We start from the raw sequence: 126,509 nt of genomic DNA, 5'->3' as shown, positions 1-126,509 counted from the left end.
ATTATTAAAGATGTATATATTGGAAAGGATGTTGTTCAAGAGGTTATTTCTACATGAGGCAGGTGGGTTGCAAGTACCTTTGCAGTATCCTTTACATAGTTCTCGAAGTATAGTGAGGTCTGCTTGGCTAGTGTTCATGTATCAATGAAATCTTGCATAAATGAAGCTGTGAAAGTGCAAATTATTTTTTTAAGTGAAAAGGAGACTACGTTTCTTTATTGACCAGCAAAATTGTGCTGAACTTAGTTTTTTCAACTTCCGGGTGCATGCAATCTTTGAATAATTGAGTTAGTTTGCCACTCCCACCTGCTGCTAATATATTTTTTCCAGTGTTGGGCATCTGGCCTCAATTTGGAAGTGATCAGTAATGTGGATACCCATATAAACAATTTACACTGAGTTGTCCATAGCATAATTTTTACATTAAATATTTTGGGGGGGTCGAGGTGGTAGTGGGAGGAAGAGAGTGAACTCGCCCACCCACCATGTAACATGGACAATTTCCAATCTTTTGGAGTAAGGGGAAAAACACTTGTACAGTGAGCTGTGTGGACTTAATCTTCACTTTATTGTCCTCTAGGTGGCACTGTTGGTCAGAACAAGACCTGCTAAATAGCAGCAGAGTGCATTTGGTTTTTAAGTTCTCCTTCTGACTCATGAGGTCACACTGTGGAACAGCCTTTGCATTCATTAGGCAGATGGGTAAAAACACCAGCCTCTATTTTTATGAGTGCCTTTTACATTCTGCACAGCTGGGAACATTACTTCTTTAGCTGATAATTACAGCTACTTCACTCTGCTTAAGCCTCAGTTGATTAATGCCATTCTTATGTAAAACATTAGCTCAAAAAAAAAGAGTCAAAGATGAAAATACTGTTTCAGTTTAATTGCACTCAAGCACCCATCTTCCATGGAAAGGGGAAAACCAAATTAAATACCTTATTCAATGCTTTACTTCTATTTGTTTGGGGTTTTTTTGTCCCTTTTTCAGTGCAAGAATCCCCCAAATTGGGTTGAGCACTCTTCTGTGTGGAATGGAAACTGAGAAAGTTCCACTCCTGTACCATAGAGGAAGGAATACTTTTCCAGGAATGCAAGTTTTATACCACCTCTGTAAGTTGGTAATAATAATTTACACTCCCATAACATCTTCTATCCAGGGATCTCAAATTCCTTTGCGAACTGTAATGAATTTAGCTTTGCCATTTAATTGAGGTAGGGAAGCATTATTATCCCAGTTTTACAGATGGTGAAATGAAGGCAAAAAGGTTAAGTAACTTGCCAAGATCACACTCGGAGACAGAGAGCCAAGAATAAAGCTCTCTTGCCTCTATGGCCTATGTTTAATTCCCAAACCATTCTTGAGTTTTCAGGTTTTCACCTTGAGGTTTAAAAAACAAAACCCCCAAGCCGCTAATAGACCTATTGTCAACATGTGATTTAGACTAGGCTATAAAGATACAATGTTCTGGGCACAATCGGTGTCAAATGTAAATGGAAAGTGTCTGAGGATATCATTGCATTGCATTGTCTTGAACTTTAGTTCTAATTTAGAGCAGGCTTCCTCCTTACTGATGCAACACTTATTTTTCATGGACCATTGATTAAATATTGCAATCTTGATTCCAAAGAGTGAACACTTCCAGGTTCCCAGCACTATCTTTTATTATTAAACAATATTTACATATAGTGCCATAAGTGTGCATAGCAGTTAACATAGGCCCAGATTGTGAACCCCTTGCTTACTCAAATAATCTCATTGGAGCCTGTGGGACTACTCATGGAAGTACTCGCTAGCCAGGGCCAGCTCCAGGCACCAGCGTAGCAAGCAGGTGCCTGGGGCGGCCAATGAAGAGGAGGGCGGCATGTCCGGCGGTGGGGCCGTCACTCCCTCTGGGAGCGAAGGACTTGCCGCCGATCGCGATCGTGGCTTTGTGTGTGTGTGTGTATGCTTGGGGCGGCAAAAACGCTAGAGCCGGCCCTGTCGCTAGCGTGAAAAAAGGGTTCACAATGCCAACTCTGAGTGAGTAAACTCATGATCCCTCCTCTGAAAGTGATCACAACATGTGAGGGCTCTAAGGCAGATAACAGGCAGTAGGATAGAGGAAGAAATATGTAGATTAAGGTTATGTGAAGAAGGAAGGTGCATGGCATACATGATCAGGGAGGCCATTCCATCACAGGAAGCAGCATAAAAGAAGGCAGGAGCGAATTACAGGAGAATCGGAAAAGGTGACATGGAGGGAGGTGGATTGGTAAAGTTTGGGGTCCGAACACAAGAGTGAGGAGATACAGGCAAGGGCAGAGCCTTGAAAGTGAGAATGAGGAAACTGAAACTGATAGGGAGGAAATGATAAAGGGAGGATGTGGTCATAGTGGTATACGAGAAAGATGAGTTTGGCAGCAGTATTTTAGATAAATCAAAGGTTATGTTAGGAAGGCTACAGTGGAGGAGGTTACAGTAGGGCAGGTGGGAGATTATCAAGATGTGGACATGGCAGCAGGAATGGAAGGGATGGGATGGATTTTGGGTCTGTTGAAAAGGAAGAAATGACAAGATTTAGCAAATGTGTGAAAATGATGGTACAGGACAGAGAGACATCAAGCATGACAAGTAGGTTGCAACTCTGGGGAGTGGGCAAGATTGTGGAACTATCTACTGTGATGGTGAAAGAATGGGAGGACTTGGGACAGAGTGAATCATTCCTTTTTTGAGATGTGTTCTGACCTTTACAAGAAAAAAGACTGCAATATCTCTTAGCTCATGGCTTGTGTAAGTTTGCTCTGTGTTTTTTGTCAACTCTGATGTAATAATCCATGTATTTCAAACCTGGCTACAGCTGTACATTTGCTAACCTTATACTAGCCAATATTTGCCTAAAATACTCCAGTTTGCACGCTGATTATGTTATTTGCTATTCCAGTTGCTCATCACCAGCTCCTTAAAGAAAAACAAATAGATTAAACTGAGGGCTTAGCTCTGTCTATTCGATATGGACTGTTCCAACAAAAGGACGGGTACATGGGTTACGTGTATTTGTTTTGCAAAAGTCTCTTCTTTTTTAAATTGCACAATTATCTGTTACCTATGGTGAAAGATTCATGCTTACATCTGAACATTAACTTATTTCTCCATTTTTTGTAGCTGGGTTATGAAATTGGCAAGTGGGGCCCTAATAATTTTGCAAATCTTAAGCAACTTGCCCTTAAAGTATGAGTTGAACAGGAAATAGAACATACATTTCCTGCCTTCAAGCTGTATGATTTAACCACTAGAGAAGCAGCTGCTTCATCAGAATGTCAGGTTAAACCACCAGGAAGTCACAGTACTACTTTTTATCCCTGATGACAACGGACCTGAGGCAGCTTCTACTATAGTTAAGGGGAATTCTGGTGTAGATTCAGGCCTTGTCTACACCATGCGTTAGTTAGTGTGCAACACACTGGGCAGGCACTGGGTGATTTGCACCCAGCTGGCGCATACTAAAAGTTCCCTAGCACACCTTGACATAGTCTCATTATAAAACTGCATTATATCAGTTCTTACTGGGGAGCTTCTAGTGTGTGCCAGTGTAACCCACATACCTCCGGGTTGTGGTGTTCTGTCCCATCTAGTGGCACCGAGACCACTTAGAGAGAGATATAAAATGAGTCTGCCGGTTGGCTTTTAGCTCATGCGGTAGAGGTTCATGCACTAAGCTCCAGAGGCCCCAGGTTTGATCCTGCCCACCGACAACCGGGGTCTGTCGGCGTTACACCAGCAGGGTCTATGTGTACAGTTAGTGCACAATATGCTTGTGCACATTATAATTTGTGCCCCAACTAGTGCACACTAGCACACCCAGTAGACAAGTCCTTACATAGGACCAGGCCTCAATTCCATCAGCACATTTTTCGGAAGTCCTATAGACTGAAATACCTTGTTGACAGCAACTGTTATACCTACCTTTGTTTTAAACGCTCATAGATTCCAAGGCACCAGAAGGGACCATTTTGATCATCTAGTCTGACCTCCTGTATAATGCTGACCATGCAATTTCCCCAAAATGATTCTTCGAGCACCTCTTTTAGAAAAACATCCAATCTTGATTTAAAAATTGTCAGTGATGGAGAATCTACCATGACCTTTCCTAAATAGTTAATTACTCTTACTTTAAAAAGTTTACACCTTCTTTCCGGTCTGAATTTGTCTAGCTTCAACTTCCAGTCATTAGACTGTGTTTATACCTTGCTCTGCTAGACTGAAGTGCCCATTATCAAATGTTTGTGATTAGAACAGAGTGTTTGTTCACTCCAGTAAAGTGGTAAGTTGCTTATGTACTGTTTCTTAAAAGGGAACAGCAAACTTAATAACTTCTGTAGGTGTACCAGGAGAGGGCAGAACACTTCCAGGCAGATAGTTTCGGGGACATTCAGGATGGGGAGTGTGTTTGGGGTCACCTTGCATAACATAAGTGGGTGATAGAGACTAGAGTGGGACTGTTTGTGTTGTAGGCAGGTTACTGGGGTCAGAGTGCTGAATCCGGGCTGCACAGCACACACTCAGGGGCTTTCATGCTTGTCAGCTGACTGTTGGTGTCCAGGCTGTGAGCCACAGCAGCAGAGCATTTAAGGCACCCAGGATTATAGGGCGGGTGGTGACACAACCTCTCACTAGTCTGGACTGCACCCCAGAACACTACACCATTGTGTGCTTTATCTGTTAGGACACTGATCCATAAACTTTCAAGATCATTTTCTTCTGAGTTAGCTGTGACTTTGAAACAGGTAATGCCATTTTTGACACACAGTACCACTTCCCCTCCCCTTTTGCCCACTCCAGCCTTCTTAAATAGGTTATATAGCCATTTATTTTAACATTCCAGTCATGGGACTCATCCCACAAGGTTTCAGAAATACCAACTAGAGCAAATTTATGCACACAAATGAACAATTCCAATTCTTCTTGATTGTTCCATCGCTGGCCATCTTGAAATCACCCATACAGCTGAACCTAGGAGAGCCTTTCTCACTCCCTCTGAAATTCTCCTGTTAGCTGCCTCTGTTCACAACTCTCTAGTTTGCCTAGCAAATAACTTTTATACCAAGGGTATGTCTACACTACAGGATTAATCCGAATTTATATAATTCGAATTTAGGAAACCGATTTTATAAATTCGAATGTATTCGGCCACACTAGGCACCATTAATTCGGTGGTGTGCGTCCAAGCTACCGTAGTAGCATCGATTTCCAGAGCGTTGCATTGTGGGTAGCCAATAACATTGAATTGCCAATAACTTCGAATTGCGGCCACACTAACCTTAATTCGGATTAACAATACCGATTTTGACGCTACTCCTCTCGTCGAGGAGGAGTACAGAAATCGAATTAAAGGGCTCTTTAATTCGAATTAAATGGCTTCGTTGTGTGGACGGGTCAAGCGTTAATTCGAATTAAAGCAGCTAAATCCGAATTAAAGTCGTAGTGTAGACCAGGCCCAAGTCTCCCTGCTTAGCTCAGCTCAGTACCAGGGAGTGACTAGCCATTCAGAGACTTCAAAGTGGAATTGATCAAAGCTCCAAGGATTAGAGCCTCACATCCTTTACCAAGGGACCAACAAATGGATCTGTCTCAGCTACTTACTTAGGGGCCTATGGCCTGGCTATGCAACCCATACACAGAGAGCAGCCAAACACCAGAAGCCATGGACACTTAGGACAGTGTAGCAATAATAGATATTAACATGTCTGGTTTCCAGGCAAGTATTGCTCAGTTTAGGTGGTGTTATAAGACACAGGCAAGTGGCTTTAGCCATCTGAAAAGTGCAATGATCCCCAATAAATGTACTACTTGGTATGTCTTATTCCTACTAAATTCCTGGTTCAGCCACTCTGTTCTCATTTACTAGCCCTTGAATTGCCCAGTGTTATTCAGACTGTTGTGCAAAATGAAATGCTCTTGTTCTTTTTCCTCTGAAATCACCTACACAATCATGAATGAATTTCTTCCTTGCTGATAGCATTAGGAACCTTAGTGCCCAGCAGCATTTAACCTTTCCATCAATGACCCTTGTAGAATTTGGCTGCAAAAGTATTAATTTCATTTTTCCCAAGGAATCGCCATGTGCAGTGGGCCTGATTTTCTCACTATGCCTTATCTCATGCAGTCACTTATACAATTGCAAAGGGTATATGTTCCTGAGCCAGAATTCTCCACTCACACCAACTCATAATAGCATTTTATACCCACTTTGCCCAGGTGTATGTGATTTTGTGGCACAGCCAGAGCTGCAACTAAGCATTTTAATGCCTGAGGTGAGCTATCATATTTACACTACTAGAAGTGATGCAATTTCTGCCTTCCATTTAGCACAGAGGTTTTCAAAGTGTGGGGTGCGTCTCCCTAGTGGGCTGCACTCCACAGTTTGAAAACAGTCATCTGCCAGGAGCTGGCAGACTGGAAGCTGGTGGGAGCCACCTGGTCTGCTGGGGCCCCTGGCTTTCCACGCTGTGGAAGCCGGGGTGCTGGCTGGCTGCCTGCCCGGCAGCCCTCCCTGCCCTGCTTCCCAAGCCAGGCCACCTCTGCACAGCCGGATGCTCCCCAGGCATGGCACGTGGCATAGCTCCAAGCTGTGCCCCTGACACACTCTTGTCTGTGCCCCAAAGGAGCTCGGTGCTGGCCAGTGATGCCCCTGGGAGCCGTCCCCTATCCGTGGCTGCCATGGGATGCTCCCAGAGGTGCTCCATGCAGTACTCATCTCACCTGCCTCTCAGCAGCCTGGTCACACCCCCTCGCGTCCTGGGGACCTGCCATTGCAGCTGGGTCACTCTCCCCACACTTGCTGTATGCAGAGCGGAATCGCCCTTGCTCCTGTTGGCTGCCCTGCCCCACCCCATGGCTGCCGGGCTCGCAGTCACACAGAGCCCAAGCTCTGACCTTGCCCACACCAGCACAGTGCCCAGCCCAGGACTTGCTCCCGCCAGCTCCGGAAACCAAGGCCATGAGAATGGAGAGATCCCTAGAGTTACTATATTTAAGTTCCCAAATAGAGGACACTGCCAGGGGGAGAGGGAGCTGGAGGGGGCATTTGGGGGTACTGGAGCGGGTACCCACTGGAGGTGGGCTGCCAGTGCTGGGAGCGGGAGGATGGGCCAGCTTATTGGGGGAGCCCGAGCTGCTGCTGAGGGAAAACTGCATGCAGGGCTCCCACTTCCCCCCATTCCCCTTCGCTTCCCCATACTATTCCCCTTTCGCCCTGCCCCATCCCTTCCCTCTCCCCACCCCCTTTCCTCTCCCCACTATTCTCTGCTCCCTCCCTCTCCCCGCACTCCCACATGCCCCTGTCCCTGCCCCATTCCCCTATCCCCTTCTCTGCCCTTGCCCTATCCCATCCCCCTTCTTTCCCCACTTCCTCTTCCTCCCACATCACCCCCCTTCCCCCTTGCTCTGTTCCCCCCCCAGACACTCACCTTTGTACAGAAAACAGGATGTAGGCCATATAGGGTGCTCAACACATGTAGAAGGGGAAGACGAGCGGCACTAGGACCCAGAAGGCGGTGTCCAGCTGCAGAGGCATTGAGAAGCAGCTCTGGACCCGCCACTCCAGTCCTGGCCAGGGCCTCTGTTCGGGGGCGGGGGGCCAATGCCCCCAAAACTACACCCATGGTCTCTGGCCCATGCTGCTGGGCCGGATCCTGCACAGTCCCAGTTTTGCACCCCCTGCCCCCGCTGGCTCTGTGCCCTGGGCAGCTGCCTCCCTCGCCCCGCCCTAGTTATGGCCCTGGGCACAAGATAGTGGGGTATCAGGCTTTATGCAGTTGGAGACCTTTGGCACAGTAGGGTTTTTTGTCTTGTTGTGTATTTTTAACAATACTTTGCACACATTTTGTCCTATAGCAGGCATGAAGTGAAGAGGCTTTCTTTTCCTCCATCACAGTACAGGAAGTCTGGTCTAGCTGACTACGTCCAGGTCATAGATTGGTTAGTGAATCCAGTTTGCTATTGTAATCCACACACCTCCTGGGTGTGGTATTCTGTCCCATGTAGTGGCACCAACACCACTTAGAGCGAGAGATTAATGAGTTTGCTCTACAGCCTTAGCTAACAGCCAGCTGGTTTTTAGCTCATGCGGTAGAGGCTCATGCACTAAGCTCCAGAGGTCCCCTGTTTGATCCTGCCCCTCGATGAGCGGGGGTCTGTCTGTGTTACTGTAGCAGGGTGCTGGTGCAAAAACACCTAATTAGCCCCTGTTCAGCCAGCCCCAATCAGGGGAAATTGATTGGGGTTGGGGAGAAGCCTGGTGCCTGGCCTTTAGAATTGGCTGCACCTGCGGGCCTGAGGATTCAAGGGCTATAAAAGCTGGCTGGCAGCCAGAAGAGGGGGGAAATAGCCAAGGGAAGGTTAGTCTCCAGGCTGAGGGCAGACTCGGTTTAGGAGAGGAGATTATCAGGCTTGCAAACTCTATACATAGCATAACACTGGTGGTGGGAGAACGATGTGTAAATAAAGTCATGGGTGCTGCATAACTAGAAGCCTCTCTGAGCTTTGTTGGGGGCAGCCAGTGGGCCCCAGGAAGAGGGGTGAGCAGAGGACTTGTCACAGTTACACTATCACTTTCCCCCCCCCCCCCCATAGTGAGCTTTCTAATTGTTTTGTTGATCAGATTGGATGTTTGGACTGGACTGATCACAGCTGTGGCTGCAGTGGACAAACACAGTGGTTCTGTTAGTAATTCACAAAGATCCATTTTCTTTTCCCTCTTCTCTTTTTCCCCCCTCCTCCCCCCAGAGAGCACATTTTAAAACATGCCAATGCTTTTGCCTCACATGCTTTACTAAGCACAAAAGGGTTTTAATCACAGTATGATTGATAACCATAGTTAAACAGAACATTAGCCTAATGACATGTAACTCCAGCATGGTTGTTAACTTGTGTACAAGTTTATTCCTTAAAAAGGAACTGAAGTTGCCAGGCTTTGAACTCAAGTTCAAATGAGTGAAAGACAGACAGGTCCCTCTTGTTCTCATGTGGTTTGCACTTGTGGCTGTGGAAGCCCAAAGAGAAACATGTAATAGTGAGCTAGTCCTGGGGCATAAGCAGTGCAACTGAATCTGCAGGATAACATGCACATTTCACACCCTCCATGTGTCTGTCCATATGTAAAGTCAAGCAGGCACAAGGTATGAACCACAACAAAATCCATATAAAGTGAAAAGGGTGTAATGTATATTTAAGTTGTTTTATTATAGAGGGAGCTGATGGAAGTCTGTTTTTATAGTAGTGAACTTTATATTCTGTGTTTTAACCTTTTTACGTTCAAGATATGTTTTAAAAGTACATTTGGGGGATGGAAGCAAAACTCCTCTACTGCTAACAAAAAAAAAAAAAAAAAAAATTATACCAAGGAACCCAGAAGCAAATCTCTCCTCCTCACCAAAGAAAATTCAGGATATGCTAATAGCTAATTCAAGAAATAGGAACTGAGTGATGAAAAACTGAAGGGGAGAAAAAAAAGACAACAGGTAAATAGAGTCAGTCAAAGATGAGAGAATGATCGAAGTACTCTGCTTAGTGTTAAATGGACAAATTAATCACTAGTCACTCACAATGGACAAAGCCATCAACTAGGGAGTGTTGAGAATGTGATCATGGTTTCATATGGAAGAACACAATACTGTTCTTAACCTCACATATTCATAAAACGATGCTAATATTATACGTGTTATGGTAGACATTCTTCAGATTTAGATATTAAAGGGCTGTGGTCAGTGTTTTAATGTGGTTTCTGATGGTGAGAGGCAATAACACAAGGTCTTCCCTCTTGTGAAAAAACAAAAACAAAACATTATTCAGTGTGATCCTCAGTATGACATATTATGCGGGCCTGATTCCTGGACTATGAACAATAGAAGAGTAATGAGCAGAGTTGTGTCGGCAGCATGATTTTAGAGCTCAGTACTACCAGAAATCAGTCTGAAATGATTAAATATCTCCATTTTTTCTACATGGAATGAAGTTCTATAATTAATAGGGAACAAAAAAGAATAATTGCAGAGCAGTTTTTTTTTTTAAATTTGCTGTGCCAAAACTTTCCAAATAGTTTCCACTTGCTAGAGGCTGTGTTTGAATAGTTCCACAGTTAATACAAATAACAAAGGATAGGCGAGAATAGTCTAATACAGCAGTTACTATAAGAGGTCTGTAAAAAGTGGCTGGCCAAATTATGCTGAATGTCTTGTTTTCATTTATTGCATGACATTAAAAGATCAGAATGCATTTAATGTGTTTTTAGCTAACATAACCATCCTATGGTTCCAAAGAGATGTTATGGGATTGCAAATGGGAAAAGAAGTGGTTTGTGTAATTGTGAATGGGAGGAGAGACATACTTTTTATGAAGATGTAGTTCACATTTTTGAGCCTCCCCTATTTAATAGTATCTGTGTTCTACCACTTGAATACTTAGAAAACCTACAAATAAACTATGCATCATGATTAAAGACTACTGAGAATTGTTTCTGAAGAAAAAAAAAAACAGTCATCTGAGGCGATACCAAAAGATTTGGTGAAAGCAAACGTAGGCTTGCTTTTCAATAGAAGACATAAGAGCAATTCTGGCAATTACTTTCCCATAAGTTTAACTTCTATTTCGACCAACATAATAGAACAAATTTTGAGGAAAAGGTTGAAGAGCAATGCTGGCAGAAATGGGGACTTGAGTGGAGCTGGATTTGCTTACCCCAATAGTGTATTTGGTATCACTTTTCTGAACTTTTAGGGTGAAGTCCTGGGCACTGTTGAAGTCAATGACAAAACTCCCATTGACTGTAATAGGGCCACGATTTCAACCTTAGGCCATTTCTTCACTAGGAAAAAGGTAGTGTGTATGTGTGGAGGCTAACACCTGTTAGCTAACACAAAATAAAATCCTAGTGAAGACAAGGCCAGGGTAGTGTTCACATGTTATCTCTTTCAGGTAAATCTAGCCTCTCCCCTACTGTGTACCTCAACTGACTAACACTCAAGAAAATGACAAACTATATTGTCTACATGAAGACGTTACCAAATATCAGCTGATGTGGTAAAACTCCCGCCACCCTTTTTGAGCACTCAGAGAATAAGGGCTTATCTGCATGGGGAAGTTGACTGTCATAGCTATTTTCCCCATGCAGACAAGCCTTAAAAGAACCACAAGTGTAAAGCAGCATGGGTTTGTAAACACCAAACCTCAGCCAGCTAACTGGATAGCTTTTTTGATAGAATTAGTAAATTAGTTAATGAAGGGGAGACAGTAGATTTAATATTTTAATGTCAGTAAAGCATTTGATGAAATCCCACTTAAAGGAATTCAAATTGGATGGCATGGGAACACTGGCATGTAGATCAGTAAACTGGGTAAAGGGTGAACACAAGGGGTAATGATAAATAGTAAAGTATCTGTTGAGAAAGGTGTCTAGTGGAGTACTACAAGGATCAGCAGTAGGTTTCGTCTTAAAATTTGTGTAACTTGTCAGTACTGTGCTCTGTTTCAAGCTGGATACCATGTAGTGATTGTTTTAGATGTAGTTGTTCACATGAGAATCATAAGCCCATGTCACAAACTGCATTCTATGAGAAAAAGTCAAGAGTTCACCACTTACGTGTTGGAATTAAACATTGGTACAGGGTGACTTCCCTGTATGAACTTCCCTTCACGGCTTGCCTCAGCTGCAGCTTTTGTACTGAAGCAGAATGAGATCACATTGGAGGATTAGCACAGCCCTTCAAAGTCATGGGCACTACCATGCTGGTGGAACAGTTCCAGAGCTGTGTTTTGCACCATATACCAGGAACCAGGTACAGCATGTGAGGTTGTAATGAAGTGGTTAAGCCACCGGTTAATTCTTTACTTTGGAAAGAACACTTAGTACTATCTGCAGATGTATAGATAAGAGCTAGTTTTTAATTTTGCACTTGGCAGCACATCCAAATGATTGCTCTCTAATCTGCGACTAAGCCCTGGTAAAGTGCCTTCTCAATGGAAAATTACCTCATCAGTATCATTATGTATGAATGCAATTGAAGGGCCCCTTCAGTCTACAGTCCTATTTCCATGCTACCCACATTGCCAAAGACCAGGAAACTTGTTTATAAACAACTAATGGAGTTTAATATGGACACTTCCATTTCGTCATGACTTGAGTAACTGAGGGACGGCCTTTCACAGGGCTTCCTGTCTGACCAACAAGCGTGGGTTTTTAAATGTCTCTGAAATCAATGAGTATGTGACCAGTAACCAGATCAATTCAACACCGTGGAAGACAAAGTGTCATGTACATAGGAAAAAGATAACTGCCATTAAACACAATACACGAGATGATTATGCACACCATTGTTGATTTTGTTTTGCTATTGTTACTTAAGTAGGTACAGTACCTGAATATTAAGTGAAAGTTGTTCTGGGAAAGAGAGAGAGAGAATAGAAAAAGTGAGATGCATAGGTGGGAGAGATGTGCATAGCTACACCTTGGGAGGAGATACCTATAGGCTATATGACATCTTGTAGTAGCTCCTTGTTCTTTCCATGATATATAGGAATAAACTCTCCATGGCAGGGCAAGCTCAGTGGAAGGTAGTGGTGTCACATCTTTAAAACCTCTTCTCTGGTGGTCTTCCTAAGCTAGAATTTGGAGCACTTCAGGGCGCACCAGGTATGATCTACCTATTTAGTTAAGCTTTTGCCTCTTTTTTTAGTAACAGGAGGTTTGCAGGAGTGGGGAGGGAGGTTGTTAGTAAGCAACCTACTAATAGGCTATCATCTAGTCCCACAATTTTGTGAAACCCTGATTTTACCAAAGTTCTGTCTTCCCTGCATTATAAAATTTCTGCTACTGGTATAGCAGCCAGCAGGAATTAGGGAGGAGCTCACTGATTTCAAGACACAAATTTCAGACGTAATAAGTAAGATTAGCCATTCTATGCATGCTAGCAAATTAAGAGTGTTAAATAAGGGTTCAGCTATTTCTCACCTGGCAAACTGCAATTAATGTGTAGCTGGTGAAATCCTTCCAAATAAAGACGTCATTGTTATGTTATTTATAAAAAGCATATGACAGAGTGATAAAAGGCCCAGTTTGTTTGCTTCAGTTTCACTTATAAATAGCCATCCTTCTTTCATTATCTTTATTGCAGGCTATTCCTCCTTAATAACTTCAAACTCTCAATGCTCTTAAGTGCAGCAGGTTACCAGTAACTGCAGCTAATCCAGTCAGGTGATAAACTAATAACAGTGCTGAACTAAAGGTTCATCTAGAGATTATCAGCTGACTAAGAAATCTTAGCAGTAAGGGTATGTCTACCCAGCAGCTGGAAAGTGTAATTCCTAGGTCAAGTAGCCATAGACATGCCTAAAAATAACAACATACACAGCAGTATTGGCAGTGGTTTGGGCTACATACTCGAAACAATTGTGCTACAACCTGTCCCCTCTCAAATGTAGAAGGAATGTGATGAAAATTTGACATTTTATTGTTTTTGTTGAAAATTCTCTCTCTCTCTCTCTCTCACACACACACACACACACACACACACACACACACACACACACACACACACACACACACACACACAACTCCCCATCCCACTTACTGTTAATAGGTGGAACTATTTGGTGTTGTCGTCAAAATAAAATCAGTTGACCCTGCTTCTGAGACATCTTTTCTGTGCTTTGTAATTTCAAGAATTGCTTTTAATTCATACCCTCTGCAAATTCAAAGTCAGCTCCTCAGTTGGACAGAGTTACATAGGCAGCTCTGTATAGTCTCCACAAGGTTTAAAAGACACCAGGTTTAGGAATACTGTTCAGATGTATTTGAACACAGACTGGGATAGTCTTTTCTCCATCCTGGGCTCTGCTTACAGGGCTCTCTTTGAATTAAATAGGAGGCATGTGGGCACATCCAAAGGCAACATTTGGCCCTTAGAGATCTAGATTATGAATTTTTTTTGAACACATAGTTAATTTGCCAAAACATGCAGTCTCAGTTGACCTGAAATTTTATGTGAATTTGACCCAATTAGTTCTTCCTGGAAAAAACTTATCGCAGGCCAGCAAAATAAGACAATTTGTTCCCCCCATTTTAACTTTTAGCCCAAGGGTTAGGATATTTGCATGAGATGTGGGAAACCCCAGCTTAAATCCATTCCATGGAGCAAGGACTTGAACTCAGCACTGCCCCCTCCCAGGTGAGTGCTTCATAATCATCACCAGGCTATAGAATCATTCTCTTGTGCTCTCTCTCGCTCTTTGGGCCAATGAATGTGTAGGTAGGTCCACAAAGTGGACCAGCTTCAATGGGAGAGATTGAGAGCAACCCCTCCTAAAACAGCCTAGAACCTGGTCATTACAGTGCTCACCTGGGAGACAAGAAATCTGAGTTCTAGGCACGGCTCCAGGGGAGGATTTAAACCTGGTCTCCCACATCCCAGACAAGTGCCATAACCATGGCCCTAAAGGTTTTAAAACAAACGTACGCTCACTCTTATTTTGCTAGCCTGAAACAGACTTTTCTGATCTGCTGATAAATCCCAAACATTTTCAGCACTAGACCGAAAAATTGATTTTTTGCCCAACTCTACTTAAAAGTTGCCTCAAGAGGCAACAGAAATTTAGTACAATCTCTGTTGTGGCATCTCACCAAGTAATGTCATGGAGAAAACTATTACCAGCCTTGGCACACATTTCATATTGCAAACTCTGAGGCCCAGATCTACAGCTCTCATAGACCAGGTGTTTCCAGGGGCCATTGTGGGACGGACTAGGCTGTGTTAGGGTGAGAGGAGATAAGACTGTGGAGATCCAGTGTTTTGGCAATTCCTCACTGCCATAATCCTCAGCAGTGGAATCACATTAGGACAGCTCTCGGCGGTGCCCTAGCTTGCACTGTGCCCTAGCTTGTCTCTCTTGTCCCTTGCATTAATTTCACTGGTGGAAGTCAGCTAGTGCCCTCCATTGCACCCATGGAACTCCACTGACTTCATAAGTGAGGGTAGAATGTGGCTCATCTTTGGGAATGTGAGGTGAAAAGTTGTGTGGGGAAAGGTTTATCAGTTTGCACAACTTGTGATATTTATACATCTAAGTATCAGAGGGGTAGCCGTGGTAGTCTGGATCTGTAAAAAGCAACAGAGTCCTGTGGCACCTTTAAGACTAACAGATGTATTGGAGCATAAGCTTTCATGGGTGAATGCCCACTTCATCAGACACACATCCGACGAAGTGGGCATTCACCCACAAAAGCTTATGCTCCAATACATCTGTTAGTCTTAAAGGTGCCACAGGACTCTCTGTTGCTTTATACATCTAAAGTAAATAGGAAAGACCCGCCCAGAAACTTTACAGCCACAAAGAGTACATTCAGTGGAACTTCTGCCATGCTGTGTTTAGGATGGGATGGAAAGTGGCCACTGGGGGTGTGGAACTCTTAACTTCCAGCATGCTGGAGAGCAAGGCCTTGCAGTGCTCTCTTCACTGAGGTGTGTATTTGTGGGGAAACCACATCAACCTGAAACAGATCCACTGAATGGGAGAGGTGCCCAATGGGCACCATATACAACTGGCCCCTGGCTCAGCTGTGCAGATTGCTGTACCTTGCCTACAGGCTGAAGGCGACAGAGGCTTGTGTCCCACATTCTTCAAGCACAGCTTTACCCAAGGTTCACAGCAACATGTTACATATATGGGCCAGATGCTCAGTGGTGCCAGAACTAGGGGTGCTGGTGGGGCTGCCGCACCCCTGTGCTTGAAGAACAACAAACACATGGTTTCCATCAGCAGCATCCCCACTATAAAATTTGTTCCTGCAGATCCTCAGCTGGTGTAAATCCGTCCTGGTGTTACATAGATTTACAGCAGCTGAGGATCTTCTCCAGTGCCCGGAGATGAGGAAAAATGCATCCACACTAAGAATCTGAATGAAAGCCTTCAATGGAAAGCAGGGCCGGTGGAAGGATGTTTTGCGCCCTAGGCGGAACTTCCACCTTGCGCCGCCCCCCCCCCCCGGTCCCCGAGCCCCCGCCCTGAGGCACCCCCCTGCGGCAGCTCCCCACCCCAGCTCACCCCTGCTCCGCCTCCTCCCCGAGCACGCCCTGGCTGCTTCACTTCTCCCGCCTCCCAGGCTTGCAGTGCCAATCAGGTTACGCGCCGCAAACCTGGGAGACGGGAGAAGTGAAGCAGCCAGGGCGTGCTCGGGGAGGAGGCGGGGCAGGGGTGAGCTGGGGCGGGGAGTTCCCCTGCGTGCCGCGCCCCCCCCCCCGCTGCAGGCGGCCCTCCCCGCGCTCCACTGCCCCAGCTCCCTCCGCCTAAATGCTGGCGGCGACCGGGGCGGCCGAAGATCCAGCCGCCGCAGTCGCTGCCGAAGAAAATGGCGCCCCCAAATCCTAGCGCGCGGTCGCCTAAATGGTTGCACCGGCCCTGATGGAAAGACTCTCATGGCCTGCATTAGGCTTTTGATCAGGCCCTAGCTGCATTGTGTAGTATGATGTATTAGTTAGAAGGTGGTTTGAAAACAGATTTTACAGGCACAAAATGGATTCACAGTAAGAGCAACATTTCTGATTGCAAAAACCTACATCAGCTTTGTTTATAGTATAAAACTAACTGTTACAATTTTGTTTGTACATTCCACATGTAAGCACCAGACTTTTTTTAAACAGTTTATTTTTTATTAAACAAAATAAGGTACATTTCACAGAAATGATTATAAAAATGCATATATAAATATCTGTTTACTTACAGGCTCTATCTTATGCTACCCTAAATATTGCCTCATGAAAACCAACCAGCCCACTTGGTAAACCAAAGAGTTAAAATCACCAGTTACTTCATCATTTAAGGCTCTGTGAAAACAACAGAACAATGTGACAAGAGGGACACCTATTTTTCTTCTATTCACTCCAATTAAATAGTTTCTATCATTGTATTTTCATTAACTTGCCAGTTCCCATTGTGTAAGGGTGATAGACTCTGTGGGATCTTCCGTGACCAAATTAGCTATGGGACTCCCAGTAACTGGAATGGGAACTGCACAGCTAAGGCCTCATGCGACCCTTTGAAAAGCTGACAGCGGCTTAGCACTGAAGGGCATCCTGAGCAAACTGTGTTACAATGATAGATTTAAAATATACTGGATATTTTAAACTGTGTTTAGGTGGCACACTGGGCTGCTATCCTTGTAAACAGTTTGCAGAAGCTACAGTTCATAGTGGGTGGGGTATTCTGTAGAAATTGTGAGCGTTTGCATAGGGTTTAATCTTGTCATCTACTGGGCACTCAATTTCCATTGAAGTCAATGGGCCAGATCCTCAGCTGGTATAGCTCCAGTGAAATGAATGGAGTTGTGCTGATTTACACCAGCTGAAAATCTGGCACATAAGGAGCAGAGTGCACTCAGCACCTCAGAGATTCAGGCCCAGAGAGACCAGACATGAAGGTATTTGACACATGCATAGATTTTGGGGAACTGGGGCAGAAGAAAAGAAAACTAAAAATGGTGTGTTTATTAATAACTACAGTAATATTAGAGAGAGACAGGTGTCTCTCTCTGAAAGACAACAAGCATTTGCACATAATGGTTCCGTAGCTGTACATCCAGGACCAAATTCTGCTCAGTCACATCCATGTAAACGAAAAACAAATATTGAGATAAAGGGAGTTACTCCAGATTTACACTGGAGTAACCAAGAACAGAATTTGGCCCCAAACTATAAAAATCACATAGTCACACATCAGTAGAGACAAACAATGGAAAGACATAGTCAGAATACACAGATATATTTTATTGCACAAAAATAAACCACTCTCCAGATTCTTGAGATGGAGAAGCTACTGCAGCAGTCGAAGTGTGGCTTTAGATTCAAAAAACGGAACACGAACTCCAGCCTGCAGAGTTCACTGCAGTGTTTGCTGCTGCTTATCAGACGCAGGAGAATGAGGTATGAAGTAGCCCAGAACATGAAGGTTTCAGTCACCATCTTCAAGTAGTCTTTGTAAGTTGTTTTGTATCTTAAAGAAGAACAGAAGGTTCAGATAAACTTACTGCTATTCACACAGTTAGAAAGCATTCTTCAGTGCAAGTTTGAATGCACCAGTTAATTCTGGCACTGTTATTTATGCCCTTGAATGGTTGCTATCCTGAAGTCAACCCAACATCCATGTGTATCAGCCAGGTACAGAGCCGTCCCTTGGGTATGGTAAATCGGGGCGACCGCCGCAGGCCCCGTGCTTTGGAGGGTCCCTGCGCTTCGATAAAATCGTGAGGAGGTGGGCGGGGAGGTGAGGCAGGAGGATGAGTGGGGTGAGGAAGCAAATGGGGAGGCGAGCGGCAGGCAGGTGGGCGGGCAAGGAGGAGCCCCCTTACCAGAACCTCCCCCTCCCCACAGTGCCTCCTACCTGCCGGTGGGCCCCGCCAATCAGCAACTCCTGCCTGCTGTGGATCAGATGTTTCACGGCGTGAGAAGGCACTGGGGGGGGGAGGGGAGAGGAGTGAGGGAGCAAAAGCGTGCTTGGGGGAGGGAGCGGAACTGGGCAGGGAAGAGTGGGGTGGGGTGGGGCCTTGGGGGAAGGGGTGGAGTGGGGGCAGGTCCTGGTCAGAGCCGGGGGGAGCACACTCCCCCCCAGATTAGAAACTTGTCACCTTTGTCCTGGACCCGCACCCACTTAGGGACAGCCCTGTCCAGGTACAAACTCAGTTGGAAAGCTGGAACTGAGGTATCAGGACTTAGGAGCACTTACGGTAAATTCCGTAGCTGTCCTGCTCTTCCACTAAGTTTCAGCTAGTGAAAGAGCAGGGCTATTCCATGACTAACAGTAGAGTTGGAAAAAACCCAGTAATTAATTTCATTAACTTTTTAAAGTGATTAATCAATATGTTGTAATTTTTCAAAATTTCATAATTGATCTTTTTGATAATTGAAAAATGGTGACCATCTTTATATGTGGCCAAAATCTCAAGGAAACATCTACAGAATTTTTTGTGGTGATGTAAAGTTCCATGAGAGGGTAAGGGTCACGATGGGACACTTGCCTGGCAATAAATCATGGCCTTATGTAAGGCCCCCTGGTGGTTACATAAGATGAGGCCTTATGTAAGGCCCCCTGGTGGTTATATGAGATGAGGCCTTATGTAAGGAACGATTGAACCAATCGGTGTGGGGCTATACATGTGATAAACACATGATTCTCCTTCTTGTCCAATCGGTAGATGTGTGATTATAGCCTAATTGTGTTATGTAATGTTGAGAGACTATAAAAGAAAGCTTGCAATAAACAGGATTCAGAGTCAGCTTGAGTCAGCTTGCAACCACATTGGTCGTGTGCTTTATCCGCGCCGCATAAGACCCCACAATTTTTATCAAAAGCCTTTTGGTTTTTCAAAGTGGGAAATTCAGAGTGTTTTGGTGAGCTCAAACAGGATAGGCTTCCCCCTCATCCGATGGACAGTAGGATACAATCTACAGATCATGAAGTAAAAAACATTCCATGTTCCAGAAATTAGCCTACTCCTTTAAGGAGAAGTAAGGTGGCAGCTAGCACCAGGGAGAAGATACTGGGCTCTGTTCTCTGCCCCAGCTGCTTTGTGTTGTTGAAGGCAGTGCAAAGCAGCCAAAATGCTACCCAAGGGAACCATTGGATGGTGCAAAGCTAGCTTAGCCAGCTCTATGTCTCCTGTTTCTCTCCCCACTTTAGCATAGGGCATGTCAAGGTGGGACGCATTGTGTTCTGTCAGAGCCTCAGCTGCCATAGCCACTGGCTACAGATGGTGTAATATGGAGCTGCCTTAAGGCTGCTCTAAGATTATGCCATGCTTAGTCCAGCCCCCAGTTGACCCAGGATCGGGGAAAGTTACCTTAAAGCCATGTTATCATACCCCCCCCACACACACACACACTTCCCTGAGGCACACCAAACACACCCGTTGGGAAAAAAAAGCAGGGATGGGTTCACTGAGGGAAAGGAAGAAAGAAATAGAAAGAAAAAAAAAATGAAGTCTGCTTCCAGGTTAATATATACAAATTTATCTAGTGCCTGCATTTTAATTTTATTCCCTTCTCAGAAGAGGTGGAGGAGTCAACCGAGATCCTGGGGCTCATATATGTGAGGCACACGAGTCCTTTTGGTTTTTCATTTCAAGCACTTGTCTGGTGGATACATCTGGTACATTTGGCAACCAAACTGTATGAAGCCCATCAAAAATAGTTTAAAAGTGCTAGATATTGTGGTACTAAGCCAATGGGAATTCAGTGGCCCACAAGTGTGGAATTCAATAGAGCTGTGAGAACCACAAGATCACATTCAAAAGAGGTCACTGCAACAGTCAAATTCTGAACAGGCTTTTTGAGAGTAGGTTTAAGGCCAGACTTCTGCAAGTCTATGGGGAAGATGTGCTGAGGAGAGGAAAGCATACATTAAGTACAGGTACCAGGACTAATAACTTTCCTCATCTAAAAAAAATTAGCCTGAGAGCAGAATGTCAACCCAGTAGTACAATTTTCACAAACAAATAGCTAATTATTCCATAGTGTTAGCTTAGATGCTTGCTAAGGTTTAGCAACTCTTTACTGAAGAGTGCCAGTTTAAGAGAGGTGTGTTGGTATGCAACAACCAGTGCTCAGAGGACACTAGGACCATTGGATTGCTGCCAACTTACAATACAATTGTGAAAATACGCATAGTTAAGGTCTCTTTAGGGGTTCAATTCTTTTGGCCCCAGTTGAGCAAAGCATTTAACTTAAAGCATAGGCTCAAATCCCACTGAAATCAATGAGACTTCAGAACATGCTCATGTGATTTGCTGAACTGAAGCATTAGTCTTTATATGAGAAATCCCATTGTAATGATTTGGCCTGCGTACTTCGGTCAAGATTGCAGGTCTCTGAATATATCTTACCATATAGTGAGTAATCTCCTCTCACTCACTACTTTTAAACTAGTAAACATTGACAATGAAGTCAATGGAATGATTCCAGATTTACACTGAGGAGAGAATCAAGCCCCATTTCCTTGGTAGCAAAGTTGTTCTGAAACCTTTGACATATAGCTAGCAGGGATATTAAATAATCTCAGTGACATGCAACCTGAAAAGTTTGCTCTGGAAAAACAAACTGTATTAAAGACCTTGGCAAGCTATCAACATTTTAGAAACAAAAACTCATGTGACTGTAGTATGTAGGAATTCAAATAAAGGGTTATTAGAGTAGAAATACAACTTACATGCTGGGCCAATGGAAAAAAATAAAACACCTTAGTTTTAATTATCAGTTTACTGCACTTAAAATGTAAATGTAACCGAGTGAAAATATACCTCCTGCCTAGTCTTGTTTTTGTTTGATTTTCCAGCTGGGGATAGCAAATACATTTAGTTCTGCAATTAGTAAATGGAAAAGAGAAGAGGTCATCTGCAGGGAACAAATGGCTGGTGCATTCATGTTACTAAGCAGTAACAGGCATTACTAAACACCCACTTTGTAGGTGGACACTGGCATTCCAGCAGCTTTTATTGTTTGGACAAAACAGACTGGAGAAACATATCACCTAAGAAAGGTAATATCAAAAGTCTGTTGCCTTACCAGCCAAAAATGAAGGTCATCAACTGATCATAAACACAACAAATCACTGGAGGTTTCAGAGTAATTAAATGGCAATTGATCTCTCAACCTCTCATAAAGGAGCACTCACATATACTGACACACATGCTCAGGCTTAACTGTTAATTTATGCATTTGTCCAAGAACTGTTTCACCTCAGGAAGGTGGTGCACACTCTTCCAGAGATGCTGTTCCGAGATCTACAAAAGCAAATCTTGGAGGGTCTAGTACTTTTGGGAAAGAAGCATCAGTGGTTTGACAAAAACCTGTTGTGATCATCATGTATCCTGAGTACTGGGCATTTAAGTACTTACCTAATATTATTCATCTCAATAAATTACCTTTTCCAATTTTATGAGGTTAGCTGTTAGTTCACCACAGAGGGCATCAGCATTAATTTGCAGATGGGATCCCAGGCCTTGTTGCACTGGTTGGCTGTTAAACAAAAGAACGAGATGTGAAGGAGGAAAGGGAAGACGAGGACATGTTATAGAAGTTCTATAAAGAGAGCAATGAAGGATTTGAATGGGAACATTGTTAGTACGATACTTATTTAGCACAGTATTTCTGTAATGTAATTTGTGCCCTCAGACTACATTCTTTACCAGACTAATTCTACAGAAACCAAGATGGAAATTCTTAAGCATTTTTATTAGTAAAATCCTTCTGTAAGTATGCTTGTGTCTTATGACATGGATCCAAACAAAGTGGGGGGGAAAAAAAAAAAAAAAAAAAAGAGTGGAAAGTGCACATTAGGATCATTCTCTATCCTTTAAAAGTTTGGACCACATTGGAATGACCCTCCCTCCATTATCAAAGTGGTTTGAAGGAGCCTTAACAGTCTCACACAACTCTAAATAAGGGAAAAACCAGTGGATGAACAGCCTTCCAGACATTCCAGTTAAGATAAGGCATTATTCCCTTCCTACTCCTTTAAATTAATCATCAAGAGCCTAACTCTGCCCTCTGATAGATGCACACTATCCCCACTGTCAGTGGAAATTGCATAAGTAGCTGAGAGCAGAATTGGACCCTAAATGGTGCAATAGTTTTTCTAAGTGGCCTGGAATGTTTTGTCAGGGAGTGTTTTGTCATGGATGACTCCCCCAGGAAAATGGAGTTAGAAGTGTAACGTAACTTGGCCCAAGAGATTGGGCCCTTTCAATACTTTGCAGACAGGTACACCCATTCTGGGTATGGCACTGCCTTCTGTTAGGTTTAGCCTTTTGTTGCTTTCTTTGGATGCTTGTTTTTCAGGTGGTGCTTCTCCAGCTGGCTGACTGTCAACTTTTCCGGGTACAACACCTGCTGTTGTAGTTTTGCATTCTGGTTTACTATTTGATTTTTAACAATTTTTTGCATGCTAGATTAGGAAGGCTCACAATCACATGAGGGAGAGAATATAGTCCACTCTTGAATGTAACCCTAAAAAACTAGTCAGTTTCCCCAATTATATTCACCTTTGAACCCAACTAGCTGTGGTTTTGGTGCAGCGACTAGGCGTTTCTATGTCTGGGTAGGATCTTAAGTTTCTGGGGCTCAGACCAGTGCTGGGTCAGGAGCCCTAGCTGAAGCAAGTTGTGCTTGGACCTGCTATGAAATAACTATTTCTTCTCTAATTGGCTCTCTTAAGGACAACTGTCTCCCTGCTGCTGGGTCCCATTCCTTCCCTTAGCCTGGGAATCATGTACTTGCAGCAGACAGAGTGTAGGAGGAGCCTGGGGGGAAATCTGTATTGTCAGTCTTTCATGGAGCCCCCAGCTGCTCTGTGCTGAAGACTAGGTTGGCTCCTGACAACAGATAGGTACAGAGTGAGGTTGGCAAAGGAAATGTTATTTGTTTTTGTCTTTAAAAACAGCCATAGCGGGTGCTAAGAAATGGGGCTGGAGAGGGAACTATGTTGTAACGAGGAGCAGGCCCTGTGTTTGCTTAAGAAACTCAGGAGGGTTAGTGAGTTGTTTATAAAATATACTATGTACCTCACTACCTTTTACCAAGGATGGTGAAGGTTCATTTGGAGGGTCCAAGGGTTAATCCAAACTCTCCACACACTACTTACTTTTTATTGCTTTTTCCATTAACGGAGGCCATTGTTTTGGTGCATGGAAATCTATTTTAAACCACCTGAAAGTGCAGATGAGAGTTTATTGGTGTGGTATTGGGGATTGTGCCTTCAATGGCTGAGATTACCAGACAGAGCCTGGGTGGGGCACCCTGAAGCTCTTGTTAAGCACAGCCAACTGGAAGCAAACACAGAATAAACTTGATCTCTTGCAAGCACCTTAAGCACTGAATGATCCCTGAATACCACAATTGGCTGCACTAGAAATAAATGCTTATTAGATCTGACCTTTTATATGTTTTTTAGTGCAATATAGACATATTCATAGTACATACTAGTCAGTAAGAATAAATATTCATGAGTTAGTGGATCAGGTTATTGATACTGACATTAACTGAATTACTTGTATTTTCCTATCTACTTCCCCCCCCCCCCCCCTTAAACTGTTACATATATTAATGGGGTAAGGCTAGGTCTGCACTTCAAAGTTTTGCTGGAAGAGCTACGTCAGTTAGGAGTGGGGGGGGGGGAGGGGGAAATCAAGCCCCTACCAACATATCTATGCTGATAAAGCCTTAGTGTAGATGCAGTTATAATGACAAAAAAGTCCTTGAGCTGGTATAGCTTATTTTATTTGAAAAACTGGTATAAGATATACCTTAAAAAAACAAAAAACAAACAAACAAAAAAACCAAACCTCTTGTCTATATAAACTATGTCCCCAGTAGGGGGGTTGCCAATATAATTATACCAGTATAGCTATATCAGCAAACCCCTTCTAATATAGATCAGGCCTAAATCTATGAAGCAAGAAAACAGCCACTTGGGACAAATTTTCCCCTTGACCTGAGCTCTGCACGCTGCTGCAACATTGAGGGAATGGCACAGGGCCACAAGGGTCATGGGAAAATTCCCCTAGTGAATGCACAGCACACAGCAGCCATAAGTGGCCGTAACAATTTCCGGTGGAGGGGGCAGGTCCATAGTGCACAGCACTATGGGGGCTCCAGCCTGCTCTGAACTGTGTAGCAGTCTATAGGCGGCCCTCAGGAGGCTGCCGTAAATTAAAGGACCTTTTGACTGCTCTAATTTATGCTGATGATGGCCACACTGGCACCCAGAGCAGCCCAGATTCTTGAGGGAGTCAACTTTTCCCCTTTTCTTTGTGCTGCATCACAAAATGGGGTATTAGTGCAGTAGGATTGGTGTAGCCTGAAGTTGAAGGTAGCCCAAAACTTCAGGAACCCTCTTCCCCACAACGCACACAATCAGAGGAACCCGCCTGCAGGTTTTGAAGTGTCTAAAGCTAGCCAGATAGCACCTGGAGAATTAAGGTTTCCTTTGCAAATCAGCCAATTTCAGGAACTCTGAAATATGCCTCTTTGAAGGGAGAATACAGTACAACTCTACATTGTCCCATAACACTCTGTATAACCTTTACTCCCAATTAACTGAAATTTGCTTAAATCCAGGTTATACCTGAATTCTCTTGAAGTACCCCAATGCTCCTGAGAAACAGAGGAAGTTATGAGATGAGACTAATGCAGGCTCAAGAACTGCATAGCACTAAATTGTTGTCAATTATCATGAGGTTTTGAAGAAGATAAGTGTCCAGCAGGGCTTAGTGTGTAAAACAGAAGAATATTATTCTCCTTTAAAAATGATGCCTTCTTACTCATTAATATGGGAGTCAACAAAGGAAGCCATGGAGACTAGCCGTTCCTCCAGAACATTGATTTTATATCTCATGTAGAAGGTAGAAAAGACTAGGACACAGACACTGCAGGGGAAAAATAAATGACAAGACAGCTGCGTTAGTTGGAGAATAGCACCCTCAGACAGATGTATCCGAAAGGAAGTTTGACAATACTTGTCGTTTTAAAAATCAATGAATAAAGTTATTATTTGTACACTGTACAATTCCTAGCGTGGGATTTTCAAAGCTGCCTTAGAGCATAGGACTCAATTCATCTGCTGCCCCCATGTTTCAGGTAGCTTTGAAAAATCTCATCCTTAGAATCTACAGCAGTGCTAATTGTTATTTGGATGGACATTTATGTAGTGTTCTTAAACTTAGCTGTCACAATCACCTTAGAGGTTTCTATAGGGCATAGGCTATAAAATCCACACCTACCCTGGATCACTTCTTTGAGCAATTTAGAAAGTTCACAAGAAATGGTATTCTTCTGTTGGCTTTTATGCAGCAGAACAAATTTTACTGTAAAATCCAATTACTGGTACACAAACAAGGAGGAATGAAGAAACCAACTTTTAAACATGCTTCTAGTTTTACACTGGGCGCGGGTGCAACTCCATTGAAATCAACACTGTTGTAAGACTGGTGTAATAAAGGTATGAGGAGACTCTGATGGTCTTGGTAAAAAACTGTTCACTTACAGAACTGCATAGAAAACAAGTATGTGGTTCAGAGACAAAAATCTGTGGGACTTCACTCTGTGGAAGAATCCAAAGGCTCCAGCCTGGCCTGTCGTGAGAAGAACAGAATTATTTTGATCAAACTGGACTGACGTAACACAACAAAAGAGACTGCAAATATGCGGCAAAGGATGTAAACAGTGAGGGACAGATCCCCTACTGATGTAAATTGGTTTAGCTGCCTGCACGTATGTGGAGCTATACCAATTTATACATGCTGAAGATCTAGCTTTGGTTCTTTACCATTTCTGGGAATGTTCCTGCCTGTTCCTTCAGGCATATGTTTACTGAGTATGTCTGTATGGATAGACTTTGCTTCTGCCTTGGAAACTTTCAGATGAGTCTGGGTCTCAATGACGTGGTAATCTGTCAAAAACAAGATTGGATTTTAAATTAAATGAAGCACAAAAGGAAACGATTAAGGTCAGCTTAGACAGAGTTTCCCCCAATATGAAGATCTGAAGGGAAGCCCTTCTGGGATCTGGATACAGGTGGCTTAATTAGAAGATTCATCTTAAGATTTTAGTGCAATCTGCATAACAGTTCAACATATTTTACAAGCTAAAAAAAAAAAAAAGCAGTGGTGAAATGCTTTGATATAATGTATTCAAGTTTCAAGTTCCTTTGGCAAGTTTAAAGTTAACTGCAAAGCTCATGAGGGTTGTCATCTATCAGTGAAGAACATGTACAAATACTAGACACAAATATTCTATAGTAGTGATCCAAACCACTGCAGTAGCAATATCATGAACTTTGGGGCATTGGATCACTACTACTTTTTGAAAGGGTAGCTCCAATAAACACGCTTGCTTCCTAATATTCTAAAGGGTGGCTTTCTTTTTTTTATTTAATTAAAATTAAAATTTTGCTCTTGCAATGGAGTTCTCACAAAATCTGAGTACTTGGAATTTTAAGTACTTGGATGCAGGCATATATTGGGCAGAAGCACAAGTGTGTCCACTATTCATTTTTTATTGGAGGAAAGCAAAAAGGAAATATGTTTTTTTGAAAATTACTCTCCTATCTCTTCTTCAAGTAGGTACAAACAAATATTTAGTCCTAAAAGAAGGTTTTCTATATTATGAGTGGAAGTGAAATGTTGATGACATGGTTACTAATCCTAGAACCTACCCTTTTGAAATGAAGAACACTGAAAATAATTGTGGTTTTCACCAAAATAGCAAGCTACCAGGTCAATGTGACCAAATCACAAGTCCTGCCATTAGCCACACACTGATCAGCCATTCTCTTTGATGACTGCCAATTTATTTTGCTGGGAATTGGATGATAGCTATATTTAGGAATCCAATTTAATTATATTCAGTTCAGGTTCTGATAGCATACCTGTAACTGTGGTATCTGAGTATGCTGCAATGATGCACTAAGTTAGTTTTTTTAAAAATGGGATGCTGGGCTTTTACTTGTGAAAGCAGGTTAGAGAAGTGCACTTTGAATAGAATAGTACAAGAAAGTTTAGTTCCTGCAGGACAGAATTCTGCACTCTCGAAGCAGCCTAGAGAATGCAAGTATTAGAAAAGTTGGCCATATAACTAGTGGTATAGCAATACTGCCATGGAGATGTGAGCTGAAACTGAAATGTGTTCAGCGGGTGGTAGCAACACAGTAGTTTAGTTGTTGCTCCCTAACACCACCAAATAATCATTTCAGAAACCCACTTGGTAAACGTGGGCGGGAGGGGAGGGGGAAGGGCTTCAAACTTTGTGACAAAGTAAAAAGCCCTACTAAATTAAACCTAACCCAGTTAATAGATTCATAGATTCTAACGCCAGAAAGGAGGATTGTGATCATCTAGTCTGACCTCCTGACTAGCACAGAACAGTTTCCCAAAAATAATTTAGGCTATTCTAAACAAAAGAGGATTGATACACTGCCTCATTTGAAGTTACTGTTATTAAAATGGCTTTTCATGTGATACAGATAATGATTTGGAATTGCAAGGCAGAACACAGAATGGCCCAGGAGGCATAAAATAACATTACAAGTACTAGACACTCAGGGCACATTGGCACTACTTACACTAGTGTAACACAGCAGATTTTTGCCTTATTTCTTTAGATTGCAAAGATTGACACTCCACTATTCCCATTATAATTAACGGATGCAGCAAAATCCTCTTCGCCTCCCACCCTCCTCCTGCAACGTTTTGGGATGACTGGTTACAGAAAGCAATTACATCAAGCAAACACAGGGCTAAGGGAGGATAACTGTATATATTAAGGCATTTGCAGATACTGTTCAAAGAACCTTGAGTGAATAAGCTCATATGCCCAAAGCCAGCCTCTTCTAAGAAAATGGTGGAAAAACGGAAACATCTGCGATACTTCCCAAGGCTTCAAGGATAAATAGTTTTTGTTTTGTCTATCTTGCACCATGACACAAAAGCACGTATTTACTTAAACTAATATGGGATAAAGCAGGAATTCAGCTGTTCATATTAGGAATGGGTCAGCAGAGAAGGAGGAAGTTACATTGCTACTTGACATATAAAACTGAAAATTAATGCAGTAGACAATATTTTGTGAACTTAATCTGGTTTCCAGTACAAAGGCATATACAAATCACCCCAGTCACTCTAAGGGAAAAGGAAATTAGATTCCTGATCCTAGGAACAGAGTTTAATGCCCTCAACTTTGCAAAGACAAACCCAGACTCAGGACAGGAGACCAGGATGGCTGCCCTGAGTGCCAACATTGAGGCGTGGCAAGTCACCATGTTTGGGGGCACCAAAAATATTTTGTGCCTGGGCGACAGAAAACATAGGGCTGGCCCTGTACAAAAAGACTTGCAATGTAAGTGCTTTGCTTTGCTTTCTAGTGTGAGTAGATAGACACATGCTAGCTCTGCTTGAGCAAGTGTGCTAGAAATATCTACATAGCTGGGGGTAGTATGGGTGACAGCTTAGACTAGGTGCCCGAATACATACCCAAGGGGTCCAGGTAAGTTTGTACTTAGGTGGCTAGCCTGAGCCACTGCCTATGCTATCACAGCTACACAGCTATTTTTAGAATGCTTGACTGAGTAGAGCTAATGCATGTCTTGTCTACTCGCCCTAGGAAGCATGCTCCCAGTTGGAATGTAGACATACCCTGAGAAGCCTAACAAATAGGAATACCAAGTAGAAATAGGGAAGTGGCCTTATCTCTGTATAGGGTATTGCTTAGACCATTACTATCTATCTAAGGTGGTTATATAGGTCCCATTACCATAGTAAATGAGTGCCTCATTCTTTAATGTATTTATTTTCACAACATCCCTGTGAGAAGCACTACTACCCCATTTTGCAGATAGAGAACTGGGGAACAAAGTCAAAGGTCCCACAGGAAGTCTGAGGCAGAGCAGGGAATTGAATCCAAATTCCAGTCTAGCACCTTAAACTGGATCATGCTTCCTCTTGCTAGACTACCAGGTTCAGTTCTGGTGTTCAGACCTCTAAAAGAAGGTTAAAAGATTGGAATGGATTCAGAAAAGAGCTACAAGAATGATTCAAGGTGTGGAAAATATGCCTGAAGCAAGAGTAAAGCAGCTTGACCTATTAGCATATTTAAAAGAAGGTTAAGGGGTACTTATAAGTACCTATATGCAAAGAAAGTTTTTGATGGTAGAGAGCACTCTAAACTAGCAAAGACATAACACCCCCCAATGGCTGGAAGCTGGATGTAACATTAAAGGCCTACACATCTTAATATATCTAGCTTCTGTTCTTTCCTCTCCTCCACCCAAACCACACTTTGGGGAAACATGATGTAGATCTTCATAGTATGATACTTCCTCTCCATTCCTAAATGCTTTGATGGGGAAAGTTGATCTCTAAAGCATGGTCATTAGCATCTGATTTAGCACCCATTGAAATGAATGGCTCAGTTCACACCTCAGAACCATTGCTTCAGGCTGCCAGCAGACTCTGGCAGATGTCTTTGCCTTGGTTACACTTGGATTATGTTCTGAAGGTTTTCTCCACAACCCATAATAGCTAGGCATTTTTTTTTAAAATCAAAGCTGAGACTCTGGAGAACAATTGAGACGTCCATCTGTACTCTCAAGGTAACCTTTCATGTCACCTATCCTTCGGAGGGTATACCCCACACTTTGGAAAACACTGCTCTAAATACTTTCAGTCTTAAAATATCAAGATTATGCTGACCTTGGAAGTGTTCCGATTCAGGGGTCTGAGAGCCAGTACTGCTAGACTCTTCCAACTCTTGTCTCCGATGGTGCACTATACCATCCAAATCTGAGAAGTCTTCACTGAAATCCTGAAGGGACAAAAAGTAATGGAAAAGACCATGCAAGGCCTAAAATTATGAAGATTATTTGTTTTTACTCCATTACTTTGGGTCACTTGCATCTGAAATCTGTAACCAGAGCAGCAGAAATTAAAAGGTGTCACTCTATAGATGAAGAATTTAGTATAGCTGTAGCTTGAACTATTTGGTCATTGATTACAGCGTATGTCAGCTACTGAACAGCAGCTTTTCTTCAGACCAACGAATTGACCTGGCATGTAGGGGAAAGTTTGCAAGGGGAAGCTTTGAGAAGCCTGTTATTCTGCCTTCAATGACAAGGGAAGCCGCTTACTGCAACTCTAAATTAGCACAGAGCATAGTGAAAGACTGACTGCTGGAAATACAGGCATGTGGAAAGGAAGAAAAATGCAAGTCAGTGCACAGCCCACATACAGACCTTAATAACGGGCATTGTTATATACTCAGAGCACATATACAGACATCACATCTATTCATGTATCATTCTTGTGGAGAGAAGATTACATCTATGCTGGTATCACCAACCACTTGCAGTTCATTCAGAGATTTCTGAGGTGACAGAATGTGTGTGTGTCAAGCTTTCCTTCAGTTTGAGACAATAGAAGAGTTTGGACAATTTGGACTTTAACAAATGGAACTTTATCAAAAGCAAAATAAACCATCTTACCAAAGGCAGGGTCATAGGGCGATCGGCCCTGAAGCTGTTTTCGGCGGAAGAAGGATTGGGACTGTTGCCAACACTTATATCCTGAAAGCCAATTTTTAAATAAAAAAAAAATTGTTATTTAATTGCTAATCTTTAAAATAAAAAGCAGTCATAAAGAACATAACTGAACTTCACAACTTCACTCTGTCAATACTTACCTCTAAGTGGCTACAGACAGATTTTAATAGCTTGTAGGTTGTGTCTCTAGAGAGCAAGGAGACAAATATGAACTGGAAGACAAAAGTAATAATTTACATAATTATTGTTTGAAAAAAGATTTTTCACAAGTTTCATCTCATCAGTTATTAACAGGGTGCACTTGCTGGTTCAGCAATTACTTTCAAAGGCCTGCAGATAGTAAAGAAAGGCCTAGAAGATATGAAGTAAAGAACACAGTTTAAGAGTTTTACAAAGAAATGTGGACTAGGCCTATCATAATTTGCCAAAGCCTGCAGTCTACACCCAGGTAAAACTCAGAAGTTTTGCTGGGTAAGAACTAAAAGACTAGGTGCAGTATATTTTCCCCATCCCACTCAAATTCTGGGTGAAAAAAAAAAAATCAATTTGCCTTACCCTCCCGTCCCTGGTCAAATTATATTGAAAATCAGACCCCTTCCAATGCATAGATATTGTAGGAGTTCTCAGGTTTTTTTGAAAAAAAAAAAAAAAACAAAAAAAAAAACCCCAAGAAGAAACAATCCTGAATACCAACATGGGCTGCTATTATGTTGTAACTGAACTAAATTAGATTGTTACTGGTTGGACTGGAGATCACCAAGCAGAGCCAAAGGTGCTGTAGGAGGTGGGGCTGCTGATCCAGTAGATGATACTTTTCCCTCCAAGCCCTGCTGCCACTAGATAGGACTCCCTGCAGTTGCATAAAGGGCTCCCAAAATAGATTAATTTCCTCAGCTGTTTTAGTTCCATCCTGGATTGCCAGGTAGTAATCTGGGAGGTTTGTAGGTCCATGTAGAGCTGCTGGTGCCCTGCTTCTCTATACCCCTCTTCTCTCAATACCCTGCAGAGCTGCATCTTCTGTGAGTCCCAGGGGAAATATGGTACTCTGGAAGATTGAAGCACCCCTTTCCCACAGGACAGGCAAAGAGAAGATCCCCTCAGAGGGGTGCTTCAGGCCATAGAGTTGGTCAAATCCTATAGGGCTTGGTTTTGTGACCCTAAAATGGCCACATGGGACTAGTCTGTGCCTCGATATTCTGAACAGCCACCTGGCAACTGCTCCCTCAAGATTCCACCATGACAAATTCTAGGAGTAAGGAGAGAAGAAAGCAAGAGAGGTCAAAGATAACTCTACACTTACCCGGTCAGTGACTGTTGCTATGACCAGAGCATTTGGCACCAGAAGGGCAGTTTTGGTTTTCTTTATTAGTTTTACCGAGAGCACAGGAATACTAATCTGAAATGAAATCATCGTGTTGTTAGAGTGCCAAAATAATATAATACTTCAATCACCTTATTGGTTATATACAAATAGCAGTTTGTGTGAAAACCAATCCACTAACATAGATCAAGTATGCTGAAACACTACTTCATCTTTTCCAGAGCCCCATTTTGATAGTTACACACAATAGGTGTGGGTTGATGTAAGGAACTCTATTTTTTGCTTTCACTCAAGTCTAAATGTTAATTCATCAGCTATGTTTTACACTAACAAAAGTTTGTGAAGCATGTAAGAAATAAAAGCAATTCCCCCCTCCCCATTTCTGGGGTCTAGAATTTTCAGAAGAGATCTGAATTTATTCTAATTTTGAAGAATATCTGGTCAGCAAATAGTGTAAAAGAAGCAAGGTCCCATAGCAGACTATTTAGGAGAAGAAACATTCCAGAACATAGCTTACAGGAGATACAGGTCAAAGAATCAACATATTTCAAAGTTTGTGGCAAGCAGCTGAGTAAACAGTTCAGATCTTTCAGCATAACTAAAAGGATTTAGCCCACTCATGCTAAATATAAACATCTCCATGTATGCTGTCCAGCCTTTTTGCAAATACACCTGGAAACTATACTTTACATAAATCAGTACTTTCAATACTTTCCCTTCTTGCCTTCATTAGTGAGATCATATGCTTGATCACAAAGTTTGGTTTCTAACAAGGACTCTCTCAAGTTTCAGGGTGTTTTAGTTCAGGAGTTTGGTATTGGTCCTACTTCAAAATCCAATATTACTAGAGAGAGCATGAAGGGCAGGCTCTGTTTCCAATAAAAGACTGGCAGCAAGACAGGCAGATGTGACACTTCAGGCTATACAGAGGATGGAATGGTCACCCTGTTAGAATTTCTGTTATTTACATTTCTGACTGATGCAGAGTCCAGAGAGACTAAGACATGCGAGAGATTAGGAGAGAGGGGAATGTGTCTAAAATTTGGTTAATAAGTGACCTTTCATAGCACTGAATTGAAAGCATATAGTACTGCAGACTAAGAATTATAATAAATTGAAATAGATTATTCCATAAATAAAAAGTCTCCTATCACCTTTTAGTTATTAGAGGCTCTTCATAAACAGAAGCTAAGGAAAGCAGCACTGAGACATGAAATGGTCTCATTATGTTTTGGCTAACCCTCCTATCATCACCAATGCTTTTGCTTATGTTTAGCCTGGGTATGACATTTTGTCATTCACCATTTTAGGGATGGCTAACCAAATGGATATTCTACCTTCACCCTAAAGGCTAGAGAAGAGGTCAAGGCCACTTTGATCAAAAGCCATTGCTAATAAGTTTCTTGATAAAAAGATGGGCCTGAATCAAAGCTTCAAGTTCAAAACACCCCTGAGGTTTTTGGGAGACTTGGATCCAAAATTTGCAACTCTGGCCCATCTCCAGTTCTCAATTTTGTGTGTGTATTATATATATTACACACACACCCTGAACTTCTACTTGGCCTGCTTACTATGCTGTTTTCACATCATGACTGGAATGCCTCTAACCCACTTCTTTAAATCTCTACTGAAAATAGCCTGCTTACCTCAACTTGCTTTCTTTACCTTTCCTCAGGGGTGCTAGAACAATTTGTAGGGTGGGGGATGCTGAGAGCCATTGAACCAAACTGTAAACCCTGTATATGATGGAAACCACTTCAAGCCAGGGGATGCAGAAGCACCCACAGCACCCCTAGTTCTAGCACCTATGCCTTTCCTCTTTGTTTGTATCATATTCTGTGTAGTTAGATGGTAAGAATTTCTTAACAGGGCTTTGTTTGGAATATTTTTTTGGAAAATGACTCTTACTGTCAGCATTATTAAATAAAGATATTTAAATAGAAATAGGTCAATTAAAAAGATATTCTGCAAACTTCATCAAATAGAGTCATCCCGACTGCATTAAAGTTTAATGAAGTTTCTGCTTCATACTATTTTGATGACCGATATTAATTGTGATATCCTAGTTCAAAAAGAGGAAAAATAATGGAAGTGGGATGGATTACCCATTTCCTACACTCTTATGCCAGCAATTGTTTACCAGGGAGAATCACTGTAAGACCATTTCACTTCTACCCATCTGTGCTATCCATCTACAATACTCACTGTCCAGAGGACTGAAACTATGGGCAACTTGGAAACAAACAAACAAACAAACAAGTAGAGAACTATGCAGCATAAACCGATATTGTGATTCAGAAGTGTGATTCACTCTTGGGAACATTTGTGGTTGCTGCACAGCCCAGAAGTGGCAGGCATTGTTACACTTCTCTGAATCCCTTCAATTTCTCAATATCTTTCCAACAGGTAACCTAGGTGCAGTTGTATCACAGTCATATAGAGAGACCGTATAGCTCCTTGCATTATGATGGGATGTTTTTGTGTACCATATGCAGCCCAAAAACTATACGGATGTATTTTGAAATCATAACACATAGCTAAATGGCTAATTCCTAAGTCTCTTTCCACATTACTGACTTCCCAGGTTTATCCCTCCCATTGAGTGAGAGTGTGTCGGATTACATTTCCTCATGTATGTTAGCTTGCATACTTCAAAGCTGAACTTCAGTTTGGGCCAAAATCTGCCACTTTTACTTGTGCTGAGTATCAGCTTACTCTACAAGTAGTCTCATTAATTTCAATGGAACTACTTGCCAAGGAAGGTTGTACTCAATGAGCAAGGGTGGCACAACATGATCCTTTTGTTAATTTCAGCTTCCTTATTTGTTCTATATGGCTGTTATTAAACACTTGTGCCATTTCCCCATTCATGTCAAAAAATAACTATGACTAATGCAATCTATTAATTCACAACAAACAATAACTCAGTTACGTGAGTCATGTAATAGTACACCTTGCAAATGCAATAAGCGACTATTATGAACAATTTATCATTAATCATTCTTTAAATCTATTTTACATTCTTAAAAAAAATTCCTCCAAATATCAGGTGTCCTATTAAGGCCTTAGCCCAGGAAGGAAATCAGGTCAGATAACTTTTTAATCTGTTTCTCTAACTAAGTCAAAAGGTATGGCATCAGCACCCTAGTAACTATAGAAGGAGGAAAGGGTGTGCATCTAAATCTTATTCTCATTCAAGGAAACGTACAAATATTTTACACGTTCAGGGCACAATATTCCCACTCAAAAGAACCGCCCAAAACTCAGCTACACTGATTTGTTTCAGTGGGATCCCAAGGACTAGAAGTCAGGGCAAAATTTATGTTGAAAACAGAAATCTCTTCAGGCAGGGACCATCTCTTATTGTCCATACGTACAGTGCCTACTACAATGGGGCCCAAGACTTACTTGGAGCCATCACACCATGATACAACAAACAACAACTAGATGAACGTCAAACATGAAAATCTCTCATAACTCTTTCCCCAAACAGGCAGTACAGGGGTAAGTCTGTACTTCCACAACCCACCTCTGTCCTTCCCAGCAGACCCACAGGCAAGAATACAGAGCACTGGGTCCAGTGGCCTCCCTTCGCCACTCCACATAGGGAGTAACAGCAATGGTTGGGAGAATGTGTTTCCCCGACCTTTCCACACCTCCTCAACTCCCAAACCACACTCTCCCTGTCCATTGTGCTTCTCAGCTTTGTCTCCTCCTTCCCCCTTCTATTTCTCTCCTATCTTCCACTTCTACCCAGAGTGTCCCCCGCAACACCTCTAGATTTTGTAGTGCAAGTAACAATTATAAACAAACATTAAAAAAATTCAGACCTGGAACTAACATGATGTGGGCTTGTCAGTACTCTGATCACTACATATTGAATGCCTTCTCTTCTTCTCCTTCCCCACTTCATCTTTGGGCTTTTGAGACTGCACACAGCACACTGTACAGCACAATGGCTGACTGATGCTTTTGGGCATTACTGCAATATAGTTGTTAGTGTTCAGTAATGCTTAAGCAAGAAGATAAGAGGCTTAACACCACTCGTGCATATTAGAAGAGCGGGAATTTCTAGAAATCACCAAGATCCCAGAGAATTACATTGCTTTTTGTACACAGAGACGCTACTAACCTTGGTGTCTTTACCAAAGACCTTGGAATGGAAACAAATCCAGTTTTCAGATATAAATAACTTTCCTTGGTACAGAATTTCTTTCTGTAGAGCGCAGGTAAAACCTATAAACACAGATATATTACAATTAGATTTTTTTTTTTTTTTAAAAGGGAAATAAGGACAACCCAGGGAATTACAGACCAGTCAGCTTAACTTCTGTACCCGGAAAGATAATGGAGCAAATAATTAAGAAATCAATTTGCAAACATCTTGAAGATAATACGGTGATAAGGAACAATCAGTAGGGATTTGTCAAGAACAAATTGTGTCAAACCTACCTGATAGCTTTCTTTGACAGGGTAACAAGCCTTGTAGATGGGGTGGGGTGGGGGGGAGAAGCAGTAGACGTGGTATATTTTGACTTTAGTAAGCTTTTGATACAGTCTTGCATGACCTTCTCATGAACAAACTAGGGAAATGCAACCTAGATAGAGCTACAATAAGGTGGGTGAAAAACTGGTTGGAAAACCATTCTCAGATAGTAGTTATCAGTGGTTCACAGTCATGCTGGAAGGACACAACGAGTGGGGTTCTGCAAGGATCATTTCTGGGTCCGGTTCTGTTCAATATCTTCATCAATGATTTAGATAATGGCGTAGAGAGTACACTTATAAAGTTTGCGGACGATACCAAACTGGGAGGGGTTGCAAGCGCTTTGGAGGATAGGATTAGAGTTCAAAATGATCTGGACAAACTCGTCTGAAATAAATAGGATGAAATTCAATAAGGACAAATGCAAAGTACTCCATTTAGGAAGGAACAATCGGTTGCACACATACAAAATGGGAAATGACTGCCTAGGAAGGAGTACTGCGGAAAGAGATCTGGGGGTCATAGTGGACCACAAGCTAAATACGAGTCAACAGTGTACAGCTGTTGCAAAAAAAGCGAACATTATTCTGGAATGTATTAGCAGGAGTGTTCTAAGCAAGACACGAGAAGTAATTCTTCCGCTCTACTCCGTGCTGATTAGACCTCAACTGGCGTATTGGTGTCCAGTTGTAGGCACCACATTTCAGGAAGGATGTGGACAAATTGGAGAGAGTCCAAAGGAGAGCAACAAAAATGATTAAAGGTCTAGAAAACATGACTTATGAGGGAAGATTGAAAAAATTGGGTTTGTTTAGTCTGGAAAAGACAAGACCGAGGGGGGACATGATAACAGTTTTCAAGTACATAAAAGGTTGTTACAAGGAGGAGGGAGAAAAATTGTTTTTCTTCCCCTCTGAGGATAGGACAAGCAGCAATGGGTTTAAATTGCAGCAAGGGAGGTTTAGGTTGGACATTAGGAAAAACTTCCTAACTGTCAGGGTGATTAAGCAATGGAATAAATTGCCTAGGGAGGTTGTTGAATCTCCATCACTGGAGATTTTTAAGAGCAGATTAGACAAACACCTGTCAGGAATGGTCTAGTTAATACTTAGTCCTACTATGAGTGCAGGGGACTGGACTAGATGACCTCTCCAGGTTCCTTCCAGTCCTATGATTATTCAGCACCTTTAGTACCTGCAGTCCAGCTAGGGTTGCCAATTTTGGTTGGACGTATTTCCTGGAGGTTTCATCACATGACATAATTTTAATTAAAGATTAATCTTTAATTCCTGGAGACTCCAGGATGATCCTGCAAGGTTGGCAACCACAAGATGAGCAGAGGTGCTTAAAAAAAAAAAAAAAAAAGTCCTGTGCTATTCATAAAAATAAATCTATACATCTCTTTAAAGCACACAAAAGACTCAGTTATGCACAGAAAAATCTTTAGAGCTCAAACCTGTATGAGTTTGAACTCTGATAAATCTTTAAGGTATTAAAAATGCATTATAAAGAGGGATGAGCCAAATGAGTTAAGAAGAATTCAGGAAGTTTCTTACACATTCTGAACTTAAATGTAAAACCTTCCATTGAGGAGTACAACAATATACACAATGTGAAAAAGCTTCCAAAGATTAAAGTACTTTACACAATGACTTCCACTTACTTCCTATGAATATATTATGCTCATTTCAGGATACCACATACTGAAAACAAGAAGAATTCTTGGGCGTTAGCCACTTCTCTCTCTAAACCCACTAAATACGATATGAATCATGTAGATTAATCCCAAAGCAGATTGAGAGATACGCATTTGAATAGGATGCATTTTATGTTATGGCTACAGAACAATCCCGCATCCCCCATTTATGTAGTGTATGCTGACCACATGCGGAGTTGCTATTCCTTCTTTTAAGATATTGCCACAAGCTGTGCATCTTTTGTGCTTTTATATAGTTATGGCTCTATGTAAACTTTTAAAGTTTAACACCCTCTCACCCACTACTTCTCTTACCAACACCTGAAATTTAAAGGGATTGAGCTTGATCACTGAGTATTTCCAGGTAATAGGACACAAAGTTTGCCAGAACTTTAAGAGCTTTACATACTTGAATGTCTTCAGAATGAACTAGTCATTTGGTCAGTTCCCTCACACCTCTACTGCAGGTTTTGGTAGTATTAGTCAGTAGTAACCAAGTAGAATGTGTAAACCTTGGTTATTTCTATTTGGAAGTGCAAAACAGGCACATCACAGGTTATGATTCACAAACATCTCCTGACAACTGAAAACAAAGGAATGATGTGTTTAAATTCTGCAAGATTCCCACTGGAACACTGAGTAGATGGAGGAACAGGCCTTATGAATTATATAAATCCATTCAGCTAAACTGCTTTTATAACAGATGTTCATTTCTGTAGTGGATCTTGAATAACCAACAGCTTCCATTGTCCTGTCATGGATTCACTTTGCATTCTGGGGCAGATAAAATAATGGTGTGGTACTTACTTTGCTTCAGTGGCTCTGCAGTTGGGACATCCAGAAATAGCTTGTGATAGTGAGCATTTGCCTTGAACTAAAATTAAACAAACACAGAACACATTTTGGTTATTCCTTCATTAAAATATATTTACCCCCCTTAATCTGCACACTTGCTTTCTCCTTTAGCATCCTCTATATGCTCAGATACTATGGTGATTAGTGCTACAGAAATGCAGTTAAATGAATAAATACCCCCTTATTCTCAAATTCAAGAGTTCTGGAAGTAAAAGATTGCCTTATAGCTCTTCTTTTAAACGCCTCAAAAGAAGAAAGCTCAGTGATATTTTATTTGTCTTTGTACAACCTTTATACAACAGAAAGATAGCACTAGTTTTAGTGGTTTGAGAGTGGTACATCCATACTGAGCTTTTTGCTAACTGTACAGAATCCTCCAGCTGTGCTGTCTGGATAAAGCACTATCTTCTGCAGAGATGGAAGAGAAGGAGGCACTAGTTGTAACTCCATAGTTAGAGTTGAAGTTTCTTCTATAGCTGTACCCAGGAGCGGCGCCATGGTTTTTGGTGCCCTAGGCAGGGGTCCTTCCACGCTCCCGGTCATCGTTGGCAATTCTGTGGCGGGGGGGTCCTTCCGCGCTCCCGGTCTTCGGGGCACTTTGGCGGCGGGTCCCGGAGTGAGTGAAGGACCCGCCGCAGAATTGCCGCCAAAGACCCGGAGCGCGGAAGGACCCCCCGCCGCCGAATTGCCGCCAAGGGTGGCAAAATGCCGCCACCCCAAATCCTGGTGCCCTAGGTGACCGCCTAGGTCGCCTAAATGGAAGCACCGGCCCACATCTAATGTGATGTGAAGAAATTCACAAAGGCAGGGCAGGAGGAGAACTCTGGGGGCAAAACTACACCCATACTCCAGCTTAATCGGAGGACAGCAAACAAAAAAACCTCAAAGAACATTTCAAAGGGAGAAATATATGTTCTAGATGTTGCCACATGAGTGTATCTGCACCAGTAAGCTGATGTGTTATATTTAGAATAGATATGCAGAGGGCAAGGGCGAGGAGGGAGAGAATATCCCACGGGTGAACTTTCCCAAAAGAATGATATTCTAAAATCTTTTGAACTAAACTGGAAAAGTCATCTTCTGCTCCTGTTAAAGATTGTTCCTTTGTCTCAAATCCTGAGTGGCTGTACTTGGTAGTAAGGCTTCACTTTTGCACTTACCATGTTTCACTCAATCTCAAAGGCACTGGGCAAGAAACCAGTGGCAGTGCCCAAACCTTGAGTGCTTACACTACAATGAACAGTACTGTTACTGGGCTAGACAACGATAGTATAGTCATTTACTCTAACTAAAAACACACACACGTTATCTCTGTATTACCTGATTTGAGGCATGTTTTTTCCTTTCAATCTTGGAGTCACTCTTGATATCTGCTGTCAGGAGGGGGCTGTCCACACTGATCTTTGTCCTGAGGGTAAAAAAACATTCCTAATACCATGCTTAGTGTCATTTCATTAGTTTTGTTATCATCCAGATGTATACTTCTGTCTATGGCACACATTCATCCTTTATTAACTTTCATTCTTATTCTCCGGTCTCTTGATGACAACAAAGCAGATAAGGTCAGTTAACATCAGTTTCAGAATACACCAGGTCTCATAGCTCAATGAAAACCTTTTAATATTAGAGGGAATGTTCATTTGTTGTTTGGAATAAGTTAACTACTGTTAGTTTCTTTTGTATACTTTGTTCACCTTATAGGCAAAGACTATGGCTTTTCTTTTGGATAGTAGAACATAAGAATGGCCATACTGGATCAGAACAGTGGTCTATCTAGCCCAGTATCCTGTCTTCTGACAGTGGCCAATGCTAGATGTTTCAGAAGGATTCAACAGAACAGGGCAATTATCACGTGATCCATCCCCTGTTGTCTAGTCCCAGCATCTGGCAGACAGAGCCTTAGGGACACCCAGAGCAAGGGGTTGCATCCATGATCATCTTGGCTAATAGCCACTGATGGACCTATCCTCCATGAATTTATCTAATTTTTTTTAACCCAGTTATAGTTAAGGCCTTCATAACATGCCCTGGCAATTAGTTCCACAGATTGAAATACTTCTTCACACAATGCCCAGTCCTTATATTTGTTTTTAACTTGCTGCCTATAGATTTCATTGGGTGATCCCTGGTTCTTGTTTTATGTGAAGTCATCATGTGTGTCATTTGATATAGTCACTATTGGGTTCAAATCTTGAATGATAGTAAGAATATTGACCATACAAAAAACACTGTACAGGGACTATCGGGTAAATTTTTCATGGGACAGAGATGTCTGACTGGAGAGGTGCAGTCTACAGTGAAAATTCTTGTACTTCCTCAAGAGTTTTACATGAAGAAGCAGGGAAAACACAGTATGTGCAAGAAGATGTAATAGGCTCTCGTGTGTTTGCCTTGTAAGCAAATCTGTGATCCTAGGTTGGTTGTTGTATTGGTCATCTAAGGAACAGGCAAGAAGACACGCCATTAGGACTTCCATCCCATGGTTCTGAGCAAGTCATCTAGCTGTTCGACTGGGATTTTAAAACCGTCACAGCCTTTGTTTTGTATGAGTTATTGGTATTCCCTGCCACCCAAACTCTTTGATTTAGCGTTTTCACAAGACCTAGTATATACTGCTACAGAGATTTCTATCACTGAATCCTGTTTCCCTATAAGAATGGTGTGATTGAGGGGTTGAAGAGACAGAAGATTCTTACCACAGGGATCCCATATTAGAGCTCAGTTATACCTTTGTCATGAGCAAAGGACTCTACAACATTCTGCTGCACCAGGAGTAGCCCTGGAGCCAGACAAAGCCTGGCACCCAGTCTCTCCCTGTTCTGCAATGGAAGTAACCTGCACCAGGTCTAGATCTGTGCAGTGTACTTCCCTTGGCATGCCAGTACAACTATGCTAGCTGGTTCTGCCATGGTTCTGCCCACTACCTACCTCATCCTGTCCTTTCCCACCTACTTGCATAGGAGGTTGGATGTAGGAGCCCCAACGAGGTTGCTCTTCCCCTGAAATGCTCCTTTCTGTGTTCCAATAGCTGGCACAAGTGAGCATCTGATACCCCATTATTCCCTTGTACAGCTGCAGAAGCTGGGCCACAATCAGGACCTTGCGTGTACTAAATATTTATCTTGTTTCTCACCAGTTTTTTTGGATGGGTCTCAGCAATTTTTATTGCTGCTCAGTTTCTGCTAGTCAGTTTTCTGACATTACCTAGTGGCGCCGGCTTTTTTCCGGTCATCAAAACATTCAGCCTCACTAGTAGGGATCTGTGGCAATAGGCTGGGTGATTTTCCAGCCTTCTTTTTTTCCTCTGCACCATATTCTCCATCTGAACTGCAGAGAGAGAGAGAGAGAGAGAGAGAGAGAGAGAGAGAGAGAGAGAGAGAGAGAGAGAGAGAGAGAGAGAGAGGTTCTCTTTATCTGAGGATTCATACCAAGGTCAAAGAACAAAAGCCACTGCAAACTGACCTAAAAAAGAAAATTGTCTGATATGTATTTCAATCATTCATTTTAGATTTTAACATATAAAGATTTTAACAATAGGCATTCTTGTATCTTTGATCACACTTGGGAAAACTAAATGCATAGCCTCCACTCTTGTTTACTTAGAACTTTAATCTAGTCAGTCTTTTTCGGTCATACTAACATTGGAACTTAAAATAACCTTCTAGATCAGCTAATGTCTACATAGCACCAGTCACTGTAGTAATCTAAGTGCGCCTTTGAAGATTTTTACTGCTTTGAAATTGACAAAAGTCCCCCTCACCATGTTTTTCTGATCAGTTCTATAAATAGCTAACATAAATAGATGGTTTAACAGAAAAAAACTCTTTCCATGATATGCATTTCAAAAAGTTGTCTCATTTTCTAGGATGCAGCAAAATGTACAAAGTGTAGCTATAAAGACTTATCAGGGAACATTGCAGAACCCACCAATAAGCCCCAAATTAAAGACAACAGTAAAAGAGCACTTTCAAAGATCTTTGTGAGGATTCTCATTAACATGTGGGAAAGTTAAAAAAGCCCCCTATCATTTTGAGAACAGCACCAATCTAGCTGAGGGATAACTTCAAACCCTACATATGAATATGGAACTGCTTTGTTTTCTAGAGCCGTGTTCAAATGTCATAATTTATAAAGCTTTCAAATAAAGCAAACAAGGAGCCTATCTTGTTCCTTGTTCTCAAGTACACAGCAACAGCTCTTAAAATCCATTTAATTGGGAAATTTAATGCCAGCAAATCTATCAAAATATGAATATTCAATGCAGAGTACACTTTAATGCAAAAATATAACTATTTAGTACACACTGTCATTTAGTGTCCTGGAAAGAATCTCCAGCCACAGACCTGATATCACCTGAGCAACATGAGCTGCAGCATTGAAATTCTAGCAATGGGGGGAAATGACCAGAAATGAAAGTGCTAGTATTACACAATCAATCATGTTTGTAGTCCAGGTTTGGCTCCAAGTAGTAAAGGAATAAATCTAAACTAAATGAGTTCAGTGCTTAACTGAGTCAAGTAGTTAAAATTTTTTAAGTTTTCTAATCAGCCTACAAGCTATATGTTATACTTAAACACATTCTTTATAGCCAATTATAATAAAATCAAGTTAAGGCAGAGTTCCTCTTAACTGGGACCAATAGGTCCCGTTTGACCCCTCAGTCACTACTTACTACAAAGTTTCCATGAAAGCATTTTTATTCCATTTTATTTTGAATGTGAAGAAGTATCTGTCAGGTTTATGAAGGTGACCTAGGTCACAATACAGGATCTGTATTTAATAGCCTGCGTATGAGACTGAAATCCATCTTTCCCATGGCAAACACATATACTAACATACTAATTAAGTTATATGGTAGCCAAATTTAAACAAATACACAACCCTTTGCAAAATTTGCCCTGATGCTTAACATTATCCTAGATTTTTATATATATATATATATATATACACACACACACACACACACACATACACACGGGTTCAAGTCTAAAGGCAAAGGAGGAGGCTGTCCAACCATCTGTATTTTTAAGCCTCTTTCCCATCCCCATCCATTGTTTAATACTGTTCCACCTTGGAAGCGGATATTGATATTTTTTTAAAAAGAAATCAGTTGAGGGCAGAATCCTCTGGTAGGCATGGATTTTAGTTATAAAGTTGCTTAGGATTTTTAGCAAGCTACCACATACATCTCTTATTTTGGGGATCAAATCCTAGAAAGATTAGAAATTTGCCAACAAACAGCAAGGAAAATAAGAAGGTAGGGTAAATGTTGCATCTGTCAACATTAACTGTGTTCCTTAAAGGTGGTCCTGGATGACTCCAATTTACAAGGGACCTCTCCGTGTAGATCTGTATGCAATTTTACAATGGTTATACAGATGGCAAGGCAACCACAGTCCAGACCATCATTTTGATAATGACATTTTGCAATGTAACTTCAATTAAAAGTTTTGGTAGATATTTTAATTACTATACCAAGACCAAGGCCTTGTCATTCATATTAGCATAGGCCTTCTCAGACTGACGTCAATCTCATTTTCACTTGGAATGGCACAAAGAGATCAAAAGAGTGTCTACCTGATGTTGGCAGAGTGAGGTCAGGAGAGAAACATTGCAAAATGCTCGTGCAAATCTACCACATTCTCTCAGCCAGCAGCTGATTACCAATGTTTATTTTATAGGACACAAATAATCAGAGCCTTATGCCTTATTTACATTGGGATTTGTAAATTTGAAAGCTTGAGAGAACACCCACCTGTTGAGCAACCAGTCCCACACCCAGTGAATTTAATGTCTGTGAAAGAGATACCAAATTGACATTTGCTAAGGAAAATTCCATTTACCCACAGAACAGTCAAAGCACAGGGATCAACCCAGCAAGTTTCCACACTGTTCCACCAACAGGCGTCAATTTTGTCTGTCCAGAGGTAACAGCTTTCAATGATTTCTGATCTAACCTGAACCAGCAATCTAGAGGCATTGGGTAGCACAAACCTTTTATATCAAGAACCCAAACCAGCAGTTTTATTTAGTTTGAGGTTCCAATGGGCGTGAACCTCAAAGAGGACTTTGGTCAGGACCTGGGCGGGCCAGGGATGCTCCCTCCCACTACAGACCAGGTTGTGGCTATCTTAGGGGCATAGAAGGGGCTAGTGGTCCTTTAGCCACTTCTTATGATGGCTTCAGGAGGTAGTCAACTGTCCGTCTCTTTCCCCCCAAAGTTCTTAAGCTTCCTGGGAGAAGTAACTTGCCTGAGAAGGAAGCAGGCAGTGTTGGGATTGGGGAGTGTGTGTGTACACACCTTGAATTTAAAGTAACCCTTTACTGGATGTAGGATTGTTATTTATATTACTGCCATGTTGAGAGGCCCCAGTAGGAATCAAGGTCACACCAGACTGGGCACTGTAAAAACTATGTAAAGAGGTTACAGTGCTGCTTACAGAGAAAGTTGACAGGACTTAAGTAGGGACACAAAAACAATCGGGAAGGAAGGATGAGGAACAATGAAGCACCATGTAGTTATTCAGATTTCTCATGGGGCTCAACAAGATAAAGAGATGCCGTTAAATCTCTCTGTATAATATACACATACCCTTTTCACCTCTTCCTTTCTCCTGTAACAACTCATAAGAGTGAAATTCCTGCCCATCTTCAAATCCTTTATAACCTATGATCCATTGAGTAGTTTTGTTTCCATCTTGTTTTAATTTTTCTTCTTTCAATTAATCCTTCCTCCCCACTTGCTTTAACTGCGGAACAGTAGTATAAATGACTTCACACCTAAAATTCCCTTCCCCTGACTATGTCCGTCATTCAACCCCTTGCCTTCTCTACCAACAGCAACTCCAGCCACCATTCCAAAGTCACGAGGCTCCACCCATGCATGCCTTTCCTAGCACAAACATTCAGCTCCCTGATGATACCATGGGGTGGTAGAAAGTGTTTTAGGGATTGAAGAAATGTGGTATTATGTTATTCCTTTTACCTGTTCTGAGGGATCTGGGGGCGGGGGAGAGCTGGGCTCAGCCCAACCTGTTCACCTTCTCTTTTCACTGCATCTCTAAAAGCAACCAAAGTCCTTTTCCCCGCTCAGGCCTTGCCTCCAGGAAGAAGAGGGAGAGTCCTGCCCATGTATGGGTGCACCTGATTAAAGTAAAGAAGTTTAAGTAGACTCCACCCCTGCAAATATGTGTCATGGGTCACAGCTACACATGCCTTCCTACGTATGCTTCATATATACCCTCCACCAACACCACTGCCACATTCACCTAGCTCATGCAATCAGAAATTCAGTACAAAGGAGTAAATCTTCATTTCCTCTCATATGAGCCTACAGATCTCTCTGGAAACTAACTCACCACAGATGTAAAATATCAGCAATAGTGTGTGTAATTCCTCTGCCATTTCAGGCTCCTTAGATACTGCTGCATCTTAGTCCACCCAGTTCTCCACCTGTAGCATATAATAGTCTAGTTTCCTGAGAGTCTCATTTCAGTTGTTGGATTTAGTGTGAGTGTGCTGTTGGTGGCCTGTGATATACAGGAGATTAGACTTGGATGATCCAAAGTTTTGCAATTTGAAGAACATTAGATTTCACTGTAGTCTAACAGAGCAATTATTGAGAGAAAGTAGCCCATTCCACCTCAAAAAAAGACCAAAAAAGTGTTATGGTAGGTGTCATTTTGCTTAACAGGGTTTTCATGCAAATGGACCATTTTTGTAAATATCAAGGTGAAATATCAAGATTTTGAGTTTGTTGTGAATATATACTTTTAAATGCACAACTCTATCGCTGATAGAATATCTGCTTCAAGATGAACATGCAAAAAAACAAAAACAAAAAACAAAAAACAACCTACCTATTTTTCAGACATGCCACACCTTTAAAAAAAATCACTTTCAGGTTTATTATGGCACAAAGGGAATACATTTTAATGTTGTAGAGATTCATCTTCACTGATGAGTCTCACAGTTAAAACGACAACATAAAATTAGTGACATTAAAAGGATATGAACTCTGTGTATTAGAAAAACAGTTGGTTACAGTACATAACCATAATATACAGCAAGAACGGAACTGAGGAACAGAAGATTAACCCACAGTAAAGGAAAAAAGAGCAGAGAAATAGATTAACAAAAAGCAGTGAACCGGATGTGTCTCTAATGAAGTGTACCGAGACCCATCATTAGCCAGCACATTTTAAAAGTCATGGGAAATGGATCTTGTCTCTTTTATACACTGTATATAAACACAGAAAACTAGTGGCAGATCTGGGAGCCCAAGTTCTTTATGCTACAGAAAGAAAGTTCCTTCTGAATTCAGAAGAATGTCTTCTGGATTAGAACATCAGCCACTCAGACTTGTAGCTAACCTATGTCGCAAAAATTGTATTAAGTTGATTACAATGGAATTTTATTTGAATTTTTTTCCTTTGAAAAACTATTATGAAGTGTAATGGCTACTAAAAACCTATACTACATCCTGTTCCCTTTGCACTCACCAAAGACCGCTTTTTGGTTGTTTTGGCAGATGTTGAATGAAAGTTGCTTACAAATATTCAGCGTTATTTGACCAATGCGCTATATGCATTCATTAAGTGTTCTGAGAAAGGTCCAATAAATTTGTGTTTTAGTTCTCAACACATAATTCAGGAAAAATGAAACAATCCCTAGAACACACAGAAGCGTATTATGTAGATCCTTAATATTCTGCAAGTTTGCTCATATTTCCCTAGAGTGGCTATTCTCGCCTTCCAAGTCCACCCTCTCTCAGAGATCAAAAGCTATCTTAAGTAGTGTCCCACTAGCTGCTTGTTTATTAAGCTCTCTCATATCCATTTAGAGCAGAAACATGCTGCTTGGATGACCAGTTCTGAAACTCCACCACCACAAAGGCTGCCATTTGTTCATTTGCAGTGTTTGTTGAATATTTTCTAATTCTGAACAGATTAGAAAATGACTTCACTGGTTTGCAATGCCATGACACACCAATATTTTGTTTAGTTTTGAATCCAATCAGTTCTGTCTTGAATGCTGGAAACAACTGCAACACGTCTAGTTGTTACCCAGGTTATTTTAACTCTCCTGGATATTTAAGGGACTTCCTTCACAACAGCATAATGGGACGCTTTCTACTGTTAAATTTAATCTGCCAAGTGAATAATGTGTGGTACATCGTCCCTGGCCCAATGTCTTTATTGGTTGGTGTATGATGTTACTGGGAAATATCTATTATTTTGATGAATATGGTGCATGCAACTGTGGATATGTCTACACTGCAATTAAACATGTGAGTGGCTCGTGTCCGCTGACTTGGGCTTATCGGGCTCGGGCAGTAAAACTGTGGTGTAGACATTCAGGCTCAGGCTGGAGCCCAGGCTCTGGGACCCTTCCCCCTCACAGGGTCTGCCGACAGTCTACACTGCAATTTTACAGCCCCACAAGTCAGCTGACATGGGCCAGCTCTAGATGTTTAATTACAGCACAGATGTACCCTGTGTAGTTATGAGGGGTTACTTGATGTGGGGTCGTTAAAGGGACCAAGCAGGGAAAACAAAACAAGGACACAGGTAAGAGCCCTTGAGGAAACCATGGGGAAGCTGTTTATTGGGGAATACTTCCTACCGAGCTCCAGCCAAACTAAGAATGATTTACTCTTCCCAAGCGTAGGTCTAGGATCAAACAAGGATACTAAACCATTACAACACAGAGGGCCTAGAAAAGAGGGGCTGCCCAGGGAGAGCTACTGTCATGCAAGGAGACACAGAGAGCATGCTGCAAGCAGGAGAGTGTGCTATTCCCAGCCAGAAATGGAGGTAACTAGGCTAGATGAAATGTACCAACGCTTTCAAGGAAAGGTAAATATGGGGGAAATTTACATATACACCTTTATTGTTTTTACCCTTCACTTTGCAGGCTGTGTACTTGGATAAGTGAATAAATAAATACTTTCGTTTGAAGATGCTGGCTCTGTGTCCCTGTGAACTTGTACTGTCACAGGCTGATAGAGAAAGAAGGTTTACAGGTACCAAACCTGGTTGAACTTGTGTTAAAATGGTTGGGAAACAGGGGTGCTGCTATTCAGAGATCCAGACCAGACCAATTGAACCATATAGTTCTGGCCAGAGAGGGGTGAAGAGAGCAAGGCCAAAGGGGTATACATCAGAGGGACTGTCCATTTTGCCCTGTAACCATGACAGTTAGCATCCTATTTTTACCAGATAAGGATGTGGGGAGTCACACTGAGGCAGACATGCCACTAACACCATATAAAATCCAGAACGATGCTCAGCATTTAAAAGGAATAGAATCTGTTTATTCTGAACTGTCCTGTTGTCTGGAGTTAAACATCTAAGCTCTGTACGTACACCTATCCTGATTCTGTGGTATAATGCAGCTCCAAGATTTAAAAGAACTAACACATTTGTATGGCATAAGTGAAGACACACAGGGGCACTATTGAAATATGTTCACAACTCCAAGCAGAATACATCTGGACTAAGAGTGAAGAAATGAAGAGCTGCTTAATGGGGCAAACAAGAAGCTAAGTAGACCAATGGTGTATTCGAGTGGATGAAGTAAATTTATCTTTGTCTAATTTAAAACACAGTACTCTGGTCTGTACATATAAAAGCCCAAAATTGAGCATCTGATTTTGGAAGGATACCATTTCAGTTGTATGTTGGAGGGGTAAAGTTGTCAGACATATCTTTATACATGTGAAGAGAGAGTGTGTTCAAAGCTTAAGGAATTCAAGAACACTAAAATTGGGGGTCAGCTTGTTATTACAAGTGGATACAGAGCTAAAGATAGTGGAAGCTCTATTCTTTTCTAGCAGACACTAATGATCTGCATATCTTCAATCCTTTTGAAAACAATGCTAGGAGGCTAATTCTCTCATTATAGAAACAACTCACTGAGCCAAATATAAACACAACAAAGTGAAGCTGCTATAGTAGATGTGACTATATTTGAGTTATACCCTCTGCCCTGCCTCCAGCTATCCCTCTCTCTTTTACCAGATCTTCTGAACACCATTGTTTTGCTTGGTGTCAGCCCTTCTCAGCAATACAGGCAGCAGTCTGAGAACGCACTGGGCCTATGATTGACTGCATTTCCTGACAGGCATTGCAATGTGTGCCATATGCATATTTTGCCTATGAAATGGCTCTTAGGATGACACAGAAGGGATTTGGGGACATTAGCACTGTTGAGTTTGCTTTTCCTCACTCTGGTAGTTATTTTTTGTCACAGATTATATTTCTGAGGGTGAGGAAGCAGAGTTATTTGAATATTTATTGATGTATTCTCACTTTGCAGCAATACCTTTAAACATAGCAATATATACACATTTGGTTTGAAATGTTGGTATTCTTATATAGTATTAGAAAATTTGAATAAATTTTAATTTTAAACAAGTAATGAATTTTGTCTAATGAAAACAATAAAATTGTCTAGTTATTAAGCATGGACTTATACCTTTTAAAATAGCAAAACAAAATGGAAAGGTATCTTATCTTATTGCACTTTTTTGGCCCAGTGGATAAACATTTCACATAATAACCAGGTCAAGTCTCACACCATAGTACCTCAGCAGACAGCAGTAAGGTCATTGTGATATTGTGAATGTCATTAGCATGTAAATTCTCAGTTCTTAAATACCATCTATTATTAACAGGCAGTATTCCCCCATCTAATCAAAGACAGACGCTATCAAGTTCCATAGAAAAATAGAAACAAATTCCTTGTGCCATTAAATGAGAGGCTAATATTTTATAAAAATAAAGAACAGAACAGACCAGGAATGTAAGCCATTCTGGTTGTTCTATCTTTCTTCAAAGTGTCCCCAGTCCATCTGTCCACTTCAAAAAAAAAAAAAATCACTCCAAAACCTCACCACTGCAACTTTCTGGCTAGCCTGAGCAGAAAGTCCAAGGACGGAGCACTATTCCCAAAATCAAAACAGGGCCAGATCCTGTGGGGCAGCCAGGCTCCTGGTGGGGAGCAGTGAGTGGAGCTGAGAGCCTGGACTCTCAGCTCCCCACTCTGCCGCCTTAGGTCAGTGGACACGCTCCTGGTGAGGATATGTGCCACCGACCGAAGGCAGGTAGTGTGGACATGAACCACTGCAGTAGTTACTGGTGGCTGTAAATTGACCTAATATAGATCGACTTAAGTTTTTAGTGTGGACGTGCCCTACATTTTATTCAGGATCAAGAAAGGGAGGGAAGAGGCACCTGGAGGTCTGAGCTTCCAATTCTTTTCTGCCAAATTAAATAAGGAAAAAATGCAGTTGCCTGCAGAACCTGCTAACAGTCATACCTACAGTAGGGCCTGACAAATATTCATGGTTTATGAAAATCCATGGCTGCCACCTAACAATGCAGTCATTTGTGGGCATCGTCACAGGAGTAAACAAGTGAGGAAAAGAAAGCTTGGCTTCACCACTAGAAAGTCTTCACACTGTTTAAAAAAAAAAAAAAAAAAAAAAGTGTTTGGAAAAGTGATAGTCTTCACATGAGTGTGAGCCAAGTTTTCAGATTTAGCTGTGCTTATGCAAGAGATCTGTTGCATGAATATGGTAGGTTCTTCTATATCCTTGTAGCAATGGTTAGTTGTACCAGGTGCTTTTAAAAATATAGATGCAAAGATTTTTTTTTTTTAAACTTAACATATTAAAAGAATTTTAGTGAAAAAGTCTGTTGTGAGATTTAGGAAGTCCTACTGGTCTGGTTCCCTGTTTAAAAATGGTATAGTTCAGCACTTACAGTGAGAGATTAGGCTGCTAGATACAGTGTACTCAGGATCTCTTCTCTTTTATAGCACTTTTTAGAACAATTCTGTTTTGATATCAGGGATTATAACTGTGCTAAACTGTTTTAATCTGTGTAAAGAAATAACCAAAAATATATAGCTCTTGGTTGGGTACAGAGAAAGAGAGAGAAGGAAACATATGAAAGGGACTGTTAAATGGAAGCTGATCAGATGGACGAGATATCTGAGAATTAGCACGGACACCTGATCAGGAAACACTGCAAGTACAGTCTTTGTGCCAGAAGCAGACCTAAAACAAAGCGGACTGGGTCAAGGTCCAGGAGACTTAGTGAACAGATATCACAGAACTGCCTGATCTCAACCTTCTTAACTTTTGGCTAAGAAATATAGATTAAAGACAAGGCAATAATTGGAGAGTTTGCTTAAACAAACACACACACTTCTTGACTTGTCACAGGTTCAAATCAGAAGTAACACACTGCCTGTCCAATTAGCCACTTTTTCCCCCTCCACCAGAGAGGAAGGGCACAGGTCTATCTTAGTTTATGAGAGTACTCAAAACTCTCCTAGCACCTCAGCAAGCAACCCTACCCAAATTCAGCAGATCCGCATTTGTCTCCTGCAATCATGTGTCTGCTTCCATGGAGACAGACAGCTGATCCAAGCAATCTTATCCACTAGGAAACATGAAGACTTCTCACAACAAGAAGTATTGGACTCTAATCCTGGATGTAAGCAGTCTGGATTAATTAGGCTCTGCACAATCTACAACAGCTCCTTTGACCAGGACTTTGCAGATACAAATAAACATTTTTTCCCTCTCCTACAGTGTCATGAAATAAGATTGAAGAGGGTTTTTTATGTTGCAGTACAAGATTAGTACAAGATTTCCACCTCTGGCAATCTAGCCATCTTTTCTCCCATTTTCACATTGCACTGGGGATCAGTCTGCTATAGTGACATTTCTTGCTACAATTTGTATCAGTCATCTCCACCATTGCCACACATTGTCATCTTTCACACCAGCCAACCTTCTGTAGAGTTTTCCTCTCTAAGGTGGTTGTGACAGATTAGTGTATCAGCAAACTCCATGCTGTTTCATGAACATTTTGATTGTAAACTGCACTGCATCCTTCACTTTTGCACTGTAGCCTCCATCATAGGCTGGGACACCCAGGAGGTGTTACAGTCAGTCAGTCACAAACACATGCTCATATACATATTGGAAAGCCATCAAGAGTCCTCAGCCTGGCCCTGGATAGTCCTCCATTCAGATATATTTGTTCCCCATTGCCTCCAGCCTTTTGTTCTAGGGTAAACCTAACAATAATCATCCTGTCATTAGGCAACACAACACAGCATTTTATGATAAGGAGATAGTAAAGTTCTATAGGTTGGACTAGGCTGGAAGTAGACAGACAGGCAATTGTCACCTGTGTATCTTCTTCCCTCAGGTGAGACACTCTCACTGTTTTGTCAATGGAAAAAGGACAAGGTGTCTGTAGAGGCCTCTGGCTTTTTACCTTGTTTGTGAGAAAACATTGAGTATTTCTCTCCATTTGACTCAGCTAGTGCTCCCTGAAGAGCTTTCTTTCTATGGAAAATAGAGAGGCAGACAGAAGCTGCTGTACTTGGCTATCTGCCTTCTACATCCTGAGCCAGAGCTTCTTGTGCAATATAGCATTTGAGGAAATAGCTCTGGCAGAGAACTTAATTGTATCTTGGGAGTTGTCAAAGAATATTGGTTAAGACATTTTTCTTCATATTGATTTTATCTTTGAAGGTTGTTAGACCAAGCAACAGCTCTTCTAGCATAAGGGCTGGCAGTAACATATGCCTGCATAGTAAATGAAATTTATACTTTCTTCCTCAAGGGCCTGTCAACTCATCTGTCTGGTCATGGGGGTGCAGAGTGGGAAGAGTCAGCTGGGTGACAGTATTAGATCCCACTGCAACATCTGCTTTGGGAAGCTGTACAAAGTTCACATATTTATTCTTCAAAAGAGATATAGAGCAGCTTCCAAATGAGAGCAGTTTTGTATAGCTTCTCTGATTAAGCATAGTAGGGTGGGTTTGGTTCTCTTGGCAACTGCCTGTTGACAATGAGGATCTGTTCTAGCCTCAGGAAGGAAATATACCACTATTCCAACTACAGGATAGAAGTGTTTGCGTGGCTGGGGTGGGGAAGAGAAAAGATTCTGTTGTTATATTTGGGCATCAACTAGCAGATCTGACACTCTGAGGGTCCTTTGGCCACTGTTGAACATTAGAAGAGAGCACCAATTATAAAGCTGCTGTTGGGGCTGTAGGCAGCTAAGTCTAATGGTTGGAGTCGGAGTCAGGGAGTCGAGCCAAGGGTCAGAGGTGGATTCGGAGACCGGGGCAAGGATCAAGAACAAAGCAGGAACCAGGAGCAAGGCAGGCAAGAAGGCAGGGTCCAACGTAACAGCCAGGTAGAGCCCAGTTGTGGAGACAAGTTCTTGTGGGTTTAAATAGGAAACCCTGACAAATCAGAATTCATGGTGTTCCTCCAATCAAGCCCTGGGAAGTCCTCCTTGATGTCACTTCAGGTTTCATTGTCTCTCCTGCTCAGACGATTAGTAGCGAGCCACTGGGTGGCAGCAGAGAGGCAACAGTCAACTGGGGACCCTGGGGACACATCTTGAAGACCAGTAGGGTCATGACAGTTGCCAGCAAAAATTCTTCTTTATCTTTGTGTAAGAGTAACAACAGTGGTACGAAAAAGGTTTGGAATCTTGTTATTTTAGAAGTTTAGTCAATGGGGTTAGCTGGTGTAGAGCAAAAGCCTACACAAACTCATGCTCCTGTATGTGACATACACAGTATGAGAGACAAGCTGGATGATGTAATAACTTATTGGACCTGCTTCTGTTCGTGAAAGACAAGCTTGTGAGCTACACAGAGCTCTTTTCCAGGTATTACATAGTAAGACACAGACAGGCAGCTTTGCACTTGTGTGTGTTGACAGTATACATGACCTGCAGGGCAATCAGGGTAATTTTACATGGCCTAATTTTCAGGAATACTGAAGAGCCACAACTGCAAATGAAGTCAGACAAGTGTAGGTGCTCAGCACTTCTGAAAATCAGGTCCAGAGCATGCATTATAGGCAAGGCTGGGAGCAGCACCTACTAGTAAGGTTGCCTAACCCTTCCCATTTTAAAACCTTGGTATCACTTGCTTATAGCTTTGGCAAACTGTTTCAGCTGAAATTTTCTATGCCAAGTGTTTGCCTAAGGCTGATTCATTTTTGGGAAAATTTCAGACAAAATAGTTCAGCCATTTCCAAGACTAAGCCTAGGAAAACACATTTAATTTTATATGGAGAAAACAATCAAGTACAAGCCCCACATGCCTGTCTCTCCCCCCCCCCCCCATCCAACCCCAACCCATGGCCTGCCCCCTACTGCCCCCCTCAGAACCCGCAACCCATCAACTCCCTCCTGCTGCTTGTCCCCTGACCACCCCCTCCTGAGACCCCCCCCACCGGAGACCCCCCCCACCCTAACTGCCCCCCAGGACCCCACCCCCTACCCAATTTGCCCTGCTCCCTGTCCCCTGACTGCCCCGATCCCATCCACCACCACGCCAACAGACCACTGGAACTCCCACACCTATCCAACCCCCTCCCCGTTCTCTGTCCCCTGACTGCCCCCCCAGAGCCTCTGCCCCCTCCAACCGCTCCCTGCCCCTTATCCAACCCCTCCTCCCAGCCCCAGCCCGGCCCCCTTACCATGCTGCTGTGTAAGGATGCTGCGCGGCCACTGGAGCTCGCAGCCCCACCCCCTTACCATGCCGCTCAAAGCGGCAGGAGCTGCCGAGCTGCCCAGAGTTCTGGCGCTGGCAGCGCGGTGCGCTGGGGCTCTGCAGGGGGGAGAGGGGGAGGGGCTGGGGGAGCCTCCCCAGCTGGGAGCTCAGGCGGGCCGGGCAGGACGGTCCCATGGGCTGGATGTGGCCCACGGACCGGAGTTTGCTCACCCGCCCGCCCCTTTAGTAACCGGTTCTACACCAGCTTCTAAATTTAACAACCGGTTCTTGTGAACCGGCTTCAGCTCACCACTGGCTGGGGCACATGGAGTGAGGGGGAGGGGTCTCTCTTACAGACAACTCCCAAGCCACTGGGGACACAGGCCATGGTGAGCACACTGCCTCAGGAAGCTAGGAGATGCCTGATGGAGGGTTTTGAATATCAGTTGGATTGCATATTCAGTGGGAAGCAAGCACAGATATTTGAGCACGGAGGCAGATAGTTACAATTACATTTCATAGAAACAGCAAAAGGCCAACCCCCAGCAAACAAAGCTTCCATATTGTGACGTTGTGCAGTCTATATGGTTTTATAAAAACATGATAATAAGTGAATATAATGTAACTGGGATAGTTTTAGAAAAATATGGTAATAAGTGAGTAGAACGTAACTGGGATATGCTTCATGCAAAAGGTCTCTTGTAAGGTATCATTACAAAGCTTATAATCTACTGAGTATGATCATCCGATTTGTAGAAATGTACCACTCTTGTATCTAAAACTAGAAATATAAAATATAACTCTGAGGGCCTATTGTAATTATGTAAAGTGTGGGCCCTTAATGATGGTTTGGAATCTTGATGACTCCCATTAACCAGGACCATTGTCTGCAGAGGACTGTGTTTACCTGTTAGTCTTCCTGTATATGTGTGTGCTGGCAAGTGGGCAATGAAGTCTTGCAGTGACATGTGATCATGTCACCTGAACTGGAATCCATCTTTAACCTGGTGCTTTTCCAGTGAGGGGGGGAGGGGTGGAAACCTAGAGGGACAAAGGGTTCCCGCCTTATGCAAAAGATATATAAAGGGGTGGAAGAGAACAGAGAGGGAGAGAGGAGCCATCATGAAGAAGCCCCTAGCTACCACCTGAGCTGGAACAAGAGCTGTACCAGGGGAAAGAATTGTGCCCAGGCCTGGAAGGTGTCCAGTCTAGGGTGACCAGATGTCCCGATTTTATAAGGACAGTCCCGATTTTTGTGTCTTTTTCTTATATAGGCTCCTATTACCCCCCACCCCCTGTCCCGATTTTTCACACTTGCTGTCTGGTCACCCTAGTCCAGTCTGAGAAAAACTTACTGAAGCATCTCTGAGGGTGAGATTATCTGTATTTAGTTTGATTATACATAGATTTGCGCATTTTATTTTATTTTGCTTGGTGACTGACTTTGTTCTGTCTGTTACTACTTGGAACCACTTAAATCCTACTGTCTGTATTTAATAAAATCACTTTTTATTTAGTAATTTACTCAGAGTATGTATTAATACCTGGGGGAGCAAACAACTGTGCATATCTCTCTATCAGTGTTATAGAGGGCGAACTATTTATGAGTTTGCCCTGCATAAGCTTTATGCAGGGTAAAACGGATTTATCTGGGTTTACACCTCATTGGGAGTTGGGCATCTGAGTGCTAAAGACAAGCACACTACTGTGAGCTGTTTTCAGGTGAACTTGCAGCTTTGGGACAAGCGATTCAGACCCTGGGTCTGTGTTGGAGCCAGACAGGAGTGTCTGGCTCAGCAAGACAGGGTGCTGGAGTCCTGAGCTGGCAGGGAAAACAGGAGCAGAGGTAGTCTTTGCACATTAGGTGGCAGCTCCCAAGGGGGCTTCTGTGATCCAACCTGTCACACATATCTCAAATCCCGCCTTTAGCTACAGGAGCAAAAAGTTACAATAACTACCACCTGACTTTCAAGCATACATAATTACTCCTTTTTTAAATAATTCAGATCTTCTTTCACCATATGGAAATTTGTAAGATTAATTATTATTTAGCAAAGCACCAGCATGGTCCAGTGGTTTGGGCACTAGCCTGGGACTTGAGGGACCTGGGTTCAGCTCTATGTCCTGCCACAGACTTCCTGTGTGATCACTTAGCGTCCCTGTGCTTTGGTTGCTTCTCTGTAAAATAGGGATAAATAGCACTTCTCTACCTCATAGGTTTGTTGTGAGGAGAAATGCATTAAAGATTGTGGGGTGTTGAGATACTATGGTAATGAGGACCATATAGATTCACAGTGTTATCCCACCTGTCTATCAGGAAACCCAGTTTCTCTTAAAATTGAAGCTTTGCCAGAAAAGCTTGTGTGTGTGTGTGTGTGTGTGTGTGTGTGTGTGTAAGAAAACAGGTCTGATAGTGTTTTAAATGCATGATCTAATGTCATAAGGATTGCATTACTTGTTTCTACAAAAACACAACATTACAAAGTTTCAAGTGACATGAAACCCTTTGATGGCAGGGTTTGTTTACATCCTTTGCACTCACAAAGTCACATACTTCCACAATTAATGCAACACTGATTTTTTTTTTAATATGTTGTCTAGTGCTCTGAGAGTTTTCAGAAATCAGATAAGCAATGCACCTAACTTCTGCTTTAAACAATAAAAAGATTGCTGTAGTAAAAATCAAACAAGACACCCTTAAAAGCAGTGTCATTTAAACTACACGTGCACTTGATTTTATGTGCTACTGTAACTAGAAGAGGATCTCATAAAGTATCTTCTATTTAGACTCACACAGCCTAGGGTAGTATTATGCAGTCCAAGTGTATATATTATTCTATGCAAAAAAATATAACTATATGATTAACAAACATAGGTCCCACAAGCAGATCCACATGACCAGACCTTTGCACCATAAAAAGCACCATTGAAATTAGTAGGGCTCACCAAAATGGATCTGTATGCAGGGTCAGGGCCATCAACTGTAGGAAGTCTATGAGCTCAAGAGTGATTCAGGGAACTGCCTCTTCATTTGTATGGGACATAGTTGCTCCCTTCCCCACATGGGAAGGGGGAAAAATGCAGAACATGCCTCTTTCATTCCTGAAGCATTGCCTCAGGAACAAGTTATTTCTGCCAATGCATTTCACTGTGGTGGGTATTTTGGGAGCGCACCTGTTTGGACCAGAGATACAAGTGTTGGAAGTGTATACACCTTTCCAGAAAATGAGATTGCTGCCTTTTATGTTCTCCATCCTCTTCAATGTGTTTACAGGACTGAGATTCAAGTTGGCTGGAAAATGGAATGATCCTCCTGTGAGAAATTTCAGTGGGTTGGACAAATAATTTAGTCCCAACTCCAGATGAAAAGTCAAAGATTTAAAATTTTTCACAGGTGGGTACATTCTGAAAAATTCCATGTTAGGAGAACTGAATTTTTCAGCTTTCTCCTCTCCATGGACAGCTGCCTTTTCATGGTGCCCAACTCCCCAGGAAGTTGGAGTCATGGGGTGTCAAGCAGGCCTGGGAGGCACTTCCTAGGGAGTAGAGGCAGCCCAGGCAGGATGACCTGCTTTCTTGCCTATGTGGTTTCCATCAAAAAAGTGCCAGCACACTGCTCAGATTCCATCAAAAACAGCATTTTCTGACAGGTAAGGGTTGTGTTGGAAAATTTTTGACCAGCTCTAATCATGATCTGTGATGCGTAACTGGGAACTGTAATTTCCAACAAGGATGAGGCCTTAAGGTGCAAAATTCAAACTCTCCCAAATTCAGGTTTCTTTGGAGCTGGATATTTGGTTTGGGTAGAACTCTAATCTCTGGTACTCTGGGTGGCGTGTGAGTAACACTGGTCATATCTTTCTTCAATATTTTATTGCAAAATTGTGCATCAAGTATTTTCAACTTCCCAAGAGTATTTTACATTTGAAGGATCGTTTGTACGGTCACAAGCTACATACATACAGCACACAGGAAATGCAGCCATCTGTCAGGCAGTAAGCAGAAGCTAAACAGTATACAGCACACTGCACAACTTTTTGGTAGGGAACAACAACAGGGGAAATTTTGACCAAGAAAACCAGAACAAACCACTCCCTCTATTAGAGCTATCATGCGGTCTATCATATTCAGGCAAAACAGACAGGAGTTCAGTTTTAACTGACAGTGCTCCATGTGGTTTGCATCATCAGTTATACGTGGATGTATGTATGTCATAAATTACTTATCTATAAAAAGCCATACAAGGATCTTAACTTGAACTAAACAGAGTGGGGATAAGATGAAATAGGGAGGGGATAAAGAGCATATGGTATGTTGAAATAGTGAAAGATCAGCGTGTTGTGTATATATTATTAGTTCTTTGGATTTAAAAAGATGCAATTACATAAACATGTTGAGGAGGTAGTGGGATGTTCAAATAGTACCCAAAATGATGGTTGAGGTGGGTTCTTCTTCTTTATGAAGGAATGCTGTCGTAAGTGTTAAGGAAAAATTTTAAGGAGGAAATCTCTAATGCAAAGTTAATAAAAAATTGAACTTGTACATGAACTCAAGTTCTAGTCCTTCTGGCAGTCACTGAGTGTATATACACACACACACACTCTCTCTCTCTCTCATTCTGTCTTTTTTTTTTTTTTTTTTTTTTTTTTTTTTTTTTTTTTTTAAAGCTTTCAGATAACATTTGGAATTTAGGAATCTAAGGCCAGGTCTACACTACCGCGGTAGTTCGACGGCTGGCAATCGAAGTTCCGGGTTCGATTTATCGCGTCTGGTCTGGACGCGATAAATTGATCCCGGAAGCGCTCGCCGTTGACTGCGGTACTCCAGCTCGGCGAGAGGAGTACCGCGGAGTCGAGGGGGAGCCTGCCTGCCGCATGTGGACCGCGTCTGAACCGCGGTAAGTTCAAACTAAGGTATGTCGACTTCAGCTACGTTATTCACGTAGCTGAAGTTGCGTACCTTAGTTCGAATTTGGGGGTTCGTGTAGACCAGGCCTAAGTAACTTTGGATTCTAGTGCCACTGACTTTCAATGAGACTGAAGAGTCTAAGTTACTTTTGAAAATGGGACTTAGCTTTCTACGTTACTTAAGCACTTTTGAAAATTTTACCAACATCTTTCTCCGCCTTCTGTTCCCACCTGTATCATGGATATTTTAACACAAGCATTTTTTCCATAGTGAAGAAATAACTATGTAAAGAAGCATCATGAAGGCATGATTTAAAAGAAACACCAACTCTTTCAGGAGGGACACATTTCTAGTCAATCTCACATATTAATGTTGTATTTGGAATGGCCATTTTATCTTTAAAGCTTTTCCCCCTTTCTAAAGTAAGCTCAATATAAAAAGGTTACTCACCATACAGAGTACAAGAACCTTCAAAGATTAAAAAGGGAAAGAAATTTAAGTTTGAATGAGTTCTTGGGTATCACGGCCACTAAAGTATAGAGTGGACACTGATCACAGAGCTGGAGATACTGATCTTTAGAGCCCTGCGCGGTTTGTATCTGCATCCGATCTGCAAACATGGTCAGCGGATATCCACATCCGCGGATACAACGCAGATTTGCAGGGCTCTACTGATCTTTACACAATACGATTTTCCTGTCAGTTTTCCATTAGTCAACAGTTATTACTTCCCCCACCCCCAACTTTGGAATCAAAAACTCCTTCCCTCCCCTTAAATACAGAGTACCACTAAATTAGGGGAACCAGGGAAAAGGGAAGCAGCATTTTGGTTACACCAAATGAAACTCTGACCTTTCACTTCAGCTCCACTTAGAGATGAGGAGAATGATTCTAGTATCATTTACACCCGTGTCGAAAGTCAATGGAATTATACCAGTATAAAACTGTTCTCGAGGGAATCAGAACTATGGTATGCTGCCTGCAAACCAGCATTACACCCCATAAAGTGTCCTGTGCTTTCAAGGAAACTCACAACGAAATGTTTAGAGGGTTTTTTAGGCTGGATCTAATTATAGTTCCATTACTCTGAATGAAGGTGAACTTAACCCGCCCAATTTCTTGTTCTGAAGCTGGGGGGAGGAGGGATTCAAACCACTTTTAGAAAACAAACTAAAATCATCTGAGATAGTACATCATTGTTACTTTCATGACTAGACTTTGTACAATACAATCTTTGTTAAAGCACTGGATACAAACGTGAAGATAAATTCTGGCAGACAGAACTCCGAGGACAAGATATTTACATGTTCCTCAGATAGCATTCTAGTCTCCCAGCTTTAAAGAAAGTCAGACTCAAGTTCTGTTCAGCCCTATTCGTGGTCTTTGAGTTACAAAACTAGTCACGTGTAGTTGTACTATAAACAGTTCGCAATTGGCGTTCACATATTTTCTTAATTTCACATGATCATATCGAGCCTGCATTCCTGAAACTTTGTAGTCTCTCTACTAAGTTCCAGCGTTAACAGCTGTAAAAGAAAACAGCGGAATCATAAGGCAGCCAGTATCAAAAGTTAAGAAACAACATAAAATGTACACAGGATTTTTTCCTTTTGATACTGTATAGATAGTTCAGCTCAGCCCCACACCACAAGCAACAGGCGCAGAGACTTTCCAGACAATACATCGGATACTTACAGGAGTAGGACACCTTTGTTTTCTCTTTTATTGACAGCCCTTACAGGTTTTAGTTCTTCCACATCAGACTGTTGTTCAGTCATTAGCACCGTCTGCAGAAAGCGCTCTGTAAGTATCCGTGTGTCTCCTCCTCTACCCCTTACTACCAACAATTGAAATAGACTCACTCCAGCTTTTCCCTCCCTTCCTGTCACACAACTCTTTCTTGAAACTCCAGAGAGCAAATTAAGCCCAGCTCTTTATCTCTGGCTAACCTGAGTAAGTTTAAACTGGCCCTATCTGCGGGACCTAATGGTAAAGGGAAGGCAGAAGAGAGAAAGGAAGGAGGAGGAAAAAAGAAAAGAGACATCCTTTTCTCCACCCCACCAGTAGTTGGGGGTGGGGGTAGGCGGAAGGAAGGCGGGGAGAAAGCCTGTTCAACAAGTCTTTCTGGGAAAGGAAACTAATGAGCCAAGCAGGTGAAAACACGGTGATAATTCACAGCTGCTTTACTTTTTAAACCATAAATTTATTGGAATGAAGCTATAAAATAGGATTTAATGATGTTAAACATAATTACAAGCGCTGACTTTATATAACTTAAGATATAATAACAGTGACAAAGAACTGAGGCAACACACCATGATCGCGTCTTTTTAGATTACACCAGGCGGCTGGTCTTTTACACAACTTAAATTATTCAAACAGGATGTTGCCTCATCGGTACTGCCTCCTGATTACTTAAACAAAAGGTCTATTTAATGTTTTATATGGGAATGACAACGATGACAAGAGACGCAAGTGGCTGTGCCATTAACCCTTTGCTGCCCCAAAGAGCCAATTTTTGTTTATTTTCAGAGCAGACAATAGGCATGGAGTAGTGGTCCCAACCTGGATGACTGACAAGTTGGCCATGATGACAGGTATTTTTATATTTGAGATACCATAGTGATAAGTGTGGTGTAAAAATTTAGGTTGATTTATAACAACAGCAATAACCTACTGCATTTTTATGGTGTTTTTCATCCTGAAGGATCTCAAAGTGCATCACAAAGGACACCACTGATCTTGCAAATTGTTGCATCTGTCTGCATGGAGCCCTTTTGAAATCAATAGTGTTAATTATAGGTACAACAGTCTTCCCATATGCAACAAGTTGCAGAATCAGGCTTATATACTTATGCAGCATGGAGGGTGGCAGTCAGCCATTAGGCAGTAAACTACATCATCATAATAATAGGGGGTGGGAGGAAGAGGTAAGGAGTGGGGATACTGTTTGTCCCAGTGTTCTTCAACTTCAATCTACACTTACAAAAAGAGACGGGTTCTTTACAGGTGAAAAAAAAAAAGGCACTTTTTGGTGTCTAACGAAGGCCTGAGAGGGGGTGGGTTTTGTATTTTCCTGCTTGTACATTAGAAACTCAGGTCTCTGTAGACTGAAAGTTTTTATGGTGTCTGGAGAATGAGTGCAATGATGACATCACAAAGGCTAGGGGCTTGATCCTGCTCCCATTAGGTCAATGGCAAATCTTCCATTGATGACAATGGAGGATGATCAAGAGAGTAAAAGTTGAGCAAGGGAAAGCAGAATGTTTAAAATTCATTGTTTTGTGTTGTTTTTTTTTAAATTTGAACATATTTCACTTCACTGACTAATTCACATTTTGGATAAAGGAAGCCTCTGTTGAAGTCCAACACCTTTGCCCCTTCCATTAGCATTTTAGATCTCACAATAAACATATCTGAGACCTCCTAAGGTCCTCCTGCAAACCCAAGAAAGATCAAACTCTACATTCCTGATATTTCTAACATAAGCAAACATGGAAATCTTGGGCACTTCTCATGAGACACTCAGCACCTTCTAGGTTTACGTCCCAAGATTTACCTGTGACTGTTAATATAGGCAGTACCCTGAAGAAGTCTACCTAGGTGCCAGCGGTGTGAACCCTCTATATTAGGATAACTCACTAATCACTAGAATAATTCACTAGAACTGATGTTTTCACCTATGCTGGCTCAGATAAATCTTTTTCTGCCTCTGTCTAGCAACACCCTAGGTTGGCATGGCAGCCCCAAGAAACCATCTAACATCATGCAACAAATATACAGTAGGATCTAATGTCAGACCCCCCACTTGTACTCAGCAGGATGCTGCTGAATTTGCAAGCAGAGAGAAATATTAAATGGCAGCATCTCACACAGGGGCCTCTGCATGCTACCAATGAAATATAAATGAGAGTGTCAAAAATATTCCAGATCTCTGATTGTATTTCATAATGGGTAACAGGTCCAGGTAGAAAATATATATAGTTTCTTTACATAGGTTTCAGAGTAGCAGCCGTGTTAGTCTGTATACGCAAAAATAACAGGAGTACTTGTGGCACCTTAGAGACTAACAAATTTATTAGAGCATAAGCTTTCGTGGGCTACAACCCACTTCTTCGGATGCATATAGAGTGAAACATATATTGAGGAGATATATATACACACATACAGAGAGCATGAACAGGTGGGAGTTGTCTTACCAAGTCTGAGAGGCCAATTAAGTAAGAGAAAAAAAACTTTTGAAGTGATAATCAAGATAGCCCAGTACAGACAGTTTGATAAGAAGCAAGTGTGAGAATACTTACAAGGGGAGATAGATTCAATGTTTGTAATGGCTCAGCCATTCCCAATCCCTATTTAGCCCTGAGTTGATTGTGTCTAGTTTGCATATCAATTCCAGCTCAGCAGTCTCTCGTTGGAGTCTGTTTTTGAAGTTTTTCTGTTTTAAGATAGCCACCCGCAGGTCTGTCAAAGAATGGCCAGACAGGTTAAAGTGTTCTCCCACTGGTTTTTGAGTATTATGATTCCTGATGTCAGATTTGTGTCCATTAATTCTTTTGCGTAGAGACTGTCCGGTTTGGCCAATGTACATGGCAGAGGGGCATTGCTGGCACATGATGGCATATATCACATTGGTAGATGTGCAGGTGAACGAGCCCCTGATGGTATGGCTGATGTGATTAGGCCCTATGATGGTGTCACTTGAATAGATATGTGGACAGAGTTGGCATCGGGCTTTGTTACAAGGATAGGTTCCTGGGTCAGTGTTTTTGTTCAGTGATGTGTGAGTATTTGCTTTAGGTTGGGGGGTTGTCTGTAAGCGAGGACAGGTCTGTCTCCCAAGATCTGTGAGAGTAAAGGATCATCTTTCAGGATAGGTTGTAGATCTCTGATGATGCGCTGGAGAGGTTTTAGTTGGGGGCTGAAGGTGACAGCTAGTGGTGTTCTGTTATTTTCTTTGTTGGCCCTGTCTTGTAGGAGGTGACTTCTGGGTACTCGTCTGGCTCTGTCAATCTGTTTTTTCACTTCAGCAGGTGGGTATTGTAGTTTTAAGAATGCTTGATAGAGATCTTGTAGGTGCTTGTCTCTATCTGAGGGATTGGAGCAAATGCGGTTATATCTTAGAGCTTGGCTGTAGACAATGGATCGTGTGGTGTGTCCTCCTGTTTCTTTACATAAAATACCATAAGTTTAAAGGTGTGGATTGTATATCTATTTACATGTATATTATAAGGACTAAAATAAAATAAAAAAATCCCCTACAAAACTGGCCCATTTTCAGGACATTTAAAATGTATGGTATAAATTCATGTTTAAGTCTGTATCAAAATCACCACCCCGAATCCAGTAGAGTCATCGAGACTCCACACAGAAGAAGAGGTCTTTGCTAGTAGATCCCACAGTAGGATCTGGACATTTGTATGTATTTCAGATTTTCTTCTTTATGTAGTACCAATAGAATTCTCAGCTGAATTTTGTCGGATGATGGGTGAAGCCTACTGCAGGGTTTCTTATAGCTTCCTCTGAAGCATCTGGTACTGTCTACTCTTGGAGAAAAGATACTGGATTAGATGGACCACAGGTCTGATCCAATATAACAATTCCCAAGTGCCTATATAAAACCCTGGTCCTGCAAATACTTAAAATTAAATATGTCTATGTGTTAAGGACTGGGGCCTAAATTTCTAGCCATTGCATATAGCTATTATTGATTTTGCCCCGTATCTCCAGGAGTAACAGACAGTGTAAAGAAATATGTATATTCTGCTGTGACTTGGTACCTTTTCCTGAAGCTCATCCTCACCTGAGTATTCTTACCGATTTCAACAATTGTTGTATGCAGTGTAGTTGTAGCTATGTCAGTCCCAGGATATTAGAGACACAAGGTGGGTGAGGTGATATCTTTTACTAGACAGAAGTTGGTCCAGTAAAAGATATTACCTCATCCACCTTCTCTCTCTGATTTCAACAAGACAGCTCAAGTGAGCTGCAAGATCAGACCCCTTGCTGACTGGCCTTGAAAAAAAGTCACTTAACCTCAGTTAGTGCCTTATTTTTCTTGTCTTTAAAATGTGGATAATAATGCTAACCAATCACCAGAGTTGTTGTGAAGATTCATTCATTAGTTAGTATTTATACAACAGTTGGAAATGTAAAGTACTATGAAAGTACTGAGTATTGTTATTATTAAATATTTATTAATCTAGTAAAATAAAATAGTTTCTGTAATAGAATCATAGGACTGGAAGAGGCCTTGAGAGGTTATCTAGTCCAGTCCCCTGCACTCATGGCAGTACTAAGTATTAGTCTATGAAGTATACTATGTATAAGTATAACTATATATACTAAGTATACTATGAAGCTGTTACAGAGTTCACACTTGCTGGGACAGAATGAGCTCTAGGATTCTGCAGGGAGGTGCAAGGCTTCTGTTGCAATCTCATGTTGCTAGCCAGACCAGGTGAGGCTCATTAACTCTAATCCAGGAGAATTAAAAGGGCAGGTGCCTCTCTGAGCAGAGAGGAAACAGAGAAGCTTGGGGGAGGAAAATCAATTTATGAGTAGCTATACTTGTGGAGAAAGAATAGGATGAAGTTTAGGGTAGATTTTGTAGCTGATTTGTTGTTTAATTTAATTTAAAAATAAAGACAAATATGTGAAGGGGTAACCTTTAGCCTATAGCCAGTGTGTTTAGATTGTTCAGAGTAAGGTGGGAATTTTACCTGCTTATATGTGGTAATTGGAGTGGGATTATGGGAACACCCTATATCAGAGATAAAATGGAACATGTCGTACAGTGGCAAGAGGAACTCAGCAGTGGTATGTCCAAGTCTGCTGCCGCCCTACAGCAATGGTTACAAGTCCAGGCTGCAGCCCAACAGGCTTTGTGCGTGTGTGTAGTTTAGGTTGTTATGTTCATGGCATACACAAAGAGAAGTTACATAACATACTCTTTCTGGAAGGTTGCAACATAACATTACTTTATTTTAGGCACCCAAGTCTGAAAATTGGTGGCCCTGGTTAATACCCTGCCTCTGGAATTATTTTAAATGTCTGTATGGATCAGCACATCTGGAATCAGAAGTGAAAGTGCCAACATAGCTAGAGCGATACTATTTTTAGAGTATTGTGAGGCCAAATGGAAGCAGGAAGTTCCAGAAATCTAGTGAGAGAACCTGCTGTTTTGTTGAAATTTCAAAGCTAATTCTGGAGACTCTAAAGACCAGATTAAAAATCCATGGCAAGATTCCTGATTTGTATACATTGGTGTATCTTCACTGATGTTAATGGAGCTATGCTGACTTACATCAGCTGCGAACTTGGCCCCTGACCTTCCAATACTTAGACAACTGTAACCTTCATTCTTCTGAAGGTCTGTTTACACGTTGAGCTGGGGGTGTGGTTCTCTGCTCAAGAAGACCTAACCGCACTAGTTCTGGTCAACCTAGCGTGCTAATAATAGAGTATAGCCACAGAAGTGAGCAGCTACTTGCCCTGACTCTGTGCCATTGGTCTCAGATGGATACTACTCGGGGCAGCTTGCCACTCCTGTTACTTGTGCTGCCACAGCTACACTATGTTTAGCACACTAGCTCAATCAGAGCTACGGTGGGTATGTAGTGTAGATGTACCCTAAGAGTTGTCCATGTTGTATGTAGCTACGTAGCTTTCTATGTACAGAATCTTTAAATGTGAGAGGTTTGTCAACCAGGACTGTGAAACAGTTTAAGGTTTAAGGAGCAGGGACTTAGAATGAGGGACGTACTCTGCTTTCTCTCTGGTGGAAAACTTACACTTATTTTCTAGAAAGGATGGTCCAGTGGTTAGGGCATTAATTTTTAATTGAGGAAACCTAGACCCTGCTCTGCCACAGATTTGGGCAAGTCGCTTTTAAAAATCTGCCCCTTAGTCTCTGTGCTTCAAATCCCCATCTCTAAAATGGGGATAACAATACTTCCCTAACTCACAGGGGCATGTGAGTATAGATAAATTGAAGATTGAAGTGCTCAAATATCATAGTCATAGGTGCCAATATATGTACATTAGATTTTTCTTAGCCTAAAATAAGCCATCTAACCTGAATTTATATGCGGTGCTCTTTGCATAATGCCTATCTGTTGTGATTTTGTATGTGTGGTGGGGGAAAGGGAATAGCTTGGAAATGATTTAGTGGAGAGGATACTAATTACAATGCTTGCATATTTTAAAAATCTGTTTACGTTTCCTTAGAGGTTAGTTTGTAGCTGCTTGAAACTAACTTAGTTCTCATGTCTAAATTAATTAAAAGTGACTCTCTAGCAAATCATAATTTTTCAAGAAACCCAAGCCTCTGTGGGCTACAGCTTCAAAATTAGGCACAAGCTGAACAAGATGCTTGTGCTCAGATAAACTACTATCTGCAAACTAGAGATTGGAAAATGTATCCCCAATCTCTACTCACAAATAGGTGGTAGCACTTTGTTCCATGGCACATCATCTTACTCAGTAAACGGGTCTTGGCAAATTCTCAATGCACGACATTTCATTGTGTGAAGGCTGTGTCACACAGCATTTTGTCAATGCCTTTTCATTACAAAGAAAATGTAAAATCTAGAATTGAAAATAATAAATTCAGGCACCAGACTATTTATATACACATTTTCGATTCGGAATAGAAAATCTGTGACCAGGTCTTGTCAGGGAATGGTTGGTGCAACAAATACATTCTATAGTAAGGTATGTAGTATGGTCTTTGATCACAATGACACAGTTATATAAGAACGAGTTCCCGTTATATGTTAAGCTATTGGATGTGCAGGTGCTAATGTGGCTTTTATTTTGAGATTGTGGCAAATCTTCTGACATAAAGGAGAAGGCACAGTGGAGCTTGTGTTGTTATGCAGTTGTAATTGCCCCTGTATAATAGGTGCAGTAAGGAAACTATGTGAAGATCAACTGCTGTCAGCAACAGAGACCTGCTGTTATTATGTAAAAGTCCATATCCTAGTGTGTCTAATTGTAATTCCATAGCTTTTAAAAAGTACTCTTGGAAAACATAGATATCATTGTATTATAAAGCATAGTTCATGGCTATTTCACGTCTACTGTGCCAAGATGCCTTACAAACAAATAACAAAGATGTGTACCTGCTCCAAGGAGTCTACAGTCTAAGGTCTTGATCCTGAAACTGGATCTACTAGACCAACTTACATGATCAGGGCCTAATCTGGATACAACACAGCAAAGGATGGCAAACTAGATTGGGATATAGGAAGGATGTGAGGTGTATGTATCCAACTTTTGTTCTGAAGAAACATAAAAAATTCTGCTTTTTTGTTTCAAATTTGAACCATTTTTTTGGTTGAACAAAAAACAGCTGTAGTCAGAATCCTGCTCACCAACGCTACCATTACTGCTCAACAGTACATCAGGTATATATGAGAACTGAATATGTTCTGTTTCCCTTTGAGTCCTGCTTGTCAGTCTTCAGCCATTCATATAGTTACTACCTGAGATGCTGCTCCTGTCACAGCTGACACGGTTTTTGCCCATCCTATCATTAGAAACTCGATTACTACTTCTCTGGTACCTTTTAGAGTGCACCAGCAGGACCTACCCAATTAGAGTGTTCTACATAGCAGGCCCTGGAGAGCTCTTTGCTGTGCTGGGTAGACAAGCCCTAAGCTTTAACCTCAAGTTAGTTACGAATATCTTTTGTGTGTGTGTGTGTGTGTGTGTGCGCGCGCGCATGTGTGTACACGTGCATTTTTTTGTAGTGAAGATAAGGCCTGAATTTCAAAATTTTGGCCACTGTAGCAAGCTAGCCTAGGCTTCCAGAAACTTGAGTTCGAGGCCCCGCTCTACAACAAACTTCCTGTCTGACTTTGGGTAAGTCACTTAGGCCTGGAGCCACAAAGGGACTTAGGTGTGCAACACTGAGAGGTGGGAAATCCCTGTTCAAATGCAATCTTTTGATCAGGCAAAGGGGGGAATTGAACTAGGGTCTGTCACAGCATGGATGAGTTCCCAAACTGCTGGCCTAAAGTTTATAAGGAAGGCCTCCTCAGAGCATCCCTAATGGACTGCAGGTGAGATAGGCAGGGCAATCAATGCCTATCTTCATCTGGTTTGAGGATTGCACTGGGGCTTAGGTGTGAGATTGGTCTTGGGCATCACTGCCTCAGGCAGGTGTCTGATGCCTGAGGCAGAAATTAGGCACCTTAGAAGACTTTTACAGCAAAAATTTAGGCACTGAGTGAGTCTAGGAGGCAGAAGAGTAGGGTTTTTGTGGATCTCAATAGCACCTAAATCTCTTTGTGGATCTGGGCCTCAGTTCCTCACCTGTAAAATGGGCACGTCTCTACCTCACAGGAGTGATGTGAGTCTTTGTAGACATTCCGGGGTGGGGCTCGTCCCTCACAGGGGCGGCTGGGAGCCAGGCCGCCTCGCTACACGAGGCTGGGGAACAGATCGGTCTCGCAGGTTCAAGTCCTAAGTCAGGGCAGGGTCGCGAGCAATCAGTAGTCCCGGGCTCAGGTCCTCAGGCAGGGGCTGAGCAAACAAACAGTAAGTTCAGGGGCTCAGGCCCTCAGGCAGGGAGGAGGAGAGACTGCCACCCGGCGTGGGGTGGCAGGGGGGAACACAGGCCCACCCATTCTACTGTGTTCCAGCCCGGGGCCCTATCAGCAGCAGTCCGTCTGCTGCTGGGTCAGTGGGGATCCTGACCGCAACACACTGACATGGGTTCGGGGTCTGCTATCCCCGGGCCACTTCCCATCTCCTCCTCCATGGGTACCTGCACATCCTGAGCCTCGTCTGCCGTGTCCCAGACCATGGGCTCCTCCGGGCACCGAGCGCTGTGTAGGTTGGTCGGTTCCTCCGGACCCTCGGCGGGGGGAAGCTCAGGCCGCTCCTCAGGATACCGGGCTCGGGGCCGGCTCGGCCAGTCCTCCTCAGGATACCGGGCTCTGGGCAGGCTCAGGCCAGCGGGAGCTCGGGCACCAGCGTCTGGCCTCTCCCGCTGCCGGAAACTGGAAACTCCGGCCAGTCCCGACCCAGGATCACTGGGTATGCCAGTCGCGGGGCAAGTCCCACCACCATTGACCGGGTGACCCCCTCAATCGTCAGTTGGGCCCGGGTACTCCGGAAGGGCCGTATGTCTCCGTGGATGCACTGCAGCCGAATTTCCCCCAGTCGGGCGTCAGCCGGGGGACCGAAGTGTCGGCGGACTAGCATCTGTCCGCAGCCCGAGTCGAGGAGGGCCACCGTCGGGTATCCCTCAATGACCACGGGTACGGTGATCTTAGCCGCTTGTGAAGGACGGGCATGAGCCTCCCCTGCGCAGACCTGACCAAAGGTACACTCCAGTCCCGGGCAATCCCGCTGGAGATGGCCATACTCCCCGCAGGAGAAACAGGGCCCCAGGGTTGCCCGTCCCGTCCGTAGCCGAGTCCCAGGGTGGTTTCCAGGCGGACTCCGGTGGTCTCTTCGCCCCGCGGGGGTCGGGGTCCGAGCGGGTCACCCGGGTGCCACCGGAGCACGAGTCCAGGCCTTGGTTCCCCGGGAGGAAACCCGTAAATCCGCTCGAGCGGGCGTCCCTTTCTTCTCGGGGTTAGGGCGCTCCGCCCCTGGTGGGGCTACTCGGACCCCCTAGCCTATCGGCGTCTCCGCCGCGAGGAAGTCCTCCATTAAGGTAACGGCGGCGGCCAGGGTCGCTGGCCTGTGGTGGAGGACCCAGGCCCGTCCCCGTGGTGGAAGAACCTGGGTGAACTGCTCTAGCACCACCTGCTCCATTAGTTCTTCCGACGTTCGGCGCTCGGGCTGCAACCACCGCTTGCAGGTCTTCCGGAGTTCCTGGGCCACCCGCCGAGGCCGGGCCCCGGTGGGGTAGGTCAGACTCCTAAACCGCTGGCGGAAAGTTTCGGGACTCACATCCAGGGCGTCCAGAATGGCAGCCTTTACTTGGCTGTAATCTTGGGCTGCCTCCACCGACAGGCCTCGATAGACTGTCTGCGCAGTCCCAGTCAAGTACGGGGCCAAGATGGAAGCCCATTGCTCCGGGGCCCAGCTGGCGACGACTGCCACCCGCTCGAAGGTGACGAGAAAGGCTTCAGGGTCGTCGCCGGGTACCATCTTCGTCAGCCGGATCGGGGGGCTGGGCCGTGGGGTTCCGGCTGTGCCTCCCGGCTGTGCCTCCCCAGGTCGGGCCAGCGCCGCTGCGAGCTGCTGGAGACATTGCCGCTGGAAGTCCTGGTGCTGGGTGACTAGGTCTTGAACGAGCTGGTTCTGTTGTGTTCCCAGCTGCTCCATGAGCTGCTGCTGCTGCTGCAGCTGGGTGGCCTGCTGCTCCTTTTGCTGTTGCGACTGGGCCGCCTGCTGCCGCTCCTGGGTTTCCGTCACCAGGGCCAAGAGCTGAGACAGATCCATCTCTCGGGAGGGGGATCTTTCTCCCCCGGCCCCTCTCTCCCCAGGGTCGAGGGTTCGCGCGCACATCCTGGGCGGAACTCCTCAGAGAAGGCACCACGTGTAGACGTTCCGGGGTGGGGCTCATCCCTCACAGGGGCGGCTGGGAGCCAGACCGCCTCGCTACACGAGGCTGGGGAACAGATCGGTCTCGCAGGTCCAAGCCCTAAGTCAGGGCAGGGTCGCGAGCAATCAGTAGTCCCGGGCTCAGGTCCTCAGGCAGGGGCTGAGCAAACACACAGTACTTCAGGGCTCAGGCCCTCAGGCAGGGGCTGAGCAAACAAACAGTTAAGGGCTCAGGCCCTCAGGCAGGGGCTGAGCAAACAAACAGTAAGTTCAGGGGCTCAGGCCCTCAGGCAGGTGCTGAGCAAACAAACAGTAAGTTCAGGGGCTCAGGCCCTCAGGCAGGGAGGAGGAGAGACTGCCACCCGGCGTGGGGTGGCAGGGGGGAACACAGGCCCACCCACTCCACTGTGTTCCAGCCCGGGGCCCTATCAGCAGCAGTCCGTCTGCTGCTGGGTCAGTGGGGATCCTGACCGCAACACACTGACATGGGTTCGGGGTCTGCTATCCCCGGGTCACTTCCCATCTCCTCCTCCATGGGTACCTGCACATCCTGAGCCTCGTCTGCCATGTCCCAGACCATAGACTCCTCCGGGCACCGAGCGCTGTGTAGGTTGGTCGGTTCCTCCGGACCCTCGGCGGAGGGAAGCTCAGGCCGCTCCTCAGGATACCGGGCTCGGGGCCAGCTCGGCCAGTCCTCCTCAGGATACCGGGCTCTGGGCAGGCTCGGCCAGTCCTCCGCAGGATACCGGGCTCTGGGCAGGCTCGGCCAGTCCTCCGCAGGATACCGGGCTCTGGGCAGGCTCAGGCCAGCGGGAGCTCGGGCACCAGCGTCTGGCCTCTCCCGCTGCTGGCCAGCAACTGAGCGCTGTGGCTTGGCCTTTATACTTCCTGACCCGCCCCTTGACTTCCGGGGGGCGGGGACAGGCGGCGGTGACTCCGCCCACTCTGGCGGCTGTTCTGGCTCGTCCCTCACAGGGGCGGCTGGGAGCCAGGCCGCCTCGCTACAGACTTCCATAAATTTATTCTGTGAGGCATTCGGATACTACGGTATTGGGGACCATGTGAGTAGCTGATGTATTTTCTTTTCCTCTTTTAAAAGAAGGTTGATGTTTGAGTGGGAAATACACTTTATCATTGTGCACCTTCATATATAGACTTGAATTACAGTAGTTACATCAGTCTCAGAAAATAGAAAGATGCAACATTATAGTCAATAGTGTAGCAGCTTTTGGAGCTCCCTCCGCACCCAAACAATTTAAACCAGGATTTCTTTTCTACACTGGCAGCTACTAATGAAGGGTGAATGGGGCTTGAAGGAGGGGATTTAACAGATGGGGTTATTTCTTTAAAGAAATAAAAAGCCTCCATAGAAGTGGCCTCTTTTACCTCCCCCAGCCTCTCTGTCTGTTGTGGTAGCGGAGAGAAGAGAAAAAGTAAAACTTCAGGGCAGCACTATATAGCACAGTCAGGCGAGGGAAGGGCTGGCAGCATCTTCAGCACAGCAGCACCAGATAATGCAGTCCAGGGAAGAAGAAGCCTCCAGTTCTTAATACTCCTTATCCTGAAGTAAACAGTAGTGCAGAGAGCCGCACATGCTCACAGGATGCCTTTTCAGTCCTCTTTGGGGGCTAGGAACTCTAGTCCCAAAGAATCATGAGTCGCTGACATGCATCCACCTCAGCAGGAGTCTCCATCACAATGATGGATAAAGTAATCTCCGTGAATTGGCCCGAAAGCACATAGGTAGTTCGGACCCAGGTTCCATTTTTCCCAAACTCCTGGCAGGTAGATTATTGCAATAAGGATGGTGCTATTTTAAATGCTCATATTTTTGCAGCTATGAGGGTTCACTGCATGCTTTCATATGTGTTTTTTATATATCACTGACTATTAGTTTTGAGAAACCAAAACCAGGCTGATGATGTTTTGCAAAACCAAAACAATGAGGTCTTACAAAACCAAAACCATCCTGGCTTCTGCTCATCCCTGTTAAATTGTTAGGTACAATATAAGAACAATTAGTATTTGGATTACGTAAAGGAAAAACTGATAATAGTTTGCTAAATATGTCCCTCACTCCCTTCTGGATTCCAAGGGAGGAAAATAGTGGACCCTGTGCAAACAAATATTAATGTTGTGTTAATAGTAGTTTGCACAGGTCCACTGTTGTGTGTGCCATTGCCATCCATAGCAAAGGTGAAACATGATATACAGTACACAGACACAGCCAAGAGTTGTGCAAAACTGAACAGAAGTGTTCGAGGCAGGAAAATTTTGGGGTATGCAACAAATAGGTAAGAAAATGCTAAAATTGAATAGTGGAGAACCACAATGAATACAGTGCATAAAGATAGGGGTGTGGGTGTGTGGCCAACTGCCTATGTCACAATACAGCAGTGGCCAGAGTCCTACATAACACTGCCATGAAACTTTGCAGAATGATTTGTCTAGCACTAAACACCAAGAGCCAAGGTAAAGTCATGATGCCTGGAAAGTGTAAGGCAAACACAGACCAATCATTAAGAACAGAGCCATATTTTTTTGGTTGTATAGCACACACCAACATCCACTTAGAAAAGGCCATGGATAAACAAGCAGTGACCTGTAAGCAACCTCAAAGTAAGATGCTTAAAGCCAGACAGAGAAGCAATATGATCACCAAATTATGCTTGGGGCAGGACCTGAACCCAGGAACTCCTGGGTCATAAGGTCACATATATATAGTCATATGCTGTGCCCTCTTCCATGTATGGATTCTCTGTAACTTGAAGTCTTTAAATCATGTTTTGAGGACTTCAGTAACTCAGCCAGAGTTTATGGGTCTATTACAGGAGGCGGGGTCGGGGGTCGGGGGTGAGTTCTATGGCCTGCAATGTGCAAGAGGTCAGACCAGATGATCATGATGGTCCCTTCTGACCTTTGAATCTATGAATCTATAGTAGAATTCTGTGAAGTATCCTATCAGGGTCATTTCAATGACAAAGATAAGATTAGATAAAGACTTTTCACTAAGCTTTACACATGTGAGACATGGGCAGGCTCTAACCACAACCACACCGATACAAAAATTGTGCTGGCAAGAGACCCGTAATGCAGACATGTGGAAAGATGTTGAAACAGCAGCACAACTTCTAATTCTATCAAACATGCTAAAGAGCCACTCCTATTTGGCATACAAGCAAGTCAGTGAAGGGTTGTGAAATATCTGCAAGTCATTTAGCATACAAAATATGTACAAAGGGCACAAAGTAAATCAACTATGCACACACTCATAGTCAGTATACGTGACCTGAGCTGTTTCCTGTAGATTGCTATAAGAAGTCAGCAGGTAGGACTATGAGACATAAACACTATTATCCACAAGTGGAAATGTGCATACAATTAATCCCACAGGCCATACCATCAGGCAAGTGCCTTCTCACAGTGATAACACACAATCAAAACCTCACACCCATATCATCAGCACTTCCTCTCCAAAGGACCCACAGGCATATCATATGCCACATCCATCCTCTGGTAAGGATCAGTACAGCATTGTTATCCATTATATAAACACTCAGACTACTTGTATAGTATGCCTTGCCCATTAAATGTCATCAACACTACAACAGGTTAGTTGGCTTCTTCTTTTGACCCACCTTATTACCTACCAGACAGGGGAACCCTGCAGAGAGATGCTAATTGATTCCCTATTGATTTACTGTAGCAAGTGCAGCACGTTAATACCTTGGACATAATAGAGGTGTGAGTGGCCTCTGAGTAATCCTAAGGGAGGAACAACTGAGTTTAGTAGGAAGGATTGGACTGATGTTCATATTATTTATTTGAACCTCCACAGTATGTTGGGACAGCTTTGTGGCAGGATGCTCACAAACTCATCTGACACAAGTAGCTGAATAGCAGTTTAATCACATTCAACCAGTATGGAGTGATAGAGAGACCTTTATCCTGAAAGTGGGGTAAACTGCAGCACAGTTTTTGCTACAGGCTCAGCCAAGTTCACATATCTGGTATAGTTGTATTGAATTCCTTTCTTCACAGTCATGCTTAACAAGCATGAACTGCATGTCCTCTTTTTTTTCCACAGCTCCTCCACTTTAGCTTATTAAAAAATATTGCTCCAGTTCATGTGATGATCCCACACTACAAAAATATTAATTCCCTCCATCTCTTTGATGTCCTCCTATCATCATCATTACCTATGGGCTGGTCCTTCCTTCTTTTATGAGGCATGTCAGAAGAGTTGCTCTCCTCAAACTTGTTGGGATCAAGGAGACGCGGAGTCAAGAGGTTTGTCAAGCAGGCGTCCCGAGCTCTCTTGAGCTGGGGTTTTTATTAGTAATTAGATCAAAAGGCATGAGATCATAGTTACTTGTAACATATTGATTGGTTCACCCATAGCCATCTCCCCTTGTGCAATAAATCATGATTGGTGAAGGGACTACGTGAACTATTCAAGGGGACTACGTGAGCTATTGCCTAGTCTATGCTTAATCAATAACCTGAGCATAGCTTTACCTTGCATTGCTTTACCTTGAGAATAAGCCAGGAGTAAATGTAATAAACACGTGTGTGGTTTGCCAGCACAGCATGTTTCACTACACAAACTGTCTGCTGTTTCTCTTGGTGGATACAAACATCAGTGCAGTATCCACTCTTCCTTCTGGTAAAGTTCCTTCTTGTGAATAAAACTCAGCAGTGTCTGGATTTCAGGCCCAAATACAGTATGATCCCTGAGGGCTTCTTGGAGATAATTACCAAAATGACAGGGTGGGGACAGCTTTATTATAATAAAATAGCCAACTCTTACAGAACAGTGAAACTTCTGCTAGTAAGTTTTTGTACCAGGTGAAATCATGGCCCCATTGAAATCAATAGCAAAGCTCTCATTGACTTCAGTAGGGCCAGGATTTCTCCCATAGTGCTTTCTAATCACGTCAGTTAAGTCCTTGCAGATCATGTCATCCAGTGCTTGAGGGAAATTTAGTCTGTGAGGACTACAAATATCAAATCAATAATTAGGAAAGTAGATTATGAAAAAAATATGTCTTCAGTGTATATTGTTGTAGCCTTTATACCTAAAGTTCAAAAAACTCACCTTTTAATCACAGTGTAACCCAGCCATTTTTACCTCTTTCATTTATCCAAAGACCTTTTCCTTTCTGCTATTACTACTACTACTACTACTTATTTTTTTGTATTAGAGTAGTGCCTAGAGGTTCCAATCCAGGTCAGAGCCTCACTGAGCTAGGCTGTGTATGTATTTATAGTTAGAGACAGTCTCTGACCCAAGGAGCTTAGAATTTCTAAATAAAAAAGGCATACAAAGGATGGGAGAGGAAACAGAAACTGAAAGGTAAGGTGACCTATCCAAGTTCACACAGCAGATCAGTGGCAGAAGCAGGAGTAGAACCTAGGACCATGTTGCCTCTCTGTTGCTGTTGTAGTGATCATGCTGCTGTTATAAAAGAGATCCTATCCTCATCACAAGTTATTTTCTTATGTCTCCTCATCCAACCAAGCCAGTCATGCCTGTTTAATTCCCTACAATGACTTTAATTGGATGAGGCTAATATTATTCATTAATTTGTTTTTGGCAACCCCCAGATTTTTCTACTGAACTATTTATTTCATATGAGGCAGTTTTTTTTTGTTTTGTTGTTGCTTTTGGAACCTGTAAGAAATGTGTCCCAGATATAACAGGCCACATCAGACAAATGCTTCTCCTGGAGAAGTTTGGTGTGTTATTGAGCAGTGAAACAGTTCACAATGTTTTAAGTGGTCATAACTGGGCTGCAAAGATAGCACATGTTTAAGATGAAAAGTTACCCCTCTCTTTACTGCTTCAGTTTATCTGAATGAAACCTTGGCAACACAGTGGAGTGGGTTGGGCTGGTCTCTGACGGATACTGTTGTCACCACCAGAACTTCATTTGTGTTTAGCGAGAGTTCATATTTTGAACAAATATAGAAAATTCAGCAACACGAACCTAAATCTATGGATCCCTAATAAAGATGCTTAACATCTACATAGTAGTTTTCATATTCAAACTGCTTTATGGCCATTAAGTAACTAAACCTCACTTAGACCCCTGTGCAATAGATAAGTAAATATTCTTAATGCTACTTCACAGATGAGGAATCCCAAGTGAAGAAATGAAGTGATTTACCCAAAGCCATACATCAAATCACGGGGCAGCACCAGGAATACAGCCAAGATTACAGCCACAGATCTTTTCCGTGATACACTGCTTCCCACACTTGAGTCCTCTTTAGATTTTCTGTCAGTTAGCTTCAGTCATTACTGGCCAATGCTAACCCTCCATTTCCCTTTACAAACACCTGATGTACTGAAAGCATCTGCTATACACAGGTCTTTTACTCCTGCTTTATCATTTTATTATTGTTAAGGATGACCATACATTCAGAACTCAGTAGGTATACATGGAGCTTTGCAGACACCAGAGAAGATAAGGACCCTGATCTAATGATCTTAAAATTCTCATTTGTACATATTTGATACATTGGATTGGCCTAAACCACAAATCTGAGTCTAGATTGAGACTTTTCTAAAGTTTGGGGGATTTGACTGTAGAGATTTTAGAGATAAAGGTCAGCTGTGAAGTTCAGATCTTCATTGCTGTTGCCAGTTATTCTGGCCTGGAGTGCTGGAAGGTGGTTCTCTGAAGCCAGGACAGCTTCATGAATCCACCCTAACAGTGCTGCAGATGCATTTGGTTAACACTCTTTTTGGATACAGATCCCAGGCTAAACCTGACCCATAAACAGTGCTGTGCATGCTGTACTACTCAAGGAAGCCTCCGTTATAGCTTCATAGCCTCTGTCTGTTTCTGAAATAAAGTCTGCTCTTTGTCAGAAGCAACATGCTGCCATGGTGATAAATGATGAGCTCCCCTGTCTGAAATGTTAATAGCCCCCTGAATTCCTGCAAATTTATACTCATCTGCACAGTGCCAATTTCAGCAAGAGAAAAGCAGAGGTATATAAAAGCTTAAATATACAGTCGCTCTTTAGCCTCAAGCATGACTAATTATGATGACTGAGAACAATCATTAATATATTAAATTGTCTGTCTGTATATCTTCACACCTGGATAATGGATAATATTCTATAAATAAACAGGATTGTAATGAAAATATTAATTGGAATAAAAAAGCCTGCATGTCTTTTTAAAAACCTTATTTCATGGATAGCAGCACACACCTCCCTTTAGGTGAGTGTGTCATAACTGTGACACACATACCGAAAACAAGTTCATAAGAGCTCACTCCAGCTGCCAGGTCATGCCATGGAATTACACATGCTTCTTGCTAGGTTGTCTGTTTTTTGTAGTTAAGTTAGTTTATGTTTTTCTAGTGTTTGCTGTTTAGAAAGGAATGTTTTTATTGAAGGCCTTTATGATCACCACCATCCACCTGACTGAGTAGGATTGGACTGAGTTTCCACAGGGTCTGTCCACGCCACGCCTCACTTGGCAGGAGAGGTTGTTTTTGAGTGACATGAGGCACAGGAATGTTTACCCCTCGAAGGGCTGATTACGTTGCTTCCAGAGCATCCGTAGTATCTAGATGGGTGTACATGTATATGTAGTGAAGTGAGTATAACAAATAAACACTGGATGTTGATCTGAAAATCAGGCCCTAATTGACTTGTTTAAGGAAACAAAAGGAGCCTCTGACACGTTTAATTAGCTCAGGAATTCCTGGCTCCCAATCCTGTGCTCAGGCTGGTAGACAATCTCTCATTCATATTCAAGTTAGATAAAAAAAGCCATTATGGAGATATAAACATTAAAACAAACAACAATAATATTTCACAGGAAGTTCAAACTAATTTTCACTTGAACTGTAAACAATATTTTTGATGCCTGGTCTGCAATTATTTTAACACGTTGAGATTTATTCTTGAGTAGCAAAATAACAGTTACATAAGGGAATGGTCAGGGTGCTCCTGATGAGGCACTGTGTGATTGTGCTTATATAACACATCAATTGCCAATTTCTAGTAAAAAAGATTGTGGTGGTTACTAATAGCATTTGGGGCACTGGGCAGATACAGGGGTCAAACAGTGGTGAAAAATTCTCATCCAAGCTACAGTGGTGGCAGAGCTATTCCAAGAGGCTACTTCAGCCCACAGGCCCTTTCATAGTTCCCATCCCCCACAAACATAGGTGCTGGAACTAGGGGTACTGCCACATCGCCTGGCTTGAAGTGGTTTCCATCATATACAGGCTTTACAGTTTGGTTCAATGGCTCTCAGCACGCCCACTATACAAATTGTTCTAGCACCCCTGCCCACAGAAGGGGCGGATGAGAGGATCCACATAGCAGTGTACCCTCTGGTCTTCCCCTTTCTGTTTCCTTCACTTGTGTAAGCTCCTCCCACTCCACCCCTGCTCAGAGAAGAGTGCTATGCCATGCAGGAAACTGTACACCCACTGTACAGTCCACCCTGCATGGCCAATGGAACCACACTGATGGTGTGGCGATTGATGGTAGTGCTGCTTGGAAGACCTCTGTGACTGCCGAGGAGGAGCTGGATTTGGCACTTAGAAATATGAGCTTTTCCAATAGAACATTTTACTAGAGAGCCTTTATGAAATCTCACATCACACAAACACTTTTTGCTATTATGGTAGAATCCCTCTTAAAACTCAATTTAACAAGCACTATAAAGTTGCCCACAGGCCATAATGCTTGAGAAAATATTTGACCTACTTCCCTGCTTTAAATCCACTTTGTATTCAAATCCATTTTTACTTTCTAAATAATACTTGCCCCCTCACTGGGCTGGCATAAGACTTAATGACTGCAAAGAGCTTTGAAATCCTCAGATGGACAATGCTATACAAATTCAAAGTCCTACTTATTATTTTTAATTATTCTTATTATTGCTGTACAAAAATAAGGAACTGTAGTCTCATAAATCTTGTACTCTCCCATAAATTTCCCCACATGGCTCCCTTCAGACTAACTCCCGCATACCAAGTGCACCATTAAATTAGGCTTGAATAAAGACTGGGAGTGGATGGGTCATTACACAAAGTAAAAACTATTTCCCCATGCTAATTTTCCCCCTCCTGTTACTCACACCTTCTTGTCAACTGTTTGAAATGGGCCATCCTGATTATCACTACAAAAGTGTTTTTTTCTCCTGCTGATAATAGCCCACCTTAATTGATTAGTCTCATTAGAGTTGGTATGGCAACACCCATTTTTTCATGTTCTCTGTGTATATATATATCTTCCGACTATTTTCCTCTGCATGCATCCGATGAAGTGGGTTTTAGCCCACGAAAGCTTATACCCAAATAAATTTGTTAGTCTCTAAGGTGCCACAAGTACTCCTGTTCTTTATACTAAGTGCAGTCACTAATCCAACTGTAATCATTATCACTGTGTGCTTTGCCTTCACAAATTAAACTTCCCTTTAAGGTTTCCAGCAGTGTAGATGTTCTGGTGCCATCCCACTCTTCTGCTGCTACTCTCGCTCCAGATATAAAATAGGTTCAGAATGCTCAATCAGAGTCTGAACCATACTGAGCTTACCTCATAAACACTGATCCGATGCTATCTGTAAGGCTGAGTGGAGAATCATCACTGGGCTTTTGGAAGCTGTTCTGATTCTCATAATGAAAAACAGTCTCATCCAAGGAATGCCTTTTTCTCACCATTTTAAGGGAATTAACTGCAGAATTCAACAAATTCAGCACAAATTGCTGATCTCCAAAGTGATCCTTTAAAAGCTCAGCCTTTCACTGCGGTAGGAAGTGCATTCTTCGCGTGAATCCAGCTCAAGCTAGTTTTTTTTTTTTTAAATCTGTTAATAAGTAACATATTAGCATGACATCACAAGGTGGTTTTCCGTTTGTCCACAGTGCTTCATATACTTGTTCCAAACAAGTCATACTGTGTGGTGTGATATGACTTTAGAACTTATTACTGCTAGTCCTATTACCTAGCTTGTATATACTACTTTTCATATGTAGCTCTAATACTAATAGTAATAATTTCTGCCATTTAAATAAAGAAAATGAGGGTATATAAAAGAATTGCACTTTTTCAAATAGTATTTCCTTGACAAAGTTAGCATCAGAAACAAACAGAAATACGCTCTATCATATGGACTATTTTAATGGATTATCAGCCTGACTCTAATTACCCAGAGGGAAAAACAAAGTATACTTTATATACGATATAAGCTACTATATTTAAATCATTTGGCATGTCAAAGCTATTTTATTGCACACCCACATTAACATATGTATATATGTGTGTATAATTATCTATATATGTACATGTTTTAAAGTGAAGACATTGCAGCTCATTTAAATATGGATAAGCCTTTAACATTCAAATCACCAGATAACAATGAAGCATGAGCAGTTTGCCTAACCTTTCTTTCCAGAGGGAGCTGACAACCATTAACTGCAAGCTGCACAGTTTCCTGTTTGCTGAAGATGGTGGTAATTATTGTATATAAGAAAACTATGTACGTGGTGGAAAAAGTTTGTTTTAAATATAACTTCTTCAATCATCCTGGACGAAGGCATCAGTCCATGCAGACAGACCCTTATGTCTGTATAGAGTCCCTTTATCTTCAGCCTGGATAGAAGGGTCTAGCCATGAGGATTCCATTGCCTGATGGATTCTAAATCTATGAACCTGACTTCTTATTCTAAAGTTCCATAGACAGATTCTTTAACAATGCAAATGGCAATGAATTTGGACTATTCAATCAAAATAAATGTTTAAATTATGATTTTCTGTACAATTTACTCTTGTTTCTTTGTATAACTAACACCCCCCCAGCCTCTTAGTTTTAGAAAACAAAAATCTCTTTTGTGATCAATGCGAAGCAAACTGTAATTACATCTACTATAAATGACAGAAACAACAGAGGGGAAAACAAGCTATGACAACACCATGATTATCACCACAAGGGAGGAAGTAAAGATCAATACAAAACAGCACATCCCTTTGGAGGTGAAAACTCAAAATCAATTAAAAAGTATTAAAGAAAAGATAAGGAAGCTAGGTTCACTGTGATACAAGAACAAAATATGAGAAACAGAAATACATATCAAACACAAAATTGACAGGTAAAAAGATTGTAAAAAGATTGTAGACAGAATTTTATGAAATGAAGTTTTAAAAAATGAGTGAAATCTGTACTTTTGATCTCCTTAAATATTGTCTGTGCAATAACAGACAAATGATCTCCCCCAAAAAAGGAAGTTATTTTAACTTTTCTGCTTCCCTGAGTTAAACTTTCTGGAATTCCAATAAGTTAGTTCTTTCCAGAACTATATTTTACATCTTTGGATTCCAGCCATCCAGATCTTTTAGTTGCCCGGGGTTCTGCTGGATGGAATTAGCTTACAATCACCGGCTGATTAGCCATACAGTATCTCTGCACTTTATTCCTCTTCTTGGAAAACAAACAGATAAAAAGGTACCCTTCAACAAACAGAGCAAAACCATGACAATGCCATTAGTTCCTTAAAGGAGACTAAAGATTTAATTAAAAAAGAGGGTTGAAGTGACCAAAAGAACAAAGCCATGGCCAATTCGCCCCTGGTCATGGTTTAGCCACTTCTGTTTCCCACTACTCCTAGTTTGTTCAGAGGCTGGGTGGCTGCTGCTGCATCAGTTTGACAACACAAGCACAGATGTCTAGTCTTTCCAAGCCCCAGAATTAAAAAATTGTGCATCAGGCAGGGTAAGCTCCCGACTATTCTTCAGAGCTGGTTTCTTGGCCAACCATCTTACTAGAACTGAGTCTGAGCCAGCTGTCTTTGAGCCAGAGCCCTGCTTCACTCAGACATTTCATGCTTGCTATAGATCCATAGTGTTTGAAACAGTGAAATGAAATCAACTCCAGTGTGGAATGGCAATATCATGTTTTAGGTAACAGAGGTAGGTGTATGGAACTGCATGAAACATGGAACCCTAGTGTTGTACACAAAGCACAATGTCACTGGCAGAGACACGTGAACCAAGCGTAATGCGTGGAATAAACACCATGATGTACTAGATGATGATTTGTACCATGACTGTCAGTAAAACACCAGCCACAACTACATCCAACAACAGTAACAGGAGCAGACCAGCTGCAATATAATTAAGCTTGGAAGGATTAAGTTTTCATCAGTAAACGTTGGTAAATGCTGATTTCACCGTGCACACAAAAACTGATGAAAACATATTTCCACCAATAATAATCAAAAGTCACAGATAGGCAAAGTAAGAGTTGGATTTGAGGATATTTACTTCATATATTTTGACATGTGCTGTTGACAATTTGTGTTTCTATGCTTATAAAGCTTTAACTTTTTGAATCACAATGTCGGACCCTCCCACCTAATTTCCTGCAACTGTGAAAATTTAAATAGAAACAAATAGAAAAAATGTTTAAAAATAAAACATATTAATCAAAATTATATAAAAAAAATCAAATTCTGCCAACCCTAAATATGACAATACAGCAAAGACCTAGCAAGGAGACCTGAATTTAAGGCTTATTCAAGCCGGCTGAAGTGAATAGAAAAATTCTCATTAACTTCAATGAGTTTTGATCAGGGCCTTTATCAGAGCAGCACAACCATGACTGAGGCTACATCTACACTACAGGGGGGGGTCGATTTAAGATACGCAAATTCAGCTACGCGAATAGCGTAGCTGAATTCGACGTATCAGATCCGACTTACCCTGTTGTGAGGACGACGGCAAAATCAACTGCCGTGGCTCCCAGTCGACGGCGCTTACTCCCACCTCCGCTGGTGGAGTAAGCGCGTCGATTCGGGGATCGATTGTCGCGTCCTGACGAGATGCGATAAGTCGATCCCCAAGAGATCGATTTCTACCCGCCGATTCAGGCGGGTAATGTAGACCTAGCCTCAGACAGTCCTGTGCAGCAACAATGAGCCCAGCCTGTAGAGAAGAAGCACAGGAAAAAAACAATAGAAAAACGGAGGCACCTACACCAATCGATAAACACAGCTGGAACAAATCATGGGTTTGATTGCTTTGATTCTCTCAGGAAGTGGATAGAGGAGCATTTATAGAGACAAAGAAAGAGAAGGAGCTAAGCAGGCCTAGGAAATTTTAGAACGCGTAAAACCTTTCCTTTCTTCTCTTCCACAAGAAATATTATTTTTTTTCATTTTTCTTTCTTTGGTGCCTACAAGCCCCAGTCACAATCATAGCCTCATTGTGCTAAGCAATGTATAAACATATTGTACTGTACGGTCCTTGGCTAGAAGATTTTATAATCTAATTTTAAAACAAGACATAACTAAGTGAGTTTAACAAACAATAGAAGGGAGGACAGGGAAGATCACCTTGCTACATAATAGCACATACCTTGATAAATCAGACTGAATTAAGTGGGTGGGGGATAACTTTATTTTAATAATTATTTTGTTGTTTCCCATTGCTTATCTTTTTTAAATTTCTGTTTTTACTAGAAGAATTCCCTTCCTCCAAATCTCTACTCTTGCCTGTTTCTAATTTTTTTTAACTGTATCTTAAAAATTCCTTCCTCTATTCTATCATTAAGAAAATAAACAAACAATGCAGACAAAATATCTCAAGGAGTTCCCCGGCTATCACCTTTTCTTCTTGACCATGGTCCTCTCAAAATGCAGTCACTGCTCTTTCCCCTCAGAAATAGTATCACATATGTCTACATACATGTAGCAGACTTAAATTCAATATACTTGGGTTTCTTCCTGCTTCAGGAAGAAAGAACTTATAAACTCTGTACATTATTGTTTGTTTAGTAGACTGCACCTTCAAATCAATTGTATTTTGATATTTACTGTTTGGAAAGGGTGTGCTTACCTATTTTTTGTCTCCTTTGTTTGATTAATTTCATCACTGCCAGGGCTCTCTCTTGGGGGATACAGGAACTGTTGTATATCCCCCTTCCTACATAGAGCACTAATTGCTATATCTACCAAGTGCATCGATTGAATCCAACTATCTCCCATCTTTCTGTCACTTACCACTTATCACAATTTACCACAGTCTCTTCCACTTTCGTATTTAGTAATTGTGCATAGTGCTTTGCCTTTGATATGAAGGGTGAGGTTGCATAGCCTCCTTGCTGGTCTCATTTGATTTAACTGTGTTAGTACCAGACCTCTGGCCAGGGCACTTTTGAAGAACTGTGGCTATATCTACACAGCAAAGAAAAACCTGTAGTTGGCCTGTGCCAGCTGACTCAGGCTTGCAGGGTTTGGGTCTGTGGGACTGTTTTGCTGTGTAGACTTCTGGGCTCGGGCTGGAGCCTGGGCTCTAGGACCCTACAGGGTGGGCCAACCGCAGTTTTTTTTTTTTTTTTTGCTGTGTAGACATACCTTGTGTGTTCCGTGTCTCATCATTCCCATATACAACATTATTTCTTATACCTACTAAATACATTTATTGGTCTCTGATTTTCTGTCACCACCTATCACTATTCACAATAGCCATTAGCACATATTTTTATAATTAATAGTAATTTTATGTGTAAGTTCACTCATAGTCCTAATTGGGAAGGGCATGACAAAGCATAGAAAATCAGGCAATTGCACTTTTCCTTGAGGTCCCTTTGGAGTTGGTTTAGCTATTCAAAGATGAGTCTGAAAAGTGGAAAAGCATTTGAGGGAATGAATGGGCTATGGGATTTGTAGAGATGTAGAACATTTCATTTCTAGGTCACTGGGTTAATTCTAACCAAGTTATTGGTGACAAGAAGTTGTCTCCGCTTCCTGCTTGTTCGGTGGCCAGTGTGAAATGTGTTAGTGTTCTCAAGCCAGTCATTGTCCACAGATGACAAAACCACCACCCTGATTGTCACTAATTGCCACCTTTGTAAGCATTCCCAGGTAAGAGGCTTAAACAGATTGAATGACATAAAGACTGATTCCCTGTCACCTTTATTAGAACTCCTTCATCCAGAACATGATTGAGGCACATTGGTGGGGCAATGTATGGAAGCATGCACTAGTGCTGCTGTGTTTTTTTGGGGGGGAGGATAAATATGGGACTTTAAACTCCACTCTGTTAATTGGCAACGAATGCTAGTATTAAATTCACTTGAAAGATTGATCCATTGGTTTTCATGCCACTCATCCTCTTCCTTTGCACATTATTATTTATTTATTTGTATTACAGTAGTACAGAGAGGTCCATCAGGGCCACATTCTCCTAGGTACTGCATAGACTTAAGAAAGACAGCTTCTACCTCCACAGAATTTACTGTTTAAGTTTAAAACAAGATGAAGCAAGATGAAATAAATGAGGGACAGGGTGTGGCAAGAGAACATTATTTTTTCATAGACCTACTATGTAATATAATCAGAAGGATTCTTGAGATATAGGCAGTTTCAATAAAAGCAGATTACTGTACAATACTTTGTAATTTAAAAGAGAATTGCCACATCTATTGTTGAAATTAGAAACCCATGATACCCAAGTTATAGATAATCACAGAAAAGGCCCCTTTAAGGTAACAATATTTAGCATTTCTGTGGCATTTTTCATCTGAGGAAATCAAAGTATATTACAAAATTAGTTAATGAAGTACCTGCCGCCCATGGGAGCTGGGTGAAAAATATGTTGTTTTATCTCCATTTTACAGTTGGGTAGATTGAAGGACAGAGATTTAAGGGTGGATTTTTTCAGAGTGCTCAGCAGAGGTCTAATGACAGTCCATTGACTTCAGTGGGAACAGAGTTCCTGAGTGCTTTTGAAAATCTTACCCTCTACTGACTTGCCCAAAGTCACAAAGCAAAGTCAATGATACAAGTGGGAATAGAACTCAAAATTCCCACTCCTCTGCTCTAACCACAATACAGCACGCCTTCCCTTGAGTGACTACTTTGTGTCATGAATTACTATAAAAAAAGAGCTAAAGAGAAAGCAGAGCTCTTTTTGGCTCTGCTTGCAGTTGACAGCATTACTAGCAGGAGCTGAAGCATAGTTCTGGTCTATTCATTTCTGTACAAATCCCTAAGGTGGTGGTGACAGGGGTTAGATTTTTAACGAACTGCTTTACACAGCTCCACTTTAATCTCCTAATGGCATTTCCCCCCCCCCAATCCCTTGCAATGAGATTGAAGAAAGATATAAAATAGATGAAATTAATGCTACAGAATTGGGAACTTGCAAGATAACATTGGTAAAATAAAACAAAACACATTAATCATTAATATATATTCCCAAACATTTTTACATAAGAAAGCATGTTTAATCTTTGCATAAAAATCTGCTTTTGTGTTACAAACATCATTTCATACTTTCTGGTGATTACACAGCTAATGATTTAGAATCAGACAATATTTTCTTCAGTATAGGGTATTACTCGCTATGGAATTACCATTTTCTGTAGTAAAAATAGACTGGCTGGTAAGCTGGTATCTAACTCACTGGCAAATGGAATGGCAATCTCCATCTTTTAAATTTAAACTACAGCAAGGGGTGGGCAGAGGAATAGGAATTTTGAGTTCTACTCCTATTTGTATAATTGACTTTGCTTTGTGACTGTGGGCAAATTCATGATGACATGCCAGAAGACCTCAATGCTTTATTTATACCTTATTGTCCAGGATACAGGTAGTGTATATGTAAAATGGGACACAATATTGCCATGCTTGCAAACATTGTTTTGAACTACAAGCTGTTCTTTAGAATAATAAAATTAGCATTAAACTTTAATCTGTCTTCAGGGTAATGAAAACCAACAGAAAATATTGCGACCTGTATTAAGAAGCGAGAGAAAAATCTTTTTCCAACACTTAATGAATGAGGCAACTAGATTTCTGTTCAAAAATAATTAGTTTTGCAGTCACTGTTTCCCCCCTCCCTACTTAACAAACAGTCTGTTAGTGACTTTCTATATAGTTAAAACTAATTGAAAACTCTGTAAATTGGTATATTTGAAGAAATTAAGTTATAATTTGCAAAATTATTGATTTTTGTTAATGTGTTATAATTATAGCCATAACCAGTTCTTCAGCTTATGTCATTTTTAAGTAGTATCATTCTAACATTAGAGGTGACTCAACCAATCATTACCATTCCTCTTTAGGTAATTTATTATTTATTATTTGTGTGACTGACTAGGGCTCCTAGCGCCTAGGAGCCCTAGTCATGGACCATGGGCCATTGTACTAGGAACTGTACAAACAGAACAAAAAGATGGTTCCTGCTCCAAGGAGCTTACAATCTAAGTATAAGACAAGAGACGACAGATGCATACAAACAGGCCGATGTCAATGAGACAGTATTTGTCAGCATGGTGGGCCACTGTCTCTGCACACCAGCACCCTAGTCATTGTCAAGTTTTCTGTAGGCATCAAGGAGAGTTTTGAGGAGGAATTTGAAGATGGACAATGAGATAACTTTGTGGATGTTTATGGGAAGTGCCTCCCAAGCATGTGGGGCAGCATGGGAGAAAGCATGAAGTTGCTTGTTTGTAAATGTAACGTGGGCAACAGAGGCTGAAATCATGGGCCAACTGGAGGCAAACATTGACAGCTCAATAGCAAATAAGAATTGATAGATAGGATGGGGATTGACTGTGAAGGGCCTTGAAAATGAACACCAGCAACTTATGTCTGATGCAATAGAGAAGGGGGAGCCACTGAAGGGATGCAAAAGGAGAGGTGACGCAAGGGCTGTTTTAGCCATGTTGAGCTTGAGCTGATGGCTAGTCATCCACAAGGAGATGTTATAAAGAGAGGCTGAGATTTTAGTTCCACGCTGTAACTTTTTGTTTGAAATGAGGCAGTGGTGTTGAGGTTGACTATATGCATACGTCAAGAGTTCTCATTACTAGGTTACTTGAGTATCTGTACACAAACAGAAAGAACACTGGATTAGCTCCATGCCACTAGGTCTGACACATCAGGTTTAGCTCTCTTCCCAGCTGCATCCTTGATTCAGAGCACAGATGCTGCTGTACTTTTCCAGTGATAGTCTATAATTGCCATCTTGAGTTCCTCTTTTCCAATTCTATCCTAGATGCTCACCAATCTGGCTTCTGCCCTCTATACTTCCCGGGAAGCACTCTTGCCAAAGTCTCTAATCACCTTTTCCTATTCAAATCTTGGGACCTGTACTGTGTCCTTATCCGCCTTGAACTCTCAGCTGTTGTTTACATCATTGCTTATCTTGATAACTTTTCCCATCTTAGCTTTTGTGATTCCATTCTTTCCCAGCTTGCATCCTACCTGTCGGGACCCTCCTTCCACATTTCATTTTGTAGGTCCTCTCCTCACCTCTTCCTCTTTCAGTGTGGATTCTTGTAACAGGGTGCTGGCCTAAGAGGCACTGAACCAGCCCCGTTAGCGCAGAACCTGCTAGCATAGCTCCCATAAAGGGGAACTGACTGGAGCTGGCAGGGTGTGGCTCATTACAGGAGCCTGAGAGCAATCACCTGAGAGCCTGCTGAGAGGAAGGCCTATAAAACTAGCAGGAAGGAAGTAGAAGGGGGGAACAGGAAAGTGAGGAGTGAGGGCCTGTTGCTCCCCACTAGCTGTAAGAGCAAGCTGTTCCCTAAGGGGCTACCTGCCTGATATTGAACTGTATATAGTTGTATATACGTGGTTGTGGGAAAATACAGGGAAATAAAAGGGCACTGGTGTGTGAAAGAGTGGTCTCCAGCGAATTTGTACCGTGAGCAATGAAGTGCTCATCTACAATTCTACAGGACTCCATCCTTGGTCCCCTCCTTTTTACATTCTTTGCCTTATTGCTGGGCAAAGTTATCACTTTACCTGGCTTCAACCATCATCTGTACACCAATGACTACACAAATCTATCCCTTCATTCTGTCTCCCTCTGTCCATACTCACACATAGGGATGCCAGTGCATCCTTGTTGAGTTTCATCACTATAACTGTAAGGAGAATTTGGACCATTGCTTTGTTGCCTTAAAATTTCAAAATCTGCAGCACATTCTTGAAAGAAAATTGTCCTCCTTTCGTGCAGTAGACCTGTGACGAATCTAGCCACATATATAAACTGGAAAAATGTAAAAAAAAAAGGGTCAGAATGAAGGATAAGAATATGATAGTAAGATATTCTGTGGGATACAATTCAGTACTTTTTTTTTCTAAGACTGCACAGCCGGTAAGTTAGTGAGAGACTGAATTCTGTAGTTAAGTAAAACTGAATTCTACCATCTGCTGAGTCCCAAATATGTGGCTAGCCAGACTAGCACCACCTAGTGGATTATAACTCTAACTTTGTTGGACTGGATGATTTTTGTCCCTCTTGCACGCTCAGGAGAATTACTACTTTCATTTTCAAAGGGCTGGAAAGGGATTTAGTTGAGTGAAGCCCATGATAATAGAAGTCACATGACTAAAATCTGCAGAGGCCTGGAACTTGATATTTTGATCCGGGAAGGTTTTGATTCACAGGAGCGCCCCAGGTGCCAGGGGCCCATCCCGGGTATGCCTTGCTTTTCCACCTGTAAGGAGCAGCAGCCCTAGAACCTGAGTTTGTGGATTTCTGCTTCCATGCTGCCACCTAACAGCAGAAACACTTAACAGGTCATGAGTCTCAGGTTGTGGCCCACAGAGGGCCCAATTGACAGGACATTCCCAATTGGTCTGGACATACTATTTAAGCCTGGGGAAGATACAGGAAGTTTGTCTGTTCAACTAGGCGGAACCTCAGCTAGCTGTTGCTACAGACCCTGCTTCCTCATGCTGCTCCTGACCCCTAGTAACAGAGGGGTAGCCATGTTAGTCTGTATCCACAAAAACAACAAGGAGTCCGGTGGCACCTTAATAACTAACAGATTTATTTGGGCATAAGCTTTTTTTTTTTTTTTGCTCCAATCCCTCAGACAGAGACAAACACCTACAACATCTCTATCAAGCATTCTTAAAACTACAATACCCACCTGGGGAAGTGAGGAAACAGATTGACAGAGCGAGATGGGTACCCAGAAATCACCTACTACAGGACAGGCCCAACAAGAAAATAACAGAACACCACTGGCCATCACGTACAGCCCCCAGCTAAAACCTCTCCAGTGCATCATCAACAATCTACAACCTATCCTGGAAAACGATCCCCCACTCTCACAAGCCTTGGGAGGCAGGCCAATCCTTGCTTACAGACAGCCCTCCAGCCTGAAGCAAATACTCACCAGTAACTACACACCACACCACAGAAACACTAACCCAGGAACCAATCCCTGTAACAAACCCTGTTGCCTACTCTGTCCCCATATCTACTCTAGCGACACCATCAGAGGACCCAACCACATGAGCCACACCATCAGAGGCTCATTCACTTGCACATCTACTAATGTGATATATGCTATCATGTGCCAGCAATGCCTCTCTGCCATGTACATTGGCCAAACCGGACAGTCTTTACGTAAAAGGATAAATTGACACAAATCAGGCATCAGGAATGGTAACATACAAAAGCCAGCAGGAGAAAACTGCAATCTCCCTGGACACTCAATAACAGATTTAAAAGTAGCCATACTTCAACAAAAAAACTTCAAAAACAGACTTCAAAGAGAAACTGCAGAGCTACAATTCATTTGCAGACTTAACACCATCAATTTGGGCTTGAATAGGGACTGGGAGTGGCTGGCTCACTACAAAAGCAATTTTCCCTCTCTTGGTATTGACACCTCCTCATCAATTATTGGGAGTGGACTACATCCACCCTAACTAAATTGGCCTTCAACATTGGTTCTCCACTTGTAAGGTAATTCCCTTCTCTTCGTGTGCCAATATATATTTATGCCTGTATCTGTAATTTTCACTCCATGCATCTGAAGAAGTGGGTTTTTACCCATGAAAGCTTATGCCCAAATATATCTGTTAGTCTTTAAGGTGCCTCCGGACTCCTCATTGTTCTCCTGACCCCTGATTCCTGACCTTAGCTTTTACTTCCTGGGCTCCGATACCTGGTTTCTGACTCAGTGTTGTCTCCTGCTTCTGACTTCTGATCTCGGCCTTACCTCCTGACACTGACTCCTGGCTCCTAATTTGGTCTTGACTCTGGCCCCTAGTTCCTGACCCTGGATTGACCCATGACTCCGCTTCCTGATGTCTGACTCTGGCTCTATCCTGTAGGCTAGCTGTGAACAAGCCAGCCTTGACACCACCCCAATGTGATCAGTAGTTTAAAGCCACAATCTGCCCTTGGTGTGTAATTAGCTTGATTTACACAAAAATACAGTACCTGTTTATGAGCATGTATCTATTCCAACCTGCTCTAAAACAAGCTCTGCACAATGAGTGGAGTCAAAAACTCACCCCTTTTCTGAAGTCTGGTTTATTAACAAATAAATTAACAATAAGATAATGTAAAATTTAGCTAAAGACTTCTTCTGAAACTTGGGCTCCTCCCAGGGTTTCTACCTCAGGACTGCTCAGCCCACATCCGATGTCCTCTTTCTCATTAGTGAACTATCTCACCACGCAAGTTAACAGGATCAATACCTGCTGACCAGTTGTTTCTGCAAACACCGCAGTCTGATACACTGATGAAGAGATCTTGTTTTACATCTATCCCTTCTCCTGCATTGTAATACATAAGAAAAGTCACTGTTAAGTAACAGAACAGTTCCAATGTTAAGATGTATGAATTTCTACTTCTGTATAATTTGTCTATATTACAGGGTTTATATAGGTGTGAGATATCTACATTAATCTTTCTATCAGGTAGACAGGAGAAAATGAGTGTAGATTGCATGTGAATACACGTGAAAGCTGAACAGTTGGTGTGCAAAATGAGCAATCAGCTCGTTTGTAAGTGAGGAAATCATTCCTTAGTCCAATGGTAACGAAATCAAAGAAGTAAATGATTGATTCTATATATGACTTGGGAAGAATCAATAAATAATAGAGATAAGTCCAAATTACAAAATTCAAATCTAGACTGGAGGTAAAAGTGGTATCAGTGAGGTTAGAATCTGGCCCAGCGTGTTTGTAATTTATTGGTGAAAAATGCTTGAAGGCTTTTGGGGTCTATAACAAAGCATATCTAAAAAACCAAAAGGGCAACATGCCTCATAGAAAGTACAAAGGGGGATCAAGGGAACACATAAGCCTCTAATATAAATACACACAAATAATCTATAAAAAGCAACAGAGGGTCCTGTGCCATCTTTAAGACTAACAGAAGTATTGGGAGCATAAGCTTTCGTGGGTAAGCTGCATCTGAAGAAGTGAGGTTCTTACCCACGAAAGCTTATGCTCCCAATACTTCTGTTAGCCTTAAAGGTGCCACAGGACCCTCTGTTGCTTTTTACAGATTCAGACTAACACAGCTACCCCTCTGATACTTGACACAAATAATCTAGAAAACATTAAAAAGGAAATAACACCTGAGCTTTCACCCATGGGACTTTACTTATATTTACTTATAATTTACTTATAACCTATATAGAGTAGAGAATTCTAGAATTATGAGGCCTTGATTGAGCACTACATCAGCACTACTCATCCTGCTAATTTAAGTGGCCTCGTGGGGGAAAAGTGAAAAGTAGAACAGGACTAATATCACAAAACATCTTTTGTAGGTGTCCACTTAGAATTAAATAATAACAACCTCTAGCTCTTCTCTATGTTTTATATCAGTAGTTTTCAAAAGTGCTTTACAAAGGAGGTAAATATCACTTCCCCCATTTTACAGAGAGGGAAACAGAAGTACTAAGAGGCAAAGGGACTTCTCCAAGGTCACCAAGCAGACCAGTGGTAGATCTGAGACTAGAAACCAGGGCTTCTGATCCACAAGCCAACATACTTTTAAGTAGGATATACTGCCTCTCTGAGTTTACTTCAGCTTGATTTACTTTGGTTTTCTGTGAATGTTAAAGCGACTGAGTTTTAATGGCAAAACTGTTCACAGAATGCAAATTTTAAGCTTGCATGCTCAAGTATTCAAATTAGAAGTGGTGTAGTTTATATGGAATGAGGCATTCATGACACAGCAGGGGAAAAGATTTAATAAAATCCTTCCTCAGAGCCCAGGCACAGAGGCAATTAAACGATATAGATAAGGATCTGACCCTACCCTTTGTAGCTCCGATCACACATGCAATTGTTTTGTGTCAATAACTGTGGTGATAAAAGGAAATTACAAACTAGTAAACATAGTCAGTTAATATAGTTTCTATGGGAAGGGGGGGTAGTACACAGCAGGAGGACAGAATTTCTAAAAACCTCACCAGAGCTTTGGCAAAAAGACAATTAAAAAAGCCATATAAGGATCTAAGAGCACCCTTTGCAACTAGGACATGTATCATTATCATGTGTGAATGCAATGAGAAATTAAATTTAATTTCTACACTGAGCACCCTACAATAGTCTCATTTTTCTAGGAACAATGCCAGGTTTGTGTGAAGAAAGGAAAAGGGTTTAACGTTTTCTAAAATTCTGCAATTGTAGTTCTCTCCTGCTCTCTTTCCCTGTAGAATTAAAGCTCTAGTGGTTTCTTCAAGTCCTCCTCCTGATAATAATCCAATCGAGGGAACCGCAACAAAACTATGAGACTTACATGGCCAATCTACGCAGCTGAAATTTCATATACTGAGTATTGAATGTTTGCAACAAAATGTTGGTGATTAATCCATAAAGTAAAAAAACTCTCAGAAAATTCATCAATTAAATCTGAAAGTAAATAATTGGCAGGCATTCTGGTAACAGAACATTTGCCTGATAAATTATTCACTTGGCTCTGGTGAATAGTGATGGCAATAAAAACGTTTATAATTTATAAACATTTTTTTTTGCTTATACCCAAAATATCCTTTACTGTGCTATATTTATTCTGAACAACAACTTTCTGAGACAATGCTGAATTGCCATATTGGAGCAGAATATTTGTCCACCAAGTCTGAGGATTAAGGTGTCCCCTGCCTCTCCTGTGGCTAATTGTGCAATGTTCCTAGCTGGAGGCTTGTCAAGGTAAATCATGAGGGAAGTTATTAAAGTGTCATGGTGAATCTGTCACTATATCGCAGACTGACTGTGTAGCAAGTAACATGCTTGTGTAAAACTCAGCTTGAGCCTACATAGGAAATAACACTTATTTTGTTTACTTGGGAGAGTAGGAAACTCAGAGATGGCTCATCAGGTGCCTTTTGTTGCTGCAGGATGGTTATTGAGTTTTTGCTCTCCATTAGCTTCATGTGCCTCCCAGGGTTTAACCTTTCAGGCTCTGCAGGAGGCTTTTTGAGCATTTGCCTCTCCGTGTGCTACCAACTCAAGTGCAAAAGCCTCAAAATGTCAAGAGTTCTGGATATTAAATAACACACCTAATAACGATGGTATCAGTTACCCCTATGATAATTGTGACAAATATCCAGTCTTAATTTTGAAACACAATACTTGAGTAGGTCCTGAGAATTCCATTGCATTTCCTTGAAATAGAAAAAAAAATTGTGTTCCGTCAGAGAAGGAATTCTAGATCTAATATTTGAATTTAGAAAGAAAAATCACTTTTATGTGTATGCAAGGAAGTTGATGCTCAGATCACAAGCCCTTGGTGACAATAGCTGCACAGCCAGTAAGTCTGCCTACACTTTGGAATAAATTTGTTACAATAATAAGCAACAACAGAGGATGCCTATTGTACAACATAAATTTCAGAATACAGTATAATCTGAATGCAGGTCAGTGATAGTTCAGAAAATGCTGCCAAACTGCAGTCACAGGGGCCCCACTAGTGCTAGTGTGAGGTTTACTTCTCACACTCCTCTGCAGTGTGGTGTTATGTATGAACTGCTATATGTAGCTGAGAGCTCTGTGGGGATAAAAACTTGAGCACCTGAAGAATTAGGACATGACCTTGCTGGTGTACACTGCCTCTTCCTGTTTGACATGAAATCTCCATCCACTATTTCCCTAACTCTCTCCACAGACACCAATTCTGGACCGGTTACTTATTCTCTCACTAAATTAGCTCCGTGTAGCTTTCAAAATATAGGAGTGTGAGTCAGGTGGTGAAAGGAGTTCACACATTGAATGTTGGACTCTCCAAACTGTGAAGTAGCTCAGATTGTTGTGTAAGGATGTGGGCACGGCCAAAGAGGCACAAATTGTCCTCAGTAAGCTGCAGGCTGCAGTTAACTCCAGGCTATGGTTGCTATAGTTATGTAATGTTTAAATAAAAATAACTTTGCTAAATACACTCGTCATGCCTGAAAAAGAACATGACCATACAGACTGTAATAAGGGTTTGACACCCAGGAGTGTTGTCACATGGCAAGTGTCTGCATACACTGAAACCACTGGCTACAGTTAAGCAGATATAGGCCCTAATCAAAGGATTTTGTAGTGGGCCCAGATTTGTTTGACCAGTCCTGATGCAGATGCATTAGCTTGATAGCCACTCAAGATTTTCCAAGTTTAGGGGGTGAAATGGATCTGCAGGTTAGTACACTAATCTTAATTCTGAAGATTTAGGTTCATATCTGACCTACTTTTGTGATGGATAAAAGTGCAATAGCTTTGGTGGTTTCATCATTGTCCCAATTTAAGCACTCAGACCAGATTATTCTCTATGATGGGGCATCTTTGTGCCACTCTGCTGGTGCAAAGCTGCCCTAAAGCTGACTTAGTCAGACACAAAAGATTCACCCCAGTGTACGTTGCTTGAGCCAACTGAAGCCATGCACATGAACAGCATCGATATTTTTCTAGAGATGGATACCCTCTAGCTCTTTGCAAGAGGCAGTCTGTATCTGAAGAGTAAAAAGTTTTTTTCTGATTAAGTAATTCAATAAACATTAAGAAAAACATGACTATTTTTTTAGGGCAAGGAGGGCAATATTGTGACTGCCTTTTTCTGGACCATGTTCAGAGGTTTTCAGAGAGCATGTTATCAATATAGTCTTTTCTTGAGCAGGTTACCCAACATATAAGTATCTGACCTCATTGCAGACTACAATAGAATCTAGCTATGAGGGGAATAGACAGGAGCTGGGTTCAGCTTCTGGTGTAAAAACCTTAGAGAGAAGCTTTGGGAGAAGAACTGTCTTTGAGGATTCCTTACTGTGATCTCCCCACATCATCCTGTTGGGGCAGGATGAAGGAGCTGTGGGTTTTCCTTCCTTGCCAAAATTACTGTGGGACTCTCCCCAAATGAGGCGGACCTCTGGGGATCTACAGAAGGCCATGACTATCTATGCCTTCTAGATCAGCTCACTGGGACTCTTGGCTCCCTGGTGGCAGCATCTACTGGCAGCCCAATTGGGGCCTGCATGGAAAAGATAATATAGCCTGATTTCCAAGGAGATCAAGCGGAGATGATATGCCGTGGCTCCAGCTTTCCCGCTTCTCTTCACCAAGTCTCCGTCCTGTCCCTGGACTGCACAGAAAGGCCTATGCAGGGTTCAGATAGGTAGAGGGGGTGGTATGTGGAGGTGGGTAAGCACTTCTGCACAGAGGGGGAGGATCCAAGTGCAAAAGTTCCTCTTCATGGGCAGATCTAGGGGACATGATCAGGTCCTATGGTCTCAGTATGGTTACAGTGATCAGGAGTAACTCCTGTGGAGTCGATGGAGTGACATCAGTGTAAAACTGATGTAAGAATGGAATTAGGCTTTCTGTGTGAAATCCTAGCCCATTGAAGTCAATGGCAAAGTACCCATTGACCTTAATGGGGTTAGGGTTTCATTCTCTGTGTTTTCTCTGTCTTTCTGCTTCTCTCCCTCTGCTGCTACAGTTCTCTCCTTTCTTCCCCTTTTCCTCCCCTCTGCCACATAGCAGTCGACACTGGGATATGGCGAGTGTCTGCCTGTGAGAAGTCCTTTTGGTTTCATTTTTTTTTTTTTTTTTTTTTTTTTGTAATTTGGCTGCAAGTGGCCTTTTGCCTTCATTAAAGTGAAGCTCAGTCCTGTGGGTTTTTTCTCTATCACCAAACTCTTGGCTCACTTGAGTATTCACAAATCCAATTAAGGAGAACAGAAGAAGAGTATTTGTAAATTGTTACCCAAATGTATAAATTATTTGCATAAACCATAAGTACTGTACTGGCCAAGAAAACCAAAAGTGTGTGTCTGTAAATGGATAACAGCAACTTGTAACATCAATGTGGAACACCTTGCAGCACTGAACACACCTGAAGGCTATATGTATATGTGCTGATTAAATATATGTGCACAGGTCACTAACTGTACATCTCTTGTTTTGGAAAGAAATTCACATAAATTACTATCAGCTATTTTTTTCCAGAACGAAATACTTAAAACAGACTGTCCATGACACGCTTCTGGTTTATTTTTGTAATTTAGTCTGACATTAAGCAATGTATATTTGGTATATAAATAATGTATTGTATTTGTCACATGCTTAAAGGCCTATCTGAAATTCCTGGCTTGTACACTGGTTAAGCGTTAATAGAAAATTAATTTTCTGGCTGGATTATACTGTAACAAATGTATATTTAAGACTTTTCCTCCTGAAAGCACAGAATGACACTTGCTCTCCCAGTTCTTTGTTACAAGTGCCTGAGGATGAAACTGTTCAGGTGTCAAAGCAAGTGAACTTTTACACTTTTAATTAAAAAGTCACTAAGAAATAAATTTTCAGTCTGATCCAGCCAGAGCTACACCAGTAAACTTCTAAAGGAGCCTATTAATTTATAAGGATCCATAATGCTTTCACAGCTTAACAAGGAGGTATTTAACATCTTCTTCTTTCATTCTGTTCCTGAGGAAAGTAGTTCTTCAGATATTTCTGTGCTGAAAATGACTTTTCACCTGTCGCCTCTGCCAGAGGCAATGTGTTAACAGACTGAACAAAGAAATGCATGTTAGGAAAGACTTCAGGGTACAATGATCTCATTATGGGTTTAATATCAAGAATGTAGCCTCTATGTGCAGAAAAGCAGAAGCATGTCAGAAAACTGTATGCCATAGTCAACTCCATTTTCAAAAGAGAACTATTGATTTGACAATGCTTGCCATACTAGTCACCGAATGGACTTCATTCCTCTAAGCAGAAAGCATTTCCCCCTGCTTGTTGTCAGTCAAACTTCAGCAGAACGCACAACAGCAAGAATGCTGTGAGGAAATTAGCCTTTCATCTCATGCCAAACTGTGGGAAATAAATCCAAAGTGCATTGGTGCTGATGTGTAATCTCCATTGCCTATTGTAAAGTCAGAGAAATCTGCTAGTTGAACATGTTTGCGTTTGGTCCTTCAGCTCTAGAGAACCTCAACTGGTGTTTTAAATTCACTGTGCCTTGTTTTCATTTCACATTTCAGGCCATCCAATATCTGGAAGGTTAGACAGGCTGATGATGAAGCTGGCAATGAGCACAGCCAACTGAACAAAGTCGAACAGTTTGGACTGCAGTGCTTGGCCAGGGGGTTCAAGACCGATGCTTGTTCCCCATAATCTTTCACCATATATTGAGCTGCAAGAGAGTAATTCATTTCTAATGTTGAACTGAGTACTTTTATAGTCACATCAGTTCTTCCTAGGAAAAAGTTGCCATCTTCTTTTACTTAGCAGAGCTGATGCCTATGGATTTTCTTAGTGATAGTTTCATGAAGTATGCCACTCAGTTAAACACCCATGAACCATTTACACAGGGCCAAATCATGGGAGTCTCTCAGTTTTTGGCTCAAACACACTAAAGTCACCACTGGTTCAGGTCAAATGATGGGCAAACATGTGAGTTGAGGCTGGTTTTATCAGAGCCAATTTATTGATCCTGATTTCTAAAAGTGTCATGCTGGCTCATCCTAAACTGGACCTGGAAAATCAACACTGTAACTGTGACAGTGATCTGGCCAGTGTAACACAAGGAAAGCAAAAGCTCACAGTTGTTTCCATTGTCAGGTCTGCAAGGGCATGGAACAGACTGGGATGGAGGGGTTAGATGGCTGGGGAATGAATACAGCTGTGGCTGATTATACTACAGGGCCCAGCTGTATGCATAAAATGAGGAATGGGAACAAGAGTAGCGGAAAGGCTGGACTCAGAAAGTGGCTTAGCTGTTTTACTTTACATATCAGAGACTGAGGGTATGTCTACACTACGAGAGTAGTTCGATTTTACTTAAATCGAATATGTGGAATCGATATTACAAAATCGAACGTGTGTGTCCACACTAAGGACAGTAATTCGACTTTGTGAGTCCACACTAACGGGAAAGCGTTGACATTGGAAGCGGTGCACTGTGGGCAGCTATCCCACAGTTCCCGCTGCCCATTGGAATTCTGGGTCGAGCCGCCAATGCCTTCTGGGTAAAAAAATGTGTCGAGGGTGCTTTTGGGTAACTGTCGTCATCCGTCCGTCACTACCGCCCTCCCTCCCTGAAAGCGCCGGCGGGAAATCAGTTCGCGCACTTTTCTGGTCAGTGACAGCGCGGACGCCACAGCACTGCGAGCATGGAGCCCGCTGCGACCATCGCTGCAGTTATGGCCGTTGTCAACACCTCGCAGCTTATCATCCACCTTTCCCAGGGGCAGATGCAGAGAAATCAGGCGAGGAGGCTACGGCAGCGCGGTGAGGGCCTGAAGTCTGAGAGTGGCACAGACCTGTCAGAAAGCACGGGACCCCGCGCCGAGGACATCACGGTGGCAATGGGTCATGTTGATGTTGTGGAACGGCGATTCTGGGCCCGGGAAACAAGCACGGACTGGTGGGACCGCATAGTGCTGCAGGTCTGGGATGAATCCCAGTGGCTGCGAAACTTTCGCATGCGGAAGGGGACTTTCATGGAACTTTGTGAGTTGCTGTTCCCTGCCCTGAAGTGCAATGACACCCAGATGCGAGCAGCCCTGACTGTCCAGAAGCGAGTAGCCATAGCCCTCTGGAAGCTTGCAACGCCAGACAGCTACCGGTCAGTCGCGAACCACTTTGGCGTGGGCAAATCTACCGTGGGGGTTGTTGACATGCAAGTAGCCAACGCAATCGTTGAGGTACTGCTCTCAAAGGTAGTGACCCTGGGAAACGCGCAGGTCATCATAGATGGCTTCGCCGCGATGGGATTCCCAAACTGCGGTGGGGCTATAGATGGAACTCACATCCCTATCCTGGGACTGGACCACCAGGCCAGCCAGTACATCAACCGAAAGGGCTACTTTTCAATGGTGCTGCAAGCACTGGTGGACCATAGGGGACGTTTTACAAACATCAACGTCGGATGGCCGGGCAAGGTTCATGACGCTCGTGTTTTCAGGAACTCAGGTCTGTTTAGACGGCTGCAGGAAGGTATTTACTTCCCGGACCACAAATTAACTCTTGGGGATGTGGAGATGCCTATAGTCATCCTCGGGGACCCAGCCTACCCGCTAATGCCCTGGCTCATGAAGCCCTATACTGGCGCCCTGGACACTGAAAAAGAACTCTTCAACTACCGGCTGAGCAAGTGCAGAATGGTGGTGGAGTGTGCTTTTGGCCGTCTCAAGGGGAGATGGAGAAGCTTACTGACTCGCTGTGATCTCAGCGAAACCAATATCCCCATTGTTATTGCAGCTTGCTGTGTGCTCCACAATCTCTGTGAGAGCAAGGGGGAGACCTTTATGGCGGGGTGGGAGGTTGAGGCAAATAGCCTGGCTGCTGATTACGCCCAGCCAGACAGCCGGGCGATTAGAAGAGCCCAGCGGGATGCGCTGTGCATCCGGGAGGCTTTGAAAGCTAGGTTCCTGAGTGAGCAGGGTAACCTGTGACTTATAAGTTTGTGTACAGAGAAGCTGAACCTGCCCCCGTTTCTTTACCCACTAAATGTTCAGTATCCTCTCCAGTTACATACCCCGTTCCCCCACTTCCAACACACGTTTAAAAATAAAATCACTTGAATTTTGTTAATGAACACCGTTTTCTTTATTACTGTTTTTGCGGGAAAGTGTTGAACCTGGGACGCAGACTGTGGTGGGGAGCGGGTGTAGTGTAGTGATGCAAATGACGCTTCTAAACTCCAGGAATGACAGGCTCCGCAGTGGTGGACTGGTTGTTTCAACGGAGCCTGCCACCCCTCCTGTTCGGGACTCTGTGTGTGTGGGGGCTATGTGACTTTGTGGCAGGGGGAGGACGGTTACAGATCCCCTGCTGCGTGGCTCTGTGATCCAGGATAAGGACCGCTGCATAAGATCTCTAACTGCCCTCCCCCGCCACAAAGTCACAGAGCAACCCCCACCCCCCCACCACAGAACATGAAAACCACCTCCCAGACTGACCAGGGTAACTAGTGACTACACTGTGTGTGTGCCCTGCTGCTGAACCTGCCCCCGCCTCTGTACCCTGGTAAAGGTGACTGTCCTGTCCAATTACCAACCTCCTTCCCCCCCTTCAGACAGACTCTCCTCTAAAAGAACATGATGGAAACAGTAATTAAAAGAAACGTATTTTTTATTAGCAACTACACATGAAACTGGGGGGTGAAACTTGGACGGGGGCTTGGGTGAGGCGGGAAGGAAAGGACTTGTCAAATTTTGGGGAATGAGAGCCTTCTAGTACTAGAGCAGTCTGCAGGGGTGGAGTGAGAGTTTTCACGGACTCTGCCGCCCCTCCTTCTTTGGACTTTGGGTGAGGGGGGTATGGGACTTGGTGGCGGGGGAGGGCGGTTAGAGATAGACTGCAGCGGGGCTCTGTCCTCCTGCCTCCGGTCCTGCAGAACATCCACAAGGCGCCGGAGCGTGTCCGTTTGCTCCCTCATTAGTCCAAGCAGCGTTTGAGTCGCCTGCTGGTCTTCCTGCCGCCACCTCTCCTCCCATTCCATGTGTGATCGGTGCATTTGGGACAAGTTATCCCTCCACTGGGTCTGCTGGGCTGCCTGGGCTCGGGAGCAGCCCATAAGTTCCATGAACATGTCCTCCCGTGTCCTCTTCTTCCTACGCCTAATCTGCGCTAGCCTCTGGGAGTGTGATGCCAGGCTAGGTCGGGAGACAGTCGCAGCTGTGGGAATGGGAAAAAGGGAGTGAATTCCTCAGAAAGATAAATTTAGTTGTGAACAAAGAACATAGTCTTTCTCTGTGAACAAGACCATGCACAGCACCTATCACATGCGCACTCAGGACAAGGTCGAATTTTCGGCCTTCGCATTCAGTGCCTGGTGTCTTGCAGAGCAGATCAGAGAAGCGGGGCAGGACACTGGAATTTGTGTAGCAGGCCGACATGGTAAGCCGTAGACTTGTGGCTGCTTAAAACTTTAATAGTAGCACTGGCCTCCTTTCACATTGAAAGCAATGCCAGTCCCTGCTGCCAGCAATCCGGCAAGCATGAACTCTGCCCCTGTCCCACCCCCTCGCGGCTGTCCCAGGGAAAGATCCCTGTATGCTGCCCCTCTCCTGCCTCCACCGCGTGGCTGTAAACCGCCGGTTACAGTTCTGTAAAGGAACAGGCAAGCAGTCCCAATACTAACATTCCCCTACCTAATTCAAAGCAGGTCACCATGAGTGACATCACTCTGATGAGGATTTCAGAGACGGAAAAAGAAAGGATGCTTCAGGAAAGCCTGCAAAGACCAGGGCCGTATGCCGCCATGCTCTGCAGGGCAATGATCCCGGAGTACTTGCTTGTCTCCTGGCGCGGAAATGTTTGCTACTACGGAGGACCCAATAAGGCCGCTCTCCCCAGGAACCTGATGCAAAGGCTTTCCAATTACCTCCAGGAGAGCTTCGTGGAGATGTCCATGGAGGATTTCTGCTCTATCCCCGGACATATAGACCGGATTTTACTGTAGCTGCACTGGCAGGGACTAAACAGTACAGCGTCTTGGGCAGAACAATCATGCTAAACTGGACATTGTTAGATTCTTTTCAGTAGTTGCACTGCCAGGGACTGAACCGTTATGCGCCTAGGGCAAAGTAATCATGCAAAACCTATTGTTAATATTGTTAATATTCCTGTTCTGTTAAAAATAAATGTTTAGATGTTTTAAACACTTACTGAGTGATCCTTCCCCTGATTCTGTGTCCGGGTTAACGGCTGGGGACGGTTGGTAGGGGATCTCTGTAAGGGTGATGAAGAGATCTTGGCTGTCGGGGAAATCAGCGTTGTAAGCGCTGTCGACTGCCTCGTCCTCCTCATCTTCTTCCTCATCTTCCCCATCCGCTAACATGTCCGAGGAAGCGGCCGACGACAATATCCCATCCTCAGAGTCCACGGTCAGTGGTGGGGTAGTGGTGGCAGCCGCACCTAGGATGGAATGCAGTGCCTCGTAGAAACGGGATGTCTGGGGCTGGGATCCGGAGCGTCCGTTTGCCTCTTTGGTCTTCTGGTAGCCTTGTCTCAGCTCCTTGATTTTCACGCGGCACTGCGTTGCATCCCGGCTGTATCCTCTCTCTGCCATGGCTTTAGAGATCGTCTCATAGATCTTTGCATTCCGTCTTTTGGAGCGCAGCTCGGAAAGCACGGACTCATCGCCCCACACAGCGATCAGATCCAAGACTTCCTGATCAGTCCATGCTGGGGCCCTCTTTCTATTCTGAGATTGCACGGCCATCTCTGCTGGAGAGCTCTGCATCGTTGCCAGTGCTGCTGAGCTCGCCACGATGTCCAAACAGGAAATGAGATTCAAACTGCCCAGACAGGAAAAGGAATTCAAATTTTTCCGGGGCTTTTCCTGTGTGGCTGGTCAGAGCATCTGAGCTCGGACTGCTGTCCAGAGCGTCAACAGAGTGGTGCACTGTGGGATAGCTCCCGGAGCTATCCCACAGTGGAGGGAGGGAGGGGAGGGAGGGATAGCTCAGTGGTTTGAGCATTGGCCTGCTAAACCCAGGGTTGTGAGTTCAATCCTTGAGGGGGCCACTTAGGGATCTGGGGCAAAATCAGTACTTGGTCCTGCTAGTGAAGGCAGGGGGCTGGACTTGATGACCTTTCAAGGTCCCTTCCAGTTCTAGGAGATGGGATATCTCCATTAATTTAAATTTTATTTAGCTATTAGCGTCGATTTCCATCCACACCTAGCCTAATTCGACATGGCCATGTCGAATTTAGCGCTACTCCCCTCGTTGGGGAGGAGTACAGAAGTCGAATTTAAGAGACCTCTATGTCGAACTAAATAGCTTCGTGGTGTGGACGGGTGCAGAGTTAATTCGATGTAACGGCACTAAATTCGACATAAACTCCTAGTGTAGACCAGGCTGAGAATGGTGAGAACCATTTTATTTTTGGATCCTGTTTATACTTTCCTTAAAGAGGAGGAGCTAGAATATTTATTTCTGTAGTGTAAGTGGGTTTTTTCAACATCTGGGAGCCAATATTTATTTTAACCTCTCTTGTATCATGACCCTGTTACTATATGTCTTGGTGCATGCTTTCTAGAAAGAATTCCCTTTAATCTTCTCTGGCTATCTAGGGGGCATGTTGTCCAATATCATACCGGGCTCTAGGAGTGTCCTTTCACAGGACACCCACTTTATAAATGAGGGGTTGTTGTTTAGGAAATATATTATGTAGATAGGTCACATAGTTTAAACTGCATTATCTTGATAATTAGTTTCGAATTAGCTTGTTTTAAGTTTCATTTATAGACTAGAGTTCATCCTGAAGGATCTCAGCTATACCATTGGAAAGCCAGGGGAGTTACTTTGCTGGTGTAACTGAGATAAAAATCTGGCCTACAGCAGCTGGGGAGCACTTCGCCTACCTCAGAAATGGGATGGAATGCAGCAGATGTTTATATTGCAAAGCCACACTTCAAACTGAAGTAAGTTGCACCATTGCAGCCCATCTATATTGAGGGTTTGCATCAGTGTAGTTACACGAGTACAAAAATCTCTAATGCAGACAAGCCCTAACAGAGCTTAATGGACAACAGTCTCTAATATAGACAAGTCTTAGGCCCCCAGGCTGAACACACTTATACATGTGCTTAACTAACATGGTAGTAAAGTTATTGTATGCAGAATGGAAGTTAAGATTTTCACATTAGGGATTTTTGTCCATTAAGGTTTCATTAGGTCTTGTCTACATCATTTTGCAGGATCTGGGCCCTAGTTCTGCAAGCTGATGAGTGCATCCTGAAGGGTACTGAATGCTTTCACCTCCCCCTGCCTTCAGTGGGAGTAGAGGGTGCTGAGCAACTTGCAGGATCAGACCTTAAGTGATTGTGCTTATCAATTGAAACCTACTTATTTTGATTACCTATTAAATATGGATGATTGGTTACATTCCATACTTAGAATATTCAGATATGAAAGGGTACCAACTTCAAAAATAAACATTGTTGTATGTCAGGAATCCTGGTAATGACTTGAATTAAAAGAGAAGTGAAAAATTCATAATTACAAGTATATGTTGTGGTTCCTAATTATGTAGCACAATCCAGTATACATTTGTACAAATATTTATATTTTATATGGGCTAGATTGATCCTTTAGGCTAGACCTGAACAAGGGATGCCTTCTTGTTTGTCCATTTGAGGAGCAGCCCTGGGAAGGAATTGTGACTCAGGGAGGAGGGAAGTTACTGCAACTCTGAAAAGGGTGCACCTTACTTGCCCCCAGGCTTGGTCAGCTACTCTGGCAGTGAGTGGCAGGTTGGAATGAGGGTTGGGGAGTTCACTCTTACTCCCTGCTTGGTTGCTTGCAGACAGCAGGTACAAAATCTGGATAAATTGAACAAGGGTTGAGGGACCTTCCTCCCCTGCTTGGTGGAGTAAGACAAGGGCACAATCTAGCTGTTATGTATGGTAGCACATTTACGTTATGCAACAGTGAAATATAATGCCTGTTGAACCTATAAGGGTTATAGGAATTGCCATGCTATATCAGACCAGGGGTCAATCTAGTTCACTGTACTGTCTCTGACTGGGACAGTGCCAGATCCTTTAAAAAAAGGAGCAAGAAACTGCATGATAGATAATTATGGAATAACTTACTCATAGAGAAAAGTATCACTGTCTTGAGTTTGGCTTATGCCCTGAAGCGAAGGGTTTATCTTCCTTCCAATTGTTTATCCTATCTAATGTAACTGTGAATATTCTCATTCTCTATCTAAATGCGAGATCCTTTTGAATTCTACTGAGCTGTTGGCCTCAATGTCTCGTGACCATGAGTCCCACAGGCTAATTATGTGTTGCATGGTTTAAAAAAAAAAAAGTGTTTCCTTTCATTGGTTTAAATTTGTTGCCTTTCAAGTTCCTTGAATGTCCCTATTGTGTTTTATGGGAACAGAAGCACCTGAATTGCCTTTTTTGCTATTTATAATGTTGTATGCCTTTTTATCATGTCTATCATGTCTCATTTCTAATTTAATTTCTAATACTGGCTCCCACTGGCATGTCCCTGCAGCTCCTAGGTGGACGGGTCTGGGAGGCTCTGCGTGCTGCCCATGCCTGTGGCCACCGCCCCTGAAGCTCCCATTGGTTGCGGTTCCAGGTCAATGGGAGCTGCGCCTGCAGATCCAGCGATTATGGCAGGAGCAGTGTGCGGAGCCCTCCTGGCCAGAGCTGTGCGGTCAGGCGGAGCCCGGTAGGGAGCCTGCAAGCCCTGCCAATCCCCAGCCCCAGCAGGTGTCCTAGGCTGCACTCCGCAGCCCAGCCCCCTTCCCAGCACCAGCGGGGGTCCCTTGGGCAATGCACCGTGGTCTTTCCCCCCCCCCCCCCCAGCACCAGCAGGGGGCCTGGCTGCATGCTGTGACCTGCCCAACCCCCCCCAGCACCAGCAGGGGTCCCTCCCCCCCCAGCAACCGCAGTGCCCATGGACCCCCCCTCCTCCAAAGCACCCATAGGCCCTAGCCCAAGTTTTAGTTAGGGGTATATAGTAAAAGTCATGGACAGTTCACAGGCAGTGAATTTTTGTTTACTGCCCGTGACCTGTCCAGGACTTTTACTAAAAATACCCGTGGCTAAAATGTAGCCTTAATCATGAAGTATCGGGACACAGTATTCTAGCTGAGAGCGTACCATTGATTTACATAATCTTCAGTGTTAATTTCTAACCCATTCTTTATGCATCCCAATTTTTTTTTTTTTTTTTTTGATCAGTGGTAGGCTTTAAACAGATATTTTACTGGGTTGTCCACAAATAACACCTGGGCTTTTTGAAACTCTAAATATATATCAGTTGCTTCTTTATCTGCTCTGTTGCTGATACACTCAAGGAATTATTTTTGATTAGAGAGGCATGATTTCCCCCTTTTTAAGCTGTGGAAGATGTGTATTACTATTTATCATTATTATGATTGTGCCCAAATGCACCAGTCAAGATCAGGGCTCCATTGTACTGAACACTGTACACACGTATAATAAATTACACCCCATGTCCCATCGTATCATGATCTAGGCGTTTTATAATTCTGTTTTTAATGATCATTTTAACCAGTTTTTCTGTAAATCCCAGGACCATCCCTTGTTTCTTTCTTTGAACTTAGTTACATTTACAACTTCTTAGTCTTCTGGTTTATTTGCATTTTTGCAGTTATAAAGTCATGATTTTTCTTTCTTTTTTCTCCCCCCCCCCTCCCATGACAAACACCCAACTTTAATGTGATAAGAAATAAGATTTAGTGGAATATGATTTGATTTATTCAGGTACCATTTTTATAGCACCTTTCGTATTTCAAGTAGGTCAAATAAATTTACAAAGAAGTGAGTTAGATAGTGGCAGGGGAGTTAATAGATATACAGATATAGCAGTCATGATGTCTTGGCAATAGCTCATACCCAGGCCTGGTCTGGCATTCAATGCCACTCGGTCTGGGGTCTACCTGTCAGATGGAATTGCATGATCTGCGCCCAATTTTTTTTTTTTTAAAGAAGTCTTAATATTGGGGGAATAATTTTGTGTCCACAGTTACACATGGAAGCCTTTAATTACAGCCATAGTTAAACCCACGCAGGCGCCTATCTGCCTGACAGTACCCCAAAATCAGGGAGCTAGACATCTAAATGAGTTCAGTTGCAGGCTCATAATTGCAACCCCAACACTGGAGTCTGGGTGGAAGCCCAAATAAAATTAGGTGCTAAAACCTGTTTTATTGATACGGGCATTAAAGCCTAGTCTCAGTAAAGGACAAGGGATTCTTTTAAACTCCCACCGAGACCGTTACGGAGATGAACAGAAAGTACCTTGATTTAATATCTTAACCACAGAATGATGCCTGCGTAGTCCTACAAGTGGCACTGTAGGTACTGCTTCTTAGTGAGACTAAGCCCTTGTACAGTGCTTGAACCTATGACTTGATGGCCACAGGTGACAGTGATAGTAACAGAACCATAATGTCACAACCACTACATGTAGATCCAAGTATGACTTGCAGCTCTATTATTTAATAGATGTAAATTCATCCCTCTCAGCTTCTCTTCTGCTGCTCTTTTTAGTCTTTGACAGTCACTATCAAAGCATCACTGGTACAGCATGTCCTTGGTTCAGTGCAAGGCCCTCAAGACAGCCTAAGTATCACAGCAAAACCAACAGCAGGAAAAGTAAGGACATTTTAAGAAATAAAAAATGGATTTGGACTCCATATATAAAAAAACCTAGTTTGAGGCTTAAAATTGTGTTGGAGTCAGACGTGCTGTGACTTGTAAAGGAGCAGTTCAAGCAGCCTTATATGAAATTCAATCCTTTTTAAAGCACAATTGACAGAAAACTCTGAGCCTGTCATTAATCTTTCTTATCCAGAAAAGGGCCAGATTCTCTTCACAGCACACTTGGCGGTCTCTTCATTGATTGGCACAGGACTGAGTTAGCAAGCACTGGAAAATGAAAGGCCATATTATGCTGGAAAAAACCAACAACAACCCACCAGTAATACCATTAGCACAGTTTCCGTCAAGGGGCTGCCATCTGCAGGAGACATTTGTGCCACTTCCAAGGTAGCTGTAGGCAGCTTCTCCCAAGGATTTCAGTATTGAACCAGCAAGTGATGACCCATGCCATCATCAAAATTCCAGAATGACAGAGCCTGGGAAATTGGATGGATGTTTTGGGGCAGCTGTGTGCCTTTCAAGGTATCAGACAGGTTAGGACAGAGTGGAAAAGCTTATATTAAAATTGCTTTTTCCAATTTATCCTGGATAGTTCATGCATTTAGATTACACATGCTCCTCTTCCTCCTCCTTCCTGGCTCTATAGACCATGGAGGTCTAGAGCTGAGTGAATAATGGATTTTTTATTTTTGGGGGGTCTCTGGAAATTCCAAAAAATGGAGAGAAATGTTTTCAGGTCGAACTGAAAACAAACATTTTTGATTCACCAAAAGTTTCCAGAAATGTTTTATTTCAACCCAACTTAAATTTTTTCAGTTTGATTTTTTTGGGCATTTTGACAAAAGCAACGGAGGACTAGAATCACAAAAAGGCATGGGAGGGTAAGGAGGAAGTGACCATCCTTATAACCTTTAGCCTGGGGGTTAGGGAACTCATCCAGGATATGGGATACCTAATTTGTGGGTGGGGCAGGGCAGAAAGGCTAATTAAGCCATTAGCCAGCACTCGCAAATAGGCACAGGAAGGAAGTGGAAGGAGGGAAAGCAGGCAATAAGGGAAGAGAGAGATTGCTCTCCCCTGCTTGTTACAGGAGCTGTGTATATTATGAAGGTGATAGGAATACACTGGTAAATAAACTGCACAAGGTGTTGGACCAGCACAAGGGTCTCTGCATAGTTTGTAGACTGAGACAGAAGCAGGATCAAGACTGCCCTTTTACAGAAGGGTAGAGTCATAGCACTTACTGCTCTGATCAGTCCTTGGCCAGAGGAACAGATCACTAGGAGCCATGTTTGCTAGTGTAATTTTAGAGCAGCCCTGAGGCATTGGCTCCAACATTGCAGGGATATAAGGAGGTGTAATGCCATCTCTCCTTCAGGTACATTGAGTTCATCTCAGGAGCACATGAATATTCAACCCAGAATCTGCAGAACTGAGGCTTTACTTCTAGAAAAGCTCCTAGCCCTCTTAAGTTCAGAGAAGGGATCAAGGGAAACAGGAGAGTCAAGACATGGAGGAATTGGAAATGACTAGAGAGCTGAGTGAGGGTAAAGAGGACAGAAGCCAAGAGAAGGGCCGGGGTTACCAGTCTGTTCCGAGGCCCCACTGTGTTTGGATGCTATAATTATCGCATATTGCTAAAGACATTTGCTATTCTGCCTACTTGGGACTATTTTTACACCACTCTTGCGTACCTGAAAAGCTGATGTAATATGGTGATTGAGGACTATTTGAATAGACTAGCTTTGATATTTCTTCTGGAGTTGGCCCAAGACACGAATATTGCTCATTTACATTAGGAGACTCAGGAAAGTTAAGGCAAATCAACTAGAGGCATGAAGTCAGTGTGCATAAGTTAAAGCGAATTAACCCTCCCGTATGTGGGATACTTTCATTCACATGTAAAGTGGCCTTAGTTCCCTTAATTTAATCTTCCTCCAAGGAAGATTAAGTTATAGTGAACTAAGGATACGTTACTCCTGAGTGAGAACACCCACTCTGGGGTTTAATACCCTTTAACTTATGTGCATTGACTTCCTGCATTAAGTTGATTCACCCTAACTTTCCTGAGTGTCCCAGTGTAGACATTCCCTAAGAAGCATACGGAGAATATAACTGTCCACTTTCCAGGACAGCCTGCATCTCAGACTCTGGCTTGTGTAAAGGATCAGATATCATTCAATTCACTGTCTTCCATAAAGATGCAGCTAATTTACACAACCACCTATTTACATAACATTACTTATTTGCATCCCCTTTAGAAAATCTTAGCAACATTGATGCTGTATGCCTCTGTAAAACAGGTATATTATACTTATCTATGTCATTAGTGTGTTAATGTAAAGTTTAATGTTCAAAAAGCCTTTTGAAAGGCATGATACGAGGGCAATTGTTTGTTATTAAAATGAAAAAACTTTAACTCAGTTTTAAAATGCTCTGACAGGTTCCCCCCACCCTCTCAACTCAGATGTATATTTACTGTTTGATTTAATTGTGGTCCCTTTTAAAATTACAACCTTATGGTCCTTAAATATAACATCCTTGCCTAAAATCTATTAAAAAAACCATTAATAATTAAGAACTAGTGCAAAGGAAAGCTTAGTATCTAGTGTGCATTAGTTTTCGGTGTGGTAACAGTAACCAAATATAGATATTTGCACTTCCTGAGGATGTTCCTGTTACTTGAACCAAAACCTCTGCTCTTTTAGTAATTGCAACTGATGAACTTGCACCAAAATACCAGATCTGAACCTGGGTTTGGATCTGAGTGTTCTGCTTTAACATTTCTCTATCATGAGCTAAATACCCTGAACTTTGGAAAAGTTTGGATCCAAACCTGGATATTGAGCAACCAAGTTAAGGAGATCCAGATCTAGGGTTTGGGATCAGTTCTTTATTGAGAAATAAAACTCTGGTCCAAAGCTCAGATACATTGCTAGTAATAGCAATGAACATCAGCTCACATTTACTTTTCTCTTACAGATGGGTTCTCCAACGTACCTATTCTGTCTGTCACATCAGCTGTCAACTGATCAGATTTATACTTGTTATGCTTTCATTTGCAGCAGAAAATGGGTAGTAAGTGTGGCACCTTTACATTTTTTTTTTTTTGTCACAAGTCTGAATGATTTAGATGAAAGAAATGTTTGTCTAGCTATTGTGCTTAGGAACAAATAGTGGTGCTGAAATGTCCCCTGATCACAGTGTAATTATGCCATCTACTGTTCTGTTTCTAGTATCACATTTGAGTTGTCTTGAGAAGTCTGCTCAGTGAGCACACTTAATATACTGACAGGTAATTTATAGACAAGCTGCATTTCTATGGAAGTAATGTCCAGCTTTTTGCATGAGGAAATATATATATAAAAGAGCATTCTAAAGTACACATTTTAGTGAATCATTAAACATCATTTTCCTCATGCCTTCTTAATCCCTTGACAACCTTTTCAGTGACAAAGTCCTTAAATATAAATGTAGCAATTGGATTATTACTTTTTCCCTTTTATGATTCAATCCCTGCAGACCAAGGTAAATTCCAGATTTGCAGAGAATTGCACATGAATCTGACTGGATTCTGCCAGCATGTGACATTGTAATGCAATACAGGCCGCTCAGGTTCAAAGATTGCTGGGATGGGAGTCAGAAGAAAGAGGTGATAGAAAAGAGTCTTCCTTCCTCTGTTGCTTCAGGAGAACAGAACATGTGGTTCTGAATTGCCTGAAATACAGGACATCCTGACAGAACTCAACTCAGTCAAATGGCTACTATTAATAGGACACTGACTTCCCATGTAATGGTTTGAATTTAATTTAAGTTAATACAAGAAAATGAATATATTTTGGCACCTCTCTGAAAATGTGTGGCACATAACAGATTAAACTATTCCTCCTTTAACATAGTGATGAGCTGTATTTTCCAAAATGGTGCCTTCCCTCCTCCTCACCCCCAAAGAATGGATGGTCTTGTGGCTAGGGCACCAAATTGGGATATAGGAGACTTGCATTCCATTCCTGACTCTACTTCCTTAGTGACCTTGTGCTAATCACTTAATCTCTATGTGCTTCAGTTCCCCAGAAAATGGGATAGTACTACTTCCCTACCTCACATAGAAATTGTAAGGATACAATCATGTTTGTGAGGCATTGAAATACTGTGGTGTTGGGGTTCATGTAAATAACTAGAGAGACAGAATGGACACAAACCATCTTAGCAAAGAGTCCTGTGGCACCTTATAGACTAACAGACATATAGGAGCATGAGCTTTCGTGGATGAATACCCACTTCTTCGGATGCATGCATTCACCCACGAAAGCTCATGCTCCTATACGTCTGTTAGTCTATAAGGTGCCACAGGACTCTTTGCTGCTTTTACAGATCCAGACTAACACGGCTACCCCTTTGATATTTTAAACCATCTTAGAAGCTCTAAAGTTCCACCAATTTTTTCCTTTTAACCCCTTAATCCTCTATCCTCCCAGCCAAGGCTGGCTGTGGACCAGGATATTGCTTCTGAGTCAGAAGTATTATTTCAGAATTATATATGTTCCCCCTTCTGTGATCTCAGAGACTCATTATATAGTTTCTCAGCACCTCCTATCCTGCTGAAAAGAGCTCAGGAAACAAAGGGCTAAGCTAAGCAGGCAGTATGCTCCACTGCTTGGAAAGTTAGATGTTCTGGGTTCTATTCCCAGCTCTACATTTGACTTGCTGTATCATCTTGGAGAAGTCTCTTAACCCTTCTCCTTGCCCTCCTTTGTAAAGCACCTTGGGATCTATGGGTGAACAGTGCTAAATATAATTATTGTTATAACTAAAGTCAAACTTGCGTCCCACTGGACAGGCCATATGACAGTATTTCACATGGCTTCTTTTTGTGAAAGCTGTATTAACAGTGAACACATAACAGGGAGAATGCTATGATAGGGAAAATGGTAAATTTTGGAAATACAGAGAAAGGGGGACTTACAGTAGTATCCTTGCAAATAATATTTTGGGGACTGTCTGCAATCTAATGAATAAGATACTGGGATTAGTGGGAAGGGGGGCAAGGATTTTTGTTTTGTGTTTGCAAACTCTGAGATATCCTATTTTTGCCTTTGCTAGGAGAGTGGAATAATGGAAAGTAAAAAGTATTTCAAGTTTCCTCTGAACATTTGTGGCTTGACCTGAAACAGAACTAATTCTTATCCCATTCTTAGGACTATTGGGAAAATTAGCTGTGACACTGCACCCCATATTTGTTATGGTAATATTATTATGATATGATTATGGCATAAGTATGCATTTTATACAAGATAAGTCATGTGAGGTGTCGTCATTGAAAAAGTTATGATTTGCTGAATATGATTATCTTATTAGTATGCATGTATCATTTTGTATCTGAAGTTATAAATACTGACTAGGTATCTGTACTTCATATGAAGTTACACCTGGGTAATGCCCACTACACAAGATGCTTTTAGTCTAGATAGCTGGTTGGGAAGGGCCTATTCAGGGCAATGAGCCATTAGGGAAAACAATAGGCCTTACAAGAAGCTTATCTCCCACCTGGTAAGCCTTCCTGAGAACACTTGAGACAGCCTGTAAGTGATGGCTGCTATGACTCTACAAGGACATGTGACCAGGCCACATGATTCCGGACTCCATGTTGGGATGTCAGTGTTTTCCCACAAACTGGTCTGGGAACCGAACTTTGAAACAAAGGATTCCCACCATATCCTAAAGCATAAGGCAGGGAGTAACATCATCTGTGGTTCTTCACTTCCCACACAGTAAGAGACACCTGGAAACACCTGAGGAACAAAGACCGAACTGGGAGAAATGGTGGACCCAGGCTAAAGGGATTTCTAGCCTGTGTATAAAAGACCTGGGGATTCCAAGCTGTAAAGCAAGGGCAGCTTGTTGCATAAGAATCTGCAGCCTGCCTGTCTCATCAGCCAGGGTGAGAATTTGCTAGTTCATATTCTATCTTTCTAGTATTTAGACTTAGTTTGCATTTTGTTTATTTACTAGGTAATTTGCTTTGATCTGTTTGCTATCACTTATAATCACTTAAAATCTATCTTCTGTAGTTAATACATTTATTTTGGTTTAATCCAAACCAGTGAGCTTTGACTGGAGTGCTTGGGGAAAATCTCTGCTTGGTTACCACAAGTGTGCATTGCTCTCTTCATATTGAGGGAGAGGCAGACTGGGTATTAAACCCATATACTGGCCAGATTTGACCAGAGCAGGACAGTACTGCTTTGGGGTCCTAGGCTGGGAAGCTGTGGTTAGAGAGCCTGCATGTAACTGCAGCCGGGTGTGTCCCTACCTGTGTGAATGCTGGTGACAGTGCAGGCTGGAGGGCTTTGCAGCTTGTCACAGCAGCATAGTGTGAGAGGGAGCCCAGGCTGGGGATCACAGGGCTCAATGGTACCCCAGTTCCAGGTTGCACTCCAGTGGGAACCTATCACATTAGCATTTAAAAAAGAATCTGCAAACCCCAGTGCATATTCATAGGAAAAATACACATGGAAGCATACAGCAAACCAGCCACTGTATTGCAAACATATATATCAAAGCATGCAGTATGCCAGTCTCATCATGACAAAAATATATTTATGCCAGCAAGCAAAATCCCATTTAAAATATTCATACAAGAGCACAGAATAAGTCAATTTCTATTGCAAATATACATAAAAGAAAATGGCAAATCCCACTAGAGCTGGCCTGGGTTTAACGAATCCTTATAACATTGACACAGGGAGATTTCTTGGTGTTTGGGGAAGCAGCCCCCAACTTCCCCAAGGAACAACAGGGGAATACAGCAAATAGACGGGGCGGGGGGAGTGCAAGGTAACAGTGAGGGGGAAAAATCTGTTTATGGCCTAACTACTTCCTAGACTTATTACAGCTCTGTGTATATTGTTTATTGAAATTGTTCCTCTGAGGCAGGGTGACACCCATTATGTACCTGCCCTCATGAAAGTGAGAGGCAAGATTTTGATATCTTTAGCTGATGATTATTCCAGACCCAGCTGCTGTTAAACAGACTCCATAGACCAAGTCAATGCTGCTCTGACCTATGAATCCAGACCTATCACGCACTCTGGCTAGCGCTGCCTACTAACAAAGAACAAGGGACCAACTGGCTTTCATTTCATGGAAGTTTCTGGTTTAATAACTTTTTTGTATCTCTTACATTGGGAAATATCTTTCAGGTTTTTGTTAGACTAGGGGATTCCAGTCTAGATAAATACACTAATAGAAAGAGGTGTCAGTGTCTCCAGAAAGAAGAAACATACCCTAGTTGACAGAAGGGAGGAAAGAACTGAGGGATGGGTTTTATGGGGCTTTTCCAATGTGTTTCAGGACAGCGTTAATGTATACGGCATGATCTTCTGTGATTCTCACTACCTATGTGCAGCCTTTGCCTGAGCTTTCAGAGCCCCACACTATGAACTATGTAGAAACTCCAATGCTGCATGGTGTATTAATGTGAAATTAGAGCTCATTGATTGTATTATAAGAGCTTTAGTGACTATGGCTTTGGTATGGAAATAAAGGGAAAATACCAGCATGACATAATTTTATGCAAGAGGCAAGATCATTGAGCAAGTACAATTGCTTTGCATTGATATTTCTCTCTCTCTTTCTCTTTAGCCATACACTGCCTCTTCCTAACTCCTGAAATTCTGAGTTTTATTGTATTTCCATTGACTGACTGCCAGGATATCTACTAATGAGGGCAGAGGGGATCTGGAGCCGGCTTACCTGAACATATCCAATAAGCTGTTAGTAGCTTCAGCAGATGCGGTTTTTTCCCCTTCATTTAGACTCAATAGATTTGCCTCTTAGGAGGTATAGCCAGCATGAAAGAGAGGTCTGGAAACTCATTGCATAGCAGGGCATGGGCAAACTCTAATAAATTTGTTAGTCTCTAAGGTGCCACAAGTACTCCTGTTCTTTTTGCGGATACAGACTAACACGGCTGCTACTCTGAAACTCTTCATAGTTTGTGTTAGAAACTGGTTATTCAAATCTGAGCCATGAAAGATTCATCTGAACAAAATAAGCTTGCTCAGAGCAGAGGAAGAACTCCTCCTCATCTCCCTGGCTCTGTTCCCGTCCTCTGTACCTGGTGAAGGTTCAAGTGAGGACTCTGAGCCAGGGGATCTGCAGTGATAATACTAGCAGTAGAACATAGTGGTTGCAGAGGCTTTTTTGGGGCCCTGATTTTCCCACCAATAGGAAGAGCAGCACCAGCACTTGACAGGGGAAGAAGATGATGTATCCCAGCTGGGAATCACCAGTTTGCCTCTGTCATAACTATAAAGGGAAGGGTAACAGCTCTCCTGTGTACAGTACTATAAAATCCCTCCTGGCCAGAGACTCCAAAATCCTTTTACCTGTAAAGGGTTAAGAAGCTCGGGTAACCTGGCTGACACCTGACCCAAAGGACCAATAAGGGGACAAGATACTTTCAAATCTTGGGGGGGGAAAGGCTTTTGTTTGTGCTCTTTGTTTAGGGGGTTGTTCGCTCTTGGGACTGAGAGGGACCAGACATCAATCCAGGTTCTCCCCATCTTTCCAAACAAGTCTCTCATATTTCAAACTTGTAAGTAAAAAGCCAGGCAAGGCGTCTTAGTTTTACTTTGTTTTCTCAACTTGTAAATGTACCTTTTACTAGAGTGTTTATCTTTGTTTGCTGTACTTTGAACCTGAGACTAGAGGGGGGTCCTCTGAGCTCTTTAAGTTTGATTACCCTGTAAAGTTATTTTCCATACTGATTTTACAGAGATGATCTTTACCTTTTTCTTTAATTAAAAGCCTTCTTTTTAAGAACCTGATTGATTTTTCCTTGTTTTTAGATCCAAGGGAGTTGGATCTGTATTCACCAGGAGTTGGTGAAGGGAAGGAGGGGGGAAGGGTCAATTTCTCCTTGTTTTAAGATCCAAGGGGTTTGGATCTGTATTCACCAGGAGCTGGTGAAAGGAAGGAGGGGGGAAGGGTCAATTTCTCCTTGTTTTAAGATCCAAGGGGTTTGGATCTGTATTCACCAGGGAATTGGTGAAAGGTTTCTCAAAGCTTCCCAGGGAAGGGAATGGTGGCAGCGGACCAGATCTAAGCTGGTAGTTAAGCTTAGAAGTCCTCATGCAGGCCCCCACACTTGTACCCTAAAGTTCAAAGTGGGGATACAGCCTTGACAGCCTCTAACTCTTCTAAATAACGGTCTGTTTTCCTTGCCAGTTCCTCCTGCCCTCCTGGGCGAGAAAAACATGGAGACCCTCCTCCCCCATCCACCCAACCTCCTCTCCAGTACAGTGGAGGGGGCAGAAGGACACATCTGAGTCTCCCCCCTTGGGGAGAAATAACCATATTTAGGTTATGCATACAGTTTCTCTTCCAAAATGTGTTATAAATGCAGCAGATGGTTAAAAAGTTTCTAGAGAAGAAATTCCCTGCCCTCGCCCCTTTCTCTGTCCTTTCTTGTATCCTGTTGTTATAAGATGACACAATGTTGACACATACCACTAAGATTTCCGATGGCAGCCATTAAAATGGATGAACTCCTCCTTCTATTTTGACCATTGATTACTGTGCTGTGATTTGCTGGAGGCTGTGGTGATTTTTGTACATGCATGTTTAGAGCTTTGCAGACAGTTTGTTACAAGCGTTTGTGGAAGTTTAAGTTGGAATTTGAGGGTTTGTAGAAGTTTGAGACTTTCATTTTGTGAGCACTGGAAGTCAGTGCATTTGCTGCTCGAGGCTGTTGGTTTCAGGGAGCTGCTCCACAGAGCCTGCAACAATAACAAATTGTCAACTAAAGTGAAAATCTGTATTTGAGACACGTGTTTTAATCCACTCTTCTATATGGCTCAGAAACATGGACAATTTATGCCAAACATACCAAAAGACTAAACCGCTTTCATATCAGATGCTTGCATAAAATTCTTTGAATAAGATGGTAAGAGGGTGACAAATGTGGAAGTGTTAAATCATGCTGGTATGTCATTCCTGGGAACGTTGATTAGTAAGAAACTAGTGGCTTGGACATGTAAAGCAAATGCCGGATTACAGGATCCCAACGACTGTGCTGTATTCTGAAGCTTGTGAAGGGTCTAGAAAGAGAGGCAGACCACTGCTTGGATTTCGGGATGCTTGCAAAGACGACTTAGTATCCTTTGGTATCACTTTGGATGATTGGGAAAGGGGTGCAGAATGCTGCTCCTAGCAGAGTCAGCTTGTAGATGGAGCAAGGTGTTGCAAGGCAGACTGAATCAAGCTTTGTGATGACTGGTGTCCGAGAAGGAAAGAATCTGCTGCTCAGCTTCAGAGTATTGCTTGTGTGTGTGTGTGTGTGTGTGTGTGCTCTACCTGTAGACAGGATTGTCCTTCGCACATTGGACTCGGCAGCCATCAAAGAACTCTTCGACGCATTCACCATGCTCTGTAAATAGCGACGATGCCATTGATACAAGAGGTGCAGGAAAGGGTGTCTGTAAAGTAGTTGTACATAATTTTTTTGAGGTTACATTATACTTACACAGGTATTTACTATATAGTAAATAATGTTTGGGATCAGAAATCCTGGTTTCTATTCCTGGCTCTGAAGGAGAGTGTAGCTTAGACATACAGCATAGCCAAGTACCTAGATTTGGCACGTTCATACTGAAAGACTTCCATATTAAAAACAGGTTTTCCATGACTCCTAGAAGTGATGTTATGCAACTTCTCATGTAACTAGTATGAGGCTTTGCTTAATCAGAAGGGCTGTGAAATGTACAGAAATATAAACCATGAGTGGAAGATGTAAGATTTGAACTCCTAGTGTGTTGACTCCCAGCTCAATGGACCTTCATTAAAATAGACTGTATTGTGTGTGTAAGGAGGTGGGGGCAAAAGTTGGTCACCCACTGTCATGGTTAGAACATTGCCCTACTTGGAGTAGGAAGCCTGATGCAGTTAAAATGCAGAACATACTGCAAAAGCCAGTATACTTAAGGGCTCCACTCTGGGCCTGAGAGTTGTCTGTTTCCTGCCTCCTTCTAGTTGTCCAGTATATGTCGTCTAGGGTGACCACACAGCAAGTGTGAAAAATCAAGATGGGGAGTGGGGGGTAATAGGAGCCTATATTAAAAAAAAGACCCAAAATCGAGACATCTGGTCACCCTAATGTCCTCACTACTTGCACCCCCAAAACAATCAGGCCACTCCACATCAGCCAAACCGTACATCAAAATGTCATCTGATCTGTCCTAAAGATGTGCCGTTCTGCTAGTGCTCTAAAAACAATAATGACTTTTTTTTCCCCCCAGGGTCAATTACATGGTGGTGTATATCCTCAAAACAAATAATGCCCAAATGGAGGCTGTTTGAACTAAAATGTTAACTGTTGTAAGGAAACATATTTATACTGATATCAGAATAATTGTGTTGATTCTTAAAACAAAGCCCCAATTTTTTTCCGACAGGAGCAAAAATAGAGAAAGCAGATGGCCTAAAGGGTGAATAGGGGATTTCCCTGATGACTGGATGGAGTTTCCCCACAATTTGCAAAATGATGTGAAGTTCTAGCAATACAATATGGTAAATTTTGCAGTTTTGCTTTAAAAATCTCAAAACGTTGTTGTCCCTTGTGGTAAGAGTGGACGGATCATAAGAAAGCATATGCAAACTAAATGTTGTTCTAAAATTATTTGAAAATTGCAGAGTATTAGCAGTCAATTTGTACTTCATCTAAAACAGCCCGATGACCTGTAATGACTAGGATTTGAATTCCATAATCTGAATTTACTTAGCAAGATAATTAAATATTTAAAGTCAGTTCATTTAGGGGCTAGAATGGATTATCTCTCCACACTCACAGGTTTCTGTCCCTTTTATTAGTATGCACGGCTGTACATCCTCAATTTTTGTTATAGCTTTTCTTTCAAATCTCATATCTCTGCCTTTGCCATAGCAATTAGGACTCTGAAGAGCTGTCGTTGTCCTAGGAACTGAAGGAAAAGAGAAATTATGAAACACTGAATAAGACAAAATGGGTCTAGTCCTCACTGCAGTGGAGAAAAGCACTCAGAAAAGTTAATTAAGCTCAGGAAATAGACAGCAAGATAATTAAGATTAGGCCTAATTTTACACGGCAGGCATTCTGTGCTGTTTTTACAAGAGACTAAAGGGACATCATGCAGAGAAACTCCAGGCCTTCAGTCAGATTCTCAAAAGATCGTTATGGCTGATGTTAAACAGATAGGCAAGCTAATGCGATGGGGGCAAATGTTTCTTTTTTACATGTTATTTAATATAAAATTGTGCCATAAATGTAAACAAGAAATGAATAGGGAATTTATTATTACTGATAACTAGATATTTAAATGGTTTTTCAGCAAGGAAACAAACATTTAAAAAAATTGGATGCGGTTTTTACTTCATCTGTCAGATTAAAACTTTGTGTACTTTACTGCAGTTTACTGCATTCTGGAAAATTACTGAGATATCTCTTTCATTTTGATTAAAGCTGGCAAGGCCTGTTTTCCCACCATTGGGGTTCTCAAACAAATATGCCACTCTACACACAGGCAAAGTGTGTTCCTAGCATTGCACATCAGCAACAAAAGAATCCCTTTAGGGGTTGGAGTGGACTTTGCAATGGCCCTTTATCCAGTGTGGTGTTTTATAACCAGACACATGAAAATACTTGAAGGAGATGAAAAATGAAGTAAGAATACAGAATAAGAATACCTGTAGTATGCAGGGTACTTATTTGATGTTTTTTGAATTGCTTCTAAATCTGTGCATAACAAATTACTCTGTCCTTTATTTGTGGCTAATATTTTAGATACCAGTTCTGCATTCTGGCAGGGCCCAAAGATTGTAATTGTCTAGCCCCTCTGTAGATTTTTGTGGTCATTTATAGGAAATAACTGCATAATACATTTTCTTTAAAACTGAACAGTCTGTCACTAATATTTTTAATCCACTATTGTTTGTGTTGTGCATGTTTTCTCAATCTGTAATCTCTCTCTCAATTTTGCTGTTCTTCCTGAGATAAAAGGTCATCTCTCCTATGAAAAGAGCTGTGCAGTGAGAGTGACTTGATTTAAAAAAAAAAACAAAAACCATTAGATTCACTCTTATTCAAATGTAGCTTAATAAAGATGTAGCTAACTGTGGAGCTTTATTCCATTAGGAAGTAAAAGGGTTGGAGAACACTGTGTCTACCCAGAGGTCATTTCCCCTTGAATCTGGATTTATTCATTCTGATTTATGCTGAAGATAAAGGTCTTTTTCAAGATTCTTAATGAAATTAATAAGGACCAATAGGCAATTTAGATATGATGAAGATGATGAGAAATCATGAGACTTAAAAAAAATCTGGCAGTTAAAAATAAGATGAACTTCAGAGAACTAAAGCCACCTTTTATTGGAGCCCTATCACCGCCCTTTCACCCGCATTACTACATGCATTTGCAGTGGCAGGGAATTAGATTAGATAACCCAATACATCAGTGAACAAGTGTGCCCCGCTTGTGTCTTGCTCTCCCAATGTTACAAGTAATCCTGCGTTCCCAACTCTTGCAATTATAACACAAGTCTTGTGAAATTTGATGTTTTTCTTAAATCCTGGCTCCTGAACTTGTATGTGAGAATTTCAACTTTCATTTTACAAAAAGTGATTGTGGGAGGAAAAAAGCTTGAAGACATAACCCAAGTGGACGCTGAAGGTTCAGAAACCAGAACACACATGAGCCCCTTGGTTGGTTGTGTGGTGTGGGTTTTGTTTTTTTTACTCATGATTTTAACCCAATGTCATGGTGGTGGTTTTTTGTTTTGTTTTGTTTTTGTTTTAAGCCTGACTTACGATTTTTGAATGCTTGGGGTTAGCTATATTGAACTACACAAGTGATTCCTTGAGTGGAGAGTGACTTTTAGATGGATGGATTAAAAAAGAAGGATTTTCACAGTAGGTTTAATTTTCCACAACCATGGATGTTAGGAACATTCATTTATAGAAATGGCGTGTATAGTATGATGTTCTATGTGTCTGAATTCTGCTTATTGACTGGGGTATATTTGTATTTCCATGAGTGGGATTTAAGTGTGGCTATGGGCACTAGGCATTGTAGTGTTCTATATATTCTTCCATAGCAAACTTACTCAGTGTACACGTCAAAATAAATTTAACTCTCAGTGTTATGAGCTCACCCTGCCAACTCAACACCAGTTTGTGGTCTTTCCCCTAATGATTATTACACAAAAAGCAAAGCAAGTACTTTTATTTTAGATGAAGAAAGAAATAGTCTAAAATCTCCATGACTGTGAGAAGTATATGTCGTATGCTGTAAAATCTTAGATTGGCTCACAGCCTTGCTAGGAGACAAGCAGGCTCACTTACATTTAAAGATGCAATATCAGGAAAACTATAATTGCTAGTTCATACAGCACAATGCTGTAGGATGGAAGACGTCTGCATGTTGTGTTCTCCTACTTGAAATCATGGCATTGTTACAGGGAGTGAAGTGGTCTGGTCAGATTTTTTTTTTGTTTGTTGCATTAGGAGATGTGAAAAGAGCATCTGTCCTGATAGTGGAACACCCAAATAAATAAATAAAATGCATTTCCTGATGTCTGGGAAAGGGGATATATTTGCTACAAAACTCTCTGGTTAGATTTCCTGATGTTGGCAGGGTGGGCTGGGGCATCCCTCAGTGATACATGAGCTTCA

General features: G+C 42.4%; 1 protein-coding gene across 1 annotated transcript; it reads right to left on the bottom strand.

The window, feature by feature from the left end:
* Positions 1-17,977: 17,977 nt before the first annotated feature.
* On the bottom strand, positions 17,978-83,115 carry GRAMD2B (GRAM domain containing 2B). Its single transcript, XM_065406684.1, has 14 exons — positions 82,991-83,115; positions 42,668-42,790; positions 40,784-40,871; positions 39,416-39,482; positions 36,559-36,662; positions 32,406-32,501; positions 31,246-31,317; positions 31,049-31,129; positions 30,261-30,372; positions 26,342-26,464; positions 26,060-26,147; positions 25,338-25,442; positions 21,942-22,035; positions 17,978-18,019 (listed from the first exon to the last, which is right to left on the bottom strand). The coding sequence occupies exons 1-14, from the start codon at positions 83,113-83,115 to the stop codon at positions 17,978-17,980; spliced, it is 1,320 nt and encodes a 439-aa protein (XP_065262756.1).
* Positions 83,116-126,509: the final 43,394 nt, after the last annotated feature.

Source organism: Emys orbicularis, chromosome 6 (assembly GCF_028017835.1).
Source record: "Emys orbicularis isolate rEmyOrb1 chromosome 6, rEmyOrb1.hap1, whole genome shotgun sequence".
In the NCBI taxonomy this organism is placed as follows: domain Eukaryota; kingdom Metazoa; phylum Chordata; order Testudines; family Emydidae; genus Emys; species Emys orbicularis.
The sequence above is the reverse complement of the archived record's forward strand: the minus strand, read 5'-3'. Positions and strand labels throughout refer to the sequence as shown.

Excerpts from the sequence above, each read along its gene's own strand:
- GRAMD2B (XM_065406684.1), bottom strand. The coding sequence starts at position 83,115 with ATGGTGAGAAAAAGGCATTCCTTGGATGAGACTGTTTTTCATTATGAG. Across the intron at positions 39,483-40,783 it reads AAAAACATGCCTCAAATCAG|TTCAAGGCAAATGCTCACTA; the intron begins GTAATACAGAGA and ends GTTTAATTTTAG. Across the intron at positions 25,443-26,059 it reads CTTGTTTTCTATGCAGTTCT|TGTCTGTGTCCTAGTCTTTT; the intron begins GTAAGTGAACAG and ends TTTCCCCTGCAG.